Source organism: Callospermophilus lateralis, chromosome 12 (assembly GCF_048772815.1).
Source record: "Callospermophilus lateralis isolate mCalLat2 chromosome 12, mCalLat2.hap1, whole genome shotgun sequence".
NCBI lineage: Eukaryota > Metazoa > Chordata > Mammalia > Rodentia > Sciuridae > Callospermophilus > Callospermophilus lateralis.
The window spans coordinates 1,979,840-2,124,018 of NC_135316.1; positions in this window are offsets into that span (position 1 = coordinate 1,979,840).

Genomic DNA, 144,179 nt, shown 5'->3' on the forward strand with positions numbered 1-144,179 from the left:
GGTAACCCTTTCAAATTGTGTATTCACCATGTGGATAAGTCTATAAACTCTCCCCTTGGCCAATAATAGTCCTAAACCTCATCAGCCTGTTCAGCAGCGATGGCTGATCACAAATCATACTGGAAAAGAAGTATGGTCTATCTTGCATATAGCCCTCTTCGGGACCTGGTGGCCATCTCTCCACCCAGACATTTGTCAGCTGGCTATAGGTCTTTTTTATTGGGATATCCCTGATGAAGAGGATCCCACTAAAATTCCATTAAATCTCTTCCGTACCATAGGTAATGGAAACAAACATTATGGATATAGGGACACGTGAGCCAGATGCATGTTGACTAGCCTAGATTACTATGTTTGCCCAGCAGACTATCAAAGCCACAAACAGCCAGGACTGAGTGGGGGAAAAGCCAACTTTTTTTGTAAGTCATGGGGATGTGAGCATACAGGGCCTGCCTGGTGGAACCCAAACTCCTCATCAAATTCACTACACAGCATTGGGCATATTACCAATTAGACAACCAAAACCGATGGCCACCAAAGGGGTCTCTAGATCCTCAAATTCTGCGTGACCTTTTTAACTTCGGCAAGTGCTCAAAAGGGTGGAAGAAAATTCCCCTATGTGGAGGCCTTTTCCCTCCTTTGCTCATATCCTGAACTATGCTTCTCCAATAGATCCTCACCCACAGCTTTCTACTCCAGACTCTCTGCTGTCACTCCCACATCAGCAACCTGATTTCTCCCCTCTAATTACTAGATCAAAAACCCAAACTTCCGCCGGTTCTCAAACCATTGCCCCTTGCTGAGGTAGCAGGTACAGAGGTACCCATCCACCCACTCCTCTCTTCTCCTGTCAGTGCCCACACCGGGTCCCACCAGGTCCTCTTACCTGCTAACCCAAATCTCAAACCAGCTAAGGAGAGCCCTCAGACCCCTATCCAAGATGTAATGAAAATAAACTTTAAACTTGCTTTGTCATCACTGAAAGCAGGTTACTAAAATTAAAATTTCCTCAGAGGCTTTTTGGGATACTCCCGTCTTCTCCTCTGCCCTACCTGTTCTAGTTCTCAACATTTTGTTGCCTGGAAAATCCCAAACCCCTTTCCCATTATTCTTTTACATCTCTCCTTCCTCGTTCTCAGACCCAAGGAGCTGTTCTCAGACCCGCCTTGCCAGTCTTCCCCCTCTGTTCCAGGCCCACACAAAAGTCTTAACTGGCCTTCTCCAGAAGTCTTCACCATGGCTGACTTTAGTACTTTCATCCAAAGAGTCCCTATAAAAGAGTTCAATGTAGATAAACTTTCCCTTTTCGTATTGCCCTGTTCTACTTGGCCACTGGCTTGAAAAATCAGCACTCCTAAGCTAGACACCCACTTACTAGTTTTTCACAAAACATGTGAACAAGGCCTCTGGCTTTGAGCTGGGGCTTCACAGAGATGGCTACATTTCTAAGATAAAGAAGTTACCAACTGGGCTCCATGGTTACAGCTGGCAGGGAGAAAAAAAAAGACAAGAAAAAAGCTCTCCCACTCCAGGTGTCCTTAAAATGTTAACTTGCCCAGAACAGAGGAAAAAAAAAAAAAAACAGAAACGAAAACTTTTTTTGTGAACTTCTGCAGACAGTGAACTTCTGAGCCCCTTCCCTTACATGTTGGGTAGAAAATTCTGAAACTACCTAAACTTGGGTTTCAGGTGATTAATTGATTACAACAGAAGCAATGCCCTCTAAATCCGATTGCAACCAAATAGGTCTTTTTCTCTGTCTTCGATGCTATCTTAGATGCCTTGCCTTCTCCGTCCCTACAACAGTATTATTCTATATACTTAAACATTGTTTATGTTATCATAAAATGGTCAACAGATTTGATTAATTATGTAATGTTGCAGATGTTTCCCAGAGTGCTCTATCATGACGCAGGTTCATTTAAATATCAAATAGGGGTCATACAACCCAGTTCCGCTGGGAACATGTATCCCTCACTTTAGCCATCCTATTAGAAAAAGGAGTTGCTGCAGGGGTGGGCACAGGAACCACTGACCTAGTCCATGGGACACAACAAATGACCCAATTAGAAGTAGAAGCAGCAATAGACCAAAACTTAATGATATTAAAAACCTCCATCACAGCTTTATAGGAATCTTTAACCTCTCTGAATTTGTTTTACAGAACAGGTGAGGGTTGGACCTCCTCTTCTTGAGAGAAGGGGGGATTTTTGCTGCATTGAGGGAAGAATGTTGTTTTTATGCCAACCATACTGGAGTTGTAAAAAAACTGAGTAAATTAAGAAGAGGCCTTGAAGAGTGTCAACAAAAGAGAGAGGCACAAAAAGGGTGGTTTGAGTCATTGTTCACACAGTCCCCCTGGTTAACTATGGTTTTATCAGCCCTGACCAGTCCATTAATAATCCTCATATTATTGCTAATTGTAGGACCCTGTTTGTTCAACCGTGTAGTTTCATTTCTACAAGCTCAAATTGGATAAGTTAAACTTATGGTAATCAGACAACAATATACCTCACTACCAGACATAAAATGTGAGACCCCCCAATGATCACATTTATGATTAAAAGTAACCAGAATAAGAAGTGTGGAATGAAAGGTTAATAAAATAGGTACGTGTCACTTCCTGTTTTTCTGTATGCTTAACAAAACACTGTTGAAATCTTGAGATCTGTTTGCTAATCTTATTCCCAGAATGTGCTGTCCCCAACTGCCAAACTGCTGAATGTACTACCTCTCTCATTGGCACCCAAACCACTCACTCGACCTGACCCATCAATAAACTTCCCTCCCTGCCCTCACCAAGTAAAGTACATAAGCTCTGCTTAAGCTGTTCTCAGGGCTCCATTCTCTATTCAAGTGAGCTCTGAGCCCCAGCATGCTGGAACCCAATAAACCCTTTCCAGATGGATGAGACACTCTTTTCGTGGTCTCTTCCTCCGAAGCTCACCCGACCTTTACATTGGTACAATCATAAGTGTGAACTTTGCTTTGTGTGTCCAGAATATTACTGTAATAAAATGTATATGTAGATCAGGTGACATGAGTATTTTTTTCACCATATCTGGGAGCAATATATTGAAGATGTATGAATTAGTATTGGGGGTAGAAATAGGTGTACCATGTGTCTATGAATATAGAGATAATGCATGAATAGACTATACTTGAATAAATAATATAACTGGTTCCAACTTTAAATAATGGATTGAATTGATATCTGAAAATATACAGAAAATATTATATTGATATAATACATTTAATCCTACCTGTTATACATCTAATGGTAATATTAGGATGATGGATTATCATGAAGAGTGTGTGAGTTTTGCTTCAAAAGTGATTATGGAAATTGAAAATAATGTGTTTGGAAAGAAGTCTCATGAAAAGACCAGTCAAGAAACCTGGAGGTATACATGTGTTGTGAAGCAGAAAGTGATTGAAAGTGAAACAAATGCCTATATATTTGCTAACTTGTGGATGAAATATATATTTTATTATGTGCAAAAATTTAAGAAATAGTAATGTACCACTGTTGAATAAAAATGAACGTCAAAATAGACATCATGGAACATAGGAATCTACTTGCATTGATGTTAAACTGGGTCAGTTACTGTAGAAATATTAGGATTTGTATGCACCATTCACTCATATTAGTTTTCAGTACTAGCAAACAAATATGTATTTCAGGTGGATGAATATTCCTGAGAATAATCTTGTGAAAAGTTGATAATAAATCCACATACATAAATATGAATGAATTTAGGGAGTGTATAATAAGACACATATATTTCATATTTTGAAAAATATGGAGAGTATATATATATATATATATATATATATATATATATATATATATATATACACACACACACACACACACTGAGACATTAAAAATAGCAATATGTATGCCAATCGAAATTCACCATGAAATATACATAACCCACAGTTCCAAAAATATTCATTTTACTGAATATCAATTTATGTATAATGTTGTTCAACTAGGAAGCTCACCCATAGGTTGAATTTTCCGTTCCAACAGCGTTTAGGAGGAGTGATCTGTTGTCACAATTTGGATCTGCCAATTCAGCCACCTCACAAGAATGTACGTGTGTTACCAGTTAGGATTCTATATGTGCATATAAAAATACATGTCCTGAATAGGCCTCAGAGTAAGAGAGACAGGAATTCACATATTTCTTAAATTTAAAAACACATGGAGAACTATTTCAAAAAAATTGACAAGATTTATAACTCCTAACCTATATAATGCAAAAGGCAATTTCAACTGTACACCATGACTCCTCTGAACTGCCTGTATTTCTATTCTGTTTGGGTTATTTTTCTCCAACATATTAGGATTAGTAGTCAGAGTCTAGTAGGATATGTGTTAGTGTCAGGGATTCAGTATTTCAGATGGAAAATTGGAAAATGTATTCAATGTGTATGCGAATATGTGCTACACAAAAATCTTCCCACTCTCATCCAGAACAATGCCTTGACATTACCTTCACCCCAAGTAAGACACAATTAGAGGAGAAGAGTTTGAAAATTTGTGAATACATATCTGGAATGGAATATGATCAGGAATTCACAACCATGGAGGTGCTAGAGAAGTTTCCAAAAGTAAGGGAAAGTGTTAATACTCCACAAACATGGAGCTCTGCTGGCCTAAAGACTTCTTGAGAAACTGCCTCTGAGTCTGGGCACTTGAAATTTATGTTGTTGTCAGGAGCTTTTGCTTCTGTTCTAGTGAGACGATCAAAGTTGTGTCAGCATCTATGTGTCCTGCAGGACATAGATTGTAAAATTCCAATGAACATGAGGGAACAGTGCTGAAATCTCTCTTCGTAGGTATACTGTGGCCACTGTGAGCTAAGTGTCTCCCCGTGTGGACTGTATAGTCATTAGTTCCTCCTCCACTCTTCATTGTGTTTCTTGCTGCTGCACTGGGAGTTTGGTATTTGCTTCACGAAATACATGGAGTTCAACTGGGACACAGTACTGGTGGGAGTTCTGTCACGTATGGTAGGTCAAGGTCTGCAGGAGAATGCAGCAACCAGGTTTATATCCCACTTAGTTTGCCCCCTTGAAAATAGCAAGCTGATTCTGAACATTGCCTTGAAACCACTCCATATATCAAGATGCATTTTCATAGCAAGGTCAGCTGGCTGCACCATGTCAGTAACAAGCCATTTGGAAGCCAATGCCAGATCCACATGGCCCCACCACAGAAGTTTTATTACACACCTGCCCACCACTGTTCTAGGACAACTACTCAGCAGGCTCCAACTTATTGGAATCTCTGCTCTACACCATTTTCATGAAACCCACTCAATCAAGGCACTGTCTGGTATACTGATGATCAGCAACTGGACATCCAAAAGTTGTCCAGTGCCACCTCGTCATGGGAATATCAAAAATTTTGTAGTATTTAACTAGCCATTTTTCAAGATGAAGTTGGAGACACTGTGAGTTTCAATTCATTGAGGAACCATTAAATGGTGAAAAAGCTCATTTCAATGAAAGCTCTGGAGAACTCTTACAGGAAAGGCTTCCCAAAGAGTGGCCAAAAGGTGACATGAAGCCTGGCCCGTTGAGGTCTACATGTGAGGTCCATGTGTGTTTTGACTCTCAACTATGGTTGCCTAGTCTTTCAGAATAAAATCATGTGATATCCTGGCTGAGATTCCCAATCTCTGTGGAAAGCGACCCTGATCGCATTTTTCAAGGGCAACTCTCATGCGTGGCCTCCTGAAATCCAAACACAATTCATGGCAATACTTCTCTGAGGTCAGTTTCAGAACTCAGTCTCGAAGGGGAATCACACCAGATTTCAGGCCCAGGAGGACCCAGTCATCGCTTCCAACTGCCACACAAATGACCACAATTAAAATCAAAACACTCCCACATGGGCCTCATCTTCTTTCATATAGACACTCATCATAAATTCTGGCTGGAAGTTTCCATGAGGGACGCAGCATAAGACAGTTTCCAAAATAAGCTCCCTTGCTCCTCATTTGCCTACAGTCAGGGTGGCCTGTACACCCTTCCTTTGAACCAGGAGTGATCAAATAAACCTGCCATTAATACTGCTCTGCTTCTCCAATTTGAGGCCTACTGACTGTCAGGTATAGATTCTTTATGTGATTTGGAGTCTTGAGAAAACCCAAGCATCTATGGTCTATCCTCTGAAGGGCTTTGAAGAACTCATTTGACCCAAAGGATCCCTATTCTCACTTGATGGAAGTCACAAACTGAAAAGTTCGGGCGAACGTCAGAGGAAAAGACCACCAAGAGACTGTCTAATGCCACAGCAAAGGGTTTATTGGGGAGTCCAGCATGCTGGGACTCAGAGCTCACTCCAGAGGAGCAAAGAACAAAGAGACCCGAGAACAACTTGAGCTGAGTTTATATACATTCTTTAGAGAGGGCAGGGACTTTACATACATCATATCCTCCTTTAGCAAATCATTATATACCTCGTGAATATCAAATAACAACTCTAAAACATGATTAGCATATTCATTGGCGGGAACAGGTCGGGCAGCGGGTGAGTGGTCAGCCCTGAGAAAGGGGTATACATTTAAACTGATTTTTTGAAGCCCGGAAGTGTATACGTGCTGAGCTGCACGGTTTCTGGGAAGGGGTTGTTAAGTAACTAGGTGGTCATGAAAGATATCAACTCACATCTAATGGGAACTTCCGGGAATTGTCTTAACTGCCACAGGATTCAGGTTCTGAGTGCAGCTTGGAAACTTTATAAAACCTGGTTCTTTACGTTTCAATTTCAATTTCTTTTATTCTTTAATTTTCCACTCCTTTTTCTGACTACTTTTAATCTTAAAAGTAATGAATCATAATTATTGCGGTTTCTCACATTCTATTTCTGCAAGTGGAGCGTATTTCTGTCCGATTACCATGAGTTTTATCTGCCCAATCTGAGCCTGGAGAAAGGAAAATATTAGGTTAAGCAAACAAGGTCCCACAGTTAGTAACACCATAAGGATGATCAGGGGTCCATCTAAGACTGATAAGAGTGTAGTTAACCAGAGGGACTGGGTAAACCATGACTCAAACGACCCTTGTTGAATCTCCCTTTCTCTATGGCGCACTTCAAGGCATTTTCTTAATTTACTCATGGATTATTTTGAAACTCCAGTATGGTGAGCATAAAAACAACATTCTTCTTTCAGTGCAGCACAGAGTCCCCCCTCCCTCATGAGGAGGAGGTCTAATCCTCACCTGTTCTGTAAAACAACTTCAGAGAGAGAGGTTAAGGATTCCTGCAAAGCTGTGATGGAGGTCTCTAACATCTTCAAGTCTTGATCTATTGCTGTTTCTGACTGGGCCATTTGTTGTGACCCACGGATCATAGCAGCTGTTCCCGTACCCACTCCTGCAGCAGCTCCTATCCCTAATAGGATGGCTAGAGTAAGGAACACTGGCTCCCGGCGAAATCGGGTTGTTTGTCCCCCTAGTAGACCTTCAAATGATTCTGCATCATGATAGAGCACCCTGAGGAGTATCTGCACCATTACACAATAATTTACAGAGCTGTCCAATACCTGGGATGAAATGCATGGAGTTCTGACTGTGTGGAGTTCAGTACCATAAAGGTTCCTTTAATTAGTTCACAGGGGGAGGAGTCAGCTGTACTCTGGACTGGGGAAGTAGGCAAAGATGGAAACCGGGAAGTATGAGATGGTAGAGGGGTTCTGGTAGATCTAGGCATGTGAGATTTAGGAGGCTTAACTCCTGGCTTGAGAGGATTGGGCCCTATTGCTGTGAAATTTTCTTCCTTTTTAAGCCAGATGTTGAACCAGAGACCAAAGTCATAACCAGGGCCATAAATATAGAATGGCATTCCCCAAGCATTTCCCATAGGCCATGTTGTTCTGAGGTAGCCCCTTCCTTTGGAAGTGAAAGTTATATTGAGGGGGTAACAGACTATTCTATCCACAGCGAGTTTTTGACACCACTTGGCTAGCGGAACATTTCTAGGAATAAATCCAGGTTTCATTTGGTCCTACCTGAATCATACATTCTGGGGAGTTTGGGTTCCACCATGCAGATCCCATTTGTTCACAACCCCAAGATCTACAATAAAATCACTGGGTCCTCCACAGGTTTGGGCCTATTTGCGACTTCAGAAATCAGCTGGGCACACATAATAGTCAAGACTGGCTAGTTTACACCTGAGCTGCGGGAGATGACATCCATAATTCATGGGGTAAGGTGGTCTATGTTGCCCTGGTTTGGGTTTGAGTGATATCTGCGTGGGGTCCTCTATGTCAGTGAGATCCCAGTCAGAGAGGCCTATGACAAGCTGACAAATATCCAGGTGGAGAGATGGCCACCGAGTTCATAAGGGGGCTGTATGTAAAATAGACCACACTACTTGCCCAGTAGGATTTACAACTTGCCATTGTTGCTGAACAGGCTGATGGGGATTAGGACTGCTGGTGGTCAGGGGAAGAATCCATAGACCTACCCACACGGCGGACACGGAACTTGAGGTGGTTATCAGTCTGTTCCAGTTTCCAGCCAGTGTCTGTACAGGGCTCAGGCAGAAGATGGGTGGCATTGATCCAGGAAGTGATCCCATCCACTTTCACCACTGTGGGTGTTAAAATCACCACATGTTATGGTCCTTTCCAGTGGATACCAGGGATGACACCTGATGCCGTCTCACGTAGATGAAGTCTCCCACTTGATATCGATGTGGGGTTCCCTCGTCTCCAGGCTGATAAGCAGAGGGCAAATGTTTCCACAGGTATCACTGGGTGCTGGGATTGTTCTAGGGCTTTAAGTCTGTCAAGCAAGGGGGTGTGAAAGGAATCATTAATTCTCAGAGTTGGTGATAGGTCCCTTACTGGAGGAGGGGCAACATAGAGAATTTCATAAGGGGTGAGGTTACACAAAGAGGCGGAGGGGGTATTTCTTGCACGAAACAGTGCATAAGGTAGGAGCATAGTCCAATTTTTCATGCCGGTCTCCAAGCTTAATTTCGTTAAGGTCTCTTTGATGGTTCTATTCATCCTTTCTACCTGTCCTGAGCTCTGGAGTCTATAAGCACAATGTAACTTCCAATTAATCCCCAGGGTCCTGGAGAATCGCTGACTTACCTCGGCCATGAATGCCGGTCTGTTATCGGACCCTATTACCTTAGGCAGGCTGAACCTTGGAAAATGTCTTCTAGGATCTTTTTGACCACCATCTGAGCCATTTCTTTCTTCATGGGAAGGCTTCGACCTATCCTGAAAAAGTATCTGAAAAAGACTAGGACATATTTAAGTCCATACCATGCTGGCTTAATTTCAGTAAAGTCCACTTCCCAGAATTGTCCTGGTCTGGTTCCTCGTAAGTGCTTCCCTGCAGGATGCTTGGATGGGTAAATATTAACTAATTGGCAGGCTTGAGTCACCTGCTCAGCTATTTCTTTCCTCTGTGAGTCAGTCAATACTAAGTCCTTTTTTCGGTCTTTAAGAGTGCCTATAACTTCTTTGAGCCTACGTGGGTGAGCTAGTGTACGCCTTTGACATAAAGGTGGGCTTTTTAAAATTGTAAACTTGGCTCTGTAGGGCCCCAGAGTTCTGTATCTGTCTCCTCAGATGATAAGTTGCCTGAATGTTCCGGTGCAGCAAAATCTCCTGATTGTTGTTCCCCCCGGTGTGGAAAAAATTAACAGAGTCACTCCATTTAGGGCTGCAAATTAACCTTCCTCCTCTGCCCTTCTGTTTCCAACCACCACGGGGTCGTATCCCTTCTGGTGCCCTGGACAGTGCACTATAGCTAGTTCCTTAGGGCCCTGCACTGCTCAGAGAAGGTGGATTATCTCATCTTTGTTCTTTATTTCTTTCCCAGCAGAGGTTAATAGCCCCCTTTGCTGGTAAATAGCCCCGTGCACATTTGCAGTGGCAAATTCATAGCGGCTATCAGTGTATATGGTGGCCCATTTGCCTGATACTAGTTCCAATGCTTTTGTAAGGGCAATCACTTCTGCTTTTTGGACTGATGTCCCTCCTGGAAGACCAGAGGACCAGATGACATTAATTTTGCTGACTACTGCTGCTCCACCCACCACTTACCATCTTGCAGGAAGCTGCTGCCATTCATAAACCATACGACTTCAGGACGAGGCAGTGGCTGATCCTTCAAGTCTCATTGTATACTGGTTTCTTCTGCCAGTATATGTTGACACTCATGAGCGACCAGTCCTGATGATTCTTCTGGCAGCAGTGTAGCCAGGTTGAGTGTAGAAGGGGGTCCCAGCGTTATTCTGTCTTTGTCAAGCAAGAGGCTCTGGTAGTGGGTTATTCTGGAGTTTGATAGATAGCTCGCTGGAGGCTGACAGATGATGCTCTCCAGGGCATGGGGGGCTATATTGGTTAGCTTCTGTCCCAACGTTCATTTATGAGTATCTTTTATTAGAAGGGCTGCCGCTGCTATAGCTCCTAAGCAATGAGACCACCCGCTAGCCACTGGGTCCAGTTTATTTGATATGTATTCTACCTGCCTTTTCCAAGGTCCCAAAGTCTGAGTGAGCACAACCTGTGCTATTCCTTTCTTTTCCTCGATGTAGAGAGTGAAGGGTTTTTCTACATCTGGGAGTGCTAAGGCCGGACCAAATAGCAGTGCCTTTTTTTGACATTATCAGAAGCTTGTTGGTGTTCAGGGGTCCATTGGAAGTGGGAATCCCCATTTATCAGCAGGTATAAAGGGGCAGCCAGAGACGCGAACCCAGGAATCCATAACCTGCAAAAGCTGGGAGTCCCAAGAAACTCTCTGAGTTGTCTCTTATTAGATTGGGGTGGTATATGCACCAATGTTTGTTTTCTGGCCTCAGTGAGCCATCAATTGCCACCCCTACGAGAATAACCCTCGAAGATTACTTCTTGCTGACAAATTTGGGCCTTTTTGGCAGAAGCCCTATATCCAAGCTGAGCAAGCTCGGATAATAATGCTTGGGTCCCAGACTCATATTTCTCCTTGGTGTCGGCTGCCAGTAGCAGATCATCTACATATTAGAGTAGGGTGACTTCGGGGTGTGCAGTTCTGAAGTCATTGAGATCCCTGTGAAGTGCTTCATCAAAGAGAGTGGGTGAGTTTTTGAACCCCTGTGGGAGTCTAGTCCAGGTTAGTTGGCCAGATGTTCCTGTTTCTGGGTCTATCCACTCAAAGGCAAACAGAAACTGACTGTAATAATGTAGGGGCAAGCAGAAGCAAGCATCTTTTAAGTCCAGCACAGTGTACCATTCCCGATCCAGATTCAGAGTGTTAAGCAAATTATAAAGAGTGGGTACCGTGGGGTGAATGTCCTGCACTCTGTTGTTGATCTCTCTCAGGTCTTGAAAAGGACAATAGTCCCCAGTTCCTGGCTTTCTTACTTGTAGCAGGGGTGTATTCTAGGCCGATTGACAGGGACTTAGGACCCCAAGAGCCAGGTATTTCTGAATATGGGGCCTTATTCCATCCTTAGCTTCTTTGTTTAGAGGATATTGTTTTACACTGATTGGAGAGGCAGAGGCTTTTAATTCTACTACTATTGGAGGTTGTTTCATGTCTAGACGCAACCCAGCAGTTTCTGCCCAGGCATTAGGATAATCTTTTATCCATTTCTGTGGTAGTTGGCCTGTTTGATCAGTCCTAGGGTCCGCGAAGAGTTGATGTTCATCTTCTACGGACATAGTCAAAGCCGTGACTATGGGAATTTTTACTGAAGGCTTTAGAAACTCCACTTGGGGACCATCAGGGTTAAAGGATATTCTAGCCCTGAGTTTGGTAAGCAGATCCCTGCCCATCAATGGGGCCAGGCATTCTGGGATTACTAGGAAAGAGTGGTGGACTTTTCCATTTCCTAGGCCCATATTCCTCCTAGTTGTCCAAGCCCGATATCTACTGAGATTGGCCCCTTGAACAAGGGACCACTTATTTGATAGGGGGCCCAGTGGCGTCTTAAAAGCTGAGTATACTGCTCCTGTATCCACTTCAAAGTTCACTGGGGTCCCCTCTACTTCAAATGTTACCCTGAGCTCGGGGAGGGGATCCTAGCCCCGACTTTCCTAGTCCTCTTCTAGAGTCAGCATGGTGGGCTGGCATCTCTGCTTCTTTTTGGGGCACTCTTTGGCCCAGTGTCCTTTTTCTTTACAGTAGGCACATAGATCTGGGGCCAGGGGCAGCCTTTGGCATGGGCCCATGTATCCCCTTCTGTCTCCCTGCTTTTTAACTTCTGGCCTATTTGCTGCTGTGACCAGAACCTTAGGCAATGCTTTACTCTGCCATTTGCTCTTTTATCCTCCTTTTGTTCCCTTTCCTTCTCTCTCTTCAGTTCCCCTCCTCCTCAGTTTCTCTCTTATGATATACTTTATCAGCTTCTCTGACTAAATATCTTAAGGTCATATCTTGTAATCCATCTAGACATTGTAACTTTCTCTTAATATCTAGGGCAGCCTTCTCGATAAAGGCCATTGCAACAGATGCCTTTTGGTCCTCTGCCTGAGGATCAAAAGGAGTATATTTCCTATATGCTTCCATAATTCTCTCCAGAAACATAAGGGAGACTCTTTAGGCCCTTAGATAATCTCTCTTACCTTGGCCAAATTAGTTGACCCTCTGGCGGCCACTCGGAGATCGCTATTAGAGCCCAGTGATAAGTGGACAGATGCTACTTACCTTCAAAGTTGTTGGGGTCCCAGTTGGGTCGGTTCATGGGTCCGTAGGGATGGAGAGGGAGAATCACAGGGGCTTCCGAGTTTTCTATTTTCCATCGCCGGCGGGTTCCTTTAGGTGGCCCAGCTTCCTCCAGGGGAGGAGGGTCTGCTGCTGCTGCAGCGAAGTCCCCTGGAGGGCTTGAGTTAGGCCCAATTGCCTCTAGCAGCGGAGAGGCTGGGTCAGTGGCGGGAGGATCATCAGGAACATGTTGGGGGTTGGGGAGCGAGGGTAGAGGATAAGGAGGGAGAGCAGTTTCCAGTCTTGTGACTCTGGGAGAATGGAGGGAAGAGGGGGAGGGGTGGAAGGTTTGAAAGATAGGATCGTGGGGGAAGGGGTAAATGTCTGTTAATCTGGGTGGCGACGTGGCTCTGAGTGAAAGACAATATCTCTGAATTTTCGGATTACAGGGAAGTAGAAGCATCCTTCTGGGGGCCCCCGACTCTGAGGATGGGCCATTCTGAAGCACAAAAAGTCTGCCTGGTCAGGCGTTTTACTGAAAAAGAAAGATTCTGGGCCCTTGAGCGAACATCAGTCCAATGATGAAGGGTCAGGGACAGAGTCATGGAAGTGCTTTGTCCCATAATGAGAGTTACTCAATCAGGGACAGTGAAGACACAAATGTGACACAGACAAAGACAACGAGTAAACATTTAACATGAGTCCAAGAAAAAGATTAGAACTGAGTAACTGGCAAAACCTGATGGGTTAGACAATAAAGATAGACAGTAAACTCAACAGAGTTCGGGACAATGAACAAAACTGAGTAGCCGGCAAAACCTGATGGGCTGGCAAACTGAATCCTAAATCTAAATATGTGAACATGAATGAATTTAGGGAGTGTATATAAGACACATATATTTTATATTTTGAGAATTCTGGAGAGTATATATACACACACACACACACACACACACACACACACACAGACATTAAAAAGTAGCAATACATATGCTAATCGAAATTCATCATGAAATATATATCATCCACATATGCAACAGTATTTATTTTACTGAACATGGATTCATATACAATGTTTTTCTACTAGGAAGATCATCCATAGGTTTAACTTTCAGTTTCAACAGCAGTTAGGAGGAGTGATCTCTTCTCACAATTTGTATCTGCCAAGTCAGACAACACACAAAAATTAACCTGTGATACCAGGTAAGATTCTATATGTGCATATCAATATACATGTGCTGAATAGTCTATAGAGAAAGTGAGACAGGAATTCACATATTTGTTAATTTTAAAAACACATGGAGAATTATATTAACCAAAAATTGACTAGATTTTAAACAAATACCCTTTATCATGCAAAAGGCAAGTCCAAATATACACCATGCCTCCACTGAACTGCTTGTATTCCTATTCTGTTTGGGTTATTTTTTTCTACATCATATTAGGATTAGTAGTCAGAGTCTAGTAAGGTATGGGTTAGTGTCATGGTTTCAGCACTTTGGTTGGAAAATAGGAAAATGAATCCAATGTGTATGCAAATATGTGCCACACAAAAATATTCCCACTCTCATCCAGAACAATGCCTTGACATTACCTTCGCCCCAAGTAAAACACAATTAGAGGAGAAGAGTTAGAAAATCTTTGAATGCATATCTGGAATGGAACATGCTCAGGAGTTCACAAACATGGAGGTGGTAGAGGAGTTTCCAAAAATAAGGGTCAGGGTAAACACTCCACAAACATGGAGCTCTGCTGGCCTAAAGACTTCTTGAGAAACGGCCTCTGAATTTGGGCCCTTGAAATATATATTGTTGTCAGGAGCTTTAGCTTCCTTTGTAGTGAGACCATCAAACCTGGGTCTGCATATATGTGACCTGGAGGATATGGTTTCTTATTTTTTAATCAACATGTGGGAGAAGTGCTGAATTTTCTCTTTGTAGATAAACTGTGGCCACTGGGGGCTAAGTGTCTCCCCATGTGGACTGTGAAGCCATTTGGTCATCCTCCTGTTTTGTGGTGTTTCTTGCATCTGCACTGGGAGTATGGTATTTATTTCAAGAAATACATTGAGTTCAACTGGGACAGAGTGCTAGAGGGAGTTCTGTCAGGTGTGGTGTGTCAGGTTCTGCAGGAGAATGCACCAACAAGTCTTCTATCCTAGATAGCTTGTCTCCTTGACCATAGCAATCTGATACTTAATATTGCCCTTAAAATTCTCCATATAAATAGATGCCTTTACATATAAGGGTGTGCCATCTACACTATGTCAGTTACAAGCCATTTGAAGCAAATGGAAGATCCACATGACCCCACCACAGATGTTCTATCACACACCGGCACAACACGGCTCTAGGCTCACTGCTCAGCAGGCTCCAACTTACTGGCTTCTCTGTTCTACACCATTTTCATGAAACCCAGTTAATCAAGGCACTGTCTGGTACACTCATGATCAGCAACAGGACATCCAAAGATTCTCCAGTGCCACCTGGACATTGGAATTTAAAATATATCACGGTATTTATCTAGCATTAGGAAGATAGTCGGTAGGATTCGAAAGAAGAGTGAGTAAAGGATTTGGAAAAAAAGTTCTGCTTCTCCAATTTGAGGCCTACTGTCATTCGTGTTTGACTCTCTTGCATGGCCTCCTAAAATCCCAACACAACTCATGGCAATACTTCTCTAAGGTCATTTCCAAAACTCTGTTTCTAAGGGGAATCACAATAGAGTTCAAGCCCAGGTGTACCCAGTCATCTCTTCCAACCACCACAAAAATGACCACATTTAAAACCAAAACTCTCCCACATGGCCCTCATCTTCTTTCATATAGACACTCATCATAACCTCTAGCTGGGGGTTTCCATGAGGGGAGCAGAGCAAGACAGTATCCACAAAGCTTCCTTGCCGCTAATTTGCCTAAAGTCAGGGTGGCCTGGACACCCTTCCTGTGAACCAGGAATGATCAAATACGCCTGCTATTAATACTGCTCTGCTTCTCCAATGTGAGGCCTACTGACTGTGGGGTTTTGATTCTTTATGTGAATCGGAGTCATGAGAAAACCCAAGCACCTCTGGGCTGCCCTCTGTAGGGCTTTGAAGAACCCATTTGAGTGAGTCAAGGAGTTGGACCAAAAGTTCTTTAGGAATACGCTTTTGCTGAGAGAGTGAATGTAAATGTCAGCACATTTGAAGGGTCATTCCGAATGATGAACTGAAGAAAAGGTGTTTGAGAGGAGATATAAATAGAGACATTAGGAAATCAGGCAAAGGACAAAGTGAGTGGTAGCATAAGACATTTTTAACAGGGTTGAGGTTGAATATATAATCTTAGGAAGAAACAAATATGTAGTCACCAATAGGAATGATATTTGAGAGCATTAGGGAACCAGGACATGGATGTTGTTAGTAATACATGCTCATATTCAATTTAGGTTTTGGTTCAATTATAAGTGTGACCCTTGCATTTTGTGTCAGGAATATTACTTTGATGAAATGTATATGTATATCAGGTGACTAGAGTATTTATTCCACCATTTCTGAAAGCAATATTTTAAAGACTTATAAATTAGTATTGGGGATACATTTAGGTGTACCCTGAGCCTGTGAATAAAGAGATGATGCCTTAATAGACCATTCTGTGAATAAATAATATAACTGGTTCCACTTTTAATAATGGATTGAATTGATATCTGAAAATATATAAGAATTTTATGTTGATATACAATCATTCATTCCAACCAGTTATACATCTGAAGGTAATAATATGGTTACAGTTTATCATGATGGGTGTGTGAGTTTGCTTCAAAAGTGATTATGGAAATCGAAAATAATGTGTTTGGAAAGAAGTCTCATGAAAAAAACAGTCAAGAACCCTGGAGGAATACATGTGTTCTGAAGCAGGAAGTGATTGAAAGTGACACAAATGCCTATAAATTTGCTAACTTGTGGAAGAAATATATATTGTATCATCTGCATTAAATGAAGAAATAGTAATGTACCAGTGTTGAATAAAAATGAACGTCAAAATAGACATCATGGAACATAGGAATCTACTTGCATTGATGTTAAACTGGGTAAGTTACTGTAGAAATATTAGTATTTGTATGCACCATTCACTGAATTTAGTTTTCAGTACTAGGAAACAAATATGTAGTTCAGGTGGACTGATACTTCTGAGAATAATCTTGTGAAAAGTTGATTAGAAATCCAAATACATGAATTTTAATGAATTTAGGGAGTGTATAATAAGACGCATGTATTTCACATTTTGAAAAATCTGGAGAGTATATATATATATATATATATATATATATATATATATATATATATATACACACACACACAACCCACACAGAGACATTAAAAAGTAGCAATATATATGCCAATCAAAATTCATCATGAAATATATATCGTCCACATATCCAAAAATATTTATTTTTCTGAACATGGATTTATATATAATATTTTTCAACTAAAAAGCTCCCCCAAATGTTGAATTTTCAGTTTTAAAAGCGTGTAGGAGGAGTGATCTCTTCTCAAAATTTGTATCTGCCAAGTTAGCCACTTTAAAAGTATGTTCTTGTGATACCAGGTAGGATTCTATATGTGCATATACAAATACATGTGCTTAAAAAGCTACAGAGAAAGGGAGACAGGAATTTACATATTTATTAACTTTAAAAACACACGGAGAAGTAATTCAATAAAAAATTGAATAGATTTATGACTCCTACCCTATATATTGTAAAAGGCAAGCCCAACTGTACACCACCCCTCCTCTGAAGAGCTTGTATTTCTATTCTGTTTGAGTTATTTTTCTCCATTATATTAGAATTAGTAGTCAGAGTCTAGAAGGGTATGGGTTAGTTTCAGGGATTCAGTATTCCCATTGGAAAATTGGAAAACGAATCCAATGTGTATGCAAATATGTGCTACAAAAAATCTTCCCACTCTCATCCAGAACAATGCATTGTCATTACTTCCACCCTAAGTAGTACACAATTAGAGGAGAAGAGTTAGAAAATCTGTGAATACATATCTGGAATGGAATATGCTCAGGAGTTCACAACATTGGAGGTGTTAGAGGAGTTTCCCAAAGTAAGGGACAGTGTAAACATTCCACTAATATGGAGCTCAGGTTCCCTCAAGACTTCTTGAGAAACAGCCTAGGAGGTTGGGCACTTGAAATATATGTTCTTGTCAGGAGCTTTTGCTTTCTTTCTAGTGATACCATCAAATCTGGTTCTGCATCTATGGGACCTGGAGGACATGGTATCTTATTTTCCAATGAACATGAGGCAGCGGTGCTGAATTCTCTCTTTGTAGGTAAACTGTGGCCAATGGGGGCTAAGTGTCTCCCCGTGTGGACTGTGACGCCATTTGATCATCCTCCATTTTCATGGTGTTTCTTGGTGCTGCACTGGGAGTTTGGTATTTGCTTCACGAAATACAAGGAGTTCAACTGGGACACAGTGCTGGAGGGAGTTCTGTCATGTGAGGTGGGTCTGTGTGCTCAGGACTATCCACCATCCAGGCTTCTATCCCTCATAGCTTGCCCCCTTGTCAATAGCAACCTGGTTCTGAACATTGCCCTGAAACCTTCATATAACAATATGCCTTTACATAGAATATTCTGCTGGCTGCACCATGTCAGTCACAAGCCATTTGGAAGTCAATGGCAGATCCACATGGGCCCACACAGATGTTTTATCATACATCTTCCCACCTCTACTCTAGGCTCACCACTCAGCAGGCTCCAACTTACTGGTATCTCTATTCTACACCATTTTCATGAATTCCAGTCAATCAAGGCACTGTCTGATACACTCATGATCAGACATAGGACATCCAAAGTTTCCCCAGTGCTACCTGGTCATGGAAAATTCAAAAATTTCATGGTATTTATCTTGGCATTTTTCAAGGATGAAGTTGGAGGCACTGTGGGTTTCAATTCATTCTGGAACCATTAAATCGTGAGGACGCTCATTTCAATGTAAGCTCTGGAGAAGTCTCATAGGCAAGGCTTTCCAAAGAGTGGCCAAAAGGTCACATGAAGCCAGGCTCATTGAGGTTTACAATGTGAGGTCCATGTTTGTTTTGATTCTCAACTATGGCTGCCATGTCTTTAAGAATAAAATCATGTGATATTCTGGCTGAGATTTCCAGTGCTCTGTGGAAAGTCACCTGGGGCTAGATCTCAGTTTCCAAGGGCGACTCTCATCCATGGCCTCCTAAAATCCCAACACAATTCATGGCAATACTTCTCTGAGGTAAGTTCCAGATCTCAGACTCTAAGGGGAATCACAACAGAGTTAAAGTCGAGGTGGACCCAGTCATCACTTCCAATCACCACACAAATGACCACAATTGAAACTAAAACACTCCCACATGGCCCTGATTTTCTTCCATATAGACACTCATCATAACTTCTTGCTAGAGGTTTCCATGAGGGGCACAGTCCAAGACAAGTCCAAAATAAGCTCCCTTGCCCCTCATTTGCCTAAAGTTCGAGTGGCCTGGACACCCTTCCTATGAACCAGGAGTGATCCAATAGGCCTGCCTTTAATACTTCTCTGCTTCTCCAATTTGAGGCCTGCTGAATGTGGGGTTTAGATTCTTTTTGTGTATTGGAGTCATGAGAATATGCAAGCATTAATGGGCTAGCATCTGCAGGGCTTTAAAGAACTCATTTGACCCAAAGGATCCCAATTCTCACTTTATGGATGTCTAGATCCTTACAGAGGATGGCGAGAGACTTCATCCACAATGACTGCTCTTTTGACCATTTGGATTTGGATGCACACATGGGATTTTTCTTTACATCCATCAGGTGCTGACAATCAAACCACAGCCTCATACAGGGCCAAGAGCCTGATTCAGACACATCCCTTTCCAAAGCATTAAGCAAAGAGCCACAGGTGATTCTCCTTCATTTCCATTTGAAACCAGTTTTCTTCAGGCTTCACAAAGGGGTGGCCTGCGGCAAAGACCTTCCTGACTTTCAGGGCTAAAGAACAATAGGTAAGCAAAAGGCCCAAGCGGGGTTTTTCCACTGAGACATTAGTAGTCACACTGATATCTGAGTTTTCTGAGATGCTCGCCTTTCCCTTCAGCAATCCAGTATATGGCCATGTGACAGAGCTTGGAGGTGGTACATATCTTGGACACAAAACCATGAGCCTATTCTGGAGAGTCGACAGAATTCAGGAAGAAAACCTGAACTTAGGAAGATAGCAGGTGTTGCCCATTGATAAGGCAAGCCCTGGTCCATTCATTAATTGGGAAGGATAAGTGCTGAGAAGCTTTCTACTAGACAGGACACATCCATTGATGCATTCTTTTTTCTAATGTCTACAACCACGGACACAGTGAGATACACAGACATAGAAACACACGCCTTGTGAAATGACTTAGTAGAAACATTTCACTCCAAACCACGAAACCGTCTTTCCCACCTATTCTAAGACCATGAGACAAAGCCACACACGCACACCCACACCCACAAACGCACCTCCTTCTCCCAAGTAGGTGTGTGACTATCTGGAGTGTCCTCTGAATGGTGGGCCATGCTATGTTCCCCTGAAATGACCTGTCCTGTCTCAGATCTGGTCTCCTTGGCAAACTCTGTGAAGTTGTCAGAAGCCAGCGGTGAGCCACTACCTGCCCTCTCAGGAATGGCCCCTCTTTAGAGCTTTCCTGGCATTGGGCCCCAAGAAAGATTGACTCTGTCTTTGGTAAATCCAAACAACTGACCCCACTGGGACTGGGACTGGGACTGGCTCTGGATGCCTGTCTTCCTGGATCCCAAGTTCAGAGAGTTCCATCAACAAGGAAGTGAGGTGAGGTCACTTCCTTCAGGAACTGAATGAGGTAACTGCCTTGGCAACCACTTTGCCCTAACAGTTGCTTCCAAGGGTCACATGAGATGGTGGCTACCTCTAGTACCTGTGACACTTTCACAATTTAGATTGGTATATCAACCATAGGAACTCGTGAACAGCTCTCCACATAGGCCTGGTTTGGTCCATCTTCTCTTCATTAAAAAGAGAGAGGCTGATTGAGACAAAACCCTTCATCCTGACCAGGTTTTTTGCCATGGAAGATGACTTTTACTCTCCCAGGTCCTTCATAGCTGCCTACATCTTCTCCAGGGATCATTTCTGCCCAGACCTTTGAGGTTTTAAGCAGGTGGAATTTCCAATACATTCTGGTATTGTAAGAACAACTCTGTCCCTGCTCTTCTCTAACTTTAGATTGAGGGAACAGTGTATGGTTAGGGTTAATAACATGTTTTATTTGGGTTAGGAATCATTCTGCTGGATGAATAATGGAATTGGGAACCTGTGATATGTATGAGAATATATAGGTGAAATATATGTATGAAAACAGAAATCTAGGTAAGACTTGAAGCCCATAAGAGCATTGGGGCCTTGATTGGAATACTTAGCTTAGAATTACGTTCAGCACAGATGTGTCAGATTAATTGATATACAATGGCATAGGAACTTGTACCTTGAATGATTGAATGTAGAAGAGATCATTATGTCAAAATGGATTGTCGGTAGTGAGAGGTTAATAAATAGGTACTTGTCAATTCCTGTTTTTCTGTATTCTTAACAAAACACTCTTGAAATCTTGAGAACTCTTTGCTAATCTTGTTCCCAGAAGGTGCTGTCCCCAACTGCCAAACTGCAGAATGTAATCCCTCACCCGTTTGCACACAAACCGCTCACTCACCCAGACCCATCAATAAACTTCCCTCCTTGCCCTCTCCAAAAAAATTATATAATCTCTGCTTAAGCAATTTTCATGGCTCTCTGCTCTATTCCAATGATCTCTGAGCCCTAGCGTGCTGGACCCCCAATAAACCCTTTTCTGTTGCATGCGACAGTCTCTTTGTGGTCTCTTCCTCCTACGCTCGCCTGACCTTTACATCTGGAGGTTCCACTGAGATCCAGCAGCGGCGGACGAGAGACCCCATGTGTCCTTGCTTTCACTGTTTGTGCATCTTTCATTATGGGACAGAGCACTTCAATTCCTCTGTCCCTGACCCTTGATCACTGGACCAAAGTTCACTTAAGAGCTCAGGATCTTTCTTTTTCAGTAAAACTCCAGACCTGGCAGACTCTCTGTGCCTCAGAATGGCCCACCTTTGGAGTCGGATGGCCTTTAGAAGGATCTTTCAACTTCCCACTAATTTTAAAAGTCAGAGATATTGTCTTTCAGCCAGGGCCACATAGCCATCTGGATGAACAGCCATTTTTCTTAACTTGGCAGGACCTCTGCAAATCTCCTCCTCCATGGGTGAAGTCTTTTCTTGCCACTGCCCCCACTCCTACTCCTTACCCCACAATCTCTCAAACCCTCTACTCTTCTTTCCCCTCCACCCTCTCTTCTCCCTGAGTCACAAGATTTGACTCTATGGATTCTCCTCCCCCTCCTTATCCCCTGTCCTCTTCCCCCACCCCCCAACACCCTCTAAGTGATTCCCCTGTTGCTGACTCAGCCTCTCCGCAATTTGAGGAGCACAGCGCACTCCAGATAGCTCCCTGGTGGCACAAACAGCATCTCCTTCCCTTGAGGAAGCTGGGCTGGCTAAAGGAACTCACCAGCGCTGAAGGAATGAAAACCCTGGAACTCCCGTGTTGCTCCCGGTCCTTCCTTATGGGCCAATGATTGACGACGGCCATGGGGGAAAAATGCAAGCCTACCAGATTTGGCCTTTCTCCTCTTCAGACCTATATAACTGGAAAAATAACATTATCCTTTTTCCAAGGACCCCACCTGGCTCACAGGTGTGGTTGAGTCATTGTTGTTTTCACACTACCCTACTTGGGATGACTGCCAACAACTCCTAACGACTGTCTTCATGACAGGGGAACAAAAGAGAATACTCCTGGAAGCTGGAAAAAAAATCCTCTGACCAGATGCGTGACCAACACAACTTCCCAACATAATCAAAGCCAACTTTCCTTTGAACCGACCCAACTGAGGCCCCAAAACCTTTGAAGCTAGGGAGCATCTGTCCACTTAACATTTGGCTCTAATAGTGGGTTTCCATGCGGCCTCTAGGTGACCAACTAATTAGGTCAAGGTAAGAGAGATTATTCAAGGGCCTGATGAACCTCCTTCTATGATTCTAGAGAGAATTATAGAGGCATATAGGAGATATACTCCTTTTGATCCTCAGGCAGAGTATCAAAAGGCATCTGTCACAATGGCCTTTATTGGGCAAGCTGCCCTGGATATTAAAAGAAAGTTACAATGCTTAGATGGATTACAAGATATGACTTTGAGTGATTTAGTCAGAGAAGCTGAGAATGTATACTTTAAGAGAGAAACTGAGGAAGAGAAGGGAGCAAAGGGAGAATAAAAGAAACAAAAGACAGACTAAGGCATTGACTAAGGTCCTGGTCACAACAACAAATAGGCCAGAAATTAAGAAACAGGGAGACAAGAAGGGATACCTGGTCCCACGCCAGAGGCCACCCCTGGCCTCAGATCACTGTTCCTACTGTAAAGGTAAAGGACACTGGGCCAAAGAGTGCCCTAGAAAGAGACAGCCACACCAGCCAGTCATTCTGACTCTTGAGGATGACTAAGAATGTCGGGGCTCAGATCCTCTACCCGAGCTCAGGGTAAATTTTGAAGTGGAGGGGACCACAGTAAACTTTGCAGTGGATACACAGGCAATATACTCAGCCTTTAAGGCCCCAGTGGGCCCTCTATCAAATAAAAGGTCTCTAGTTCAAGGGGCTAATGGCAGTAAGTATCGGGCTTGGACAACTAAGAGGACCATGGACCTGGGAAAAGGAAAATCCATCAATCCTTCGTAGTAATCCCAGAATATCTGGCCCCATTGATGGGCAGAGATCTGCTCACCAAGCTCTCGGCCAAAATAAATTTAACCCTGAAGGCCCCCAAGTAGAATTTCTAAATCCTTCAGTAAAATCTCCTATAGTCACGGCTCAAAATTTGTCAGTAGAAAATGTATATCAACTCACTCACCTTGGTTCAAAGAAACTGCAGGCATTCCTGAAGGATCAAGAACAGAGTTTTCCACTAGCCAACTCACAGCAAAAGTAAATAACTGAATGGGTAACAAAAGCCTGTCGGGTCCATCAATTTGTTTATGGTAACCCTTCCAAGCTTCCTGCAGTAAAGCACCTACAAGGAACAAGTCAGGACAATTCTGGGAAGTGAACTTTACTGAAATTAAGTATGCAAGGTATGGACTTAAATATCTCCTAGTCTTTGTAGATACATTTTCAGGATGGATTGAAGCCTTCCCCACAAAAAAAAAGGAACATCACAAATGGTGGTCAAGAAGATCGTGGAAGATATTTTTCCAAGATACGGCCTGCCTAAGGTAACAGGGTCTGATAATGGACCTGCATTCATGGCCCAGGTACGTTAGGGGTTAGCCATGACCCTGGGGATTAATTGGAAGTTACAAAGTGCTTATAGACCCCAGAGTTCAGGACAGGTAGAACGAATGAATAGAACCATTAAAGAGACTTTAATGAAATTAAGCTTAGAGACCGGTATAAAAGATTGGACTATGCTCCTGCCTTATGCACTGCTTCATGCAAGAAATTCTCCCTGTTTCTTTGTGTATCCTCACACCCTATGAAATTCTCTATGGTGTCCCTCCTCCAGTAAGGGACCTAACCCTATCTCTGAGACCTAATGATCCCTTTCACACCCCCTTGCTTGACAGACTTAAATCTCTTGAAATAACTCAGTGATACCTATGAAAACAGCTGGCCACTGCCTACCAACCTGGGGACGAGGGGACTCCACATTGATATCAAGTAAGAGACTTCCTCTACTTAAGATGACATCAGGTGTCATCCCTTGAACCCCGCTGGATAGAACCATACCAGGTGCTACTTATAACAACTACAGTGTTAAACGTAGACAGAATCACTTCCTGGATACAGGCCTCTCATCTCAAGCCTGCGCCCTGTCCAGATTCTGCCTGGGAACTGGAAAAGTCTGGTAACACTTTCAAATTGTGTATTCGCCGTGTGGATAAGGCAATAGACTCTCCCCTTGACCACCAGTAGTCCTAACCCTCATCAGCCCATTCAGCAGTGATGGATGATCACAAATCCTACTGGACAAGAAGTATAATCTATCTTTCATATAGCCCACTTAGGTCCTGGTGGCCATCTCTCCACCCAGACATTTGTCAGCTGGCTATAGGTCTTTCCTATTGGGATATCCCTAATGAAGAGGATCCCACTAAAATTCCATTAAATCTCTTCCGTACCATAGATAATGGAAACAATCATTATGGATGTAGGGACAGGCAAGCCAGATGCAGGTGGCTAGCCTTGATTACTATGTTTGCCCGGCAGACTATCAAAGCCACAAACAGCCAGGGCTGTGTGGGGGAAAAGCCGACTTCTTCTGTAAGTCATTGGGATGTGAGCATACAGGGGCTTCGTGATGGAACCCGAAATCCTCATCAAATTCTGTACACAGCATTGGCAATATCACCAATTAAATAACCAAAAACGATGGCCCCTAGAGGGGTCTCTAGATCCTCAAATTCTGTGTGACCTTTTTAACTTCTGCAAGTGCTCAAAAGGGTGAAAGGAGATTCCCCTATGTGGAGGCCTTATCGCACCTTCGCTCACATCCTGACCTATGCTTCTCCAATAGATCCTCACCCTTAGCCTTCTGCTCCAGACTCTCTGCTGTCACTATCACCTCAGCAACATGATTTCTCCCCTCCAATTACTAGATCAAAAATCCAAACCTCTGCCAGTTCCCAGACCATTGCCCAATTGCTGAGGTAGCAGGTAATGAGGTACTTCTCCACCAACTCTCTCCTCTCTTCTCTTATCAGTGCCCGCACCAGACCCCACCAGGTCCTCTTACCAGCTAACACAAAGCTCAAATCATCTGAGGAGAGCCCTCAGACCGCTATCCAAATATAATTAAAATGGCCTTTAAAGTTGCTTTGTCATCACTGAAAACAGGTTACTAAGAATTTAAAGTCCCTCACAGGCTTTGTGGGATACTCACTTCTGTCTTCCCCTCTGTTTTACCTATAAAACTGCTCAAGTATTGTTGCTAGAAATATCCCAAACCCCTTTCCCATTATTCTTTTACATCTCTCCTTTCTCATTCTCAAATCTACAAAGCTTCTCTCAGCCCCGAATTCCCCGTCTTCCCCCTCTGTACCAGGCCCACATAAAAGACTTAACTGACCTTCTCTGGAAGTCTTCACCATGGCTGACTTTAGGACTTTCAGAAAAAGAGTCCCTATAAAAGATTTCAGTGTAGATAAACTTCCTCTTTTCATGTTGACCTGTTCCACTTGGCCACTGGCTAAAAAAATCAGCACTCCTAAGCTAGACACCCCCTTACTAGTTTTTCACAAAATATGTGAACAAGGCCTCTGGCCTTGAGCTGGGGCTTCACAGAGATGGCAACATGTCTAAGATAAAGAAGTTACAAACTGAGGTCCATGGTAACATCTGGCAGGGGGAAAAAAAGGGAATTAAAAGCTCTCCCCCACCCAGTTGTCCTTGAAAATTTAAGGTTCCACTTTAAATAATGCATTGGATTCATTTCTTAAATTATATAAAAAATCTTATATTGATATACGTACATTCATTCCAAATAGTTATACATCTAATGGTAAAATTAAGGTTCTGGTTTATCATGAAGAGTGTGTGAGTTTTGCTTCAAAAGTGATTATGGAAATTAAATATAGTGTGTTTGTAAAGAAGTCTCATGAAAAGACCAGTCAAGAAACATGGAAAAATACATGTGTTCTGAAGCAGGAAGTAATTGAAAGTGAAACAATTGTCTCAAAATTTGCGAACTTGTGGATGAAATATATATATATATCCTATCATGTGCATAAACTTAAGAAATAGTCATGTAACAGTGTTGAATAAAAATGAACGTCAAAATACTCATCATGTCCCATAGGAATCAATTTGCATTGATGTTAACCTGGGTCAGTTACTGTATTAATATTAGGATTTGTATGCACCATTCACAGAAGATAGTTTTCAGTACTAAGAAACAAATATGTATTTCAGGAGGATGAATATTTCTGAGGATAATCTTGTGAAAAGTTGATAATAAATCAACATATATGAAGACAAAGTTTATCAACTTGAAAAGAATATAGTCAACACAGAAAAGATGCTTAAATCTCATGAGCAATCTATCCAAGAGATATGGGATCTCATCAAAAGGCCAAATTTGAGAGTCATTGGGATAGAAGAAGGCACAGAGGTTCAGTCCAAAGGAATAGATAGCTTATTAAATGAGATAATACTAGAAAACTTCCCAGAGATGAAAGATGGAATGGATTGCTAAATCCTGGAAGCCTACAGGACCCCAATCATCCAAAACCATAATAGACCAAATCCAAGACACATAATTATGAAGATAGCTAACATACAAGACAAGGAGAGAATACTAAAAGCTATGAGAGAAAGGAGGCAGATTAAATTTAGGGGTAAACGAATTATGTTAACGACTGATTTTTCATCACAGACTTTGAAAGCGAGAAGATCCGGGAACAACGTATTTCAAACAGTGAAAAATAATGGATTCCAACCAAGATTACTGTATCCAGCAAAATTAAGCTTCAGATTTGACAATGAAATTAAAATATTTCACGATAAACAAACGCTAAAAGAATTCGCAGCCAGAAAACCAATACTGCAAAGCATTTTGAGCAAAATATTACAAGAAGAGGAATTGAAAAATAGCGCCCAAAACTAACAGGGGGAGGTATCTCAGTAAAGGGGGAGAAAAATAACCAAAGAGGGAAAACTAACCAATCTAAAATAAATAAATAAATAAACATGACTGGAAGTACAAACCATATTTCAATTGTAACCTTAAATGTTAATGGCTTAAATTGACCAATCAAGAGACATAGGCTAGTAACCTGGATTAAAAAAAAAATCAACAATATGCTGCCTTCAGGAGACTCATATGACAGGAAAAGACATACACAGATTGAACGTGAAAGGTTGGGAAAAATCATACCACTCACATGGCCCTCGGAAGCAAGCAGGAGTGGCCATACTCATATCAAATAAAGTCAACTTCAAACCTAAGGTAATCAAAAGGGTTAAAGAAGGACAGTATATACTGTTAAAAGGAACGATCCACCATCAAGACATAACAATTATCAATTTGTATGCACCAAACAATGGTATAGCAACGTTCATAAAACAAACTCTCCTCAAGTTCAAGAGTCAAATAGGCCACAACACAATAATTATGGGGGACTTCAAAACACAGCTCTCGCTATTGGACAGATCATCTAGACAAAAGCTGAACAAAGAAACTATAAAACTCAATAACGCAATCAATAACCTAGACTTAACCGACATATATAGAATATATCCACCATCATCAAGTGGATACACATTCTTCTCAGCAGCACATGAATCCTACTCAAAGATAGACCATATATTATGCCATAGGGCCACTCTCAGTAAATATAAAGTTGTGGAGATAATACCATGCACCATATCTGACCATAATGGAATTAAACTGGAAATCAATGATAAAATAAGGAAGGAAAAATCCTGCATCACCTGGAAAATGAACAATATGTTACTGAATGATCAATGGGTTACAGAAGATATAAAGGACGAAATCAATAAATTCCTAGAGATAAACGACAATACAGACATAACATACCAGAATCTATGGGACACAATGAAAGCAGTTTTAAGAGGGAAATTCATTTCCTGGAGTTCATTCCTCAAAAAAAGAAAAAAACAACAACAAATAAATGAACTCACACTACATCTTAAAACCTTAGAAAAGGAAGAGCAAAACAACAGCAAATATAGCAGAAGACAAGAAATAATTAAAATCATAGTTGAAATCAACGAAATTGAAACAAAGAAAAAACATTGAAAAAATTGATAAAACTAAAAGTTGGTTCTTTGAAAAAATAAATAAGATCGACAGACCCTTAGCCATGCTAATGAAGAGAAGAAGAGAGAGAACTCAAATTACTAACATACGGGATGAAAAAGTCAATATCACAACAGACACTACAGAAATACAGAAGATAATTAAAAAGTATTTTGAAACCCTATATTGCAATAAAATAGAAGATAGTGAAGATATCGATAAATTCCTCAAGTCATATGATCTGCCCAGATTGAGTCAGGAAGAGACACACAATTTAAACAGACCAATAACAAAAGAAGAAATTGAAGAGGCCATCAAAAGGCTACCAACTAAGAAAAGCCCTGGACCGGATGGGTATACAGCAGAGTTTTACAAACACTTCAAAGAAGAATTAATACCAATACTTTTTAAGATGTTTCAAGAAATAGAAAAAGAAGGAGCTCTTCCAAGTTCATTCTATGAGGCCAATATATCACTGATCCCAAAACCAGACAAAGACACTTCAAAGAAAGACAACTATAGACCAATATCTCTAATGAACTTAGATGCAAAAATTCCCAATAAAATCCTGGCAAATCGAATGCAAAAGGACATCAAAAAAGTTGTGCACCATGATCAAGTAGGATTCATCCCTAGGATGCAAGGCTGGTTCAATATACGGAAATCAATAAATGTTATTCACCACATCAATAGACTTAAAGATAAGAACCATATGATCATCTCGATAGATGCAGAAAAAGCATTTGACAAAGTACAGCATCTCTTTATGTTCAAAACACTAGAAAAACTAGGGATAACAGGAACTTACCTCAACATTGTAAAAGCTATATATGCTAAGCCTCAGGCTAGCATCATTGTAAATGGAGAAAAACTGAAGACATTCCCTCTAAAATCTGGAAATAGACAGGGATGCCCTCTCTCACCACTTCTATTCAATTTAGTACTTGAAATACTAGCCAGAGCAATTAGACAGATAAAATAAATTAAAGGCATAAAAATAGGAAAAGAAGAACCTAAAATATCGCTATTTGCAGATGACATGATAATATAATTAACAGACCCAAAAGGGTCTACAAAGAAACTGCTAGAGTTAATAAATGAATTCAGCAAAGTGGCAGGATATAAAATCAACATGCATAAATCAAAGGCATTCCTGTATATCAGCAACAAAATTCTGAAACGGAAATGAGGAAAACCACTAAATTCACAATATCCTCAAAAAGAAATAAAATACTTGGGAATCAACATAACAAAAGAGGTGAAAAATTTATACATTGAAAACTACAGAACCCTAAAGAGAGAGATAGAAGAAGATCTTAGAAGATGGAAAAATGTACCCTGTTCATGGATAGGCAGAACTAACATCATCAAAATGGCGATATTACCCAAAGTTCTCTACAGGTTTAATGCGATGCCAATCAAAATCCCAACAGCATTTCTTGTAGAAATAGATAAAGCAATCATGAAATTCATATGGAATATCAAAAGACCCAGAATAGCAAAAGCAATTCTAAGGAGGAAGTATGAAACTGGAGGTATAGCGATACCAGAGTTCAAAATGTACTACAAAAAAATAGTAACAAAAACAGCGTGGTACTGGTACCAAAAAGGCAGGTGGATCAATGGTACAGAATAGAGGACACAGAAACCAATCCACAAAATTACAACTTTCTTATATTTGATAAAGGGGCTAAAAACATGCAATGGAGGAAGGATAGCATCTTTAACAAATGGTGCTGGGAAAATTGGAAATTCATATGCAACAAAATGAAACTGAAGCCCTTTCTCTCGCCATGCACAAAAGTTAACTCAAAATGGATCAAGGAGCTTCATATCAAATCAGAGACCCCGCACCTGATAGAAGAAAAAGTTGGCTCCGATCTACATATTGTGGGGTCAGGCTCCAAATTCCTTAATAGGACGCCCATAGCCCAAGAGTTAATAACAAGAATAAACAAATGAGACTTACTTAAACTAAAAAGTTTTTTTATCAGCAAGAGAAACAATAAGAGAAGTAAATAGGGAGCCTGCATCCTGGGAACATATCTTTACTCCTCACACGTCAGATAGAGCTCTAATTTCCAGAATATACAAAGAAATCAAAAAATTAAACAATAAGATAACAAATAACCCAATCAACAAATGGGCCAAGTACCTGAACAGACACTTTCCAGAAGAGGACATACAATCAATCAATAAGTACATGGAAAAATGCTCACCATCTCTAGCAGTCAGAGAAATGCAAATCAAAACCACCCTAAGATGCCATCTCATTCCAGTAAGATTGGCAGCCATTAGGAAGTCAAACAACAATAAGTGCTGGCGAGGATGTGGGGAAAAGGGTACACTTGTACATTGCTGGTAGGACTGCAAATTGGTGCGGCCAATATGGAAAGCAGAATGGAGATTCCTGGGAAAGCTGGGAATGGAACCACCATTTGACCCAGCTATCGCCTTTCTCGGATTATTCCCTGAGGAACTTAAAAAAGCATACTATAGGGATACTGCCACATCAATGATCATAGCAGCACAATTCACAATAGCTAGACTGTGGAACCAACCTAGATGCCCTTCAATAGATGAATGGATAAAAAAAATGTGACATCTATACACAATGGAGTATTATTCAGCACTATAAAATGACAAAATCATGGAATTTGTAGGGAAATGGATGGCATTAGAGCAGATTATGCTATGTGAAGCTAGCCAATCCTTAAAAAACAAATGCCAAATGTCTTCTTTGATTTAAGGAGAGCAACTAAGAACTTAACAGGGGGAAAGAACATGAGGAAAGATTAACATTAAACTGAGATGAGTGATGGGAGGGAAAGGGAGAGAGAAGGGAAATTTCATGGAAACGAAAGGAAACCCTCATCGTTATATGAAATCACATATATGAGGTTGTGAGGGCAAAGGGGGGGAGGGAGAGAACTGAACAACAACAGATGAGGTAGAGAGGGAAGATGGGAGGGGAGAGGAGGGGGGATAGTAGGGGATAGGAAAGGCAGCAGAATACAACAGTCACTAATATGGCATTATGTAAATATTTTGAATGTGTAACTGATGTGAATCTGCAATTTGTATTTGCGGTAAAAATGGAAGTGCATAACTCACTTGAATCAAATGTATGAAAGATGAAAAAAAGAAAAGATAAAAAAGAATCGTGATGCAATAAATAAATAAATAAAAGAGCTCATGAATAATGAAAAAATAAATAAATCAACATATATGAATATGAATGAATTAAGGGAATGTATAATAAGACATATGTATTTCATATTTTGAAAAATCTGGAGAGTTTGTGTGTGTATACACACACACACATGCACACAGACATTAAAAAGTAGCAATATATATGCCAACTGAAATTCACCATGAAATATAAATCATCCACAGATCCAAAAATATTCATTTTACTGAACATGGATTTATGTATAATGTTGTTCAACTAGGAAACTCACACAGAGGTCGAATTTTCACTTCCAACAACGTTTAGGAGAGGTGATATCTTCTCACAATTTGTATGTGCCAAGTCAGCCACCTTACAAGAATGTACGTGTTGTACCTTGTAGGATTCTGTATGTGCATATAAAAATACATGTGCAAATAGGCTACAGAAAAAGGGAGATAGGAATTCCCATATTTGTTAACTTTAAAAACACATGGAGAACAATTTCAACAAAAAATTGACAAGATTTATAACTCCTACACTATATAATGCAAAAGTCAAATCCAACTATACACCATGCCTCCACTGAACTTCTTGTATTTCTATTCTGTTCGGATTATTTTTCTCCATCATATTAGGATAAGTAGTCAGAGTCTAGTAGGCTATGGGTTAGTGTCAGGGATTCAGTATTTCAAATGGAAAATTGGAAAAGGTATCCAATGTGTATGTAAATATGTGCTACGAAAAATCTTCCCACTCTCATCCAGAACAACCTTGACATTACCTTCGCCCCAAGTAAGACACACTTAGAGGAGAAGAGTTCAAAAATCTGTGATCACATAATTGGAATGGAATATGCTCAGTTGTTCACAAACTTGGAGGTCGTGGAGTAGTTTACAAAAGTAAGGGACAGGGTAAACCCTCCACAAAAATGGAGCTTTGCTGGCCTAAAGACTTCATTAGAAACTACCTCTGAGGTTGGGCACTTGAAATATATGTTGTTGACAGGAGTTTTAACTTCCTTTGTAGTGAGACCATTAAAGCTGGTTCTGCATCTATGTGACCTGAAGGACATTGTTTCTTGCCGCAGTCTCTGGCTGGGCACAAATCACGAGTCTCCACACAGCTTGTAGATTCAAACAGCAATTCTTTATTCCCGAACTCACACCGGCCGTCTACAAACACGCTCTGGGGGAATCCACGTTCTCTGCCCAAATCCACACCGCATGGGCTTCTGTCTCCCAAAATATACTGTCTGACCCTAAGCACTCAAGAGGAACTCAGCAGCAGGATACGCCCTATTCTAAAGGGGGAACACCCTAATCTCCTATTATGCTAAACTGCCCTATTCTAAAGGGGGAACACCCTAATCTCCTATTATGCTAAACTGCCCTATTCTAAAGGGGGAACACCCTAAACACGGATCCTGCCCTGGTCCTTGAGCAAGGTCAACTTTCAGAAGTCCTTCCACTAGACAGCATGGGAGTAAGCTGGCAAGGAATTTTTCATACCTACTTGGCTGATGGCTCCCAGCATCCCCCCCTTTCTGATTAATTAAACAACAAGTAATGTGGCTTAAGGACCGTGCCTGGTAGGTTGTCCAGTTCAACATATGGCTCTTACCCGTCATTGGAAAACTGACCTTTAGGCAACTGACCTTTAGGCGTCAGCCTCCTGTCTTAGGTTGATACCACTGCAATTGGATCATACCCGTCACTGACTACCAGTCCAGCATATAGCCATTGGCCCCCAAATTTAGACCATCACTAGCAGAAGGGAGGAGGATACAGAAATGCCACGACACCAAGCCAATTGACAGTTCCTTTGGAAAAATTGCATCACTGGTGACACCTTCAGCAAAGATCACTGGTGACACCATCAGCAAAGATATGCCAGCATTACCACAATTCGCTGTACCAAACAATAGTTACATAGTCTAGGCAAGTTCTGTAAGCAGTTCAAAGGAGAGGAATCTATCAATCTGTCCGTCTTCCCCCAAAGTTCGTTGCCTCCCAAAGTAAGTTGGCTCCTTGATTGAGCATACTTGTTGAGTTATATTCATTGGGATGAAGATAGGAATTCTGGCAATGATGCTAAAAAGACATTATCCTGAAAAGAATTATTAAATATAATGAAAAGGAAAGGTGAAAGTAAACAAACAGATCTGTTAACCTACTTAAAAAACAATCCTTAACAGCTGTTTACCTGATTTAAATTAGTAAACAAGCAGATCTATTAACCACCTTTAAAAACAATTCTTAACAGCTGTTTACCTAATTTAAATTAAGCCATTTAAATCAGGTGAATAAAAAAAATTTGGATCCATTTTCTCATGAGCGCTCCTCACATATGAAATACGCACACACAGACATACAACACAAAACACAAATGTGCAAACAAACGTACAACACATAACATAATAATAAAGGCCTTGTAGCTTTACCTAGGTGAAATCTCCATTGCAATGTTTAAAAACTCTATAGTCAAAAAATAAAACTGATCAAAAAAAAAAAAAAAACATTAACCTAGGTTTGTATGAGCTCAAAAAATAAAAATAGAGCCTTATGATGTGGAAAAATGCAATAATAAAATAGATATTGAAAAAAGCATCCTGGTTAATCACAGTCGAAGATGTAAGAATGGCCAAGCTGGAGTTCTGGATATCAGCTGTTATGGATTTGAGTCAAATCATCTTCTTTTCGATCTGTAGAAATCGTTTTGGTTAGTCTTTCTGGAATCCAAATCGGCTGCTTTTCTCCCTGTGGAAACACGCAAACAGAGCCCCGACTCCAGACAATCACTGGGTCTGGACCTTTCCATTGTCCTGTTAGAATATCTTTCCAAAGAACTTTAGGCTTATGCACATTTTTTGGATACATATGCCTTTCCGCAGCACTAAGTCCTGATGAATCCAAATTTAAAAAGTTTAGAGTAAAAAGCGTTATTTTAAGTTTATCTTTGGGGGATATATACCCCTTTCCAATTCCCTCTTTTTGCTTTAATAAGTACGTTTTAATAGTTTGATGAGCTCTTTCAACTATGCCTTGTCCCGGTGGATTGTATGGAATTCCTGTTATATGAGTAATACCAAATGATGAGCAATATTGTTTAAAAGAGGTAGAGGTATAGCCAGGACCGTTATCAGTTTTTAACTGTTTAGGAATGCCCACAGTGGCAAAATTTTGTAAGCAATGAGCTATAACATCTTTAGTTTTTTCTTCGGCATGAAGGGAGCCCATCAAAAATCCGGAAGAAGTATCAACTGTAACATGTAAATATTTTAATTTTCCAAATTCTGGCAAGTGTGTGACGTCCATCTGCCAAATATGGTTAGGTATCAGTCCTCTAGGATTGACTCCAAGATTAACTTGTGGTAAAAAGGTCACACAATCTTGATATTGTTTTATTATATGTCTGGCTTGTTCCTTAGTTATTTTAAAACGCTTTTGTAAAGTATTAGCATTAACATGGAATTTTTTATGAAAATTCGTAGCTTCTTCTAGTGTAGAGAAAATATGTATGTCATGTGTAGTTTTATCTGCTAAATCATTGCCCAAACTAAGGGCTCCAGGCAATCCTGTATGTGCTCTAATATGTCCTATAAAGAATGGATCTTTTCTGTCCCAGATTAGACTTTGTATAGTGGAAAACAAAGAGAAAACAGTAGAAGAAGGGGAAATCCTACCAGCATCTTCGAGAGATACTATAGCATTAACTACATACTGACTATCAGAAAATAAATTAAATACAGAATCTTTAAACATTAAAAAGGCTTGTAATACTGCATTAAGCTCTACCTTTTGAGCTGATTGTTTGGGTACTAAAAATGTAAAAGTTTGATCAGGGGTAACTACTGCTGCTGTACCATTATTTGACCCATCAGTGAATATATTTGGAGCATTCATGATAGGGGTTTTTCTTGTCATTTTTAGAAAAACTACAGGATGCTTAGACCAAAAAGACAACAAAGGATTAGATGGTAAGTGATTATCAAATGAAACATTAGATTTACACATGATTATTGCCCAAGTATTTAACTCATTAGCTAACTCATCAATTTGATCCATAGTGTATGGAGTAATAATTTTATTGGGAGAAATTCCAAACACTCCCTTTGCTGCTTTTATTCCTTTGAGTATTAATTGTCCTACAGCCTCAGGATACCTAGTAAGAATAGTGTTAGGAGAATAAGATAAATGTATCCACAATAATGGACCTTCTTGCCAAAATACTCCTGTAGGAATATTTTTTGTTGGTAGTACAATAAATAATAAAGGCAAACTTATATCAATTCTATCCAAATGTATATTTTCCATATATGTTTCAATAATTTTCAATGCCTTTCTTGCTTCAGGCGTTAACATGCGGGGTGAGTTTGGATCTGATGGACCTTTTAGAATATCAAATAAAGGTCCCAACTCTCCTGTTGGTATGCCTAGATAAGGCCTTATCCAATTTATGTCTCCCAATAACTTTTGAAAGTCGTTAAGTGACTTGAGTTGATCTACTCATATTTGAATTTTTGGTGGACGGACCATGGTTGAGGATAATAGAACTCCTAAATAATTAATTGGAAAATTTAATTGTACTTTATCTATTGATATCTCTAGATTATAATTTTTTAATAAGTTTGTAAGTGTGGCATAACATTCCAGCAATATGTTTTTATCTTTATGTGCCAATAATACATCATCCATATAGTGAAATATTTGTAGTTCAGGATTTTGATTTCTAAGTGGCTGGATTGCTTTATTAACATATATTTGACACATAGTTGGACTGCTAGCCATCCCTTGAGGGAGTACTTTCCATTCATATCTCTGATCAGGACCTTCATGATTTAATGCAGGGATAGTAAATGCAAAACGTGGACTATCCTCGGGATGAATTGGAATTGAAAAAAAACAATCCTTAATATCTATGGCTAAAACATGCCAGGTTTTTGGCAAAGCAGACAATTGAGGAATCCCTGATTGAGCAGGTCCCATAATAACCATCTCATTATTAATGGCTCTTAAATCTTGCAATAATCTCCATTTACCAGATTTCTTTTTAATGACAAAAATGGGAGTATTATGGGGAGATATGGAAGGTTGTATATGTCCTTCCGCTAATTGTTGTTTGACCAGATCATGGGCTACTTGTATCTTTTCTTTAGTCAGGGGCCACTGAGGAACCCACACTGGTCTTTCTGATTTCCAAGTAATTTTTATTGTCTCAGTGGCCCTTTCTGAAAATCCAACCCATGTCTGTCTGTTCCTTGATCTATTTGAATTGGTGCTGCTATACCTTGTCCTTGTTTTCCTAATCTTTTTTCTTTCCTAAAACCTTGTCTAGCCCTAGTAGTGGGCGCATTAGGATTGATGTTATTTGTTAACGTCAAACCTAATTGATCTAGGACATCTCATCCCCATAAATTTATAGGAAGATGATCCAATACATAGGGGTGTATAGTTCCCTCACAACCTTCAGGATCCTTCCAATCTAATACCATTGCACTTCTATGGGGATTAGTCGCCACTCCTAGGCCTCGAAGCGTTTGAGTGGCTTGTTGCAATGGCCAATGTTTTGGCCATTCCTTACTAGATATGATGCTAAGGTCTGCACCTGTGTCCAGTAGCCCATTAAAGTCGTGTCCTTGAAAATTTAGTTTTAACATTGGGCGAGAATCTAAATTTAAAGACAACATAGCCCAATCTACACCTGTGGAGCCTAATCCCCTGGAACCTCTTTTTACACTATGACTAGGAAATTTATTATGTAGGCTGGGTATTATTAACAACTGTGCTATTCTATCTCCAGGTGAAATTACTGATATACCTCTTGGAGAACTAGCTATAATTTTTATTTCACCTACATAATCGGGATCAATTACCCTGGGACTTATCATATGTCTTTTTAATGTAGATGAACTACGTCCCAATAATAAGCCTACTGTCCCTTGGGGAAGAGGTCCTTTTATTCCTGTGGGAATGACTTGAACTCCCATCTCTGGAGTTAGTACTGCTCTGGCAGAGGCGCAGATGTCCAACCCTGCGCTCCCTCGGGTTTGTCTGATGAGGGATTTAATGGACAATGTGTCCTTGGCACTACTTTGATGGTGTTGCTGGGTTCCTCCACTGCCCCGTATATTTGTGGTTGTGGGCCCCGGAGCATTGGGCCCGGCTGTCCGTTTTTTGGCAATGGAGCCTGATGCCTTTCTCCACGATATCGTGGGTAAATACCTGGTCTTTGTCCGTTTTTTGATAAGGGAGTACCCTCTATGGTGGTTTGAGAACGGCATTCATTAGCCCAATGTCTCCCTCTACGGCATCGTTCGCAAATACCCGGTATTCTATTTCTTTGATACCTAGTTTTGTTAAATCCTCCTCCTATGGGGCAACTCCTTTTAAAATGTCCTGTTTGTTCACAATCATAGCATGTTTTTGGCCTGGCATCTAAAGCCTGTTGTACTGCAGCTGCGAAGACTTGCCCTTGTTCATTAATATCTCTACATAATTTAATATATGTGTTTAAATCTTCATGTCTCCATGGTCTAATAACCTCTCTGCAGCAACGATTTGCTTGGTCATAAGCCAGTTGTTTTATCAATGGCATTGCTTGTTCCGTATCCCCAAATATTTTGGCAGCCGTTTGAATTAGCCTATCTACAAAGTCAGCGTAAAGTTCATTAGCTCTCTGTATTACCTTAGATAGCTGACCTTGTAAATCTCCATGTCCTTGTAAAGTCTTCCATGCCCTAACTGCGTCTGCAGCAATTTGTGCATATATAGCAGGATCATATTCAATTTGTTGCCGTTGACCCTCATAAGGTCCTTTCCCTAGCAGCATTTCTAGATTTCTTTGAGGGTAACCGGCTGCTGCATTTCGCCTAGCTGTCTCTGCGCAAAATTCCTCATTGGCAACCTTCCATAACAAATATTGTCCTCCATTTAGCACAGATTTACACATGCTAGCCCAATCTGCTGGCGTCATGTCCAAGTTAGTAATGGACTCGACCATGCTCACCGTGAAGGGAGCTTGGGGACCATAGGTTGTTACAGCCTCTTTTAACTGCTTCACTGTTTTAAAATCTAAAGCACGGTGAATTTGCTGCCCTCCTGCCTGCTCAAGTACAGGACATGCTAATCTTCGAGGTCCTGTCTCAGGATTCCATTTATCAACTACGGGGTTTGAGGGCCACTCAGCTGTCTCTATCGGTGGGGCTGTTGGTTGAATTAAACCCTCTTGTGATAAAACGGAGTTAGTAACAGCCTCCTGTTGTGGCCTTTTTCCTAACAACCCCTTTTCCTTTAAATTTTCTTCCTCTGTCTGACTAGCTCGAGAGACCTTCTCTTTTGCTTGATCTAAAATGTCTTTCACCATGTTCTGAACCTCTAACAATTTACTTAACATCTTTTCAGTTTGTTTTAATCTACTATAAAGATAACACAACCCAATAAGATAACACAAAACAAAACCCAAACTGAATGAAGCAAAAACAGAATAAAAAATCGTTGTATCAATTTTCTCTTCCTCAGGGCCGACAAACTTGAAACCTTTAGTCAACCATTTTTTCCAGTTTGCCTGAGAAATTTCTAGGGATAGGCAGCTTGAAAGAAAAACAAAATAAATCAAAAGAAGAACACATTGTTTTTTGAAATGGTCACCCATTCTCTCGCCTTCCCTCAGGGGCGAGCAATTTTACTTACCTTGTCTTCAGATGTTCCGCGTACGAGCCACCAGATGCCGCAGTCTCTGGCTGGGCACAAATCACGAGTCTTCACACAGCTTGTAGATTCAAACAGCAATTCTTTATTCCCGAACTCACACCGGCCGTCTACAAACACGCTCTGGGGGAATCCACGTTCTCTGCCCAAATCCACACCGCATGGGCTTCTGTCTCCCAAAATATACTGTCTGACCCTAAGCACTCAAGAGGAACTCAGCAGCAGGATATGCCCTATTCTAAAGGGGGAACACCCTAATCTCCTATTATGCTAAACTGCCCTATTCTAAAGGGGGAACACCCTAATCTCCTATTATGCTAAACTGCCCTATTCTAAAGGGGGAACAGCCTAAACACGGATCCTGCCCTGGTCCTTGAGCAAGGTCAACTTTCAGAAGTCCTTCCACTAGACAGCATGGGAGTAAGCTGGCAAGGAATTTGTCATACCTACTTGGCTGATGGCTCCCAGCAGTTTCTTGTTTTCAAATGAAGATGCGGCAGCAGTGCTGAATTCTCTTTTTTTAGGTAAACTGTGGCCACTGGGGGATAAGTGTCTTCCTGTGTTGACTGTAAAACCATTTGGTCATCCTCCAATTTTCATGGTGTTTCTTTCTGCTGCACTGGGACTTTGGTATTTTCATCACAAAATACAAGGATTTCAACTGGGACACAGTGCTAGAGGGAGTTCTGTCACGTGTGTTGGGTCAGGGTCTGTAGGAGAATGCACCAACCAGGCTTCTATCCCACATAGATTGCCCCCTTGACCATAGCATCCTGATTCTGAACATTGCCCTGAAAACTCTCCATATAACAATATGCCTTTACATAGAATATTCTGCTGGCTGCACCATGTCATTCACAAGCCATTTGGAAGCCAATGGCAGATGCACATGACCACACCACAGATGTTTTATCACACACCTGGACACAACTGCTCTAGGCCCACTACTCTGCAGGCTCCTACTTACTGGCACCTCTGTTATACACCATTTTCATGAAACCCAGTCAATCAAGGCACTGTATGATATACTCATGATCAGCAAAAGTACATCCAGAGTTTCTCCAGTGCCACCTGGTCATTGGAAATACAAAAATTTCATGGTATTTATCTAGCCATTTTTCAATGATGAAGTTGGAGGCACTGTGGGTTTCAATACATTCAGGAACCTTTAAATGTTGAGGAAGCTCATTTCAATGAAATCTTGGGAGAACTCTAACGGGCAAGGCTTACCAAAGAGTGGCCAAAAGATCACATGAAGCCAGGCCCATTGAGGTCTACAATGTGAGGTCCATGTGTGTTTTGACTCTCAACTATGGCTGCCAAGTTTTTCATAATAAAATCATGTGATATCCTGGCTGAGATTTCCAGTGCTCTGTGGAAAATCAACCTGGGCCTAGATTTCAGATTCCAAGGGTGAATCTCATGCTTTGCCTCCTAAAATCCCAACACAATTCATTGCAATACTTCTGTTAGGTCAGTTCCAGAACTCAGACTATAAGGGGAATCACACAAGAGATCAAGGCTTGGTGAACCCAGTCATCTCTTCCAACTGCGACACAAATGACCACAATTAAAACCAAAACACTCCCACATGGACCTCATTTTCTTCCATATAGACACTCATCATAACCTCTGGCTGGAGGTTTCCATGAGTGGTGCAGCTCAAGACACTGTCCAAAATAAGCTCCCTTGCACCTCATTTGCCTAAAGTCAGGGTGGCATGGACACCCTTCCTTTGAACCAGGAGTGATCAAATAGGCCTGCCATTAATACTGCTCTGCTTCTACTATTTGAGGCCTAATGACTCTCAGATATAGATTCTTTATGTGATTTGGAATCATTAGAAAACACTAACACATCTGCAGGGCTTTGAAGAATTCATTTGCCCCAAATGGCCCTATTCACACTTGATGGAGGTCAGGAACCTAACAGAGGAAGGTGAGAGACTTCATCCACAATGACTAATCTTTTTGCATTTTGGTTATGGATGAACACATGGGAATTTTCTTGAGATCCATCAGGTGCTGAGAATCTGACCCCAGTTTCACATAGGGCCAAGAGGCTGATTCAGATACATCCCTTTCAAATCAATTAAGCAAAGAGCCACAGGTGATGCCCATTCATTTCCATTTGAAAACTGTTTTCTTCAGGCTTCACAAAGGGGTGGCCTGAGCCAAAGACCTTCCTTACATTCAGGGAAACAGAACAATAGGAAAGCAAATGGCCCAAACCAAGGTTTCTCCACTGAGACTTTCCTGGTCACAATGATATCTGAGTTTTTTGAGATCCTCCCATTTCCTTCAGCTATCCAGTACATGGCCATGTGACAGAGCTTGGAGGAGGTACATATCTTGGACACAAAACCATGAACCTATTCTTTAGAGTGTCCAGAATTAAGGAAGAAAACAGGAACTTAGGAAGACATATTCTATTCTACCTATTCTTAGGAAGACATATTCTATTCTACCTATTCTCAGAACATGAGATAAAACCACAAATTCACAACCACACCCACAAAGGCACCTCCTTCCCCCAAGTAGGTCTGTGACTATCTGGAGTGTCCTCTGCTGGTAGGCCATACTATTTTTCCCCAAAGTGGACTGTACTCAGTTTTGGACTCCTTGGCCAACTCTGTGAAGTTGTCAGAAGCCAGTGGTGAGCCACTACCTGCTTTCTCAGGAAAGGCCCCTCTTTCTAGCTTTCCTGGCATTTGGCCATCCTCACATAAGTAGGTACCAAGAAAGACTGTCTCTGTCCTTGGTAAATGCAAAGAAGTGAGAAAACTGAGACTGGGACTGGGACTGGCTGTGGTTGCCTTTTTTCCTTTATCCCAGGTTTATAGAGTTCCATCACGAAGGAATTTATGTGAGGTAACTTCCTTCAGGAACTGAATGAAGTCACTGCCTTGGAAATCACTTTGTCTTAACAGTTGCTTCCAATTTGTCCCATGAGATGGAGGGTGCCCCTACTTCCTGTGATATTTTCACAAGTTAGAATGGTATATCAAACAAAGGCCCCTGGGAACAGCTCTCCACACAGGCCTGATTTGGTCCATCTTCTCTACATTAAGATGAAAGAGGCTGATTCAGACACATCCCTTCATCCTGACCAGGTTGTTTACCATGGAAGTTGACTTTTCTTCCCTCAGGTCCCTCATTGCTGCCTACAATTTCTCCAGAGATCATTTCTGCATGGACCTTTGAGGTTCTCAGCAGGTTGAAGTTCCCCTACATTCCTGTATTGTAAGACCAACTCTGTCCCTGCTTTTCTGTAAAGTTAGATTTAGGAAACAGTGTATGGTTAGGGTAATTACAGGTACGATTTGGGTTAGGAATCATTCTGTGGGATGAATCATGGTATTGAAACCCTGTGATATTTACAAGAATATAAAGGTGAAATATAACTATGAAAACAGAAATCTAGGTAAGATTTGAAGCCCAGAAGAGCATTGGGCCAATGATTGGGATACTTAGCTTTGAAATACCTTCTGCACAGATGTCTGAGATAAATCGATATACAATGGCATAGGACCTTTTCTGGGAGCCATCAGCCAAGTAGGTATGACAATTTCCTTGCCAGCTACTCCCATGCTGTCTAGTGGACGGACTCCTGAAAGGTGACCTTGCTCAAGGACCAGGGTGGATCCGTGTTTAGGGTGGATCCGTGTTTAGGTGGATTCAGCATAATAGGAGATTAGGGTGTTCCCCATTTGAAATAGGCCATATCCTGCTGATTGAGTTCCTCTTGAGTTCTTAGGGTCAGACAATATATTTGGGACACAGAAGCCCAGGAGTGGTGAATTTTGGCAGAGAACGTGGATTCCCCCAGAAAGTGTTTGTAGACGGCCGGTGTGAGATCGGGAATAAAGAATTGCTGTTTGAATCTACAAGCTGTGTGGTGGCTCGTGATTTGTGCCCAGAGACTGTGGCAGACCTTGTAAATTGGATGATTGAATGTAGAAGAAAACATCCACTCAAAAAGGGATATTCGGAAGGATTAGGAAGATAGTAAGTTTAGGAAGAAGAGTGAGCATAGATTTGGACCAAGTGTTTTTTGCAATAGGGTTTCCAGTAGAGAGTGAATGTAAATGTCAGCATATGTGAAGAGTGAGTCACAATGATGAACTTGGGAAAATATATAGGAAAGCAGATATCAATAGAGACATTAAGAAATCAGGCAAAGTATAAATTAAGTGATAGTATTAGAAATTTTCAACAGAGTTGAGGTTGAATATACAATCTTAGGAAGAAACAAATATTTAGTCACCAATAGGATTGACATTTGAGAGCATTAGGCAATCTGGACTTGGATGTTTTTAGTAATCCATGCTCACTCTCCCTTTAGGCTTTGGTACAATCATAAGTGTGAACTTTGCATTTTTTGTCCAGAATATTACTGTGATAAAGTGTATATGTAGATCAGGTGACATGAGTATTCCTTCCACCATTTCTGTGTGCAATATTTTGCAGATGTATAAATTAGTGTTGGGTGTACAAATAGGTGTACCCTGTGTCTATGAATATAGATATAATGAATGAATAGACCATTCTGTGAATAAATAATATAATTGGTTCCAGCTTTAAATAATGGATTGAATTGATATTTAAAAATATACAGGAAATCCTATATTGATATACATACATTCATTACAACCACTTATACATCTATGGTAATATTAGGGTTATGGTTTATCATGAAGACTGCGTGAGTTTTGCTCCAAAGTGATTATTGAAATCTAAAATATAAAGAAGTCTCATGAAAAGACCAGTTAAGAAACATGGAGAAATACATGTGTACTGAAGCAGTAAGTGATTGAAATTGAATCAAATGCCGATAAATTTGCGAACTTGTGAATGAAATATATATCCTATGATGTACATTAACTGAAGAAATAGTCATGTAACAGTGTTGAATAAAAATGAACGTCAAAATACACATCATGTTCCATAGGAATCTACTTGCATTGATGTTAAAGTGGGTCAGTTACTGTATAAAAATTAGGACTTCTATGCACCATTCACTGAATTTAGATTTCCGTACAAGGAAACAATATGTATTTAAAGTGGATGAATATTTCTGAGAATAATTTTGTGAACATTTGATTATAAATCCACATACATGAATATGAATGCATTTAGTGATTGCATAATAAGACACATATATTTTATATTCTGAAAAATCTGGAGAGTGTGTGTGTGTGTGTGTGTGTGTGTGTATACACACACACACACACGCACAGCACAGACGTTAAAAGGTAGCAATATATATGCCAATCGAAATTCATCATGAAATATATATCATCCACAGATCCAAAAATATTCATTTTACTAAACATGGATTTATGTATTATGTTGTTCAAGTAGGAAGCTCACCCATAATTTTAATTTTCATTTCCAACAACGTTTAGGAGGAGTGATCTCTTTTCACAATTTGTATCTGCCAAGTCAGCCACCTCACAAAAATGTACATGTGATACCAGGTAGGATTCTATATGTGCATACAAGAATACATATGCTGAATAGGTGACAGATAAAGGGAGACAGGAATTCACATATTTGTTAACTTTAAAACACTAGGAGAACTATTTCAATTTAAGATTGACTAGATTTATCACACCTACCCTTTATCATGCAAAAGGTAAATCCAACTATACACCATGCCTTCTCTGAACTGCTTGTATTTCTATAATGTTTGGGTTATTTTTCTCCATCACTTTAGGATTTCCGCAGTCTGGCTGGGCACAATTCATGAGCCACTTCTCAAAAGAAACTAACTTTATTTTTAGAACCACATATGCCAAAAAATAGCTCTTTGGGAAAAACCCTCAGAGCCCAACTGCCACCACTGGCTTCCCACAAGCCTCTCAACCTCCCCACTCCTCCTGCTCTTGATTTCCATTGGCTGGGTCGCGTGGGCAGAGTCAAAAAACTCCCCCAATGAGCAGCTCTGTAGTCTGATAGGGCGGGGAAACAGCCCAATGAGCATCAATGCAGAGGAGCCAATCAGCTAGATGTTGCTGGGGCTGCTGTGAGCCAATCATCAGCTTGCAGTCTGAAAGGGCAGGGAAACAGCTCAATGAGCATCTCCAATGAGCATCACCGCAGAGGAGCCAATCAGCTAGATGTTGCTGGGCTGCTATGAGCCAATCATCAGCTGGTGGTCTGAAAGTTTGCTTTGGCACGTTGGGCTGTGGCTCTCAACATCTCCCCCTCTCTGTTTAAACAACAAGCATGTGACTTAGGGACCATGCCTGCCTTAGGTTGTCCAATAGTACATAAGGTACTTACCCATTATCGAATGAGCTGACCTCAAGGTGTCAGCCACCTGTCTTAGGTTGGTACCTTTGCAATTGGATCTTTCCCGTTACTGACTACAGGTCCAGTATACAGCCACACCTGTGGAGTGCTCTTTGTACCAGGGGGAGGGTGAGGTTCTTTGCCTCACCTCTGTTGGCCCCCAAATTTTAGCTGAACGACCATGACAAGCAGAAGGGAGGAAGATACACCAAGCCAATTAACGGCACCTTTTGGAAAAATTGTACCACCGATGACATCATCAGCAAAAATACCCCAACACTACCACAAGTTGCTGCACCAACAGATAGTTCACAATGCATGCAGCTGAGTTCACAAAGTATACAAGTGATACATAGTCCAGGCAAGTTCTGCAAGCAGTTCAGTGATGGCTATTTAGAAGCTGTGGATTGGATTTATCTTTGTCTTCACAGGCACTGGGATGAAGATAAAAATTCTGGCAATAATGGCTAAAGAAAAAATTATGTAACATTCCAAAAGGCACTAAAAGAAAACAATTTTTCTTAACAATTTATATTTCTTTGAAGAGAATTATTAAATATAATGAAAAGGAAAAGTGAAAGTAAACAAACAGATCTGTTAACCTCCTGTTTTGTTCATATTTTAAAACAATCCTCAACAGGTGTTTACCCAATTTAAATTAAAACATTTACATCACGTGAATAAAAAAAAAATATTTGGATCCATTTTTTCATGAGCGCTCATCATATATGATATATGGACATATGTACATTCAAACATATAACACAAAATACAAGTGTGCACACATAATATAATACATACAACACATAACATAATAGTGAAGGCCTTATAACTTTTTACAGGTGAAATCTCCATTGCAATGTCTAAAAACTCTATAGTCCAAAAAAAGGACTGATCAGCAAAACATTAACCTAGGTCTGTATGAGCTCATAAAACAATATAGAACTTCATGATATGGGAAAGGGCAATAATAAAATAGATATTGAAAAAAGCAACCCTGTTCTGTCACAGATGTAAGGATAGCCAAACTGGAGTTCTGCATATCAGCTGTTATGGATTTGAGCAAATCATCTTCTTTGTGGTCTTTAGAAATCGCTTTAGTTATTCTCTCTGGAATCCAAATCAGCTTCTGTTCTCCCTGTGGAAACACATAAATAGACCCCTGACTCCAGGCAATCACTGGGTCAGGACTTTAGTTAATCTCTCTGGAATCCAAACAGGGTGCTGTTCTCCCTGTGGAAACACACAAACAGACCCCCGACTCCAGACAATTACTGGGTCAGAACCTTTCCATTGTCCTGTTAGAATATCCTTCCAAAATACCTTGGGCTTATGTACATTTTTTGGACACATATGCATTTCCGCAGCACTAAGCCCTGATGAATCCAAATTTAAAAAGTTCAGAGTAAAAAGGGTTATTTTAAGTTTATCTTTGGGGATTATATACCCCTTCACAATTCCGTCTTTTTGCTTTAATAAGTACATTTTAATATTTTGTGGTCTTTCAACTATGCCTTGTCCATGTGGATTGTATGGGATTCCTGTTATATGAGTAATGCAAATGATGAGCAAAATTTTTTAAAAGAGGTAGAAGTATAACCAGGGGCATTATCTGTATTTAACTGTTTTGGAACGCCCACAGTGGCAAAATTTTGTAAGCAATGAGCTATAACATCTTTAGTTTTTTCTCTGTCATGAAGGGAGCCCATCAAAAATTCAGAAGAAGTATCAACTGTACCATGCAAATATTTTAATTTTCCAAATTCTGGCAAGTGTTTGACGTCCATCTGCCAAACATGGTTAGGTATCAATCCTCTAGGATTGACTCCAAGATTAACTTGTGGTAAAAATGTCACACAATTTTGACATTGTTTTATTATTTGTCTAGCTTGTTCCTTAGATATTTTAAAGCGCTTTTATAATGTATTAGCATTGACATAGAACTTCTTATGAAAATTTGTAGCTTCTTCTACTGTAGAGAAAATATGTATGTCATGTGTAGTTTTATCTGCTAAATCATTGCCCAAACTAAGGGCTCCAGGCAATCCTATATGTGCCCTGATATGTCCTATAAAGAACGGATCTTTTCTATCCCAGGTTAGACTTTGTATAGTGGAAAGCAAAGAGAAAACAGTAGAGGAAGGGGAAATCCTACCATCATCTTCAAGTGATAATATAGCACTAACTATACTGATTACCGAAAATAAATTATATACAGATTCTTTAAGCATCACAAAAGCTCGTAATACTGCATTAAGCTTTACCTTTTGAGTTAATTTTTTGGGTACTAAAATGTAAATGTTTGATCAGGTGTAACTATTGCTGCTGTACCATTATTTGACCGATCAGTGAATATATTTGGAGCATTCATAATAGGTGTTTTTCTTGTCATTTTTGGAAAAATTACAGGATGCGATGACAAAAAAAAAACAATAAAGGATTAGATGGTAAGTGGTTATCAAATGAAACATTAGATTTGCACATGATGATTGCCCAAGTATTTAACTCATTAGCTAACTCATCAATTTGATTCATAGTATATGGAGAAATAATTTTATTGGGAGAAATTCCAAACACTCCCTTTGCTGCTTTCATTCCACTTAGTATTAATTGTCCTACAGCCTCAGTATACCTAGTAAGAATAGTGTTAGGAGAATAAGATAAATGTATCCATAATAATGGACCTTCTTGCCAAAATACTCCTGTAGGAATATTTTTTGTTGGTAGTACAATAAATAATAAAGGCAAACTTATATCAATTCTATGCAAATGCATATTTTCCATATGTATTTCAATGATTTTTAATGCCTTTCTTTCTTCACGCGTTAACATTCGGGGTGAATTTGGATCTGATGGACCTTTTAGAATATAAAATAAAGGTTCCAACTCTCCTGTTAGTATACCTAGATATGGCCTTATCCAATTTATGTCTCCTAATTACTTTTGAAAGTCATTAAGTGATTTGAGTTGATCTATTCGTATTTGAATTTTTGGTGGATGGACCATGGTTGAGGATAATAGAACTCCTAAATAATTAATTGGAAAATTTAATTGTACTTTATCTATTGCTATCTCTAGTTAATAATTTTTTAATAAGTTTGTAATTGTGGCATAACATTCTACCAATGTATTTTTAGCTTTCTGTGCTAGTAATATATCATCCACATAGTGAAATATTTATAGTTCAGGATTTTGATTTCTAAGTGGCTGGATTAATTTGTTAACATAAATTTGACACATAGTTGGGCTGTTAGCCATCCCTTGAGGGAGTACTTTCCATTCTTATCTCTGATCAGGACTTTCATGATTCAGTGCAAGGATAGTAAATGCAAAACTTGGACTATCCTCAGGATGAATTGCAATTAAAAAAAAAACAATCTTTAATATGTATAACTAAAACATACCAGGTTTTTGGCAAAGCAGAACATTGAGGAATCCCCAATTGAGCAGGTCCCATAATAACCATCTCATTATTAATGGCTCTTAAATTTTGCAATAATCTCCATTTACCAGATTTCTTTTTGATGACAAAAATGGGAGTATTATGGGGAGATGCACATGGTTGTATATGACCTTCCACTAATTGTTGTTTGACCAGGTCATGGTCTGCTTGTACCTTTGCTTTAGTCAGGGGCCACTGAGGAACCCACACTGGTCTTTCTGATTTCCAAGTAATTTTTGTTGTCTTAGTGGCCCTTTCTAAAAATCCAACCCATGTCTGTCTGTTCCTTGAACTATTTGTATTAGTGCTACTCTACTTTGTTCTTGTTTTTCTAATCTTTTTCCTTTCCTAAAACCTTGTCTAACAATAATTGTGGGTGCATTTTGATTGATGTTATTTGTTAATGTCAAACCTGATTGATCTAGGACATCTTGACCCATTAATTTAGGGGAAGATGATAAAATACATAAGGCTGTATAGTTCCTTCACATCCTTCAGGATCCTTTCAATCTAATGCCATTGCTCTTCTATGGGGATTAGTCGCCACTCCTAGGCCTCGAAGTGTTTGAGTGGCTTGTTTTAATGGCCAATGTTTTGGCCATTCTTGTCGAGAGATGATGCTAAGTTCTGCAACTGTATCCAGTAGCCCATTAAATTCATGTCCTTGAATATTTAGTTTTAGCATGGGGCGAGAATCTAAATTTAAAGTCACCATAGCCCAGTCTACACCTATGGAGCCTAATCCCTTAGAACCTCTTTTTACAGCACGACTGGAAATTTTATCTTGTAGGCTTGCTATTAATAGTAACTGTGCTATTCTGTCTCCTGGTGAAATTACTGATATACCCTTTGGAGAACTGGCTATAATTTTTATTTCACCTTCATAATCGGGATCAGTTACCCCAGGACTTATCATAAGTCCTTTTAGAGTAGAAGAGCTGCTTCCCAATATTAAGTCTACTGTCCCCTGTGGAAGAGGTCCTTTTACCCATGAAAGAATGATTTGAACTCCCATCTCTGGAGTTAGTACTGCTCTGGCAGTGTGCAGATGTCCAAACCTGCACTCCCTCTGGTTTGTCTGATCTGATGGACAATGTGTCCTGGGCACTACCCTGATGGGGTTGTTGGGTTCCTCCAGTGCTCTGTATATTTGTGGTTTTGGGCCCCGGAGCATTGGCCCCCCCTGTACATTTTTTGGCAACGTAGCCTCATGCCTTTCTCCATGATATTGTGGATAAACACCTGGTCCTTGTTCGTGTTTTGATAATGGAGTACCCCCTATGGTGGTTTGAGAATGACATTCATTAGCCCAATGTCTCCCTCTACGGCATCGTGGGCAAATACCCGGTATTCTACTCCTTTGATACCCAGTTTTGTTAAACCCTCCTCCTATGGGGCAATTCCTTTTAAAAAGTCCTGTTTGTTCACAATTGTAGCATGTTCTTGGCCTGGCATCTAAAGCCTGTTTTATTGTAGCTGCCATGACTTGCCCTTGTTTTAAAGCCTGTTTTACTGCAGCTGCGACGACTTGCTCTTGTTCATTAATGTCTCTACATAATTTAATATTTATGTTTAAATCTTCCTGTTTCCATGATCTAATGACTTCTCTACACCAAAGATTCACTTGCTCATAAGCCAGTTGTTTCAGTAATGGCATTGCTTATTCTGTATTCCCCAAAACTCTGGTAGCTGTTTGAATAAGCCTATCAACAAAAAGCATAAGGTTTATTAGCTCCTTGCATTACCTTAGATAATTGACCTTGTAAACCTTAATGTCCTTGTAAAGTCTTCCATGCCCTAACTGCATCTACAGCAATTTATGTGTATACACCAGGATCATATGCAGTTTGTTGCTGCTGATCCTCATAAGGTCCCTTTCCTAACAACATATCTAGATTTCTCTGAGGATAACCAGAAGCTGCATTTCGCCTAGCAGTATCCTTGCAAAATTCCTCATTGGCAACCTTCCATAACAGGTATTGACCTCCATTTAGCACAGCTTTACACATATTAGCCCAATCGGCTGGCATCATATTCAAGTTGTTAATGGATTCGACCAAGCTTGCAATGAAGGGTGCTTGAGGACCATAGGTTGTTACAGCCTCTTTTAGCTGCTTCACTGCTTTGAACTTTAAAGCATGGTGAACTCGCTGCCCTCCTGCATCAAATACAGGGTATGTAAATATTTGAGATCTTGTCTCAGAATCCCAACTATCAACTGCTGGGGTTGGGTGCCTCCCAGTATATGGAGGTGGCCTTGTTAGTTGGACACTTACGCCCTTTGAAGATAGAAAGGTGTTAGTAGCAGTCTCCGTAGAGATGGTGCTGTTGGCTGGACACTTACACCCTCTGGTGATAGAAAGGTCATAATAGCAGTGTCCTGATGTAACTTTACCCCTGATGGAATTTTCTGCTTTACACTTTCTTTCTCTGTCTATCTAGCTTGTGAGGCCTTCTCTTTTACTTGATTTTTTTCCTCTGACTAGTTCGAGAGACTTCTCTTTAAATTGAATTTTTTCCTCTGTCTGACTAGTTCGAGAGACCTTCTCTTTTAATTTAATTTTTTCTTCTGTCTGACTTGTTCAAGAGATTTCTCTTTTACTTGATTTTTCCTGTGTCTAACTAGCTCGAGAGACCTTCTTTTTTACTTGAATTATTATCTCTCTCTGACTAGCTCGAGAGACGTTCCCTATTACTTGAATATCTCTACTATAACTATAATACATCTCAAGAAGATAATGACAAACAAAACTGAACCAGAGTGAAACAAAAGTGGAACAACAGAAAATCATTATAATAGCTTTTCTATCCTCCTGAAATGTCCATCCATCTTTCTCCCTATCTGTTCCTCAGATGTGAGTGGTTTTTCTTCCATCTTACCAATCTCCAGGGACAGGCAACTTAAAACAAAAGTGAAGCAAAACAAAAGAGGAATCTTAAAATGGCTACCCATCCTCTCGCCCTGACTTCAGGGGTGAACAGTTTACCTTATCACTTACCCTCACTCATTCCTCTTGCGTCCCACCAAATGTCACAGTCTGGCTGGGCGCAATTCAGGAGCCACTTGACAAAAGAAATGAACTTTATTTTAAGTACCACACACGCCAAACAAACAGCTCCTCAGGAAAAGCTTCAGAACTCAACTTCCACCACCGGCTTCCCACAAGCCAGCAGTGACCTATCTCACTTACTTGTTGATGGAACTCTCTAAACTGGAAGCCAGGCAGAAAGAACCAGTCCCAGTGGGCTCATTGTTTGGATTTACTAAGGTCAGTGTCAGTCTTTCTTGGTACATACTGATGTGAGGATGGCCAAATGCCAGGAGAACACTAAAGTAGAGCCTTTCCTGAGAAAGCAGGTAATGGCTCACCGCTGGCTCATGACAACTTCACAGAGTTGGCCAAAATGACCAGATCTGAGACAGAACAGGCCATTTCGCAGGAACATAGTTTGCCCACCAGTCAGAGGACACTCCGGATAGTAACAGACCTACTTGGGGGAAGGAGGTGACTTGTGGGTGTCGGTGTGATTTTGTGTTTTTGTCTCATGTTCTGACAATAGGTAGGAAAGGCAGAATGTTTGGTTTGGTGTGGACTGTGTCTACTAAGTCTTTTGACAAGGCGAGTGTTTCTATGTCTGTGTATCTCTCTGTGTCCGTGGTTGTAGAACATAGAAAAGAGAATGCATCAATCAATGTGTCCTGTCTAGTACAAAGCTTCCCAGCATTCATCCTCCCCAACTTATGAATGGAGTGTGACTTGCCTTATGGATGGGCAACACCTACTATCTTTCTCAGTTCCTGTTTTCTTCCTAAATTTTGGCCACTTTCCAGGATAGGCTCATGATTTTGTGTCCAAGATATCTACCACCTCCAAGCTCCATGACATGGCCATGTACTGGATAGCTGAAGGGAATGGGAGCATCTCAGAAAACTCAAACATCAGTGTGACTTGAAAAGTCTCAGTGGAGAGACCCTGCTTTGGCCCATTTGCTTACCTATAGTTCATTTGCCCTGCATGTCAGGAAGGTCTCTGCCTCAGGCCAAAACTTTGTAAAGCCTGAAGAAAATGGTTTTCAAATGGAAAAGAATTTGTATCACCTGCGGCTCTTTGCCCACTTGCTTTGGAAAGGGATGTGTCTGAATCAGCCTCTTGGCCCTGTGTGAGGCTGTGGCTTAGATCTCTGCACCTGATGGATATAAAGAATGATCCCATGTATGCATCCAAAAGCTAATTGCCAAAAGAGCAGTCATTGTGGATGAAGTCTCTCGCCTTCCTCTGTAGGTTTCCTGACCTCCATCAAGAAAGAACAGGGACCCTTTGGATAAAATGAGTTCTTCAAATCCCTACAGAGTTTAGCCCATAGGTGTTTGGGTTTTCTCATGACTCCAATTCACATAAAGAATCTAAATCCCACAGACAGAAGGTCTAAAATTGGAAAAGCAGAGCAGAATTAACGGCAGGCCTATTTGATCACTCCTGGTTCACAGGAAGGGTGTCTGGGCCACCCTGACTTCATGCAAATGAGGGGCAAGGGAGCTTATTTTGGACACTCTGTTTGGCTGCATCCCTCATTGAAACCTCCAGCCAGAGGTTATGATGAGTGTTTATATGGAAGAAGATGAGGGCCATGTGGGAGTGTTTTGGTATTAATTGTAGTCATTTTTGTTGCGGTTGGAAGAGATGCCTGGGTCCAACTGGGCTTGAAACTTCTGTGATTTCTTTAGAGACTGAGTTCTGGAACTGACTTCAGAGATGTATTGCCATTAATTTTCTTGGGATTTTAATCGTCCACGTATGAGAGTCGCCCATGGAAACTGAGATCTACTCCCAGGGTTGCATTCCACACAGCATTGCGGATCTCAGGCTGGATATCACATGATTTTATTCTGAAAGACATGACAGCCATAGTTGAGAGTCAAAACACACATGGACCTCACATTGTAGACCTCAATGGGCCTGGCTTCATGTGACTTTTTGGCCACTCTTTAGAAAGGCTTGCCTCTGAGAGTTCTCCAGAAGATTCATTGAAATGAGCTTCCTCAATATTTAATATTTCCTAATTGAATTGAAACCCCCAGTGCCTCCAACTTCATCCTCGAGAAGTGGCTAGATAAATACCATGAAATTTCTAAAATTCCCATGACCAAGTGGCACTGGAGAACCTTTGGATGTCCTGTTGCTGATCATGAGTATACCAGACAGTGCCTTGATTGACTGGCTTTCATGAAAATGCTGTAGAATAGAGATGTCAGTAATTTGGAGCCTGCTGATTAGTGGGCCTAGAGCAGTGGTGTGCAGGTGTGTGATAAAACATCTGTTTTAGGGCCATGTGGATCTTCCATTGTCTTCCAAATGGCTTGGGACTGACATGGTGCAGCCAGCAGACCCCTCTATGTAAAGGCATCTTGTTGTATCAATAGGTTTCAGGGAAATGTTCAGAATCAGGTTGGTATGGTTAAGGGCGCAAGCTATGTGGGATAGAAGCCAGATTGGTGCATTCTTCTGTGGATCCTGACCAACAATACGTGACAGAACTCCTTCCAGGACTGTGTTCCAGTTCAACTCCTTTTATTTCGTGAAGCATATACCAAATTCCCAGTGCACTAGCAAGAAACACCATGGAAAGTGGAGGATGATCAAATGGCTTCACACTCCACACGGAGAGACACTTAGCCCCCAGTGGCCACAGTTTACCTACAAAGAGAGTATTCAGCACTCGTGCCTCATGTTCATTGGAAAATAAGAAACCATGTCCTCCAGGTCACATAGATGCAGACCCAGCTTTGATGGTCTCACTACAAAAATAGGTAAAGCTCCTGACAAAAACATATATTTCAAGTGCCCAACCTCAGAGGCAGTTTCTGAAGAAGTCTTTAGTCCAGCAGAGCTCCATGTTTTTGAAGTGTTTACCCTGTCCCTTACTTTTGGAAACTCATCAACCACTTCCAATGTTGTGAAATCATGAGCATATTCAATTCCAGATATGTATTCACAGATTTTTTAACTCTTCTCATATGATTGTGTATTACTCAAGGTGAGGGTAATGTCAAGGCATCGTTCAGGATGAGAGTGGGAAGATTTTTGGTATCACAATTTTTCATACACTTTGGATTAATTTTTCTAGTTGAACAACATTATACATAAATCCATGTTCAGTAAAATACATATTTTTGCATCCGTGGATGATATATATTTCACTATGAACTTCAATTTGGATATATATTGCTACTTTTTAATGTCTTTATTATATATATATATATATATATATATATATATATATATATATATATATCCTATCCAGATTTTTCAAAATATGAAATATATGTGTTTTATTATACACTCTCTAAATTCTATAATGTTCATATATGTGGATTTATAATCAAATTTTCACAAGATTATACTCAGAAATTTTCATCCACCTGAAATACATATTTGTTTCCTCATACAGAAAACTAACTTCAGTGAATGATGCATACAAATCCTAATATTTCTACAGTAACTGACTCAGTTTTACATCAATACAAGTAGATTCCTATGGGGCATGACATGTATTTTGACGTTCATTTTTATTCAACACTGGTACGTTGCTATTTCTTCAGTTTATGCACGTCATACGATATATATTTCATGCAAAAGTTAGCATATTTATAGGCATTTGTTTCACTTACAATCACTTCCTGCTTCATAAAACATGTATTCCTCAATGCTTTTTGACTTTTGGTTTCTTGAGACTACTTTTTAAACACATGATTTTTGAATTACATAATCACTTTTGAAGCAAAACTCACACCCTTCATGATATAACCTAACCCTAATATTACCATTAGATGTACAACTGGTTGGAATGAATGATAGTATATCAATATAAGATTTCTTATATATTTTAAGATATCAATTCAATCCATTATTTAAAGTAGAATTAGTTATATTATTTATTCACAGTGTGGTCTACTCACGCATTATCTTTATATTCATATACACAGGGTACATCTCTTTGTACCCCCAATACTAATTTATACATTTTCAAAATATTGCTCCCAGAAATGGTGGAAGAATTACTCATGTAACCTGATCTACATATATATTTTATCACAGTAATATTCTGTACACAAAACGCAAGGGTCACACTTATGATTGCACCATAGCCTAAATGGAAATTGAACATGGATTACTAAAAACATCCATGTCCAGGTTGTCTAATGCTCACAACTATCAATCTTATTGGGGACTACATATTTGTTTCTTCCTAAGATTATATATTCAAACTCAAACCTGTTTGAAATGTCTTACCCTATCACTCACATTATACTTTGCCTGATTTCCTAATGTCTCTATTGATATCTGCTTTCCTACATATTTTCCCCAGTTCATCATGTGACTGACTCTTCTCATGTGCTGACATTTACATTCACTCTCTAACCGAAACCATATTACTAAAGACATTTGTTCCAAAACCTATACTCACTCTTCTTCCTAAACCTGCCGGCTATCCCAATTTGAGTGGATGTTCTCTTTTACATTCAATTATCCAACGTACAAGGTCTTTTGCCATTCAATATTGAATTATCTGAGACAACTGTGCAAAATGTAATTCAAAGATAAGTATACCATTCAAGGGCAAAATGCCCTTCTGGGCTTCAAATCTTACCTAGATTTCTGTTTTCATACTTATATTTCACCAAAATATTCTTATAAATATTGCATGTTCCAATACCATTATTCATCCCACAGAATGATTCCTAACCCAAATGGAACATGTTATTAACCCTAACCATGCACTGTTCCCTCAATCTAATATTACAGAAGAACAGGGACAGAGTTTGTCTTACAATACAGGAATGTAGGTGATCTTCCACCTGCTGAGAACCTCAAAGGTCCATGCACAAATGATGCCTGGAAAAGATGTAGGCAGCTATGAAAGACCTGAGAGAGCAAAAGTCATCTTGCATGGCAAACATCCTGGTCAGAATGAAAGGATGTGTCGGAATCAGCCTCTGTCTTCTTAATGTTGAGAAGATGGACCAAACCATGCCTGTGTGGAGAGCTGTTCCCGGGAGCCTATGGTTGATATACCATTCTAACTTGTGAAAATTTCAAAGGAAGAAGGGGCAGCCTCCATTTCATTGGTCAATTGAAAGCAATTGTGAGGACAAAGTGTTTGCCAAGGCATTGACCTCATTCAGTTCCTCAAGGAAATGACAAGACTTCACATTTTTGGTAATGGAACACTGTGAACTTTTGATCCAGGAAGCCAGGAACCCAGAGTCAGTCCCAGTTCCAGTCCCAGTGGGCTCCCTTGTTTTCATTGAACGAGGACAGAGTCATTATTTTTTGGTCCTACTGTTGTGAGGATGACCAAATGCCAGGAAAGCTCTGAAAACTGGCCTTTCCAGAGAAAACAGGTAGTGGCTCACCGCAGACTCCTGACAACTTCACAGAGTTGGCTAAGGAGACCAGATCTGAGACAGGACAGGCCATCTTGGGGGAATATATTATGGCCCACCAGTCAGACCACCGTCTGGATAGTCACAGACCTACTTGGGGGAAGGAGGTGCCTTTGTGGTTTTGGGTGTGAGTTTGTTGTTTTGTCTCATGTTCTGAGAATAGGTAGGAAAGGCGGTTTGTTTGGTTTGGTATGGACTGTTTCTAGTAAGTCATGTGACAATGCGAGTGTTTCTATGTCTGTGTATCCCACTGTGTCCGTGGTTATAGACATTAAAAAATAGAATGCATCAATGGATGTGTTCTGTCTAGTAGAAAGCTTCCCAGTATTTATCCAGCCCAATTTATGATTAGGCAGAAGATTGCCTTATGGATGGGCAACACCTGCTATGTTCCTAAGTTTCTATTTTTTTCCTGAATTCTGGCCACACTCCAGAATAGGCTCATGGTTTTGAGTCCAAGATATGTACCACCTCCAAGCTCTGTGATATGGCCATGTACTGGATAGCTGAAGGGACTGGCGAGCATCTCAGAAAACTCAGATATCAGTGTGACCAGAAAAGTCACAGTGGAGAAACCCTGCTTTGGACCTTTTGCTTACCTATTGTTCTTTTGCCCTGAAGGTCAGTAAGGTCTTTGCCTCAGGCCACCCCTTTTTGAAGCCAGAAGATACAGTTTTCAAATGAAAATGAATGGGCATCACCTGTGGCTCTTTGCTTAATTGCTTTGGAAAGGGATGTGTCTGAATCAGCCTCTTGGCCCTGTGTGAGGCTGTGGCTTAGATTATCAGCGCCTGATGCATCTAAAGAAAGATCCCATGTGTGCAACCCAAATAAAGGGCAAAAATTGCAGTCATTGTGGATGAAGTCTCTAACGTTTCTCTGTAAGGTTCCTGACCTCCATCAAGTGAGAATAGGGATCCTTTGGGTCAAATGAATTCTTCAGATTTCTGCAGAGGCTTGCCCATATGTGCTTGGGTTTTCACATGACTCCAAACCACATAAAGAATCTAAACCCCACAGTCAGAAAGACTCAAATTGTAGAAGTGGAAAAGTATTAATGGCAGACCTATTTGATCACTCCTGGTTCACAGGAAGTGTGTCCAGGCCACGGAGGTTTTAGGCAAATGAGGGGCAAGGGAGCTTATGTTGGACACTGTCTTCAGCTGCACCCCTAATGGAAAACTCCAGCCAAAGGTTATGATGAGTTTCTATATGGAAGAAAATGAGGGCCGTGTGAGAGTGTTTTGGTTTTAATTGTGGTCATTTGTGTGGCGGTTGGAAGAGATGACTGGGTCCACCTGGGCTTGAACTCTGGTGTGTTTCCCCTTAGAGAATGAGTTCTGGAACTGACCTCAGAGAAGTATTGCCATCAATTGTTTTGGGATTTTAGGAGACCATGCATGAGAGTCACCCTTGGAAACTGAGATCTAGGCCCAGATTAGCTTTCCACAGATCACTGGGAATCTCAGCGAGGATATCACATGATTTTATTCTGAAAGACTTTGCAGCCATGGTTGAGAGTAAAAGAAACATATGGACCTCACATTGTAGAACTCAATAGGCCTGGCTTCATGTGACCTTTTGGCCACTCTTTGGGAAGCCTTGCCTGTGAGAGTTCTCCAGAGTTTTCATTGAAATGAGCTTCCTCACCATTTAATGGGTCCTGAACATATTGAAACCCACAGTGCCTCCAACATCATCCTTAAAAAATGGCTAAATAGATACCATAATATTTTTGAAATTCCCATGACCAGGTGGCACTGGAGAACCTTTGGATCTCCTGATGCTGATCTTGAGTATGCCAGAAAGTTCCTTGATTGACTGGGTTTCATGAAAATTGTGCAGAACAGAGATGCCAGTATGTTGGAGCCTGTTGAATAATGGGCCTAGAACAGTGCTGGGAAGGTGTGTGATAAAACATGTGGTGGGGCAATGTGGGTGTGCATTTGGCTTCCAAATGGCTTGTTACTGACATGGTGCAGCCAGCAGATACTTCTGTGTAAACGTATCTTGTTATATGGAGAGGTTTCATGGCAATGTTCAGAATCAGGTTGCTATGGTCAAGGGGGCAAGCTAAGTGGGATAGAAGCCTGGTTGGTGCATTTTCCTACAGACCCTGACCCACCACTCGTCACAGAACTCTCTCCAGCACTGTGACCCAGTTGAACTCTTTGTAATTCATGAAGCAAATACCAAACACCCAATGCAGCAGCAACAAACACCACGAAAATTGGAGGATGACCAAATGGCTTCACAGCCCACACTGGGAGACACTTAGCCCACAGTGTCCTCAGGTTACCTACAAAGTGAGAATTCAGCACTGCTGCGTCATTTTCATTTGAAAATAAGAAACCATGTCCTCCAGGTCACATAGATGCAGACCCAGCTTTGATGGTCTCACTAAAAAGGAAGCTAAAGCTCCTGACAACAACATATATTTCAAGTGCCCAATCTCAGAGGCAGTTTCTCAAGAAGTCTTTACTCCTGCAGAGCTCCATGTTTGTGGAGTGTTCACCCTGTTCCTTACTTTTGGAAACTCCTCTACCACCCGCAAGGTTTCAAAATCCTAAGCATGTTCCATTCCAGATATGTTTTCACCGATTTTCTAACTCTTCTCCTCTAACTCTTCTTGGGTCGAAGGTACTGTCAACGCATTGTTTTGGATAAGAGTGAGAACATTTTTGTGTAGCACATATTTACATACACATTGTATTCATTTTCTAATTTTCCATTAGAAATACTGAATCCCTGACACTAACCCCTACCCTACTACACTCTGACTACTAATACTAATAAGATGGAGAAAAATAACCCAAACAAAATAAAAATACAACCATTTCAGAGGAGGCATGGTGTGTGGTTGCACTTACCTTTTGGATTATATAGGGTAGGAGTTATAAATCTACGCAATTTTTTGTTGAAATAGTTCTCCATGTTTTTTTAAAGTTAACCAATATGTGAATTCTTGTCTCCCTTTTTCTGTAGCCTATTCACCACCTGTATTTTTATATGCATAGATAGAATCCTACCTGGTACCACACGTACATTCTTGTGAGGTGGCTGACTTGGCAGATACACATTGTAAGGGATCACTCCTCTTAAACGATGTTGGAACTGAAAATTCAAATTATGGGTGAGCTTCCTACTTGAACAATATTATTCATAAATCCATGTTCAGTAAAATAAATATTTTTCTATCTGTTGATGATATATATTTCATTATGGATTAGAAAAAAAGAAATATGTGTCTTATTTTACACTCATCAAAATCATTCATATTCATGTATGTGGATTTATAATCAACTTTTAACAAGATGATTCTTAGAAATATTCATTCACCTGAAATACATATTTTTTTCCTAGTACTGAAAAGTAACTTTAGTGAATGGTGCATACAAATCCTAATATTTCTACAGTAACTGACCCAGTATAACATCAATGCAAGTAGATTCCAATCGAACATGATGTGTGTTTTGACATTCATTTTTATTCAACACTGGTAGACTACTATTTCTTCTATTAGTGCACATCATAGGATATATATTTCATCCACAAGTTAGGAAATTTATAGGCATTCGTTTCACTATCAATCACTTTCTGCTGCAGAACACATGTGTTCCTCCATGTTTCTTGACTGGTCTTTTCATGAGAAAAGGGATGGACAAGGCAAGGCAAGGCACCTAAGATAGCACCGAATACAGGAAAACAGTCCTATTTGGTTGCAACAGGATTTAAAGGGCATTGCTTCTGTTGTAATCAATTACTTCCCTGAACCCCAAGTTTAGGTTGTGTCAGAATTTTGTACCCACATGTAAGGGAGGGGCTCAGAAGTTCACAGTGTGCAGAGGTAGTCAAAAAGCAGTTTTTGTTTCTGTTTTTTTTCTCTATTCTGGGCAAGTTAACATTTTAAGGACACCTGGGAGGGGGAGAGCTTTTTATTCTCTTTTTTTTCTCTCTGCCAGCTGTTACCATGGAGTCCAGTTGGTAACTTCTTTATCTTAGAAATGTAGCCATCTCTGTGAAGCCCCAATTCAAGGCCAGAGGGCTTGTTCACATATTGCCAGCATTGTGACTGACTCTTTCCAAACACATTATTTTGTATTTCCATAATCGCTTTTGAAGCTAAACTAAAATATCTTCATGATAAACCATAACCATAATATTAATATTAGATGTATTACTGGTCGGAATAAAGGATTGTATATCAATATAAGATTTCTTATATATTTTCAGATATCACTTCAATCCATTATTTACTGTGGAAACAGTTATATTATTTATTCACTGTATGGTCTATTCATGCATTATCTCTATATTCATGGGCACAGTGTACACCTCTTTGGACACCCAATGCCCATTTATATGTCTTCAAAATATTGCTCCCAGAAATGGTGGAAGAACTACACATGTCACCAGATCAACATATATATTTTATCACAGTAAAATTCTGGACACAAATGCAAAGGTCACGCTTATGATTGTTCCAAAGCCTAAATAGAAAGTGAGCATGGATTACAAAAAACATCCATGTCAAGGTTGCCTAATGCTCTCAAATGTCAATCCTATTGGTGACTACATATTTGTTTCTCCCTAAGATTATATATTCTAACTCAACCCTGTTGAAAATGTCTAATCGTATCACTCACTTTATACTTTGCCTGATTTAGTAATGTCTTTATTGATATCTGCTTTCCTACATATTTTCCTCAGTTCATTATTGTGACTGTTCACATGTGCTGACATTTATATTCACTCTCTAACAGAACCCCTATTGCTAAAGAACTTTTGTTCCAAATCTTATACTCAGTCTTCTTCCTAAACCTACCCACTATCTTCTTAATCCTACCGACTATCCCTTTTTGACTGGATTTTCTCTTCTACATTCAATCATCCAAGTAATGTTCGTGCAAGCGTCAGAGGAAGAGACCACCAAGAGACTGTCTCATGCAACAGCAAAGGGTTTATTGGGGGTCCAGCATGCTAGGGTTCAGAGCTCACAGAAATAGAGCAGAGAGCCTTGAGAACAGCTTAAGCAGTGCTTATATTCTTTCCTTGGAAAGGGCAGGGACGGAAGTTTATTGATGGGTCATGGCGAGTGGGCGGTTTGCGTGTAAACGGGTGAGGGAATACATTCTGCAATTTGGCAGTTGGGGACAGCACATTCTGGGAACAAGATTAGCAAACAGTTCTCAATATTTCAACAGTGTTTTGTTAAGCATACAGAAAAATAGGAAGTTAAAAGTACCTATTTTGTTCACCTTTCATTTCCCAATTCTTCTTCTGGCTACTTTTAATTATAAAAGTGATCATTGGCTGGTGTCACATTCTATGTCTTCAAGTGGGTTATTACCATAAGTTCAATTTGTCCCATTTGAGCTTGGAGAAAAGAAATTACACGTTTGAGCAAACAGGGTTTTATAGTTTGCAATAATATGAGGATTATTATTGGACTGGCCAGGGTTGATAAAAACGTAGTTAACCAGGGGAAATGTATGGATCAGAATCAAACCACCCTTTTTGGGCCTCTCTCAGTGACGCTATTCAAGGTGTCTTTTTAATTTACTCATAGATTTTTTTTACAACTCCAGTATGGTCAGCATAAAAGCAACATTCTTCCCTCAATGCAGCACAAAGGCCCCCTTCTCTCATGAAGGGGCGGTCCAACCCTCGACTGTTTTGAAAAACAACTTCAGACAGAGAGGATAAATATTCCTGCAAAGCTGTGATGGAGGTTTCTAATATCTTTAAGTTTTGTTCTATTGCTGCTTCTAATTGGGTCATTTGTTGTGTCCCATGCACTAGTGCAGGGGTTACTGTTCCCACCCCTGCAGCAACTCCTATTCTTAATAGGATGGCTAAAGTTAGGGATATATGTTCCCAGCGGAACCGTGTTGTATGCCCCCCTGTTTGAACTTCAAATGAACCTGCGTCATTATAGAGCACTCTGGGAAACATCTGCACCATTACACAATTAATCACATCTGTTGACCATTTCATGAAAACATAAACAATGTTTAAGTATATAGAATTACACTGTTGTAGGGACGGACAAGGCAAGGCACCTAAGATAGCACCTAAAACAGGGAAACAGTGCTATTTGGTTGCAACCGGATTCAGAGTGCATTGCTTCTGTTGTAATCAATTAACTACCTGAGCCCCAAGTTTAGGTAGTTTCAGAATTTTGTACCTAACATGAAAGGGAAGGGGCTCAGAAGTTCACAGTCTGCAGAACTTCACAAAAAGAATTTTTTTTCTGTTTTTTCCTCTGTTCTGGGCAAGTTAACTTTTCAAGGACACCTGGGAGGAAGAGAGCTTTTTCTGCCTTTTATTTAATCCCCCTTCAGCTGTTACTATGGAGCCCAGTTTGTAATTTTTTATTTTAGAAATGTAGCCATCTCTGTGAAGCCCCAGCTCAAGGCCAGAGGCCTTGTTCATATATTGTGTGAAAAACAATTAAGTGGTTGTCGAGCTTAGGAGTGCTGATTTTTCCAAGCAGTGGCCAAGTATAACAGGGCAACAGAAAAAGAGGAAGTTTATCTACACTGAACTCTTTTTTAGGGACTCTTTTGCTGAAAGTCCTAAAGTCATCCGTGGTGAAGACATCTGGAGAAGTTTAGTTAAGATTTTTCTGTGGGCCTGGTATAGAGGGAAAAGACGGGGAAGGCGAGGAGTGAGAGCAGCTCTGTGGATCTGAGAATGAGGAAGGAGAGATGTAAAAGCATAATGGAAAAGGGGTTTGGGATTTTCCTAGCAACAAAAACTTGAGCAGTAGACCAGGTTGAGCAGTGAGTATCCCAGAAAGCCTGTGAGGAACTTTAAATTTTAGTAACCTGTTTTCATTGATGACAAAGCAACTTTAAAGGCCATTTTTATTACATCTTGGATAGGGGTCTGAGGGCTCTCTCCACCTGGTGGGACCCAGTGCGGGCACTGACAGGAGAAGAGAGAAGTGAGTGGGTGGAGGGGTACCTCAGTACCTGCTACCTCAGCAAGGGGGCAATGGTCTGAGAACTGGCGGAGGTTTGGGTTTTTGATCTAGTAACTGGATGAGAGAAATCAGGTTGCTGAGGTGGGACTGACAGCAGAGGGCCTGGAGCAGAAGGCTGAGGGTGAGGATCTATTGGAGATGCATAGTTCAGGTAGTGAGCTAAGGAGGTAAAAGGCCTCCACATAGGGGAATTTTCTTTCACCCTTTTGAGCACTTGCAGAAGTTAAAAAGGTCTCACAGAATTTGAGGATCTAGAGACTCCTCTGGGGGCCATCGGTTTGGGTTGTCTAATTGGAAATATGGCCAATGCTGAGTACTGAATTTGATGAAGATTTTGGGTTCCACCAGGTTGTCCCTGTATGCTCAAATCCCCATGACTTACAGAAGAAGTTGGCTTTTCCCCCACACAGCCATGGCTGATTGTGGCTTTGATAGTCTGCTGGGAAAACATACTAATCTAGTCTAGCTAACCTGCATCTGGCTCACGTGTGCCTACATCCATAATGTTGTTTCCATTATCTATGGTATGGAAGAGATTTAATGAAATTTTAGTGGGATCCTCTTCATCAGGGATATCCTAATAGGAAAGACTTATAGCCAGCTGATGAATATCTGGGTGGAGAGATGGCCACCAGGTCCCTAAGGGAGCTGTATGCGAGATAGAGCATACTTCTTGTCTAGTAGGATATGTGATAAGCCATCGCTGCTGAACGGGCTGATGAGCGTTAGGTCTACTGGTGGCCAAGGGGAGAGTCTATAGCCTTATCCACATGGCGAATATGCAATTTGAAAGGGTTACCAGTCTTTCCCTGTTTCCAGCCAGAGTCTGGACAGGGCGCAGGCTTGAGATGAGAGGCATGGATCCAGGAAGTGTTTCCGTCTACTTTTACCGCTCTAGGTGTTATAAGTATCACCTGGTATGGTCCTTTCCAGCGGGGTTCCAGGGATGACGCCTGATGTTGTCTTATGTAGATGAAGTCCCTTACTTGATATCAATGTGGAGTCCCCTTGTCCCCAGGTTGGAAGGCAGTTGTCAGCTGTTTCCACAGGTATCGTTGAGTTATTTCAAGAGATTTAAGTCTGTCAAGCAAGGGGTTGTGGAAGGGATTGTTAGGTCTTAGAGTTGGGGTTAGGTCACTTATTGGAGGAGGGACACCATATAGAATTTCATAGGGGGTGAATTTACACAAAAAACACAGGGAGTATTTCTTGCATGAAACAGTGCATAAGGCAGGAGCATAGTCTAATCTTTTATGCCGGTCTCTAAGCTTAATTTCCTTAAGGTCTCTTTAATGGTTCTATTTATTTTTTTTTTCCTGTCCTGAGATCTGGGATCTATATGCACAATGTAACTTCCAATTAATCCCCAGGGTCCTGGCTAAACTCTGACTTACCTGGGCCATGAACACCGTTCAATTATCAGACCCCATTACCTTAGGCAGGCGGTGTGTTGGAAAAATATCTTTCAGGATCTACTTGACCACCGTTTGAGCCATTTTTTTTTTTTGTGTGTGTGTGTGTGTGTGTGAGAAAGGATTCAATCCATCCTGCAAATCTATCTACAAATACTAAGAGATATTTAAGTCCATACTTTGCTGGCTTAATTTCAGTGAAGTCCACTTTCCAGAATTGTCCTGGTCTGGTTCCTCGTAGGTGCTTTCCTGCGGGAAGCTTGGAAGGGTAAGCATTAATCAATTGACAGAACCGACAGGCTTTTGTTACCATTCAGTTTTTTTTTTCACTGTGAGTGAGTTAGTTGAAATCTCTGTTTCTGATCCTTCAGGAATGCCTGCAGTTTCTTTGAACCAAGGTGTGTAAGTTGATGTACATTTTTTACATAGTGTAGGGCTTTCTGAAATTGCAGGCTGGGCTCAGTGAAGCTGAGGAGTTCAGTGTCAGTGTTCTTAAATGTTATAAAATCTTGCTGGTGCTCAGGGCTCCATGGGAATTGGGCATTCTCATTTAACAACGGGTATAAAGGAGCAGCTATGAACACAAACCCAGGGATCCATAACCTGAAAAGGCAGCAGTCCCAAAAAACTCTCTGTGTTGTCTCCTGTTAGATGGTAGTGGTATCTGCACAACGGTTTGTTTTCTGGACTCAGTGAGCCATCATTTACCGCCCCTAAGAGAATACTCGAGGAAGATTACTTCTTGCTGGCAAATTTGGGCCTTTTTGGTAGAAGCTCTATACCCGACTTGAGCAAGCTTGGATAATAGTGCTTGGGTCCCAGACTCACAGTTTTCCTTGTTGTTGGCTGCGAGTAGCAGGACATCCACATATTGAAGCAGGGTGACTTCAGGGTGCATAATTCTGAAGTTTTTGAGATCTCTGTGGAGGGCTTCATCAAAGAGACTGGGGGAGTTTTTGAACCCCAGTGGGAGTCTAGTCCAAGTTAGTTGACCAGACGTTGCGGCATCTGGATCTGCCCACTCAAAAGCAAACAGCAACTGACTATCTTTATGCAGAGGCAAGCAAAAGAAAGCATCTTTTAAGTACAGAAAAGTATACCATTTTCACTCAGCAACAGCAAAGTGTTTATTGGGATTCCAGCATGCTGGGGCTTAGAGCTCACTTGAATAGAGCAGAGAGCCCTGAGAACAACTTAAACAGAGCTTATATATTTTCCTTGGAGAGGGCAGGAAGGGAAATTTATTGATGGGTCAGGGAGAGTGCGCAGTTTGCGTGCAACCGGGTGAGGGAGTACATTCTGCAGTTTGGCAGTTGGGGACAGCACATTCTGGGAAAAAAATTAGCAAACAGTTCTCAAGTTTTCAACAGTGTTTTGTTAAGCATAAAGAAAAACAGGAAGTGACAAATACCTATTTTATTAACCTTTTACCAAAGAAAAATGGAAAGTGACCATGGCTTACTAAAAACAACCATGTCCAGGTTGCCTAATGCTCTCAAATGTCAATCCTATTGGTGACTACATATTTCTTTCTTCCTAAGATTCTATATTCAATCTCAACCATGTTGAAAATGTCTAATCCTATCACTCACATTATACTTTGCCTGATTTCCTAATGTCTCTATTGATATCTGCTTTCCTACATATTTTCCCCAGTTCATCATTGTGACTGACTCTTCATATGTGCTCATATTTACTTTCACTCTCTACCCGAAACCCTATTGCTAATGAACGTTTTGTCTAAATCCTATACTCACTCTTTTTTTTAAACCTACTTACTATCTTCCTAATCCTACCGACTATTCCTTTTTGACTGGATGTTCTCTTGGACATTCAATCATCCAAGGTCCAAGGTCCTATGCCATTGCATATTGATTTATCTGAGACATCTGTGTAGAACTTAATTCAAAACTAAGTATCCCACTAAAGGGCCCAATGCCTTTCTGGCTTCAAATCGTAACTAGATTTCTGGTTTAATACTTATATTTCACCTATATATCCTTGTGAATATCGCAGGTATCCAATACCACTATTTCTCCTGCAGAATGATTCCTAACCCAAATAGAATATGTTATTAACCCTAACCATACACTGTTCCCTCAATCTAACTTTACAGTAGAGCAGGGACAGAGTTGGTCTTACAATACAGGAATGTCCGGTGTCTTCCACCTGCTGAGAACCTCAAAGGTTTATGCAGAAATGATCCCTGGAAAAGATGTAGGCAGCTATGAAGGACCTGAGAGAGCAAAAGTCATCTTCCATGGCAAACAACCTGGTCAGGATGAAGGGATGTATCTGAATCAGCCTCTCTTCTCTTTATATAAAGAAGATGGACCAAACCAACCCTGTGTGGAGAGCTTCTCCTGGTTGCCTATGGTTGATATACCATTCTAACTTCTGAAAGTGTCACAGGGAGTCGGGGCGGCCTCCACCTCCAGGGACCCTTGGAAGCAACTGTTAGGACAAAGTGGTTGCCAAGGCAGCGACCTCATTCCCTTCCTGAAGGAATTGACCTACCTCACTTCTTTGGTGATGGAACTCTCTGAACTTGGGATCCAGGAAGCCAGGCACACAGAGCCAGTACCCGTCCCATTCCCAGTAAGCTCACTCGTTTGGATTTAACAAGGACAGAGTCTGTCTTTCTTGGTACCTAATAATTTGAGGATGGCCAAATGCAAGTAGAGCTCTGAAAATGGGCTTTCCTGAGACAGCAGGTAGTGGTCAGCACAGGCTCCTGACAACTTCACAGAGTTGGACAAGGACAACAGATCTGAGGACAGGCCATTTCAGGGGAACATAGTATGGCCCACCAGTCAGAGGACACTTTGGATAGTCACAGACTTACTTGGGGGAAAGACGTGCCTTTTTGAGTGTGGCTGTGAGTTTGTGGTTTTGTATCATGTTCTGAGAATAGGTAAGAAAGGCTGTTTGTTTGGTTTGGAGTGGACTGTTTCTAGAAAGTCCTTTGACAAGGTGAGTGTTTCTAGGTCTGTGTATCCCAGTGTGTCTGTGGTTGTAGACATTTGCAAAGAGAATGTATCCATAGATGTGTCCTGTCTAGTAGAAAGCTTTCTAGCATTCATTCTTCCCAATTTATGAATGGACTGCGGCTCGACTTATCAAAGTGCAACACCTACAACCTTCTTAATTTCCTGTTTTCTTCCTGAATTCTGGCCACTGACCAGAATAGGCTCATAGTTTTGTATCAAAGATATGTACCACCTCCAAGCTCTGTGACATGGCCATGTACTGGAGAGCTGAAGGGAATGGCGAGCATCTCAGAAAACTCATATATCAGTGTGACCAGGAAAGTCTCAGTGGAGAAACCATGCTTTGGGCCTTTTGCTAACCTATTGTTCTGTTGTCCTGAATGTCAGGAAGTTCTTTGCCTCAGGCCACCCTTTGTGAAGCCTGAAGAAAACAGTTTTAAAATGGAAACGAATGGGCATCACCTGTGTCTCTTTGCTTAATTGCTTTGGAAAGGGATGTGTCTGAATCAGCCTCTTGGCCCTGTGAGAGGTTATGGCTTAGATTCTCAGAGCCTGATGGATCTAAAGAAAGATCCAATGTGTGCATCCCAAACCAAAATGGCAAAAAGATCAGTCATTATGAATGAATTCTCTCGCATTCCTCTGTTAGGTTCCTGACGTCCATCAAGTGAGAATAGGGATCCTTTTGGTCAAATGAGTTCTTCCAAGCCCTGCAGAGGTTGTTAGGTTTCCTCATGACTCCAAATCACATAAAAAATGTATACCTGACAGTCAGTAGGACTCAAATTGGAGAACCAGAGCAGTATTAATGGGAGACCTATGTAATCAATTCTGGTTCACTGGAAGGGTGTCCAGGCCACCCTGAGGTTAGGCAAATGAGGGGCAAGGGAGCTTATTTTGGACACTCTCTTGGGCTGCGAAATTCATGGAAACCTCCAGCCAGAGGTTATGATGAGTGTATATATGTAAGAAGATGAGTGCCATGTGGGAGTGTTTTGGTTTTAATTGTGGTCATTTGTGTGGTGGTTGGAAGAGATGACTGGGTCCACCTGGGCTTGAACACTGGTGTGATTCCCCTCAGAGTCTGAGTTCTGTAACTGACCTCAGAGAAGTAATTGCTTTGGAAAGGGATGTGTCTTAATCAGTCTCTTGACCATGTGTGAGGCTGTGGCTTAGAATATCATCACCGTATGGATCTAAAAAAGATCCCTTGCGTGCATCCAAAAACAAAATGGCCAAAAGAGCAGTCATTGTGGATGAAGTCTCTCACCTTCCTTTGTAAGGTTCAGAAAGAATAAAAGAAATTGAAATTGAAACGTAAAGACCCAGGTGTTGTAAAGTTTACAAGCTGCACTCAGAACCTGAAATTCCTGTGGCAGTTAAGACAATTCCCAGAACTGCCCATTAGTTGTGTGTTGAAATCTTCCCTGACCACCTAGTTACAAAACAACCCCTTTCCAGAAACCGTGCAGCTCAGCACGTATACATCTCAGAGCTTCAACCAATCAGTTTAAATGTATACCCCTTCTCAGGGATGACCAATCACCCCCTGCCCGACCTGTTCCCACCAATTAATGTGCTAATCATGTTTTTGAGTTGTTATTTGATTACCCGTGGTATATGATGATTTGGTAAAGGAGGCTATGATGTATGTAAAGTCCCTGCCCTTTCTAAAGAATGTATATAAACTCTGCTCAAGTTGTTCTCAGGGCTCTTTGTTTTTGCTCCTCTGAAGTGAGCTCTGAGCCCCAGCATGCTGCACCACATATATACCCTTTGCTGTTGCATGAGAAAGTCTCTTGGTGGTCTTTTCCTCCGACGTTCGCTCCACCTTTTCATCTGGAGGCCCTAGGTGAGATATCCGGTAGCGGCAGATGAAAGACCTCAACAGACTCCTCTCAGGGTTAGTAAGGTGCCTCTTTCTGGATTCGGGTTTCAGGTTAGGGCTTGGCTAAGTGGCTGTTGGTGAAGAGCGTTAGGTCTCTCCGATGGTGGCTGACAGACGAGTCACAGAGCCCCAGGCCACATCCCTGGAGGACACTCCAGAGAACACGGAAAATCGAGAAATAGTAGTTTCCTCAACTCGGTTATATTTTGTTTCAGTATTCGGTTTGCCACCCCATCAGGTTTTGACAGCTACTCAGTTTTGTTCATTGTCAGGAACTCATGTTGAGTTTACTGTCTGTCTTTATTGTCTAACGCATCAGGGTTTGCCAGTTACTCAGTTCTAATCTTTGTCTTGGACTCATGTTAAACATTTACTGTTTCTCTTTATCTGTGTCGCATTTATGGGACAAAGCAATTCCATGCCTCTGTCCCTTACCCTTGATCATTGGACTGATGTCTGCTCAAGGGCCCAGAATCTTTCTTTTTCAGTAAAACGCTGTACCTGGCAGAATCTCTGTGCTTCAGAATGGCCCATCCTCAGAGTTGGATGGCCCCCAGAAGGATATTTCCACTTCCCTCTAATCCGAAAAGTCAGAGATATTGTCTTTCAGCCGGTGCCATGTGGCCACCCAGATCAACAGCCATATACCTCTTCCCTCACGATCCTATCATTCAAACGTTCCACTCCTCCCGCTCATCCCTCCATTCTCCCTGACTCACAAGACTGGACACTCCTCCCCCTCCTTATCCTCTACCCTTGCTCCCCAACCCCCAACACGTTCCTGATGATCCTCCCGCCGCTGACTCAGCCTCTCCACCACTAGAGGCAATTGGGACAGAACCAATCCCTCCAGGGGACTTCCCCACTGCAGCAGCAGCCCCTCCTCCCCTGGAGGAAGCTCGGCCACCTAAAGCAACCCGCCAGCAACGAATAATAGGAAACTCAGAAGCCCCTCTGATGCTCTCTCTCCATCCCTACGGGCCCATGAACCGACCCAACTGGGACCCCAACATCTTTGAAGGTAGGTAGCATCTGTCCACTTATCGCCGGGCTCTAATAGCGGGTCTCCGAGTGGCTGCCAGAGGGCCGACTAATTTGGCCTAGGTAAGAGAGATTATCCAAGGGCCTAATGAGTCTCCCTTATGTTTCTGGAGAGAATTATGGAAGCATATAGGAAATATACTCCTATTGATCCTCAGGCAGAGGACCAAAAACCATCTGTTGCAATGGCCTTTATCGAGCAGGCTGCCCTAGATATTAAGAGAAAGTTACAACGTCTAGACAGAATACAAGATATGACTTTAAGAAATTTAGGCAGAGAAGCTGAGAAAGTATATTATAAAAGAGAAACTGAGGAGGAGAGGGAACAGAGGAGAGAAGGAGAGGGAACAAAAGGAGGATGAAAGGAGCAAAAGGCAGAGTAAAGCATTGGCTAAGGTTTGTTCACAGCAGCAAATATGCCAGAAGTTAAAAAGCAGGGAGACAGAAAGGGATAGCTGGGCCCATGCCAAAGGCTGCCCCTGGCCTCAGATCAATGTGCCTACTGTAAAGGAAAAGGACACTGGGCCAAAGAGTGCCCCAAAAAGAAGCAGCCGCACCAGCCGGCCGTGCTGACTCTAGAAGAGCACAAAGAAATTCGGGGCTCGGATCCCCTCCCTGAGCTCAGGGTAACATTTGAAGTGGAGGGGATTCCAGTAAACTTTGAAGTGGATACAGGAGCAGTATACTCAGCCCTTAAGACCCCACTGGGCCACCTATCAAATAAATGGTCCCTAGTTCAATGGGCTAATTGCAGTATATATTGGGCTTGGACAAATAAAAGGATTATGGACCTAGGAAAGGGAAAAGTCCACCACTCTATCCTAGTAATCCCAGAATGCCCATCCCCATTGATGGGCAGGGATCTGCTTACCAAACTCCGGGTTAGAATAACCTTTAACCCTGATGGTCCCCAAGTGGAGTTTCTAAAGCCTTCAGTAAAAACTCCCATAGTCACAGCTTTGACTATGTCCGTAGAAGATGAACATCAACACTTCGCTCACCCTAGGACTGATAAAACAGGAAAACTACCACAGAAATGGATAAAAGATTATCCTAATGCCTGGGCAGAAACTGCTGGGTTAGGTCTAGCCATAAAACACCCTCCAATAGAAGTAGAATCAAAAGCCTCTGCTTCTCCAATCAGTGTTAAACAATATCCTCTAAGCAAAGAAGAATAGGATGGGATAAGGCCCCATATTCAGAAATACCTGGCTCTTCGGGTCCTAAGGCCCTGTCAATCAGCCTGGAATTCCCCCCTGCTACCAGTAAGAAAGCCAGGAACTGCAGATCAACAACAGAGTGCAGGACATTCACCCCACAGTACCCAATCCATAAAATTTGCTTAGCACTCTGAATCCGAAGTGGGAATGGTACCCTGTGCTGGACTTAAAAGATGCTTACTTCTGCTTGCCCCTACATAAGGACTGTCAGTTACTGTTTCCATTCATGTGGATAGACCCAGAAACTGGAACATCTGGCCAAATAAACTGGACTAGACTCCCCCAGGGGTTCAAAATCTCCGCCACTCACTTTGATGAAGTCCTCTACAGGGACCTCAACGTCTTCAGAATTTCACACTCTGAAGTCACCCTACTCCAATATGTGGATGATCTGCTACTGGCAGCTGACACCAAAGAGAACTATGAGTCTGGGACCCAAGCACTATTATCCGAGCTTGCTCAGCATGGATATAGGGCTTCTACCAAAACGCCCAAATTTATCAGCAAGAAGTAATCTTCCTGGGTTATTCTCTTAAGGGTGGCAAACAATAGCTCACTGAGCCCAGAATACACACTGTTGAGCAGATACCGCCCCCATCTAATAAGAGACAACTCAGAGAGTTTCTTGGGACTGCCGGCTTTTGCAGGTTATGGATTTCTGTGTTCGCATCTCTGGCTGCCCGTTTATACCCACTGATAAAGGGGGATGCCCACTTTCAATGGACCCCTGAGCACCAACAAGCTTTTTTTAATGTCAAAAAAAGGTGCTGCTATCAGCTCCAGCCTTTGCACTCCCAGATGTAGAAAAACCCTTCATTCTCTACATAGAAGAAAAGAAAGGAATAGCACGGGGAATGCTCACTCAGAATTTGGGACCTTGGAAAAGGCCGGTAGCATTCTTATCAAAACAACTGGACCCAGTGGCTAGCGGGTGGCGCCATTGCTTAAGAGATACAGCAGCAGCAGCCCTTCTAATAAACGATGCTCATGAATAAACGTTGGGACAGAAGCTCACCATTATAGCCCCCCATGCCCTGGAGAGCATCATCTGTCAGCCTCCAGAGAGGTGGCTATCAAACTCCAGAATTAAACACTACCAGAGCCTCTTGCTTGACAAAGAGAGAATAACGCTGGGACCCCCTGCTGCACTCAACCCAGCTACACTGCTGCCAGAAGTATTATCAGGACCCTTCGCTCCTGAGTGTCAACACATACTGGCAGAGGAAACCAGTATACGATGAGACTTGAAGTATCAGCCACTGCCTCGCCCTGATGTCCTTTGATTTACGGACGGCAGCAGCTTCCTCCAAGATGGTAAGCAGCGGGCTGGAGCAACAGTAGTTAGCAAAACTAATGTCATCTGGTCCTCTGGTCTCCCAGAAGGGACATCAGTACAAAAAGCAGAACTGATTGCCCTTACGAAAGCATTGGTACCAGCAACAGGCAAAAAGGCCACCATATACACTGATAGCCGCTATGCATTTGCCACTGCTCATGTGTACAGGGCTATTTACCAGAAAAGGGGGCTATTAACCTCCTCTGGGAAAGAAATAAAGAACAAAGATGAGATCCTCCACCTTCTCTCAGCAGTGCAGGGCCCTAAGGAACTAGCTATAGGGCACTGTCCAGGGCACCAGAAGGGAAACGACCCCGTGGCGGTTAAAAACTGAAGGGCAGATGAGGAAGCTTAATTGGCAGACCTAAACAGAGGGACTCTGTTAACTTTTTCCACACCTGGGGGAACAACAATCAGGAGACTTGGCAGCCCCAGAACATTCAGGCAACATATCATCTGAGGAGACAGATACAGAACTCAGGGGCCCTACAGAGCCAAGTTTACAATTTCAAAAAGCCCACCTTTATGTCAAAGACTTACAGCAGCTCACCCACTTAGGCTCAAAGAAGTTATAGGCACTCTTTTTTTTTTAAATTTTAAAAAAATCTTTATTCTAATTTGTATATATGATATCAGAATGCATTACAATTCATATTATAGTAAAATGTTTTAAACTATTATTTTCAAAAGTCTAATTTTTATATTATATAATTGGAAAATTAAATTTAACACTCCTACAATAATTATGGATTTGTCTATTTTTCCTTTTAATTCTGCCAATTTTGCTTTGTATATTTTGAAGCTGTGTGATTGGCTTCTTTTAATAACTTCCTGGTATAGTAATCTTTTCATTCTTATGAAATATCTTTCCTAACATCAAATATTTTTTTGTCTTAGTATCTACTTTATCTGATATTGGTATAGAACACTAACTTTCTTTTGGTTAATGTTTGTATGGCATGTCTTTTTTACATAGTTTCAATTTCAACTTCTTTGTGTAATTGTGTTCCAATTTTTTCTATTATAGGCAGTGCATACTTGAAAGTTCTTTTAATCCACTAAGACAAATTATGTTTAACACAATTGTGGACATATTTGAGTTTATATTCTTCTGTATTACTATATGTTTTCTAATTGATCTACCTGTTTTATGATCCTTTTCTCTGAAAGAAGGCTAAAGACAAAAAAAGCCAGATATAGAATTGTAAAACTTATAATATTGAAAATGAAGAGTGTTTATAGCAGCTCAATTCACAAAAACTAAACTATGGAACCAACTGAGGTGCCCTTCAATGGATAAAGAAAATGTGGTACACACATACAATGGATCTTAGTCTTAATGAAGAATAAAATTATGTCATTTGACAGTAAATGTATGGAGCTGGAGAATGTTATGCTACATGAAATAAGTCAATTCCAAAGAACCAGCGGCCAAATGTTTTCTCTAATATGTGTCTGCTAATTCACAATAAAGAGGGGCTAAGGAAAAATAGAGGCACTTCGGATTAGACAGAGGGGAGTGAAGGGAGGGGAAGGGATATGGGGGTAGGAAGGATAGTAGAATGAATCGAGCATTAGAAACCTATGTACATATATGATTGTGCAACCTTTGTAACTCTACATCATGTACAGCCAGAAGAATTAGAAGTTATACTCCATTTAAGTATGATGTGTCAAAATGCATTCTACTGTCATGAATAACTAATTAGAACAAATTTTTAAAAATTAAAAAAAAAAGTGTAGTTAAGGGTGTAGCTCAGTGGTAAAGTGCTCGCCTGGTGTGCATAAGACTTGGGTTCAAATCCCAGCACCACAAAATAAATAAATAGATAACTAAAAATAAATAAAAACAAAGAAGGGGGAAAGATACATGAAGGTAAAATATTAAGATGTATAGATAACTTTTCTAAAAATGTGATAGAACCCAGAAGGCAAATGGAATGACAATTTAAAACTTCTGAAAGAAAAAAAAAACTGCCAACTTATTTTGCAGCAAAATATTCTTCAAAAGTGTAAGTGAAATAAGACGTCTTCTGGCAAAAACAGAAAGAATTCATCACCATCAAGCCTGCAATACAAGAAACACTGCAAAGATTTTTTTTCTGGAAGGAGGAAAATAATCTGAGAGAGTAACATGAAAATACAATCAGGAATGAACAACAAAAGGTAAAACTAAATGAGTACTGAATATATAAAACAATAAAAATAATTTGTGGAATTTAAAATATAATCAAACTACATGAGAACATCACAAAAGACAAAAAGGAGATAAATAAAGTTCAAATTGTCTACTATCCTAACATTTTCAGAAAAAATGGAGAAAGTAACAACTTGTATTCAGCTAATAAATTCAGAAAATATGCCATAGTCTCTAGGATAGCCATTAAATGAATAGTAAAAGATGTGCATTTAATGAGCTACCTGAAGTAAAAAATTGAATAATAAAATTATTATTATCCAAAAGAAAGTAAGAAATGAGAGAATAGGCACTCTTAAAGGACCGATTAAAAGACTTCTTATTGACTGACTCACAGAGGAAAGAAATAGCTGAGCAGGTGACTAGAGCTTGTCAAGTCTTTCAATTAGTTAATACTTACCCATGCGAGCTTCCTGCAGGGAAGCACTTACGAGGAACCAGACCAGGACAATTCTGGGAAGTGGACTTTACTAAAATTAAGCCAGCAAGGTATGGACTTAAATATCTCCTAGTCTTTGTAGATACGTTTTTCAGGTAGGGTCGAAGCCTTCCCCATGAAGAAAGAAACGACTCAGATGGTGGTCAAAAAGATTCTAGAAGACGTTTTTCCAAGGTTCAGACTGCCTAAGGTAATAGGGTCCGACAATGAACCGGCATTCATGGCCCAGGTAAGTCAGGGATTCGCCAGGACCCTGGGGATTAATTGGAAGTTACATTGTGCTTATAGACCCCAGAGCTCAGGACAGGTAGAAAGGATGAATAGAACCATCAAAGAGACCTTAACGAAATTAGGCCTGGAGACAGGCATAAAAAATTGGACTATGCCCCTACCTTATGCACTGTTTCATGCAAGAAATACCCCCTCTGCCTCTTTGTGTAACCTCATCCCTTATGAAATTCTCCATGGTGCCCCTCCTCCAGCAAGGGACCTAGAACCAACTCTGAGACTTAATGATTCCTTTCAATCCCCCTTGCTTGAAAGACTTAAAGCCCTTGAACAAACTCAGCACCCAGCGATACTTGTGAAAACAGTTGGCCATTGCTTATCAGCCTGGAGACAAGGGAACCCCACATCGATATCAAGTGGGAGACTTTGTCTATGTGAGCCGGCATCAGGTGTCATTCCTGGAACCCCGCTGGAAAGGACCATACCAGGTGCTTCTTATAACACCTGCAGTGGTGAAAGTGGATGGGATCACTTCCTGGATACATGCCTCACATCTCAAGCCTGCGCTTTATCCAGACTCCAGCTGGAAACTGGAACAGACTGGTAACCCTCTCAAGTTGCATGTCTGTCGTGTGGGAAGGGCTATGGATTCTTCTCCTTACCACCAGCAGTCCTAATCCCCATCAGCCTGTTCAGCAACAATGGCAAGTTATAAATTCTACAGGGCAAGTAGTGTGGTCTATTTCACATACAGCCCCCTTATGGACTTGGTGGCCATCTCTCCACCCGGACATTTGTCAGCTTGAAATAGGCCACTCTGATGGGATCTCCCTGACATAGAGGACCCCACACAGATCCCACTCAAACCCAAACCAGGGCAACATAGACCACCTTACCCCATGAATAATGGATGTCATCTTTCCAAGCTCAGGTGTAAAGCAGAAAGTATTGATTTTTATGTGTGCCCAGCTGATTTCCAAAGTCACAAACAGGCTCAAACCTGTGGAGGACCCAGTGACTTTTATTGTAGATCTTGGGTTTGTGAACAAACGGGAGCTGCATGGTGGAACCCAAACTCCCCAGACAGTATGATTCAGGTAGGACCAAATGACACCTGGATTGATCCCAAGAAATGTGCCGCTAGCCAAGTGGTGTCAAAAACTCGCTGTGGAAAGAATAGTCTATGTTACCCCCTCAATATAACATTCACTTCCAAAGAAAGGGGCTACCTCAGAACAACATGGCCTTTGGGAAATACTTGGGGAATGATATTCTATATTTATGGCCCTGGTTATGACTTTGGTCTCTGGTTCACCAGCCGGCTTAAAAAGGAAGAAAATCCCACAGCATTAGGGCCCAATCCCCTCAAGCCAGGAATTAAGCCTCCTAAATCTCACATGCCTAGATCTACCAGAACCCCTCTACCATCTCATACTTCCTGGTTTCTGTCTATGCCTACTTCCCCAGTCCAGAGTACAGCTGACTCCTCCCCCTGGGAACTAATTAAAGGAACCTTTATGGAACTGAACTCTACACAGTCAGAACTCCTTGAATTTCAGCCCAGGTATTGGTCAGCTCTGTAAATTATTGTGTAATTGTGCAGATACTCCCCAGGGTGCTCTATCATGATGCAGAATCATTTGAAGGTCTGCTAGGGGGACAAACAACCTGATTTCGCCGGGAGCCAGTGTTCCTCACTCTAGCCATCCTATTAGCGATAGGAGCTGCTGCAGGAGTGGGTACGGGAACAGCTGCTATGATCTGTGGGTCACAACAAATGGCCCGATTAGAAACAGCAATAGATCAAGACTTGAAGATGTTAGAGACCTCCATCACAGCTTTGCAGAAATCCTTAACCTTTCTCTCTGAAGTTGTTTTACAGAACAGGCGAGGATTAGACCTCCTCTTCATGAAGGAGGGGGTCCTCTGTGCTGCACTGAGAGAAGAATGTTGTTTTTATGCTGACCATACTGGAGTTGTAAAAGAATCCATGAGTAAATTGAGAAAATGCCTTGAAGAGCGCCAGAGAGAAAGGGAGATTCAACAAGGGTGGTTTGAGTCATGGTTTACCCAGTCCCCCTGGTTAACTACACTCCTATGAGACTTAGTTGGACCCCTGATCATCCTTATGGTGTTGCTAACTGTGGGACCTTGTTTGCTAAACCGCATAGTTTCCTTTCTCCAGGTTCAGATTGGGCAGGAAAAAACTCATGCTAATCAGACAGAAATATGCACCACTGGCAGAAATAAAATGTGAGAAACAGCAATAATTATGATTCATTACTTTTAAGATTAAAAGTAGTCAAAAAAAGGAGTGGAAAATGAAAGAATAAAAGAAAATGAAATTGAAACGTAAAGAACCAGGTTTTGTAAAGTTTCCAAGCTGCACTCAGAACCTGAAATTCCTGTGGCAGTTAAGACAATTCCCAGAACTGCCCATTAGTTGTGTGTTGAAATCTTCCCTGACCACCTAGTTACAAAACAACCCCTTTCCAGAAACCGTGCAGCTCAGCACGTATACATCTCAGAGCTTCAACCAATCAGTTTAAATGTATACCCCTTCTCAGGGCTGACAAATCACCACCTGCCCGACCTGTTCCCGCCAATGAATATTCTAATCATGTTTTAGAGTTGTTATTTGATTTTCCTGCGGTATATGATGATTTGCTAAAGGAGGCTATGATGTATGTAAAGTCCCTGCCCTCTCTAAAGAATTTATATAAACTCTGCCCAAGTTGTTCTAGGGGCTCTTTGTTCTTTGCTCCTCTGGAGTGAGCTCTGAGCCCCAGCATGCTGGACCCCCAATAAACCCTTTGCTTTGGAATGAGAGAATCTCTTGGTCGTCTTTTCCTCTGACTTCGATGACCTTTTCAGTTCCTGACTTCCATCAAGTGAGAATAGGGATCCCTTGCGTCAAATGAGTTCTTCAAAGAACTGCAGAGGCTAGCCCATAGGTGCTTGGGTTTTCACATGACTCCAAATCACATACAGAATATATTCCTGACAGTCAGTAGGCCTCAAATTGGAGAAGAAGAGCAGTATTAGCAGCAGGGCTATTTGATCACTCCTCTTCTTAATGTAGATTAAATGGATCAAACCAGGCCTGTGTGGAGAGCTGTTCCTGGGTGCCTGTGGTTGATATACCATTCTAACTTGTGTAAGAGTCACAGGAAGTAGGGGCAGACTCCATCTCATGGGACCCTTGGAAGCAACTGTTAGGACAAAGTGGTTGCCAAGGCAGTGACCTCATTCAGTTCCTGAAGAAAGTGACCTACCACACATCCTTGGTGATAGAACTCTCTGAACTAGGGATCCAGGAAGCCAGGCACCCAGAGCATTCCCAGTCTCAGTCCCAGTGGTCTCAATTGTTTGGATTTACCAAGGACAGAGTCAGTCTTTCATGGTACCTACTTACGTGATGATGGCCAAATGCCAGGAGAGGTCTGAATAGGGGCCTTTTCTGAGAAAGCAGGTAGTGGCTCAACCATGGCTCCTGACAACTTCAAAGAGTTGGCAAAGAAGACCAGATCTGAGAAAGAAAAGGCCATTTCGGGGAACATAGTATGGCCCACCAGTCAGAGGACACTGTGGATAGTAACAGACATACTTGGGGGAAGGAGGTGCCGTTGTGGGTGTCCCTGTGAGTTTGTGGTTTAGTCTCATGTTCTGAGAATAAGGCGGTTTGTTTGTTTGGAGTGGAATGTTTCTAGAAATTCGTTTGACAACATGAGTGTTCCTATGTCTGTGTATCCCACTGTATCCGTGGTTGTCGACATTTGAAAAGCAAATGCATCAATGATTGTGTCCTGTCTAGTAGAAAGTTTCCCAGCATTCATCCTGCCCAATTTAAGAATGGAGAGTGGCTTGTCTTATGGGTGGGCAACACCTACTATCTTCTTAAGTTCCTCTTTTATTCCTGAATACTGGCCACTCTCCATAATAGCCTCATGGTTTTGTATCCAAGATATGTACCACCTCCAACCTCTGTGACATGGCCATGTACTTGATAGCTGAAGGGAATGGGAGCATCTCAGAAAACTCAGAATTCTGTGTGACCAGTAAAGTCTCAGTGGAGAAACACTGCTTTGGGCCTTTTGCTTACCTATTGTTCTGTTGTCCTGAATGTCAGGGAGGTCTTTGCCTCAGGCCACCCCTTTGTGAAGCCTGAAGAAAACAGTTTTCAAATGGAAATGAATGGGCATCACCTGTGGCTCTTTGCTTAACTGCTTTGGAAAGGGATGTGGCTGAATCAGCCTCTTGGCCCTGGGTGAGGCAGTGGCTTAGATTGTCAGCACCTGATGGATCTAAAGAAAGTTTCCAAGTGTGCATTCAAAACCAAAATGGCCAAAAAAGCAGTCATGAGGATGAAGTCTCTCGCCATCCTTTGTAACCTTCCAGACCTCTATCAAGTGAGAATAGGGATCCTTTGGGTCAAATGAGTTCTTCAAAGCCCTGCAGAGGCTAGACGATAGGTGCTTGGGTTTTCTCATGACACCAATTCTCATAAAGAATCTATACCAGACAGTCAGTAGGCCTCAAATTGGAGAAGTGGAGCAGTTATAGAGCAGGCCTAATTGATCACTCTTTGTTCACAGGAAGGGTGTCCAGGCCACCCTGACTTTAGGCAAATGAGGCGCAAGTGTGCTTATTTTGGACAGTGTCTTGGGCTGCGCCCCTCATGGAAACCTCCAGCCAGAGGTTATGATGAGTGTATATGTGGAAGAAGATCAGGGCCATGTGGGAGTGATTTGGTTTTAATTGTGGTCAGTTGTGTGGTGGTTGGAAAAAATTCCTGGGTCCACCTGGGCTTGAACTCTGGTGTCGTTTCCCTTAGAGACTGAGTAATGGAACTGACCTCAGAGAAGTATTGCCATGAATTGTGTTGGGATTTTAGGTGGCCATGCATGAGAGTCGCCCTTGGAAACTGAGATCTAAGAAAAGGGTGGCTTTCCAAAGAGCACTGTCAAACTCAGCCTGGATATCACATGATTTTATTCTGAAATACTTGGCAGCCATAGCTGAGGGTCAAAACATACAGGGACCTCACATTGGATACCTCAATGGGCCTGGCTTCATGTGTCTTTTTGGCCCCTCTTTGGGAAGCCTTGCCTCTGAGAGTTCACCAGAGCTTTCCTTGAATTGTGCTTCCTCAAAATTGAATGGTTCCTGATTGAATTGAAACCCACGGTTCCTCCAACTTCATCCTTGAAAAATGGCTAGATAAATACCATGAAATTTTTGAAAATCCCATCACCAGGTGGCCCTGGAGAATCTTTGGATGTCCTGTTGCTGATCATGAGTATACCAGAGAGTGCCTTGATTGACTGGGTTTAATGAAAATGGTGTAGAACAGAGATACCAGTAAGTTGGAGCCTGCTGTGTAGTGAGCCCAGAACTGTGGTGTGCAAGTGTGTGATAAAACATCTCTGGTCGGGCCATGTGGATCTGCCATTGACTTCCAAATGGCTTGTGGCCGACATGGTGCAGACAGGAATCACGTATATGTCTGAAACCTCTCCATAAAAGGCATCTTGTTATATGGAGATGTTTTAGGGTAATGTTCAGAATCAGGTTGCTATGCTCAAGGGGGCAAGCTATGTGGGATAGAAGCCTGGTTGGTGCATTCTCCTGCAGACCCTAACCCACCACACGTGACATGACTCCCTCCAGCACTGTGTCCCAGTTGAACTCCTTGTATTTCGTTTAGCAAATACCAAACTCCCAGTGCAGCAGCATGAAACACCATGAAAAGTGGAGGATGACCAAATAGCTTCACAGTCCACATGCGGAGACACTTAGCTTTCAGTGGCCACAGTTTACCTACAATAGAGAAGTGGGTACTGCTGCCTCATGTTCTTTGGAAAATAAGAAACAATGTCCTCCAGGTCACATAGATGCAGACCCAGCTTTGATGCTCTAATTAGAATGGAAGCTAAAGCTCCTGTCAACAACATATATGTCAAGTTCCCATTCTCAGAGGCAGTTTCTCAAGTAGTCTTTAGGCTGGCAGAGCTCCATGTTTGTAGATTGTTTACCTTTTAGACCAGGATGCAAGAAAAGACCACTGACTCCAATTAAAATCAAATTAAAGCAAACTTATTATTTCCACCACCCAGGCTGCGTCTCCCTCCCAAAACAGTGGGAACAAGAGAGCAACCCCACCTTTTCTACAACCCGGCTTGATAGCCCAGAATGTTACACAAAAGGGTGGTTACAGATAACAGAACTCTGACAAGCATCACACTAATGATAGTGTAGATTTTTTTTTTTTTTTTTTTGCTGGCCCCAACATCAGAATTTATCAGGACCGTTAGAGCCTCAGAGAGTGTCGTCTGGCCAGGGAAGGCCAGTATTTATGAGGTGTCAATAAAGTTTCAGAGAGGGCTGTTATCTGGTCAGAGAGCCAGGCATGGGTGAGTTCAGGCATTCCAAGCAGGTTCAGAATTTGCTGTAATTTATAGTTAAGCCAAAATTATCTTTTCATGGCTTTGTGGCTAGATGGCTCCCAATTTTAATCAAAGATCAGGTTGGGTCTATCATTCCCCCATTTTCCAATGTGTCCCTTTCAAATCTTTGAAAGGGTAGGGGAAGAGCACTGAGGGAAATTTAATCCCTCAGGTAACAGTCTCCCTATTTTTTGAACTCACCCAAAACCGGTCTCCCTGATTTTACCTGACTTAATTAGTTACTTATATTGATAGTCTATTTATTTTTGGCTCCATTGTTGTCAGAAGAGAGGCGTCACTCATTTTGGCTTCTTCTGAGCTGAGAGAGGGTGACGTGACAGGGCACGGCCTGAGAGACATGAGTTGCCTTTTAGAAGTCAGTTCGGTTTGAAGTCTGTTTGGGGAAGTACAGGTTGTAAAGTCATCTGGTGATGGGTTCTTCTATGAGAGAAACAAAATCCATGAGTACTGAATAAATGTTGCAGCAGCTGGAACATGTCACTGTATAGAAGTTCCCTCACCAGTCTTAAATATTCCCAGTCATCAGGACTGTAAACATAATATTTAACTTTTAGTGTTACAGTTGTCCCTCCCCATAAGATACAGTTTAATAATTTATTGTCATCTGATCTTGCAAAATCCTTTAACTAGTATGACCTCTGTGTCTAATAGAGAAACCCTGAATTCTGGTACTCAAGGCTGGGTAATCGTACTAGCAAACACCAAGACTACCTGTGTAGGTTAGGAATATCTGTAGGCCTTAAAATAAAAACTTCTGCCTCTGGCAGCTCCTCTTTATAGTCTCTTTTTATAGTTATCAGGCATTCCTGTCTGAGGACCCTTCTTTGTAGCCTCCAGTCTTATTTATTTTTGGAGGCTAACATAAAGTGTATACCTTAAAATATTATTATTACTATTATTATTTAAAATGCCCAGGAATGGCTGTATTTTGGTTTTAACTGTCTTTGCTAAATGTTTAAGATGAAGCAGTAAAACTGACTTTTGTTTCTATCAATTGTGAACAGTCAGCTGATCTTTTACGGGAGTCATTCCTAGGGAAACTTGAGAGCAGCTTCTCAGTTCTGCTAGTGCCATTTGCGCTACGTGTGTCCAGGTCTTGCTTGACCATGTGGCTTCCCTCGAAAGAATCAGGGATGTCTCCCTTCTCTGATGACTGTCTTCTTCATAGAAAATGCACTGGTTGGCTTTCTGTTTTCCAGTGGTCTTATTAATCTTCTTAATCAGGAGGTTATGTGGCTCAGAGTTGCAAAGCTCTTTAGAGAAGTCCCGTGTTCTCTGGATACAGACTGACTCAGAGGGCAAAAGCCAAATATTGGTTTTCTTGGCCCTTTACATTTAACTTTAATTTTAAATTCTAATCTTAAACATCCAGCAAATAAATTTTAGCAGCCTTATATTAAGAGCACTGGGCTTTAATGTCTATAATTTAAAATTATTTATCTTTTTATTAATTGGGATCTGTATTTTTCTGTCTGTCTTGTAGGTGATGACTTATTATCTTAAATTAACCCATGTTGTGTTCTTAAAGCAACACTTCTGTAAAACACCAACAGGGAATCTTTAGATCACTTATAAGGAAATTAAAAAATAAAATTAACAAGAGTAATATACTAAGTTCGTGTAATAGCTACCCTGAATTTTTTGGTTGAGTTATACATTATATCTCCTGTTTGAGATGCTAGTAATCTTGACAGAAAGAAAAAACAACTTTTGAACATAACTTTAAATGAAATAACATCTGACCTACTGCTTTCATTCTCACATGTATTACGTTGGGACACAGAGCCTTATCTCAAGTAAGGCAGGGCTCTTTATAAATCTTAAGTGTTTTAGTTCCAAAAATTATCTTTGTTTTTTAAATATCATTTTATAAAGTTAACATTAATTGTTTGAGGTCACATGAACATTAGCTAACACCATATGATATAACATTTAAAACATGAATTAAAGAAAGGGTGAAAGTTTTTAACCTTTACATAGATTAGGCTCTCATTAACATAAAAATACATTTAAATTGTTCCCCAATGTAAAAAGTAACATAAAAGTTTACATATGTTATTGATAACAGGTAAATAAATTATATATATATATATATATATATATATATATATATATATATATATATATATATATATATATATATATATTTTTTTTTTACCATACAACTTCAGAACCCCAGCTTGATATAATGCTCTTTTATAGTTTCTACTTTACAGACTTGTATTCCTGGAAGATAAGAGCACATTAATAACATCACAATTGCATTTATGTTTCTACATTAACCAAGTTTAGCTTTTAAAGAAAATGGCAGTACAGTGCTCTAAAATAAAAGATCTTATTTAATCAGTAATTTAATTTTTATGTTTGCTTGCTCTAGAAAAATAAAACTTAATAAACACAATGTTATGGGTAAACTTATGTTTTAAGAAATTTTTGTCTCTTTAACATATGACTGATTTTTACAATCTTATACATACTTTAGAACAAACTTATACAGACCTTAGTATATCAATCAGATATCAAACAAAAGTACTCATGAATGAGTAATCGCATATCAAAGTTACTTTACTTATTTATCAAAATATTATACAAAAGTATTGAACAGTGTAGACCATTTTTTGTTGAATGAAAAGTCCTAGAACCAAGGCATTTTAGACCTTTTGTCGATATTAATATTTTATAAGATTTTTGAACACCTAGAAAAACTTGTAAGCTTAAATTTAAAGACATTTATTTTTATCTGTTTATCCAATTTAAAGTGAACCATTTAAATCACGTGAATTAAAAATCTTTGGAACGCTTTTTAAAATTTGTTTTTGTGAGTGCTCCTTTTTTTTAAGAGTGCTCCTTATATATGTTAATTTGTATATAATATATATGATATACGGACATATGTATATATAGACATACAACACATAACAAAAGTGTGCACACATAATAATAGTAAAGGCCTTGTAGCTTTTCGCATGTGAAATCTCCATTGCAATGTTTCAAAAACTCCACAGTGGTCAAAGATAGATATGATCAGAAAAACATTAACCTAGGTCTGTAGGATCAAAATCATGAGCTCAAAAAAAATCCAGAATCTAAGGAAAAAATTAAGAGTCCTAGAAAAAATGACTGGGCAGTTATTACTAAATACCATACAATGTAATTTTTCTCCCCCCCTCCCTTAGGATTCTGATTAGTCTCCTACTGAGCTTGCAGGCTTCTTTCATTTGCATTTCAACATAAGTCCTGGCTGAGGTCTGGAAGGAGCAGGGAAAAACTGCTATTCTGAGCAGACACCTCAGGGCTAAGGCATTTTAATTTTCAGGTTTGGATGTTGAAAATTATGATACAATTTTTAGATACAATTCACAAAATTTAATATCTTTACATCTTTTTTTGTCAACAGATACCATATATGATTTACTATCCTTGTCCAAATTAATGCACTGGTACACACTGTGACATTTTCCCAGTCTACCCAATTCAAAACTGGTGAAAAATAAGACTGAATGTTTGGGAAGTTACTTGCCAACTTTGAAGTAGAGTTCTTTAGCTTTCCATCCTAAGTATTTAAGTTCTCTGGCATGAATTATCTGAAATCATAAACTAAACAATTACCTAAACCCGACTTTTAACTGCAAGATTGTGCAATGCTTCAAAAACCCATTCAGATACCAGATTGTTACAATAAAACGTCATCATTTAGACACACATTGAGCTAAGATCATTCCCAAGAAACAATTTATAATATCAACACATTATTGCACATGTCTTAAAGGGTCAGAAACAAAGACACAAGACAGACAGAAAGGAGTTCTAGACTTTGGCTGACAGACAGAAGCCTTTAAAACAGAGCAGATAAGAGAAAAATCTCCTACACCTGTAGCACGATAGATGTCCCCACAAGGGGATCAGATATTTTCACAGAGGGGCAACCTGAAATGTAATATCAAGGATCTCCATGGTGACTTTACTGCATTTAGTGTCCCCTTTTTCTTTTTCTCTCTTTTTTTTTAATAAGACAGAGGTGGCATAATCTTTACAGTGCAGCGAAGGAAGGAGGGAATTCCCTGAAGCAACAGGGCTTTGGCAGCTGCTGGGAGTCCCTCAGTCCCTCCTTTTACTTACAGGATTAGCTCCTCTGGTTTGGTTCCACCCCAAGCACGCTCCGTCTCCTAACATTTCAGTAGTCAGCTCTCAAAACGTCCCGAGTCGGGGGGAGGGTATCAAAATTTGTAACTTAAATTTTGGTTCCTGACGTTGAAGCCAATTAATACCAATTTAATAATCAGGACAGGGTTTGAGAAAAATAAAAAGGGAGGTTTACTGCTTTGCTAACAAAGGAGAAACAAGGGGACTCTTCCCAAAGGTTGTGACTCTCTTGATCTGGAAGGACAAGAGGTTTTAAAGGAGTTTCACTTTTTAACCTAAGAGATACTCAGTTCTTAGGTCACCAGAAGGCATTGCCCTCTGCAGTGGGTGTGCTCCTGGCAGCCAGCTAGGGGCTTCTCTCATCCTGCTTAACAAAGGGGGGTAAAGTTCATCACAGTTCCTTAAAACACAGTCCAAATGGGTGTCAGGCTTACTTGCTTTATTACCCATTTTCACGTCCAATATCCTTAAGATTTTACCACAGAAATCACACAACAAAACGCACAAAAACAAACCAACCAAAAACATACAGAACACAGAAAAAAACACAAAGAAACAGAAAAATGGCGATGAAACAGAAAAACAGAGGAGCAATGCAACGTCTTGCTAATGCTCCGGGAAAGGAGCTCCTGTGTGCCCGTTGGCACCTCTCTACCCTTTCAGAGGAATTTCCTACAGAACAGAACAGAGGACAGAATGATTGTTGTTACTGTCCCAGACAGGAGTATATGTGAGCCTCCCCAGGCCACCTCTCTGCCATCAGAAGAGATCTCCCTTAACCGGATATCAGATGTGATAAAGGCGCCACTTAGCTATGGACGCCTCCTCCACCAGGTGCTTGCTAATAGTTTTAGTGCAGTGGTTCACTGCAGTGCTCCCCGGACTGAAGGCTCACTCCAAAGCCTTGGAACTTGGCTCTCCAGCCCGGAGCCCTGGAGGAAAGGCCAGCTTCAGAATTTCTAGCAGTCTGGTCTTGTGATCTGGTCAGGTCATCTCACTGGGGAACTCCAAAATGTTAGACCAGGACTCAAGAAAAGAACACTGAGTCCAATTAAAATCAAATTGAGGCAAGCTTATTATTTCAATGGGATGGGCTGCCTCTCCCTCTTAAAACAGCGGGATCAAGACAGCATCACCACCTTTCCTACAGCCCAGCTTTATAGCCCAGAAAGTTACACAAAAGGGGAGTTACAGAAAACAGAACTTTCACAAGCATCACAGTAATTGTAGTATACATTTTTGTTTTTGCTGGCCCCAGCATCAGAAATGATGAGGACCATTAGAGCCTCAGAGAGGGGCCTTGTCTGACCAGGGAAGGCCAATATTTATGAGGTGTCACTAAAGTTTCAGAGAGGGCTGTGATCTGGTCGGAAAGCCAGACATGGGTGAGTTCAAGGCATGGGCAGGAATTCTAAGTAGGTTCAGAATTTCCAGTAATTTATAGTAAAGAAAAAATTATCTTTTCATGGCTTTGTGGCAAGATGACTCTGAATTTTAATGAAAGATCAGGTTGGGAGATCAACTCTGTTCTTTATTTTTGAAAACTCCTCTACCACATCCAAGTTTGTGAACTCCTGAACGTTTTCTATCCCAGATATGTATTCACAGAATTTTTAACTCTACTCTTCTAATTGTGTCTTACTTGGGTTAAAGGTAATGTCAAGGCATTGTTCTGGATGAGAGTGGGAAGATTATTGTATACCACATATTTGCATACTCATTGGATTCATTTTCCAATTTTCCATTCAAAATGCTATATCCCTGACAATAACCCATACCCTACTAGACTCTAACTACTAATACTAATATGATGGAGAAAAATAACCAAAACAGAATTGAAATACAAGCAGTTCAGTGGAGGCATGGTGTATATTGGACTTGCCTTTTGCAAGATAAATGGTAGGTGTTATAAATCTAGCCAATTTTTAATTGAAATAGTTCTCCATGTGTTTTTAAAGTTAAAAAAAATATGTGTATTCCTGTCTCCCTTTCTCTGTAGCCTATTCAGCACATGTATTTTTATATGCACATATAGAAAACTACCTGATATCACACGTACATTTTTGTGAGGTGCCTGACTTGACAGATACAAATTGTGAGAAGAGATCACTCCTCCTGAAAGCCGTTGGAACTCAAATTTCAAGATATAGGTGAGCTTCCTTGTAGAACAACATTATACATAAATCCATGTTCAGTAAAATGAATGTTTTTGGATCTGTGGATGATATATATTTCATGGTGAATTTCGTATAGCATATATATTGCTACATTTATTGTCTGTGGTTGTTTGTGTGTGTGTGTGTGTGTGTGTGTGTGTGTATACTTTCCAGATTTTTCAAAATATGAAATGTATGTGTCTTATATACACTCCCTAAATTCATTCATGTTCATGTATGTGGATTAATAATCAACTTTTCATAAGATTAATCTCAGAAATATTCATCCACCTGAAATATATATTTGTTTCCTAGTACTGAAAACTAACTTCAGTGAAAGGTGCATACAAATCCTAATATTTCTACAGTTACTGACCCAGTTTAACATCAATGCAAGTAGTTTCCTATGGGACATGATGTGTATTTTGATGTTCATTTTTATTGAACACTGGTACCTTACTATTTCTTCAGTTTATGCACATCATAGGATATATATTTCAGCCTCTAATTAGCAAATTTATAGGCATGTGTTTCACTTTCAATCACTTCCTTCTCCAGAACACATGTATTTCTCTATGTTTCTTGACTGGTCTTTTAATGACACTTCTTTCCAAATGCATTATTTTCGATTTCCATAATCATTTTGAAACAAAACTCACACACCCTTCAAGATAAACCATAACCCTAAGATGACCATTAGATATATAACTGGTTGGAATGAATGATTGTATATCAATATAACATTTCTTATATATTTTCAGATATCTATTCAATCCATTATTTAAAGTGGATCCAGTTATATTGTTTATTCACAGTATGGTCTATTCATGCATTATCTTTATATTCATAGACATAGGGAACGCCTATTTGTACCCCCATACTAATTTATACATCTTCAAAATATGGCTACCAGAAATGGTGGAAGAAATACTCATGTCACCAGATCTACATATACATATTATCACAGAAATATTCTGGACACAAAAAGCAAAGGTCACATGTACAATTGTATCAAAGCCTAAATGGAATGTGAACATGGATTACTAGAAACATCCATGTCCATGTTGCCTAATGTTCTCAAATGTTAATTCTATTTGTGACTACATATTTGTTTCTTCCTAAGATTCTAAATTCAAGCTCAAGCCTGTTGAAAATGTCTAATCCTATCACTCACTTTATACTTTGCTTGATTTCCTATTGTCTCTATTGATATCTGCTTTCATACATGTTTTCCCCAGTTCATCATTGCGACTGACTCTTCACATGTGCTGACATTTACCTTCACCCTCTACCCGAAACGCTATTGCAAAAGAACTTTTGGTCCAAATCCTATACTCACTCTTCTTTCTAAGCCTACCGACTACCTTCCTAATCCTACCAACTATTGCTTTTTGACTGGATGTTCTGTTCAACATTCAATTATCCAAGGTACAAGGTCCGATGCCATTGTATATTGATTTATCTGAGACAACTGTGCAGCACATTATTCAAAGCTAAGTATCCCACTCAAGGGCCCGATGTCCTTCTGGGCTTCAAATCTTACCTAAATTTCTGCTTTCATACTTATATTTCACCTATATTCTCTTGTGAATATCGCAGGTTGCCAATACCATTATTCATCCCGCCGAATGATTCCTAACCCAAATCGAAGCTATTATTAAACCTAACCATACACTCTTCCCTTAATATAACTTACAGAAGAGCAGAGACAGAGTTGGTCTTACAATATAAGAATGTAGGTGATCTTCCACCTGCTGAGAAACTCAAAGATCCATGGAGAAATGATCCTTGGAGAAGATGTAGGCAGCTATGTAGGACCTGAGAGAGCAATAGTCATCTTCCATGGTAAACAACCAGGTCAGGATGAATTGATGTATCTGAATCAGCCTCTCTCTTCTAATTGTAGAGAAGATGGACCAAACAAGGCCCGTGTGGAGAGCAGTTCCCCGGTGCCTATGGTTGTTATACAATTCTAACTTCTGAATTTTTCACAGGATGTAGGGGTAGCCTCCATCTCATGGGAACCTTGGAAGCATCTGTTAGGACAAAGTGGTTACCAAGGAAGTGACCTCATTCAGTTTCTGAAGGAAGTGACCTACCTCACTTCCTTGGTGATGCAATTCTCTGAACTTGGGATCCAGGAAGGCAAGCACCCAGAGCCCATCTCAGTCCCAGTCCCAGTGGGATCACTTGTTTTGATTTTCCAAGGATAGAGTCAGTCTTTCTTGGTACATACTGATCTGTGGATGGGTAAATGCCAGGAAAGCTCTGAAGAGGAGCCTTCCTGAGAAAGCAGGTAGTGACTCACTGATGGATCCTGACAACTTTACAGAGTTGGTAATGGAGACCAGATCTGAGACAGGACAGGCCATTTCATGGGAACATAGTATGGCCAATCAGTCTGAGGACACTCCGGATAGTCACAGACCTACTTGGGAAAAGGAGGTGCTTTTGTGGGTGTGGATGTGAGTTTGTGGTTTTGTCTCATGTTATGAGAATAGGTAGGAAAGGCAGTTTCTTTGGTTTGGAGGGGACTGTTTTTAAAAAGTCATTTGACATGGCGAGTGTTTCTTTGTCTGTGTATCCCACTGTATCCATGGTTGTAGACATTTGAAAAGCAAATGCATCATTGGTTGTGTCCTGTCTAGAAGAAAGCTTCCCAGCATTCATCCTGCCCAATTTAAGAATGGAGAGCGGCTTGCCTTATGGATGGGCAACACCTATTATCTTCCTAAGTTCCTGTTTTTTTTTGTGTGTGAATTCTTGCCACTCTCTGGAATAGGCTAATGGTTTTGTGTCCAAGATATGTACCACCACAAGGCTCTGTGACATGGCCATGTACTGGATAGCTGAAGGGAATGGGAGCATCTCAGAAAACTCAGATATCAGTGTGACCAGGAAAGTTTCAGTGGAGAAACCCTGCTTTGGGCCATTTGCTTACTTATGTTTCTATTACCCTGAATGTCAGGAAGGTCTTTGCCTCAGGCCACCCCTTTGTGAAGCCTGAAGAAAACTCCTTTCATATGGAAATGAATGGGCCTCACCTGTGGCTCTTTGCTTAATTGCTTTGGAATGGGATGTGCTTGAATCAGCCTCTTGTCCTTGTGTGAGGTTGTGTCTTAGATTCTCAGCACCTGATGGATCTAAATAAAGATCCCATGTGCTTCCAAAATCAAAATGGCCAAAAGAGCAGTCATTGTGGATGAATTTTTTGCCTTCTTAAGTTAGGTTCCTGACCTCCATCAAGTAAGAATAGGGATCCTTGGGCCAAATGCGTTCTTCAAATCCCTGCAGAGGCTATCCCATAGGTGTTTGGGTTTTTTCATGATTCCAAATCACATAAAGAATCTATACCTGACAGCCAGTAGGCCTCAAATTGAAGAAGCATAACACTTTAACAGCAGGAATATTTGATCACTCCTGGTTCACAGGAAGAGTGCCCAGGCCACCATGATTTTAGGCAAATGAGGGGAAAGTGAGCTGATTTTGGACACTTTCTTGGCCTCACCTCGCATAGAAACCTCCAGCCAGAGGGTATGATGAGTGTCTATATGGAAGAAGATGAGTGTCATGTGGGAGTGTTTTGGATTTAAGTGAAGAAGAGAGAGAACTCAAATTACTGACATTTGGGATGAAAAAGGCAATATCACAACAGATGCTACAGAAATACAGAAGACAATTAGAAATTATTTTGAAAAACTATATTCCAGTAAAATAGAAAATAGTGAAGACATCGGTAAATTTCTTAAGTCATATGATTTCAACAGACTGAGTCAGGAGGATACACACAATTTAAACAGACCAATATCAATGCATGAAATAGAAGATGTAATCAAAAGACAACCAACCAAGAAAAGCCCAGGTTCGGATGGGTATACAGCGGAGTTTTAAAAAACCTTTAAAGAAGAATTAATACCAATACTTTTCAAGATATTTCAGGAAATAGAAAAAGAGGGAGCTCTACCAAATTCATTCTATGAGGCCAACATCACTCTGATTCTGAAACCAGAAAAAGACACCTCAAAGAACAAAAACTACAGACCAATAACTCTGATGAACCTAGATGCAAAAAACCTCAATTAAATTCTGGCGAATCGGATACAAAGGCGCATCAAAAAAATTGTGCACCATGATCAGGTAGGATTCATCCCTGGGATGCAAGGACGATTCAATATATGGAAATCAATAAATGTTATTCACCACATCAATAGACTTAAAGATAAGAACCATATGATCATCTCGATAGATGCAGAAAAATTATTCGACAAAGTAGAACATCCCTTTATGTTCAAAACATTAGAAAAACTTAGAATAACAGGAACTTACCTCGACATTGTAAAAGCTATCTATGCTAAGGCTCAGGCTAGCATCATTCTGAATGGAGAAAAATTGAAGGCATTCCCTCTAAAATCTGGAACAAGACAGGGATGTCCTCTATCACCACTTCTATTCAATATAGTTCTCGAAACACTGGCCACAGTAATTAGACTGATGAAAGAAATTAAAGGCATAAAAATAGGAAAAGAAGAACTTAAATTATCACTATTTGCAGATGACATGATTCTATATACAGAAACCCCAAATGGTTCTACAAAAAAACTACTAGAACTAATAAATGAATTCAGCAATGTGGCAGGAAACAAAATCAACATGCATAAATCAAAGGCATTTCTGTATATCAGCGACAAAACTTGTGAAACGGAAATGAGGAAAAACACTCCATTCACAATATCCTCAAAAAAAAAAAAATACTTGGGAATCAACCTAACAAAAGAGGTGAAAGATTTATACAATGCAAACTACAGAACCCTAAAAAGAGATGTAGAATAAGATCTTAGAAAATGGAAAATATACCCTGTTCATGCATAGGAAGAACTAACATCATCAAAATGGTGATATTACCAAAAGTTCTCTATAGGTTTAACACAATGCCAATCAAAATCCCAAGGGCATTTCTTGTAGAAATAGAGAAAGCAATCATGAAATTCATATGAAAAAATAAAGACCCAGAATAGCAAATGCAATTCTAAGCAGGAAGTGTGAATCAGGCAGTATAGCGATACCAGATTTCAAACTATATTACAGAGCAATATTAACAAAAACAGCATGGTACTGGTAACAAAACAGGCAGGTGGACCAATGGTACAGAATGGAGGACACAGAGACTAATCCAAAAAGCTACAACTGTCTTATATTTGATAAAGGAGCTAAAAGCATGCAATGGAGGAAGGACAGCATCTTCAACAAATGGTGCTGGGAAAACTGCAAATCCATATGTAACAAAATGAAACTGAATCCCTTTCTCTCGCCATGCACAAAAGTTATATCAAAATGGATCAAGGAGCTTGATATCAAATAAGAGACATGGCGTCTGATAGAAGAAAAATAGGCTACGATCTACATAATGTGGTGTCGGGCTCCAAATTCCACAATAGGACACCCATAGCACAAGAGTTAATAACTAGAATCAACAAATGGGACTTACTCAAACTAAAAAGGATTTTCTCAGCAAAAGAAACAATAAGAGAGGTAAATAGGGAGCCTACATCCTGGAAACAAATCTTTATTCCTCACACTTCAGATAGAGCCCTAATATCCAGAGTATACAAAGAACTCAAAAAATTAGACAATAAGATAACAAATAACACAATCAACAAGTGGGCCAAGGACCTGAACAGACACTTCTCAGAGCAGGACATACAATCAATCAACAAGTACATGAAAAAATACTCACCATCTCCAGCAGTCAGAGAAATGCAAATCAAAACAACCCTAAGATACCATCTCACTCCCATAAGATTGGCAGCCATCATGAAGAAAAACAACAAGCGCTGGCGAGGATGTGGTAAAAGAGGTACACTTGTACATTGCTGGTAGGACTGCAAATTGGTGTAGCCCATTTGGAAAGCAGTATGGAGATTTCTTGGAAAGCTGGGAATGGAACCACCATTTGACCCAGGTATTCCCCTTCTCGTTCTATTCCCTAAAGACCTAAAAAGAGCATGCTACAGGGACACTGCTACATCGATGTTCATAGCAGCAAAATTCACAATAGCAAGACTGTGGAACCAACTTAGATGCCCTTCAATAGATGGGATGTGAGGTTGGAGCGAAAGTGAGAGAGAAGGGAAATTGCATGGAAATGGAAGGAGACCCTCAGGGTTATACAAAATTACATACAAGAGGAAGTGAGGGGAAAGTGAAAAATAATACAAGGCAGAGAAATTTATTACAGTAGAGGGATTAGAGAGAGAAGAGGGGAGGAGAGGAGAGGGGAGGGGGGATAGTAGAGGATAGGAAAGGCAGAAGAATACAACAGACACTAGTATGACAATATATAAATCAATGGATGTGTAACTGATGTGATTCTGCAATCTGTATACGGGGTAAAAATAGGAGTTCATAACCCACTTGAATCAAAGTGTGAAATATGATACATCAAGAACTATGTAATGCTTTGAACAATCATAAATAAAAATTTAAAAAAAAAAGAAAGCTAACTTCGGTGAATGATGCACGCGAATCCTAATATTTCTACAGTAACTGACCCAGTTTAACATCAATGCAAGTAGATTACAATGGGCCATGATGTATATTTTGACGATCATTTTTATTCAACACTGGTACATTACTATTTCATCAGTTTATGCACATTTTAGGATATATATTTCATCCACAGTTTAGCAAATTTATAGGCATTTGTTTCATTTTCAATCACTTCCTGCTTCAGAACACATGTATTCCTCCATATTTCTTGACTGGTCTTTTCATGAGACTTCTTACCAAACACAATATTTTCCATTTCCATAATTACTTTTGAAGCAAAACTCACACACACTTCATGATAAATAATAATCCTAAGATTACCATTAGATACATAACTGGTTGGAATGACTGATTTTATGTCAATTTATGATTTCTTATATATTTTCAGATATGAATTCAATCTATTATTTAAAGTGAAACCAGTTATATTATTAATTCACAGTATGTTTTATTCATGTATTATCTCTATATTCATAGACACAGGGTACACCACTTTGTACCCCCAATACTAATTTATATGTCTTCAAATATTGCTCCAGGAAATAGTGGAAGAAATACTCATGTCACATGATCTACATATACATTTTATCACAATAATTTTCTGGGCACAAAATGCAAAGGTCAAACTTATGATTGTACCAAATCCTAAATGGAAAGTGAACATGGATTACTAAAAACATCCATGTCCACGTTGCATAATGCTTTCAAATATCATTCCTATTGGTGACTACATATTTGTTTCTTCCTAAGATTATGTATTCAATCTCAATCCTGTTGAAAATGTCTAGTCCTATCACTCACATTTTAATTGCCTGATTTTGTAATGTCTCTATTGATATCTTCTTTCCTATATTTTCCCCAGTTCATCATTGTGACTGACTCTTCACATGTGCTGATATTTACATTCACTCTATAACCGAAAGCCTGTTACTAAAGAACATTTGGTCCAAATTTTATACTCACTCTTCTTCCTAAACCTACCGACTGTCTTCATAATCCTACCGACTATCCCAATTTGAGTGGATGTTCTCTTCTACAATCAATCATCCAAGGTACAAGGTCCAATGCCATTGATTATCAGTTTATCTGAGACAACTGTGCAGAACGTAATTAAAAGCTAAATATCCCAAACAAGGGCCTAATGCCCTTGTGGACTTCAAATCTTACCTAGATTTCTGTTTTCATACTTATATTTCACCTGTATATTCTTGTAAAAATGGCAGTTTCCCAATACCATTATTCATCCAGCAGAATGATTACTAACCCAAATTGAACATGTTATTAACCCTAACCATACACTGTTCCCTGAATTTAACTATACAGAAGAGCAGGTACAGAGTTTGTCTTACAATACAGGAATGTAGTGTATCTTCCACCTGCTGAGAACCTTTGAGATTCCATGCAGATTTGATCCCTGGAGAAGATGTAGGCAGCTAAGAAGGACCTGAGAGAGCCAAAGTAATCTTCCATGGGAAACATCCTTTTCGGGATGAAGGGTTGTGTCTGAATAAGCCTTTCTCTTCTTAATGTAGAGAAGATGGACCAAACCAGGCCTGTGTGGAGAGCTGTTTCCGCAACCTGGTGCGGCCAATTTGGAAAGCAGTATGGACATTCTGGGGAAAGCTGGGAATGGAACCACAATTTGACCCAGCTATTGCCCTTTTTGGACTATTCCCTGAAGAACTTAAAAGAGTGTACTACAGGGATACTGCCACATTGATGTTCATAGCAGCACAATTCACAATTGCTACACTGTGGAACCAACCCATATGAATGCATTAAAAAAATGTGGGTTTTATACACCATAGAGTATTATGCAGTACTAAAAAATGACAAAATCATGGAATTTGCAGGGAAATGGATGGTACTAGAGCAGACTATGCTTAGTGAAGCTAGCCAATTCCTAAAAAACAAATAGCAAATGTCTTCTTTGATATAATGAGAGCAACTAAGAACAGAGCAGGGAGGAAGAGCCGGAAGAAAAGATTAACATTAAACAGAGATGTGAGGTGGAAGGGAAAGGGAGAGAAAAGGGAAATTGCATGATAATGGAGGGAGACCCTCATTGTTACACAAAATTACATATAAGAGGTTGTGAGGGGAATGGGAAAATAAACAAGGAGAGAAATAACTTAGAGTAGATGGGATAGAGAGAGAAGATGGGAGGGGAGAGGAGGCGGGATAATAGAGTATAGGAAAGGTAGCAGAATACAACAGTAACTAATAGGGCATTATGTAAAAATGTGGATGTGTAACTGATGTGATTCTGCAATCTTTATTTGGGGTAAAAATGGGAGTTCATAAGCCACATGAATCTAATGTATGAAATATGATATGTCAAGAGCTTTGTAATGTTTTGAACAACCAACAAAAGAAAAAAAAGTAGCAATATATGCCAATCAAAATTCATCATGAAATATATATAATCCACAGATGCAAAAATATTCATTTTACTGAACCTGGATTTATGTATAATGTTATTCAACTGGGAAGCTCACCCATAGGTTGAATTTTCAGTTCTAACAGTGTTTAGGATGAGTGATCTCTTCTCACAATTTGTATCTGCCAATTCAGCCACCTCACAAGTATGTACGTGTGATACCAGATAGGATTCTCTATGTGCATATAAAAATACATGTGCTGTATAGGCTTCAGAGATAGGGAGACAGGAATTCACATATTTGTTAACTTTAAAAACACATGTAGAGTTATTTCAACAAAAAATTGACTAGATTTATAACTCCTACACTATATAATGCAAAAGGCAATTCCAACTACACACCATGCCTCCTCTGAACTGCTTGTATTTCTATTCTGTTTGGGTTATTTTTCACCATCATATTAGGATTATTAGTCAGAGACTAGTAGGTATGGGTTAGTATCAGGGATTCAGTGTTTCAAATGGAAAATTGGAAAATGAATCCAATGTGTATGTAAATATGAGCTACACAAAAATCTTCCCACTCACATCCAGCGCAATGCCTTGACATTACCTTCGCCCCAAGAAAGACATTATTAGAGTAGAAAAGTGTGAAAATCTGTGAATACATATCTGGAATGGAATATGCTCGAGAGTTCACAACCTTGCAGGTGGTAGAGGAGTTTCCGAAAGTAAGGGACAGGGTAAAGACTCCACAAACATGGAGCTCTGGTGGCCTATGACTTCTTGGGAAACTGCCTCTGAGATTGGGCACTTGAAATATATGTTGTTGTCATGAGCTTTTGCTTCCTTTGTAGTGAGACCATCAAAGCTGGGTCTGGATCTATGTGACCTGGAAGACATCGTTTCTTATACTCCAATGGGCATGAGGCAGCAGTACTGAATTCTCTCTTTGTAGGTAAACTGTGTCCACTGGAAGCTAAGTGTCTCCCGGTGGGAACTGTGAAGACATTTGCTCATCCTTCACTTTTTGTGGTGTTTCTTGCTGCTGCACTGGGAATATGGTTTTTGCTTCACAAAATACAAAGAGTTCAACTGGGACAGAGTGTTGGAGGGAGTTCTGTAACGTGTGGTGTGTCTCATTTATTTGTTGCTTTTTCCTTTTTTTTTTTTTGAGGAATGACCTCCAGGCGATGAATTTCCCTCTTAAAACTCCTTTCATTGTGTCCCATAGATTCTGATATGTTGTGTCTGTGTTTTCATTTATCTCTAAGAATTTTTGATTTCCTCCTTTATGTCTTCTGTAACTCTTTGATCATTCCGTAATATATTGTTCATTTTCCATGTGATGTAGGATTTTTCCTTCCTTCTTTTATCATTGATTTACAGTTTAATTCCATTATTGTCAGAAAAAAAATGCATGGTATTATCTTCACCCCTTTTTATTTACTGAGGGTTGCCCTATGGCATAATATATGGTCTATTTTTGAGAAGGATCCATGTGCTGATGAGAAAAAAAGTATGTCCACTTGATGATGGTTGGTATATTCTATATACTTTAGTTAAGTCTAGGTTATTGATTGTGATATTGAGTTCTATATTTTCTTTATTCAACTTTTGTTTGGAAGATCTGTCCAATGGTGAGAGAAGTGTGTTGATGTCACCCATAATTATTGTGTTTTTGTCTATTTGATTTCTGAACTTGAGGAGAATTTGTTTTATGAACATCATAGCACCATTATTTGGTGCATAAATATTGATAATTTCTGTATCTTGTTAGTGAATGATTCCTTTTAACAGTATATAATATCCATCCTTATCCCTTTTGAATTACTTAGTCTTGAAGTCGATTTTATTTGATGTGAGGATGGCCACCCCTGGTTGCTTACGAGGACCGTGTGCATGGTATATTTTTTCCCAACCTTTCACCTTCTGCCTGTGTATGTCTTTTCCATTGAGATGTGTCTCCTGGAGGCAACATATTGTTGGATTTGTTTTTTTAATCCAAGTTACCAGCCTATGTTGCTTTATTGGAGAGTTTAACCATTAACATTTAGAGTTACTATGGATATATGGTTTGTACTGCCAGCCATATTTGATTATTTATCTTTTTTTTTATATTTAGTTTGTTTCTTAATGATTAGCTTTTCCCCCGCCCTCTGTCATTACTGAGGCACTTCCCAATGATAGTTTTGGTTGTTGTTTTTTATTTCTTTATCATGTAGTGTTTTGCTCAAGACACTTTGCAATGCTGGTTTTCTGGCTGCAAATTCTTTTAGCTTTTGTTTATCATGAAAGATTTTTATGTTGTTGTTGTACCTGAAGCTTAATTTTGCTGGATACAGAATTATTGGTTGGCATCCATTGTCTTTCAGTATTTGAAATACGTTGTTCCAGGATCTTCTCGCTTTCAGCGTCTGTGATGAAAAATCTGTTGTTAACCTTATTGGTTTACCCGTGAATGTCATCTGCCTCCTTTCTCATGTAGGTTTTAATAATTTCTCTTTGTTCTGTTTATTGGATATCTTCATAACAATGTGTCTTGGCGTTGGTCTACTGTGATTTTGTGTGCTCGGTGTCCTGAATGCATCTACAATTTGTATATCCATTTCTTATTTTATTTCTGGAAAGTTTTCTGTAATTATTTCATTCAGCAGGTTACTCATTCCCTTGGTTTGAATCTGTGTACCTTCGCCTATCCAGAAGACTCATAAGTTTTTTTTTTTTTTTTTTTTATGTTATCCCATACCTCTTTAATGTTTTTCTCATGATTTTTTACCAGTTTTTGGGAGTTGGCTACACTATTTTTAAGATGATATATTTTGTCTTCATTATCTGACGTTCTGGCTTCTACTTGCTCCACTCTGTTAGTGATACTCTCAATTGAGTTTTTAATTTGGTTTATCATTTCCTTCATTTCTAGAATTATTGATTGATTTTTTTATAATCTCTATCTCCTGATAAAGACACTTAACTTCTTCTTTTATCTGTTTATGTAATGCATTTTCAATGTGTTCTTTCACTGTTTGGATTTGCTGTCTTGTATCCTCTTTAAGGTTCCATTCCATCTGTCTAAGGTATTCCTTGAGTTCTTTATATGATCATTTTTCTGATGATTCTATGTCCGCCTGATTATTTAGGCTGTCTTTCATTGTTTGTACTCCTTTTCATCCTTGCTTTTTTATGCTGCTCATGTTACTTCTTGTTCTGTTTGACTGCTGAGATACTGTTTACTCTTATAAATTTATTTGAAGCTTGGGAGGAAAGATAATAGTACGGATGGGAAGAAGTCACTAAAGAGAATGAGAGTCGGCAGGTAGAATTCAAGGAAGGGGGAATAAGAAAATTGAAAAGAAATGAAAAGACAAAAGAAAAAAATAGAAAACAAAGAAAGAAATAAAATTTTAAAAATAATAATGATAATAAAAAAATGAAAATAAAAATTTAAAATAATAACAATAATAATAATAAAATTAAAAAAAATAAATAAAAACATTAAAAAAGTTAAAGAACAACAACAAATAAATGAAAATGAAAGAAAAAGAAGAAAATAAAAATAAAAATAAATAATAATAATACATGCAGTAATAGAGTTCAATTTACTTCTCTTCCAGTAGGTGGAGCTGTGCGCATTGGGTCAAGCTTCTCCTCTCAATTGGTGGAAAGCAATCACTGTGCAGCAGCTCTTCCTCCCAGAAAAATTAAGTTATTGAAGGAAGTAACCTCACCTCCCTTCTTTGGTGATGAAACTCTTTGAACTTGGGATCCGGAAGCCAGAAACCCAGAGTCAGTCCCAGTTCCATTCTCAGTGTTCTCACTTGTTTGGATTTACCAAGGACAGAGTCATTCTTTTTTGGTACCTACTGATGTGAGGATGGCCAAATGTGAGGAAAGCTCTGAAGATGGGCCTTTCCTGAGAAACCAAGTAGTGGATCACCGCTGGCTCATGACAACTTCACAGATATATAATTCATTCACAATGACTGAACTTTTTGCCATTTTGATTTTGGATGCACACATGGGATCTTTCTTTAGATCCATCAGGTGCTGAGAATCTAAGCAACAGCCTCACACAGGGCCAAGAGCCTGATCCAGACACATCCCTTTCCAAAGCAATTAAGCAAAGAGCCACAGGTGATGCCCATTCATTTCCATTTGAAAACTGTTTTCTTCAGGCTTCACAAAGGGGTGGCCTGAGGCAAAGACAATAGGTAGGCAAAAGGCCCAAAGCAGGTTATGTCCACTGAGACTTTCTTGGTCACACTGATATCTGAGTTTTCTGATATGCTGCCCATTCTCTTCAGCTATCCAATACATGGTCATGTCACAGACCTTTGAGTTGGTACATATCTTGGACAGAAAACCATGAGCCTATTATGGAGAGTGGCCAGAATTCAGGAAGAAAACAGGGACTTATGAAGGTAGTAGGTGTTGCCCATCCATAAGGCAAGCCGCACTCCATTCATAAATTGGGCAGGATGAATGCTGGGAAGCTTTCTACTAGACAGCACACATCCATTGTTGCATTCCCTTTTCTCATGTCTACAACCACGGACACAGTGGGATACACAGACATAGAAACACTCACCTTGTCAAACGACTTACTAGAAACAGTTCACTCCAAACCAAACAAACCACCTCTCTGATCTGGTATTTTTGGCCAACTCTGTGAAGTTGTCAGAAAAAAGTGTTGAGCAACTACCTGCTTTCTCAGGAGAAGTCCCTCTTCAGAGCTCTCCTGGAATTTGGCCATCCTCACAGTAGTAGTTACCGAGAAAGACTGACTCTGTCGTTGGTAAATCCAAACAAGTAAGCCCACTGGGACTGGAATTGGGACTGCCTCTTGGTGCCTGGCTTCTTGGATACCAAGTTCAGAGAGTTTCATCACCAAGGAAATGAGGTGTGTCACTTTCTTTGGAACTGAATGAGACCACTGGCTTGGCAACCACATTGACCTAATAGTTGCTTCCAAGGGTACCATGATATGGAGGCTTCCCCTACTTCCCGTGACACTTTCAAAAGTTAGAATGGTATATCATCCATAGGCACCCAGGAACAGCTCTCCACACAGGCCTGATTTGATCCATCTTCTCTTCAATAAGAAGAGAGAGGCTGATTCAAACACATTGCTTCATTCTGACCAGGTTGCTTGCCATGGAATATGACTTTTGCTCTCTCATGTCCTTCATACCTGCCTACAACTTCTCTGGGTATCATTTCTGTATGGACCCTTGAGGTTCTCAGTAGGTGGAAGGCCCCCTACTTTCCTGTAATGGAAGAACAACTCTGTCCCTGCTCTTCTGTAAAATGAGATTGAGGGAACAGTGTATGTTTAGGGTTAATAACTGGTTCGATTTGGGTTAGGAAATATTTTCTGTGATGAATAATGTTATTGGGAACCTGCGATATTTACAAAAATATAGAGGTGAAATATAAGAATGAATACAGAAATCTAGGTATGATTTGAAGGCCAGAAGTGCACTGGGCCCTTGATTGGGATACGTAGCTTTGAATTATGTTCTCTAAGGATGTCTCAGATAATTTGATATACAATGGCATAGGACCTTGTATCTTGGATTATTAAATGAAGAAGAGAACATCCAGTCAAAGAGGGATATTCGGTAGGATTAGGAAGATAGTCAGTAGGTTTAAGAAGAAGAGTGAGTATAGGATTTGGACCAAAAGTTCTTTAGCAATAGGGTTTCGGTTAGAGAGGGAATGTAAATGTCAGCACATATGAAGAGTTAGTCACTATGATGAACTGGGGAAAATATGTAGAAAAGCAGATATCAATAGAGACATTACAAAATCAGGCAAAGTAAAAAGTGAGGAATAGGATTAGATATTTACAACAGGGTTGAGTTAAATATATAATCATAGGAAGAAACAAATATGTTGTCACCAATAGGATTGACATATGAGAGCATTAGGCAACCTGGACTTGGATGTTTTTTGTAATCCATGTTCATTTTCCACTTAGGCTTGGTAAAATCATAAGTGTGACCTTTACATTTTTTGTCCAGAATATTACTGTGATAAAATATATGTGTAGATCAGGTGACATGAGTATATCTTCCACCCTTTCTGGGAGCAATATATTGAAGATGTAAAATTAGTATTGGGGGTACAAAGAGGTGTACCCTGTGTCTATGAATATAGAGATAAAGCATGAATAGACCATACTGTGAATACATAATATAACTTGTTCCAACTTTAAATAATGGATTGAACTGATATCTGAAAAATTACAGGAAATCTGATATTGATATACAATCATTCATTCCAACCAGTTATACATCTAATATTAATATTAGTGTTTTGTTTTATCATGAAGAGTGTGTGAGTTTTGCTTCAAAAGTGGTTTTGGAAATCGAAAATGAATTATATTGCCTACCTCTGTTAGGTTCCTGAAATCCATCAAGTGAGAATTGGGATCCTTTGGGTCAAATGAGTTCTTCAAATCTCTGCAGAGGTGTTTGGTTTACTCATGACTCCAATTCACATAAAGAATCTAAACCCCACAGTCACAAGGTCTCAAATTGGAGAAACGGAACATTATTAATGGCAGGCCTATTTGATCACTCCTGGTTCACAGGAAGAGTGTCCAGGCCACCCTGAAGTTAGGCAAATGAGGTGAAAGGGAGATTATTTTGGACATTGTCTTGGCCTGTGCCCCTCATGGAAAACTCCAGCCAGAGGTTAAGATGAGTGTCCATATGGGAGAAGATGAGGGCCAAGTGGGAGTGTTTTGGTTTTAATTGTTTTCATTTAAGTCTCGGTTGGAAGAGTTGACTGGGTCCACATGGGCTTGAACTCTGGAGTGATTCCTCTTAGAGACTGCGTTCTGGAACTGACCTCAGAGAAGTAATGCCATGAATTGTGTTGGTATTTCAGGTGACCGGGCATGAGAGTTTCCCTTGGAACCTGAGATCTAGGCCCTGGGTGGCTTTGAATAGAGCACTGGGAATATAAGACAGGATATCACATGTTTTTTTTCTTAAAGACTCGGCAGCCATAATTGAGATTCAAAACACACATGGACCTCACATTGTAGACCTCAATGGGCCTGGCTTCATGTGACCTTTTGGCTACTCTTTGGGAAGCCTTGCCTGTGAGAGTGTTACATATATTTCTTTGAAATTAGCTTCCTCACCATTTAATGGTTCCTGAATAAATTGAAACTCACAGTGCCTCCAACTTCATTCATGTAAAATTGCTAGATAATTAAAATGAAATTTTAGAAATTCCCATGACCAGCTGGCACTGGAGAAACTTTGGATGTCCTGTTTCTGATCATGAGTATACCAGACAGTGAGTTGATTGAATGGGTTTTAAGAAAATGGTGTAGAACGGAGATGCCAGTAAGTTGAAGCCTGGTGAGTAGTGGGCCTAGAGCAGTGTTATGGAAGTGTGTGATAAAACATCTGTGTTGGGGCCATGTGGATCTTCCATTGGCTTCCAAATGGCTTGTGACTGACATGGTGCAGCGAGGAGACCCATATATATAAAGGCATCTTTTTATATGGAGAAGTTTCAGGGCAATGTTCAGAATCATGTTGCTATTTTCAAGGGGTCAAGCTTCGTGCGATAGAACCCTGGTTGGTGCAGACCCTGCCCACCACACTTGAGAAAACTGCCTCCAGCACTGTGTCACATTTGAACTCATTATATTTGGTGAAGCAAATACCAAACTCCCAGTGCAGAAGCACAAAACACCACAAAAACTAGAGTATGGCAAAATGGCTTCACAGTCCACACGGGGAGACACCTAGGACTCAGTTGCCCCAGTTTACCTACAAAGAGAGAATTCAGCACTGCTGCATCATTTTCATTGGAAAATAAGTAACCATGCCTCCAGTTCACATAGATGCAGACCCCTCTTTGATGGTCTCACTACAAAGGAAGCTAAAGCTCCTGACAACAACATATATTTCAAGGGCCCAACCTCAGAGGCACATTCTCAAAAAGTCTTTAGGCCACCAGAGCTCCATGTTTGTGGAGTGTTTAACCTGTCCCTTACTTTTAGAAACTCTTCTACCACCTCCAAAGATGTGAAATCTGAAGCACTTTCATTACACATAGATATTCACAGATTTTCTAACTCTTCACCTCTAATTGTGTCTTACTTGAGGCGAAGGTAATGTTAAAGCATTGTTCTGGATGAGAGTGGGAAGATTTTTGTGTAGCATGTATTTGCATACACATTGGATTCAATTTCCTATTTTCCATTAGAAATACTGAATCTCTGACACTAGCCCATACACTACCAGACTCTGACTACTAATTCTAATATGATGGAGAAAAATAAACAAAACAGAATAGAAATACAAGCAGTTCAGAGGAGGCATGGTGTATAGTTGGACTTGACTTTTGCATGATACACAGTAGCAGTTATAAATCTAGTCAATTGTTTGTTGAAATTGTTCTCCATGTGTTTTTAAAGTTAACAAATATGTGAATTCCTGTCTCCCTTTCTCTGTAGCCTATTAAGTACATGTATTTTAACATGCATATATAGAATCCTACCAGGTACCTCATGTACATTCTTGTGAGGTGGCTGACTTGGCAGATACAAATTGTGAGAAGAGATCACTCCTTTTAAACCATGCTGGAACTGAATATTCAACCTATGGAAGAGATTACTAATTGAACAACATCATACATAAATCCATGATCAGTAAAATGAACATTTTTGGATCTGTGGATGATATATATTTTATGATGAATTTTGATTGACATATATATTGGTAGTTTTCTTTTGTCTGTGTGTGTGTGTTTTGTGTCCCTCAACTGTTCTGTAAAACAACTTCAGAGAGATAGGTTAAAGATTCATGCAAAGCTCTGATGGAGGTTTCTAATATCTTAATTTTGGTCTATTGCTGCTTCTAATTGGGTCATTTTTTGTGTCTCATGGACCAGGGTAGTGGTTCCTGTGCCCACCCCTGAAGCAATTCCTATTCCTAATAGGATGGCTAAAGTGAGGAATATATGTTCCCAGTGGAAACGGGTTGTGTGCCCCCCTATTTGGTCTTCAAATGAACATGCATCATGATAGAGCACTCTGGGAAACATCTGCACCATTACAAAATTAATCACATCTCTTGATCATTTCCTTAAAACATAAACAATGTTTAATTATATAGAATTATGCTGTTGTAGGGACGGACAAGGCAAGGCGCCTAAGATAGCATGGAAGACAAGGAAACAGTCCTATTCAGTTGCAACCGGATTCAGAAGGCATTGCTTCTGTTGTAAACAATTAATCCCCTGAAACCCAAGTTTAGTTTGTTTCAGAATTTTGTACCTAACATGTAAGAAAAGGGGCTCAGAAGTTCACTGTCTGCAGATGTTCAAAAAAGCAGTTTTTGTTTCTGTTATTTCCTCTGTTCTGGGCAAGTTAACTTTTCAAGGGCACCTGGGAGGGGGAGAGCTTTTACTTCCGTTTCTTATTTTCACCCTGTTAGCTGTCACCAAGGAGCCCTCTTGGTAACTTCTTTACCTTAGAAATGTAGCCATCTCTGTGAAGCCCCAGCTGAAGACCAGAGGCCTTGTTCACATATTTTGTGAAAAACAAGTAAGGGGGTGTCGAGCTTAGGAGTGATGATTTTTTTTAGCCAGTAGCCAAGTAGAACAGAGCAACATGAATAGAGGAAGATTATCTACATTGAACTCTTTTATAGGAAATCTTTTTCTAAAAGTCTTAAAGTCAGCCATGGTGAAGACTTCTGGATAAGGTCAGTTAATACTTTTCTGTGGGCCTAGTACAGAGTGGGAAGATGGGGAAGGTGGGGCTGGGAGCAGCTCTGAGAATCTGAGAATAAGGAATGAGAGATGTAAAAAAATAATGGGAAAGGGATTTGAGATTTTCCTAGCAACAAAAACTTGAGCAGTAGAACAGGTAGAGCAGAGGGGAAGACGGGAGTGACTATCCCAAAATGCATGTGAGGGACTTTAAATTCTTAGTAAACTGTTTTCAGTGATTACAAAGCAACTTTAAAGGCCATTTTCATTACATCTTGGATAGGCATCTGATGGCTCTCCTCAGCTGGTTTGAACTTTGAGTTAGCTGGTAATAGGACCTGGTGGTACCCGGTGTGGGCACTGACAGGAGAAGAGAGGAGTGAGTAGGTGGAGGGGTGCCTCAGTACCGGCTACAAGCAAGGGGGAAATGGTCTGAGAACAGGCAGAGGTTTGGGTTTTTGATCTAATAATTGGAGGGGAGAAATCAGATTGCTGATTTAGGAGTGAGAGCAGAGACTCTGGAGCAGAAGGTTGAAGGTGGGGATCTATTGGTTAAGCATAGTTCAGGTTGTGAGCGAAAAAGGGAAAAGGCCTCCACAAAGGGGAATCTCCTTTCACCCTTTAGAGCACTTGCAGAAGTTAAAAAGGTCACGCAGAATTTGAGAATCTAGAGACCCCTCTGGGGGCCATTGGTTATGGTTATCTAATTGGTAATTGGTAATATCTAATTGGTAATTTGATGAGGAGTTTGGGTTCCATCAGGAAGCCCCTGTATGCTCACATCCCCATGACTTACAGAAGAAGTCGGCTTTTCCCCCACACAGCCGTGACTGTTTGTGGCTTTGATAGTCTGACGGGCAAATATAGTAATCTAGGCTAGCCAAACTGCATCTGGCTCACATGTCCCTACATCCATAATGTCTGTTTCCATTATCTAAGGTATGGAAGGGATTTAATGGAATTTTAGTGGGATCCTCTTCATCAGGGATATCCCAATAGGAAAGACCTATAGCCAGCTGACAAATGTCTGGGTGGAGAGATGGACACGAGGTCCCTAAGGGGGCTGTATGTGAGATAGATTATACTTCTTTTCCAGTAGGATTTGTGATCAGCCATCACTGCTGAACGGGCTGATGAGGGTTAGGACTACTTGTGGCCAATGGGTGAGTCTATAGCCTTATCCAAACAGCGAATATGCAATTTGAAAGTGTTACCAGTCTTTTACAGTTTCTAGCCAGAGTCTGGACAGGGCGCAGGCTTGAGATGAGAGGTATGGATCCGGGATGTGATTTTGTCTACCTTTACCGCTGTAGGTGTTATAAGTAGCACCTGGTATGTTCCTTTCCAGCGAAGTTCCAGGGATGACACGTGATGTCATCTTACATAGATGAATTCTCTTACTTGATATCAATGTGGAGTCCCCTCGTCCCCAGTTTGGAAGGCAGTGGCCAGCTGTTTTCACAGGTATCCCTGTGTTCTTTCAAGAGCTTTAAGTCTGTAAAGCAAGGGGGTGTGGAAGGCATCCTTAGGTCTTAGAGTTGGGGTTAGGTCCCTTACTGGAGGAGGGGCACCATAGAGAATTTCACAGGGGTTGAGGTTACTCAAAGAAACCGAGGGAGTATTTCTTTCATGAAACATTGCATAAGGCAGGAGCATAGTCCAATCTTTGATGCTGGTCTCTAAGCTTAATTTCATTAATGTCTCTTTAATGGTTCTATTCATTCTTTCTACCTGTCCTGAACTCTGGGTTCTATAAGCACAATATAACTTCCAATTAATCCCCAGGATCCTGGCTAATCCCTGACTTACCTGGGTCACCAATGCTGGTGCATTAACAGACCCTATTACCTTAGGCAGGCCGTATCTTGGAAAAATATCTTCCAGGATCTTCTTGATCACCATTTGTGCTGTTTATTTTCTTATTTTTCTTTTTGTGGGGAAGGCTTAAATCCATCCTGAAAATGTATCTACAAAGACTAGGAGATATTTATGTCCATACCTTACTGGCTTAATTTCAGTAAAGTCCACTTCCCAGAATTGTCCTGGTCTGGTTCCTCATTGGTGCTTTCCTGCAGGAAGCTTGGAAGGGTAAGCATTAACCAATTGATGGACCCGACAGGCTTTTTATATTCATTCAGTTATTTCCTTTTCTGTTAGTCTGTTAGTGGAAAACTCTGTTCTTGATACTTCAGAAATACCTGCAGTTTCTTTGAACCAAGGTGAGTGAGTTGATGTGCATTTTCTACTGATATAGTTAGAGCCGTGACTATAGGAGTTTTTACTGAAGGATTTAGAAATTCCATTTGGGGGCCTTCAGGGTTAAAACTTATTTTGGCCCGGAGCTTGGTGAGCAGATCCCTGCCCATCAATGGGGCCGGGCATTCTGGGATTACTAGGAAAGAGTGATGGATTTTTCCTTTCCCCAGGTCCTTGGTCCTCTTTTTGTCTATGCCCGATATTTACTGCCGTTAGCCCCTTGAACTAGAGACCTTTTATTTGATAGAGGGCCCAATGGGGCCTTAAGGGCTGAGTATATTGCCCCTGTATCCACTTCAAAGTTTACTGGGGTCCCGTCCACTTCAAAAGTAACCCTGAGCTCGGGGAGGGTATCTGAGCCTGACTTTCATAGTCATCCTCCAGAGTCAGAATGGCTGGCTGGCGTGGCTGTCTCTTTCTAGGGCACTCTTTGGCCCAGTGTCCTTTTTCTTTACAGTAGGCACATTGATCTGAGGCCAGGGGTGGCCTCTGGCATGGGACCAGTTATCCCTTCCTGTCTCCCTGTTTCTTAATTTCTGGCCCTTTTGGTGTTGTTACCAGGACCTTATTCAACGCCTTAGTCCATCTTGTGTTTCGTTTATCCTCCCTTTGCTCCTTTCTCTTCCTCAGTTTCTCTTTTATAGTATACTTTCTTTGCTTTTCTGACTAAATAGCTCAAAGTCATATCTTGTAATTCATCTAAGCATTGAAACTTTCTTTTAATATCCAGGAAAGCTTGCCCAATAAAGGACATTGTGACAGATGCCTTTTGATCCTCTGCCTGAGGATCGAAAGGAGTATATCTCCTATATGCCTCCATAATTCTCTCTAGAAACATAGAGGGAGATTCATCAGGCCCTTGAATAATCTCTCTTACATTGGCCAAATTAGTTGGTCGCCCAGCGGCCGCTCCCATACCCACTATTAAAAACCGGTATAAGTGAACAGATGCTTTCTACCTTCAAAGGTGTTGGGGTCCCAGTTCGGTTGGTTCAAGAAAAAGCTGGCTTTGATTATGTTGGGAAGGTATGTTGGTCGCCCATCTGGTCTGAGGATTTTTTTTCTAGCTTCCAGGAGGATTCTCTTTTGTTCCTCTGTCATGAAGAGAGTCCATAGGAGTTGTTGACAGTCATCCCAAGTAGGCGGGTGTGAAAATATCTATGACTCAACCGGACCTGTGAGCCCGGTGGAATCCTCGGAAAAAGTGGTATTGTTATTTTTCCAGTTATATAGGTCTGAAGAGGAGAAAGGCCATTATTGGTAGTCTTACATTTTTCCCCAATGGCCTTCGTCAATCATTGGCCCATAGGGACATAGGGCATCACGGGAGTTACAGGGTTTTGAATCATTCACCGCCAGCGAGTTCCCTTAGCCGGGTCAGCTTCCTCCTGGGGAGGAGGAGCTGTGTGTGCCTCGGGGGAGTTATCTAGAGGGCGCTGGACCAGCTTAGCTTCCTCCAATGGCGGAGAGACTGAGTCAGCTGCAGGGGAATCACTTAGAGGGTGTTGGTGGTTGGGGGACGAGGGCAGGGAATAAGGAGGGGGAGGAGAGTCCAGTAGAGTCAAATCTTGTGACTCAGGGAGAACAGAGTGTGGAGGAGGAGGAGGAGCAGAGGGTTAGAGAGATCATGGGGGAAGGAGTAGGAGCGGGGGCAGGGGCAAGGAAAGGCTTTACCCATGGAGAAAGAGATTCGCAGAGGTCCTATCAAGTTAAGATATATGGCTGTTCATCCAGATGGCTATGTGTGCCCGGCTGAAAGACAATATCTCAGACTTATTTAATTAGTGGGAAGTAGAAAGATCCTAATTGGGTCCATCCAACTCCAAAGGTGGGCCATTCTGAGGAAAAGTGAGAGTCTGGCAGGTCTGGCGTTTTACTGAAAAAGAAAGATTCTGAGCCCTTAAGCAAACTTTGGTCCAGTGATCAAGGGTCAGGGACAGGGGCATTGAAGTGCTGTGTCCTATAATGAAAGATACACAAACAGTGAATGCAAAGACACAGGACACAGACAAGACAAGACAATAAAGACAAGCAATGGACATCCGAAACTGATACAAGGACTGAGTAGCTGGCAAAACCCGATGGGCTGGTAATACCGAATCCGAAACAAAATATCACTGAGTGGAGGAAACTATTGTGCCTTGATTTCTCGAGTCCTTTGGGGCATCCCCCAGGGACGTGGCCTGTGGCTCTGTGACACGTCTGTCAGCCACCTTAGGAGAGAGCTCACGCTCTTCATCGACAGCCATTTTGCCAAGCCCTAACCTTAATACTGAAACCAGAAAGAGGCGCCTTACTTACCCCGAGAGGAGCCCGTTAGGGTCTCTTGTTCACCGCTGCCAGAACTCAGTGGAACCTCCATATGTAAAGGTCGGGCGAGCATCGAAGTAAGAGACCACCAAAAGACTGTCTCATGCAACAACAAAGGGTTTATTGGGGGTCCAGCATGCTGGGGCTCGGAGCTCACTTAAATAGAGCAGAGAGCCCTGAGAACAGTTTAAGCAGAGCTTATATACTTTCCTTGGAGAGGGCAGGGAGGGAAGTTTACTGATGGGTAAGCGCGAGTGGGCAGTTTGCATGCAACCGGGTGAGCGAGTACATTCTACACTTTGGCAGTTGGGGACAGTACATTCTGGGAACAAGATTAGCAAACAGTTCTCAAGATTTCAACAGTGTTCTGTTAAGCATACAGAAAAACAGGAAGTGACAAGTACCTATTTTATTAACCTTTCACTACCGACTATTATTTTTGACTGGATATTCACTTCTACTTTCAATTATCCAAGGTACAAGGTCCTATGCCATTGTATATCAATTTATTCAAAGCTAAGTATCCCAATCAAGGGCCCAATGCCCTTCTGGGCTTCATATGTAACTTAGATTTCTGTTTTGAAACATATATTTCAGCAGAAAGATTCCTAACTCAAATAGAACTTGTTATTAACCCTAACCATACACTGTTACCTCAATCTAACTTTACAGAATAGCAGGGGCAGAGTTCGTCTTACAATACAGGAATATAGGGGATCTTCCACCTGCTGAGAGCCTCAAATGTCCATGCAGAAATAATCTCTGGAGAAGATGTAGGCACCTCTGTAGGACCTGAGAGAGCAAAAGTGATCTTCCATAAAAAAAAAAAAAAACCTGGTCAGGGTGAAGGGTTGTGTCTGAATCAACCTCTCTATTCTTAATGTAGAGAAGATGGACCAAATGAGACCTGTGTGGAGAGCTGTGCCTGGGTGCCTATGGTTGATATACCATTCTAACTTGTGAAATGGTCACAGGAAGAAGGGGCAGCCTCCATCTCATGGGACCAGTGGAAGCAACCCTTTTGACAAAGTGGTTGCCAAGTCAGGGAACTCATTCAGTTCCTGAAGGAAGTGACCTCACCTCACTTCCTTGGTGATGGAACTCTCTGAACTTGGGATCCAGGAAGCCAGTCAAACAGTGCCAGTCCCAGTCCCAGTCCCAGTGGTCTCACTTTTTGGGTTTCCCAAAGACAGAGTCAGTCTTTTTTGGTACCTACAGTTGTTAGGATGGCCAAATGGCAGGAAAGCTCTGAAGAGGGGCCTCTCCTGAGAGAGAAGGTAATGGCTCACTGCTGGTTACTGACAACTTCAGAGAGTTGGCCAAGGACAGAAGATATGAGACAGGACAGAACACTTCAGGGGATCCTAGAATGGCCCACAGTCAGAGGACACTCCAGATAGTCACAGACCTATTTGGGGGAAGGAGGTGCCTTTGTGGGTGTGGGTGTGGGTGTAGTGTGGGTGTGGGTGTGGGTGTGGTTTTGTCTCATGTTCTGAGAATAGGTAGGAAATGAGGTTTGTTTGGTTTGGAGTGAACTGTTTCTAGTAAGTCGTTTGACAGTGCGAGTTTTTCTGTGTCTGTGTATCCCACTTTGTGCGTGGTTGTAGACATTAGAAAAGAAAGTGCATCAATGGATTTGTCCTGTCTAGTAGAAAGCTTCCCAGCATTCATCCTGCCCAATTTATGAGTGGAATGTGGCTTGCCTTATCGATGGGCAACACCTATGATCTTCCTAATTTCCTGTTTTCTTCCTGAAATATGGCCATTCTCCAGAATAGGCTCATGGTTTTGTATCCAAGATATGTACCACCTCCAAACTCTGTGACATGGCCATGTACTGGATAGTTGAAGTGAATGGCGAGCATCTCAGAAAACTCACATTCCAGTGTGACCAGTAAAGTCTCAGTGGAGAAGCCCTGCGTTGGGCCTTTTACTTACCTATTGTTCTGTTGCCCTGAATGTAAGGAAAGTCTTTGCCTCAGGCCAATGCTTTGTGAAGCCTGAAGAAAACCTTTTTCAAATAAAAAAAGAATGGTCATCAGCTGTGGCTCTTTGCTTAATTGCTTTGCAAAGGGATGTGTCTGAATCAGCCTCTTGGCCCTGTGTTAGGCTGTGGCTTAGATTATCAGCACCTGATGGATCTAAAGAAAGATCCCATCTGTGCATCCAAAACCAAAATCACAAAAAGAGCAGTAATTGTGGATGAAGTCATTCACCTTCCTCTGTAAGGTTCCTGATATCAATCAAGTGAGAATAGGGATCCTTTAGGTCAAGTGAGTTCTTCAAATCCCGGCAGAGGCTAACCCATAGGTCCTTGGGTTTTCTCATGACTCCAGTTCACATAAAGAATCTAAACACCACAATCAGTAGGTCTCAAATTTGAGAAGTGGATCAGTTATAATGGCAGGCCTATTTGATCACTCCTGGTTGACACGAAGGGTGTCCAGGCCACTCAGGGTCTGAGGGGCAAGGGAGCGTATTTTGTACACTGTCTTGGGCTGCGTTCCTCATGGAAATCTCCAGCCAGAGGTTATGATGAGTGTCTACATGGAAGAAAATGAGGGCCATGTGGGAGTGTTTTGGTTTTAATTGTGTTTATTTTTGTGACAGTTGGAAGGAATGACTGAGTCCACCTGGGCTTGAAGTCTGGTGTGTTTTTCCTTAAAATCTGAGTACAGGAACTGAACTTAGAGAAGTATTGCCATGAATTGTGTTGGGATTTTAGGAGGCCAAGCATGAGAGTCACCCTTGGAAACTGAGATCTAGGTCCAGGGTGGCTTTCTAGAAGTCACTGGGAATCTCAGCCTGGATATCACATGATTTTATTCTTAAGGACTTGGCAGGCTTAGTTGAGAGTCAAAACACACATGGACGTTACATTGTAGACCTCAATGGGCCTGGATTCATGTGACCATTTGACCAATCTTTGGGAAGCCTTGCCTGTGAGAATTCTCCAGAACTTTCTTTGAAACGAACTTCCACAACATTTAATGGTCCCTGAATGAATTGAAACCCTCATGCCGCAACTTCATCCTTGAAAAATTCCTACATAAATACCATGAAATTTATGAAATTCCCATTACCAGATGCCACTGGAGAACCTTTGGATGTCCTATTGCTGATCGTAAATATGCAAGACAGTGCCTTGATTGACTGAGTTTCATGAATATGGTGTAGAACAGAGATGCCAGGAAGTTGGAGCCTGCTGAGTAGTGGGCCTAGTCCAATGATGGGCAGGTGCATGATATAAAAAACATCTGTGGTGGGGCCATGTGGATCTGCCATTGGCTTCCAAATGGCTTGTGACTGACATGGTGCAGCCAGCAGACACTTCTATGTAAAGGCATCTTGTTATATAGAGAGGTTTCAGGCTAATGTTCAGAATCAGGTTGCTATGGTCAAGGAGTCAAGCTATGTGGGATAGAAGCCTGGTTGGTGCATTCTCCTGTAGAACCTGACCCACCACACGTGATAGAACTCCCTCCAGCACTGTGTCCCAGTTGATTCCTTGTATTTTGTGAAGCAAATACCAAACTCCCATTGAAGCAGCAAGAAACACCATGACAAGTGGAGGATGACCAAATGGCTTCACAGTCCACACTGGGAGATAATTATACCCCAGTGGTCACAGTTTACCTACAAAAAGAGAATTAAGGACTGCTGCCTCATATTCTTTGGAAAATAAGAAACCATGTCTTCCAGGTCACTTAGAAGCATAACCAGCTTTGATAGTCTCACTACAAAGAGGCTCAGTCTCCTGACTACAACATATATTTCAAGTGCTCAAACTCAGAGGCAGTTCCTCTAGAAGTCTTTAGGCCAGCAGAGCTCCATGTTTGTGGAGTGTTTACCATGTCTCTTACTTTTGGAATCTCCTCTACCACCTCCAACTTTGTGAACTCCTGAGCATATTCGATTCCATATATGTATTCACAGATTTTCTAACTCGTCTCCTCTAATTGTGTCTTACTTGGGGCGAATGTAATGTCAAGGCATTGTTCTGGATAACAGTGGGAAGATTTTGTCTAGCACATGTTTGCATAAACAAGGGAATCATTTTCCAATTTTCCATTTGAAATACTGAATCCCTGACACTAATCCACGCCCAACTAGACTCTGACTACTAATCCTAATATGATGGAGAATATTAACCCAAACAGAATAGAAATACATGCAGTTCATAGAAGGCATGTTGTATCATTGGAATTGCCTTTTGCATTATATAGGGTAGGAGTTATAAATCTAGTCAATTTTTTGTTGGAATGTTTCTCCATGTGTTTTACAGTTAACGAATATGTGAAATATATATATATATATATATATATATATATATATATATATATATATATATATATACACACAGACTCTCCAGATTTCTCAAAATATGAAATATATGTGTCTTATTATATACTCCCTAAAATCATTCATATTCATGTATGTGGATTAATAATCAAGTTTTCACAAGATTATTCTCAGAAATATTCATCCATCTGAACTACATATTTGATTCCTAGTACTGAAATCTAACTTCAGTAAATGGTGCATACAAATCCTAATATTTCTGCAATAACTGACCCAGTTTAACATCAATGCAAGTAGATTCCTATGGGACAAGATATGTATTTTGTCGTTCATTTTTATTCAATACTGGTACATTAGTATTTCTTCAGTTAATGCACATGATAGGATATATATTTCATTCACAAGTTCAGAAATTTATAGGCATTTTGTTTTATTTTTCATCACTTCCTAATTCAGAACACATGTATTCCACCAGGTTCCTTGACTGGTCTTTTCATGAGACTTCTTTCCAAACACATTATTTTCAATTTCCATAATCACTTTTAAAGCAAAACTCACACACTCTTCATGATAAACCATAACCCTAATATTACCATTAGATGTATAACTGGTTGTAATGAATGTCTGTATATCAATATTAGATTTCCTGTATATTTTCAGATGTCAATTCAATCCATTATTTAAAGTTGGACCATTTATATTATATATTCACTGTATGTTAAATTCATGCATTATCTCTATATTCATGGACACAGGGTACACCTCTTTGTACCCCCAATACTAATTTGTACATCTTCAAAATATTGCTCCCAGAAATGATGGAAGAAATACTTATGTCACCTGATCTGCATATACATTTTATCAGAGTAATATTCTGGGCACAAAATGCAAAGGTCACACTTATGATTGTACCAAAGTCTAAATGGAAAGTGAGTATGGATTACTAAAAACATCCATGTCCAGGTAGCCTAATGCTCTCAAATGTCAGTCCTATTGGTGACTACATATTTGTTTCTTCCTAGGATTATATATTCAAACTCAACCCTTTTGAAAATGTCTCATCCTATCCCTCACTTTATACTTTGCCTAATTTCCTAATGTCTCTATTGATATATGGTTTGCTACGTATTTTCCAGAGTTCATCAATGTGACTGACTTTTCACATGTGCTGATATTTACATTCATTCTCTACCCGAAACCCTACTGCTAAAGAACTTTTGGTCCAAATCCTATAATCACTCTGCTTTCTAAACATACTGACTATCTTCCTCATCCTACCAACTATCCTTTGACTGGATGTTCTTTTTGACATTCCACCATCCAAGGTACAAGGTCCTATGCCATTGTATATTGATTTATCTGAGACACCTCTGCAGAATATAATTCAAAGCTAAGTATTCCAATCAAGGGCCCAATGCACTTCTGGGCTTCAAATCTTACCTAGATTTCTGTTTTCATACTTATATTTCATCTATATATTCTTGTAAATATTGCAGGTTTCCAATATCATTATTCATCCCACAGAATGATTCCTAACCCAAATTGAACCTGTTATTAACCCTAACCATACACTATTCTCTCAATATAACTTTACAATAGAACAGGGACAGAGTTTGTCTTACAATCAAAGAATGTAGGGTATCTTCCACTTGCTGAGAACCTCAAAGTTCCATGCAGAAATGACCCCTGGAGAAGACTTAGGCAGCTATGAAGGACCTGAGAGAGCAAAATCTTCCATGGCAAAAACCCGGTCAGGATAAAGTGTTTTGTCTGAATCAGCCTCTCTGTACTTAATGTAGAGAAGATGGAGCAAACCAGGCCTGTGTGGAGAGCTGTTCCCCGGTGCCTATGGTTTATATACCATTCTAACTTGTGAAAATGTCACAGGAATTGGGGCAGCCTCCATTTCTTGGGACCCTTGTAAGCAACTATTAGGACAAAATGGTTGCCAAAGTATTGACCTCATTCAATTCCTGAAGGAAGTGGCCTACCTCACTTCCTTGGTGGCGGAAATCTCTGAACTCGGGATCCAGGAAGCCAGGCACCCAGAGCCAGTCCCTAACCCAGTCCCAGTGGGCTCACTTGTTTTGATTTACCAAGGACAGAGTCGGACTTTCTTGGAACATCCTTATGTGAGGATGCCCAAATGCCAGGAGAGCTCTGAAGAGGGGTCTTTCCTGAGAAAGCAGGTAGTGGCTCACCGCTGGCTCCTGATAACTTAACAGAGTTGGCAAAGGAGACCTGATCCTATACAGGACAAGCCATTTTGGGGGAACATAGTATGGTCCACCAGTCAGGGGACACTCCGGAGAGTCACAGACCTACTTGTGGAAAGGAGGTGCCTTTGTTGAAGTGGGTGTGAGTTCGTGGTTTTGTATCATGTTCTGAGAATAGGTAGGAAAATTGGTTTGTTTGTTTTGGAGTCAACTGTTTCTAGTAAGTCGTTTGACAAGGCCAGTTTTTATATGTCTGTGTATCCACTGTGTCCATGGTTGTAGTCTTTAGAAAAGAGAATGCATCAATGGAGGTGTCCTATCTAGTAGGAAGCTTACAGGCATTCATTCTGCCCATTTTATGAATGGGCTGCGGCTTGCCTTATGGATAGGCAACACCTACTATCTTCCTAAATTCCTATTCACTTCCTGATTTCTGGCCTCTCTCCAGAATTGGCTCATGGTTTTGTGTCCAAGATATGTTCTACCTCCAAACGCTGTGACATTGAAATGTACTGGAGAGCTGAAGGGAATGGGAACATCTCAGATAATTCAGATATCAGTAAAACCAGAAAAATCTCAGTGGAGAAACCCTGCTTTGGGCCATTTGCTTACCTATGTTTCCCTTGCCCTGAATGTTAGGTAGGTCTTTGCCTCAGACTACCCCTTTGTGAAGCCTTAAGAAAACAGTTTTCAAATGGAAATGAATGGGCATCACCTGTGGCTCTTTGCTTAATTGCTTTGGAAAGGGATGTGTCTGAATCAGCCTCTTGGTCCTGTGTGAGGTTGTGGCTTTGATTCTCAGAACCTGAAAGATCTAAAGAAAGATCCCATGTGTGCATTCAAAATCAAAATGGCCAAAAAGAAGTCATTGCGGATGAAGTCTTTTTCCTTCCTCTGTAAGGTTCCTGACCTCTATCAAGTGAGAATAGGGAAGATGCACCAAGCCAATTGTTGGCTCGTTTTGGAAAAATTGTATCAGTGATGACAGCATCAGCATAAGTACCCCAACACTACCACAAGTCGCTGCACCAGCAGATAGTTCACAATGCATACAAGTGATTTCACAATGCATACAAGTCATACATAGTCCAGCCAAGTTCTGCAAGCAGTTCAGTGATGGCTATTGCAGAACCTTTAGATTGGTTTTATCTTCGTCTTCACCAGAACTGGGATGAAGATAGGAATTCTGGCAATAATGGCTAAAGAAAAAATTATGTAACATTCCAGAAGTCACTAAAACAAAACAATTTTCTTAACAGTTTACATTATCTTGAAGAGAATTATTAAATATAATGAAAAAGAAAAATGAAAGTAAACAAACAGTTCTGTTAACCTCCTTTTTTTTGTTCACATATTAAAACAATCCTCAAAAGTTGTTTACCCAATTCAAATTAAACCATTTAAATCACCTGAATAAAAAAATGGATCATTTTTTCATGAGCACTCATTATATATGATATATGGACATACGTACATTCAAACATATAACACAAAACACAAGTGTGCACACATAATATAATACATACCACACATAACATAATAGTAAAGGCCTTATAACTTTTTACAGGTGAAATCACCATTGCATTGTTTAAAAACTCTATAGTCAAAAAATAGAACTGATCAGCAAAACATTAACCTGAATGAGCTCAAAAAAACAAAATAGAACTTTATGATTTGGCAAAGGGCAATAATAAAATAGATATTGAAAAAAGCATCCCTGTTCTGTCAAACATGTAAGGATAGCCAAACTCTAGTTTTCGATATCAGCTGTTTTTGATTTGAGCCAAATCATCTTATTTTGGCCTATAGAAATCACTTTAGTTAATCTCTCCGGAATTGAAATCAGCTGCTATTCTCCCTGTGGAAACACATAAACAGACACCCAACTCCAGGCAATCACTGGGTCAGGACCTTATTTAATCTCTCTGGAATCTAAATCAGCTGCTGTTCTTCCTGTGGAAACCCAAAACAGACCTCTGACGCCAGACAATTACTGGGTCAGGACCTTTCCATTGTCCTGTTAGAATATCCTTCCAAAATACCTTGGGCTTATACACATTTTTTTAACACATATGCCTTTCCGAAGCACTAAGTCCTGATGAATCCAAATTTAAAAAGTTTAGAGTAAAAAGGGTAATTTTAAGATTATGTTTGGGGAATTTATACCCCTTCCCAATTCCGTCTTTTTACCTTAATAAGTACATTTTAATAGTTTGATGTGCTTTTTCAACTATGCCTTGTCCCTGTGGATTGTATGGGATTCCTGTTATATGAGTAATGCCAAATGATGAGCAAAATTGTTTAAAAGAGGTAGAAGTATAACCAGGGGCATTATCTGTTTTTAACTGTTTTGGAACACCCACAGTGGCAAAATTTTGCAAGCAATGAGCTATAACATCTTTAGTTTTCTCTCCAGCATGAAGGGAGACCATCAAAAATCCAGAAGAAGTATCAACTGTAAGATGCAAATATGATAATTTTCCAAATTCTGGCAACGGTGTGACGTCCATGTGCCAAATATGGTTAGGAATAAATCCTCTATAATTGACTCCAAGATTAACTTGTGGTTAAAATGTCACACAATTTAGACACTGTTTTATTATTTGTCTAGCTTGTTCCTTAGTTATTTTAAAATGCTTTTGTAAAGAATTAGCATTGATATGGAACTTTTAATGAAAATTTATAGCTTCTTCTCATGTAGAGAAAATATATATGTATATTATGTGTAGTTTCATCTGCTAAATCATTGTCCAAACTAAGGGCTCCAGGCAATCCTGTATGTGCCCTGATAAGTCCTATAAAGAATGTATCTTTTCTGTCCCAGATTAGACATTGTATAGTGGAAAGCAAAGAGAAAACAGTAGAGGAAGGGGAAATCGTACAAGCATCTTCAAGGGATACTATAGCATTAACTATATACCTACTATCAGAAAATAAATTAAATACACAATCTTTAAACATCACAAAAGCTTGTATTACTGCATTAAGCTCTGCCTTTTGAACTGAATGTTTGGGTACTAAAAATGTAAATGTTTGATCAGGTGTAACTATTGCTGCTGTGCCATTGTTTGACCCATCAGTGAATATATTTGGAGCATTCATGATAGGTGTTTTCTTGTCATTTTTGGAAAAATTACAGGATGCGATGACCAAAAAGACAATAAAAGATTAGATTGTAAGTGGTTATCAAATAAAACATTAGATTAACACATGATTATTGCCCAAGTATTTAACTCATTAGCTAATTCATCAGTTTGATTCATAGTATATGGAGTAATAATTTGATTGGGAGAAATTCCAAACACTCCCTTTGCTGCTTTTATTTCTATGAGTATTAATTGTCCCTCAGCCTCAGGATACCTAGTAATAATAGTGTTAGAAGAATAAGATAAATGTATCCATAATAATGGACCTTCTTGCCAAAATACTCCCGTAGAGATATTTTTTGTTGGCAGTACAATAAATAATAAAGGAAAAATTATATCAATTCTATCCAAATGCATATTTCCCATATATGTTTCAATGATTTTTAATGCCTTTCTTTTTTCAGGCGTTAACATTCTGGGTGAATTTGGATCTTATGGACCTTTTAGGATATCAAATAATGGTCTCAACTCTCCTGTTGGTACACCTAGATAAGGCCTTATCCAATTTATGTCTCCTAATAACTTTTGAAAGTCATTAATTGATTTGAGTTGATCTACTCGTATTTGAATATTTGGTGAACTGAACATGGTTGAGGATAATAGAACTCCTAAATAATTAATTGGAAATTTTAATTGTACCTTATCGATTGCTCTCTCTAGATTATAATTTATTAATAAGTTTGTAAGTGTGGCATAACATTCTAGCAATAGGTTTTTAGCTTTGTGTGCTAATAATACATCATCCATATAGTGAAATATTTGTAGTTCAGGATTTTCATTTCTAATTGACTCGATTACTTTGTTAACATAAATTTGACACATAGTTGGGCTGTTAGCCATCCCTTGAGGGAGTACTTTCCACTCATACCTCTGAACAGGAGCTTCATGATTCAGTGCAGGAATAGTAAATGCAAAACGTGGACTATCCTCAGGACAAATTGGAAATGAAAAAAAAAAAACAATCTTTAATATGTATAACTACAACATACCAAGATTTTGGCAAAGCAGACAATTGAGGAATCCCTGATTGAGCAGGTCCCATAATAACCATCTCATTATTAATGGCTCTTAAATCTTGCAATAATCTCCATTTACCAGATTTCTTTTTGATGACAAAAATGGGAGTATTATGGAAGATACAGAAGGTTGTATATGTCCTTCTGCTAATTAATGTTTCACCAGGTTATGGACTGCTTGTATCTTTTTTTTAGTCAGGGGCCACTGAGGAATCCATACTGGTCTTTCTGATTTCCAAGTAATTTTTATTGTCTCAGTGGCCCTTTCTGAAAATCCAACCCATGTCTGTCTGTTCCTTGATCTATTTGTATTGGTTCTGCTATAACTTGTTCTTGTTTTTCTAATCTTTTTCCTTTCCTAAAACCTTGTCTAGCCATAATAGTCGGTGCATTTTGATTGATGTTTTTTGTTAATGTCAAACCTAATTGATCTAGGACATCTCATCCCCATAAATTAACGTGAAGATGATCCAATACATATGGCTGTATAGTTCCTTCCCATCCTTCAGGATCCTTCCAATCTAATACCATTGCAACTTTATGGGGATTAGTTGCCACTCCTAGGCCTCGAAGCGTTTCCGTGGCTTGTTGTAATGGCCCATGTTTTGGCCATTCTTGATGAGAGATGATGCTAAGGTATGCACCTGTATCCAGTAGCCCATTAAATTCATGTCCTTGAATATTTAGTTTTAGCATGGGGCGAGAATCTAAATTTAAAGAAAGCATGGCCAAATCTACACCTGTGGAGCCTAATCCCTTGGAACCTCTTTCTACAGCACGACTGGAAAATTTATCATGTTGGCCGGATATTATTAGTAACTGTGCTATTCTATCTCCTGGTGAAATTACTGATATATCATTTGGAGAACTGGCTATAATTTTTATTTCACCTTCATAATCAGGATCAATTACCCAAAGACTTATCATAAGTCCTTTTAGATTAGAAGAGCTGCGTCCCAATAATAAGGCTACTGTTCCTTTGGGAAGAGGTACTTTCACCGCTGTGGTAATGATTTGAACCCCCATCTCTGGAGTTAGTACTGATCTGGTGCAGGCACAGATGTCCAACCCTGCACTCCCTCTGGTTTGTCTGATGAGGGATCTGATGGACAATGTGTCCTGGGCACTACACTGATGAGATTGCTGGGTTCCTCCAGTGCTCCGTATATTTGTGGGTTTTGGCCCCAGAGCATTGGGCGCCCCCTTCCATTTTTTTGCAATGGAGCCCAATGCCTTTCTCCATCATATCGTGGATAAACACCTGGTCCTTGTTCGTTTTTTGATAATGAAGTACCCTCTATGGTGGTTTAAGAATGGCATTCATTAGCCCAATGACTCCCTCTATGATGCCGTCATCGTGGACAAATACCCGGTATTCTACTCCTTTGATACCTAGTTTTGATAAAACCTCTTCCTATGAGGCAATTTCTTTTAAAATTTCCTGTTTATTCACAATTGTAGCATGTTCTTGGACTGGCATCTAAAGCCTGTTTTACTGCAGCTGCACAATTTTCCCTTGTTCATTGATGTCTCTGGCATCTAAAGCCTGTTTTTCTGCAGCTGCCAAAACTTGCTCTTGTTCATTAATGTCTCTGCACAATTAAATACATGTGTTTAAATCTTCATGCTTCCATGGTCTAATGACATCTCTGCACCAACAATTCGCGTGGCCATGAGCCAGTTGTTTTATTAATGGCATTTCTTGTTCTGTATTCCCCAAAACTCTGGTAGTTTTTGAATAAGCCTATCTACAAATTCAGCCTAAGATTCATTAGCTCCTTGTATTACCTTAGATAATTGACCTTGTAAACCTCCATATCCTTGTAAAGTCTTTAATGCCCTAACCGCCTCTGCAGCAATTTGTGCATATATGCCAGGATCATATGCAATTTGTTGCTGCTGATCCTCGTAAGGTCCCTTTCCTAACAACATATTTAGATTTCTCTGAGGATAACCAGAAGCTGCATTTTGCCTAGCCGTATCCTTGCAAAATTCCTCATTGGCAACCTTCCATAACAGGTATTGACCTCCATTTAGCACAGCTTTACACATATTAGCCCAATCTGCTTGTGTCTTATTCAAATTGTTAATGGATTCGACCAAGCTTGCAATGAAGGGTGCTTGAGGACCATAGGTTGTTACAGCCTCTTTTAGCTGCTTCACTATTTTGAAATTTAAAGCATGGTGAATTCACTGCCCTCCTACCTCAAACATAGGGCATGTTAATACTTGAGATCCTGTCTCAGGATCTGAATTATCAACTGCGGGGGTTGGGAGCCTCCCAGTATATGGAGGTGGCCATGTTATTTGGACATTTACATCCTCTGGTGATATAAAAGTGTTAGTAACAGCCTCCTGTTGAGGTGGCACTGTTGGTTGGACACTTACGCCCTCTGGTGATAGAAATTTATTAGTAGCAGTCTCCTCTTGTAACTTTCCCCCTGATGGCTTTTTCTGCTCTAAGCTTTGTTCCTCTATCTTTTTCTGAACTGAAGGCTTTGTACTAAGCAAACCAGATATGAACGTCCACAATGGCAATGTGCCAACTGGCAGAGTTCCTTGCTGTTCTTTTCTCCTCTTTTTAAATCTTCACCATGATGGTTCCATTGTGATATATTTAACAACTCCTCCTTAAAAAACCATGGGCTACATTTTTGTATTGTATCAACGTATGCCCTGACTGTTCTTGATTTTACTGAGATGCCTACTTCCTCTAACAATTTACTTAACACTCTTTTAGTTTGTTTTTTTACTAATTTCTGATCCCGTATTTCTACTATAATACAACCCAACAAGTTGACGCCAAACAAAACTGAGACAGAATGAAATAAAAAGGGAAAAACAAGAAGTCATTATAGCATTTCTATCCTCCTGACATGTGCATCCATCTTTTCTCCCTATCTGTTGCTCAGACGTAAATAGTTTTTCCTCAGATGTGAGTGGTTTTTCTTCCATCTCACTCATCTCCATGAACAGGCAACTTAAAACAGAAGTGAAGCAAAACAAAAGAGGAATCTTAAAATGTCTACCCATCCTCTCGCCCTGCCCTCAGGGGCGAGCAGTTTACCTTATCACTTACCCTCAGTCGCTCCCCATGGGAGCCACCAAATGCTGCAGTCTGGCTGGGCATGATTCAGGAGCCACTTTTCAATAGAAACAAACTTTATTTTTAGAACAACACACGCCAAACAAAACAGCTCCTCAGAAAAAACCCTCAGAGCCCAACTGCCACCACTGGCTTCCTTGTAAAGTCTCTGTCACACCCACAAGCCTCTCCACCACCCACAATCCTCCTGCTATTGAGGATGATTTGCTGGGTCAAATGCCAAAGCCAAAAATGTCCCCCAATGAGCAGCTTCGTGGTCTGAAAGGGCAGGGAAACAGCCCAATGAGCATCACTGCAGAGGAGCCAATCAGCTAGATGTTGATGGGGCCACTGTGAGCCAATCATCAGCTGGCAGTCTGGAAGGGCGTGTAAAGAGCTCAATAAGCATCTCAAATGAGCATCACCACAGAGGAGAAAATCAGCTAGATGTTGCTGGGGCCGCTGTCAAACAATAATCATCTGGCAGCTAGAAATTTGCTGGGAGCTGGAAGTTTGCTGGGACCTGTTCAGCTGTGGCTCTCAACAAATTCCTGTCTCCTTTCTTTGTAGACTATTCAGCACATGTATTTTTATATGCACATATGGAATCCTACCTGTTACCACACGTATATTTTTGTGAGGTTGCTGACTAGGCAGATACAAGATATGAAAAGAGATCACTCCTCCTAAACGCTGTTGGAACTGAAAAATCAACATATGGGTGAGCTTCCTAGTAGAAAAATATTATACATAAATCCATTTTGAGTGAAATAAATATTTTTGCATCTGTGAATAATATATAATTCATGATGAATTTTGATTGGCATATATATTGCTAGTTTTTAATGTCTGTTTGTGTGTGTGTGTGTGTGTGTGTGTGTGTGTGTATATACTCTCCAAATTTTTCAAAATAAGAAATATTTGAGTCTTATTATACACGCCTTAAAATAATTTATATTCATTTATGTGGATTTATGATCAACTTTTCACAAGATTATTCTCAGAAATATTCATTCACCTGAAATACATATTTGTTTCCTAGTTCTGAAAACTAACTTCAGTGAATGGTGCATACAAATGCAAATATTTCTACAAAAAAAAAAAAAAAAAAACCAGTTTAACATCAATGCAAGTAGTTTCCTCTGGGACATAATCTGTATTTTGCGGTTCATTTTTATTAAACAGTGCTACATTACTGTTTCTTCAGTTTATGCACATGATAGGATATATATTTCATCCACAAGTTCACAAATTTATAGGCATTTGTTTAATTTTCAATCACTTACTGCTTCAGAACACATATATTCCTCCAGGTTTCTTGACTGGTCTTTTTATGAGACTTCTTTCCAAACACATAATTTTTGATTTCCATAATCATTTTTGAAGCAAAACTCACACACTCTTCATGATAAACCATAACCCTAATACTACCGTTAGATGTATAACTGGTTGTAATTAATGTATTTAAGATTTCTTGTATATTTTCAGATATCAAATCAATCCATTATTTAAAGTTGGAACCAATTATATTATTTATTCACAGTATGGTCAATTCATGCATTATTTCTGTATTCATTGACACAGGGTACACCTCTTTGTTTCCCCAATACGAATTTATATATCTTCAAATTATTGCTCCCAGTAATGGTGGAAGAAATACTCATGTAACCTGATTTACATATACATATTATCACAGTAATATTCTGGACACAGAAAGCAAAAGTCACTCTTATGATTGTACCAAAGCCTTAAAAAAAAGTGAGCCTGGATTACTAAAAATATCCATGTCCAGCTTGCCTAATGCTTTCAAATGTAAATACTATTGGTGACTATATATTTGTTTCTTACTAAGATTAAATATTCAACCTCAAGCCTGTTGAAAATATCTAATCCTATCCATCAATTTATACTTTCCCTGATTTCTTAATATCTCTATTGATATCTTCTTCCCTACATGTTTTTCCCAGTTCATCATTGTGACTGACTCTTCACATGTGCTGACCATTACATTCACTCTCCTATTGAAAACATATTGCTAAAGAACTTTCGGTCCAAATCATATACTCACTGTTGTTTCTAAAACTAGCAACTATCTTCCTAATAATACCGACTTTTCCTTTTTCACTGGATGTTCTCTTTGACATTCAATCACCCAAGGTACAAGGTCTTATGCCATTGTACATCGATTTATCTGAGACATCTGTGCAGAACATAATTCAAAGCTAAGTAACCCACTCAAGGGCCCAATACCCTTCTGGGCTTCAAATCTTACCTAGATGTCTCTTTTCATACTTATATTTCACCTTTATATTCATGTAAATATCGCATGTTACCAATACCATTATTCATCCTGCAGAATGATTTATAACCCAAATTGAACGTGTTATTTACCCTAATCAAACACTGTACCCTCTATCTAACTTTACAGAAGAGCATGGACAGTGTGACCAGGAAAGTCTCAGTGGAGAAACCCTGCTTTTGGCCTTTTGCTTACCTATTGTTCTGTGTCGCTGAATGTCAGGAAGGTCTTTGCCTCAGGCTACCCTTTTGTGAAGCCTGAAGAAAACTATTCAAATGGAAATGAATGGGTATCACCTGTGGCTCTTTTCTTAATTTCTTTGAAAAGGGATGTGTCTGAATCAGCCTCTTGGCCCTCTGTGAGGCTGTGACTTAGATTCTCAGCACCTGATGGATATAAAGAAAGATCCCATGTGTGCATCCAAATCCAAAATGGCAAAAAGTTCAGTCATTGTGGATGAAGTCTCTTGCCTTCCTCTGTTAGGTTCCTGACCTCCATCAAGTGAGAATCTGTATCCTTTTGGTCAAATGAACTCTTCAATCCCTGAAGAGGTGCTTGGGTTTCTCATGACTCCAAATCACATAAAGAATCTACACCTATCAGTAAGTAGTAGTAAGTCAATATTGCTCCCAAAAATGGTGTAAGAAATACTCTTGTCACCTGATCTACATATACATTTATTCACAGAAATATTATGGACACAAAATTCAAAGTTTAGATTTATGATTGTACCAAAGCCTAAATGGAAAATGAACATGGATTACTAAAAACACCCATGTCCAAGATGCCTAATGCTCTCAAAAGTCAATCCTATTGATGACTGCATTTTTGTTTCTTCCTAAGATTATATATTCAAATTCAACCCTGTTGAAAATATCTAAGCCTATCTCTCACTTTATAATTTGCATGATTTCATAATGCTTTGATTGATATCTGCTTACCTACATATTTCCCCAGTTCATCATTTTGACTGACCCGTCACATGTGCTGACATTTAAATTCATTTTTTAACCGAAACCCTATTGCTAAAGAACTTTTGTTCCAAATCTTACACTTACTCTTCTTCCTAAACCTACCTACTATCTTCCTAATCCTACCGACTATCCCTTTTTGTCTAGATGTTCTCTTCTACATTCAATCATCCAGGGTACGTGGTCCTATGCCATTGCATATCAATTTATTTGAGACATCTGTGCAGAACGTAATTCAACGCTAAGTATCACAATCAAGGGCCCAATGTCCTTCTGGGCTTCAAATCTTACTTAGATTTCTGTTTACATACATACATTTCACCTCTATATTCTTAAAAATATCACAGGTTCCCAATACCGTTATTCATCCAGCAAATTGATTCCTAACCCAAATCATACCTGGTATTAACCCAAACAATACAGTGTTCCCTGAATCTGACTTTACAGAAGAGCAGGGACAGAGTTGGTCTTATAATACTGGAATGTAGGGGATCTTCTACCTACTGAGAACCTCAAAGGTTCATGCTGAAAGGATCCCGCGAGAAGATGTAGGCAGCAATGAAGGACCTGAGAGAGCAAAAGTCATCTTCCATGGCAAACAACCTCGTCAGGATGAAGGGTTTTGTCTTAATCAGCCTCTCTCTTTTTAATGTACAGAAGATGGACCAAACCAGGCCTGTGTGGAGAGCTGTTCCCATGTGCCAATGGTTGATATACCTTTCTAACTTGTGAAAGTGTCACAGGAAGTAGGGGAAGCCTCCATCTCAAGGGAACCTTGGAAGCTACTGTTAGGACAAAGTGGTTGCCAAGGCAGTGACCTCATTCAGTTCCTGAAGGAAATGACCTCACCTCACTTCCTTGGTGATGGAACTCTCTGAACTTGGGATCCAGGAAGCCAGGCACACAGAGCCAGTCCCTGTCCCACTCCCAGTGGTGTCACTTGTTGGATTTACCAAGGACAGAGTCAGTCTTTCTTGGTACCTACAGATGTGAGGATGGCCAAATGCCAGGAAAGCTCTGAAGAGGAGCCTTTCTTGAGAAAGCAGGTAGTGGCTCACCACTGGCTTCTGACAAGTCTCAGTGAAGAAAACCTGCTTTGGGACTTCTGGATACCTATTGTTCTGTTGCCCTGAAGGTCAGGAAGTTCTTTGCCTCAGTCCAACCCTATGTGAAGCCTGCAGAAAACAGTTTCCAAATGGAAATGAATGGGCATAATCTCTGTCTCTTTCCTTAATTGTTTGGAAAGGGATGTGCCTGAATCAGCCTCTTGGCCCTGTGTGAGGCTATGGCTCAGATTCTCAGCACCTGATGGATCTAATGAAAGATCCCATGTGTGCATCGAAAACCAAAATGGCCAAAATAGCAGTCATTGTGGATGAAGTCTCTCGCCTTTCTCTGTAAGGTTCCTGACCTCCATCAAGTGAGAAGAGTGATCTTTGGGTCAAATGAGTTCTTCAAAGCCCTGCAGAGGCTAGCCCATAGGGGCAAGGGTTTTCTCATGGCACCAATTCACATAAAGAATATAAACCACAGTCAGAAGTCCTAAATTTGGAGAAGCGGAGCAGTATTAATGGCAGGCCTATTTGATCATTCCTGGTTCACAAGAAAGGTGTCCATGCCTCCCTGAGTTAAGGCAAATGAGGGGCAAGGGAGCTTATTTTGGACACTGACTTGAGCTGCTCCCCTCATGGAAGACTCCAGCCAGAGTTTATGATGAGTGTCTATATGGAAGAACATGAGGGCCTTGTGGAAGTGTTTTTATTTTATTTGTAGTCATTTGTGTGGTGGTTGGAAGAGATGACTGGGTCCACCTGGACTTGAACTCTGCTGTGATTCCCTTTTGAGACATAGTTCTAGAACTGACCTCAGAGAAGTATTGCAATGAATTGTGTTGGGATTTAAGAGGCCACGTATGAGAGTCACCCTTGGAAACTGAGATCTAGGTCCAGGGTGGCTTTGCATAGAGCACTGCGAATCACAGCAAGGATATCACATATTTTTTTCTTAGAGACTTGGCAGCCATAGTTGAGAGTCAGAACACACATGGACCTCACAGAGTAGACCTCAATGGGCCTGGTTTTATGTGACCTTTTGGCCACATTTTTGGAAGCCTTGCCTGTGAGAGTTCTCCAGAGCTTTCATTGAAATTAGCTTCCTCACCATTGAATGGTTCCTGAATGAATTGAAACCCACAGTGCCTCCTACTCCATCCTTGAAAAATGGCTACGTAAATACCATGAAATTTTTGAAATTTGCATAACCAGGTGGCAATGGAGAACCTTTGGATGTCCTGTTGCTGATCATGAGTATACCAGACAGTGCCTTGATTGACTGGGTTTCATGAAAATGGTGTAGAACCAAGATGCCAATAACTTGGAGCCTGTTGAGTAGTGGGCCTAAAGATTTGGTGAGCAGTAGTGTGATAAAACATCTGCAGTGCGGACATGTGGATCTGCCATTGGCTTCCAAAAAGCTTGTGACTGACATGGTGGAGCCAGCAGACCCTTCTATGTAAAGGCATCTTCTTATATGGAGAGGTTTCAGGGCAATGTTCAGAATCAGGTTGCTATGGTCAAGGGGGCAAGCTATGTGGGATAGAAGCCTGGTTGGTGCTTTCTCTTGCACACCCTGACCCACCACACGAGACAGAACTCCCTCCAGCACTGTGTCCAGGTTGAACTCCTTGTATTTCATGAAGCAAATACCAAACTCCCAGTGCAGAAGCAAGAAAAACCATGAAAAGTGGAGGATGACCAAATGGCTTCACAGTCCACATGGGGATACCTTTAGCCCCCAGTGTCCACAGTTAACCTACAAAGAGAGAATTCAGCACTGCTGCCTCAGGTACATTGGAAAATAAGATACCATGTTATACAGGTCGTATAGAAGCAGACCCAGCTTGATGGTCTCATTACAAAGAAAGCTAAAGCTCCTGACGGCAACATATATTTCAAGTGCCCACCCTGAGGCAGTTTCTCTAGAAGTCTTTAGGCCAGAGAAGATGTACCAAAACAGGCTTGTGTGGAGATCTGTTTCTGGGTGCCTATAGTTGATATACCATTCTAACATGTGAAAGTGTCACAGGCAGTATGGACAGTCTCCATTTCATGGAACCTTTGGAAGCAACTGTTAGGACAAAGTGGTTGCCAAGGCAGTGACCTCATTCAGTTCCTGAAGGAAGTGACCTCATCTCACTTCCTAGGTGATGGAACACTCTGAACTTGGGATCCAGGAAGCCAGGCACCGAGAGCCAGTCCCAGTCCCAGTCCCAGTGGTCTCACTTGTTTGGATTTACCAAGGACAGAGTCAGTCTTTCTTGGTACCTACAGATGTGAGGAAGGCCAAATGCCAGGAAAGTTCTGAAGCGGGGCTTTTCCTGAGAAAGCAGGTAGTGGCTCTCCACTGGCTCCTGGAACTTCACAGAGTTGGCCAAGGAGACCAGATCTGAGAAAGGACAGTGCATTTTGGGGAAACATATTATGGCCCACAAGTCAGAGGACACTCCGGATAGTCACAGACCTACTTGCGGGTAGGAGGTGCCTTTGTGGGTGTGGTTTTGGGCTTGTGGTTTTGTTTCATTTTCTGAGAATAGGTAGGAAAGTCAGTTTGTTTGCTTTGGAGTGGACTGTTTCTAGTAAGTCGTTTGACATGGCGGGTATTTCTATGTCTGTGTATCTCACTGTGTCCGTGCTTGTAGACATTAGAAAAGAGAATGCTTCAATTGATGTGTCATGTCTAGTAGAAAACTTCTCAGCATTCATATTGGTCCATTTATGAATGGACTGTAGCTTGCGTTATCGATAGGCAACACCTGCTATCTTCCTAAGTTCCTGTTTTCTTCCTGAATTCTGGCCACTCTCCAGAATATGCCCATGGATTTGTGTCCAAGATATGTACCACCTCCAAGCTCTGTGACATGGCCATGTACTGGATAGCTCAAGGGAATGGCGAGCATCTCAGAAAACTAAGATATCTGTGTGACCAAAAAAGTCTCATTGGAGAAACCCTGCTTTGTGCCTTTTGCTTACCTATAGTTCTGATGCCCTGAATGTCACGAAGGTCTTTGACTCAGGCCACCCCTTTGTGAAGCCTCAAGAAAACAGTTTTCAAGTTGAAATGAATGGGCATACCTGTGGCTCTTTGCTTAATTGCTTTGGAAAGGGATGTGTCTGAATCAGCCCCTTGGCCTTGTGTGAGGCTGTGGCTTAGATTCTCAGCACCTGATGGATCTAAAAAAATTCCCATCTGTGCATCCAAAACCAAAATGGACAAAAGAAGAGTCATTGGGATGAAGTCTCTAGACTTGCTCTGTAAGGTTCCTGACGTCCATCAAGTGAGAATAGGGATCTTTTGGGTCAAATGAGTTCTTCAAAACTGCAGAGGCAAGCCCATGGGTGCTTGGGTATTCTCATGACTCCAATTCACATATTCACATAAAGAATCTAAACCCCACAGTCAGTAGGCCTCAAGTTGAAGAAGCGGAGCAGTATTAATGTCAGGCCTATTTGATCACTCGAGGTTCACAGGAAGGGTGTCCAGGCCACCCTGTCTTAGACAAGTGAGGGGCAAGGGAACTTATTTTGGACACTCTCTTTGTCTACGCCCCTCATGGAATCCTCCAGCCAGAGGTTATGATGAGCGTCTATAAGGAAGAAGATGAGGGCCATATGGGAGTGTGATTCCCCTTAGAGACTGAGTTCTGGAACTGACCTCAGAGAAGCATTGCATAAAATAGTGTTGGGATTTTAGGAGGCCACGTATGAGAGTCGTTATTGGAAACTGAGATCTAGGCCCAAGATGGCTTTTCATAGAGCTCGGGTATTCTAAGCCAGGATATCAAATTATTTTATTCTTAAAGTCTTGGCAGCCATAGTTGAGAGTCAAAACACACATGGTCCTCACATTGTACACCTCAATGGGGCTGGATTCATGTGACATTTTGGCCATTCTTTGGAAGGTTTGCCTGTGAGTGTTCTCCAGACATTTCATTGAAATGAGCTTTTTCACCATGTAAAGGTTCCCAAATTAATTGAAACCCACAGTGCCTCTAACTTCATCCTTAAAAAATTGCTAGATAAATACCATGAATTATTTGAAATTCCCATAACCAGGTGGCACTGGAGAACCTTTGGATGTCCTGTTGCTGATCATGATTGTACCAAAAAGTGCCTTGATTGACTGGGTTTTGTGAAAATGGTGTAGAAAAGAGATGGCAGTAAGCTGGAGCCTGCTGAGTAGTGGATGTAGAGCAGTGGACTGTAGGTGTGTAAATAAATATTTTTGGTAGGACTACCTGGATCTGCCATTGGCTTCCAAAAGCCTTGTGACTGACATGGTTCAGGCAGCAGACCCTTATATGTAAAGGAATATTTTTATATGGAGAAGTTTCAAGGCAATGTTCAGAATCAGGTTGCTATAGTCAAGGGGGAAATCTATGTGGGATAGAAGCCTGGTTCGTACATTCTCTTGGAGACCCTGACCAACCACACGTGACAGAACTCCCTACAGCATTGTGTCCCAGTTGAACTGCTTGTATTTCGTGAAGCCAATACCAAACTCCCAGTGCAGCAGTAAGAAACACCACGAAAACTGGAGGATGATAAAATGGCTTCATAAACCACACAAGGAGACACTTAGCTCCCAGTGGCCACAGTTTACCTACAAAGAGAGAATTCAGGACTACTGCCTCATGTTCATTAGAAAATAAGGAACCATGTCATCCAGGTCACATAGATGGACCCAGATTTTATGGTGTCACTACAAACGAAGCTAAATCTCCTGACAATTACATATATTTCATGTGCCCAACCTCAGAGGAAGTTTCTCAAGAAGTCTTTAGGCAAGAAGAGCTCCATGTTTGTGGAGTGTTTACCCTATCCCTTACTTTTGGAAACTGTTCTACCACCTCCAGTGTTGTGAACTCCTGAGTATTTTCCATTCCACATATGTATTCACAGATTTTCTAACGCCTCTCTTCTAATTGTGTCTTACATGGAGCGATGGTTATGTCAAGGCATTGTTCTGGATGAGAGTGGGAAGTTTTTTGTGTAGTACATGTTTCCATACACATTAGATTCATTTTTCTATTTTCCATTTGAAATGCTGAATCCCTGACACTAACCCATACCCTACTAGACTCTGACTACTAATCCTAATATCATGGAGAAAAAGAAAACTAACTGAATAGAAATACAGGCCTTTCATAGGAAGCATGGTGTATACTTGGATTTGCCTTTTGCTTTATCAAACGTATGTGCTATAAATCTAGTCAACTTTTCATTGAAATATTTCTCCATGAGTTTTTAAAGTTACCACATATGTAAATTCCTATCTCCCTATTTCTGTAGCCTGTTCAGCACATGTATTTTTATGCATATATTATCCTACCTGATATCACATGTACATTCTTGTGAGCTCACTGACTTTGGAATATAAAAATTGTGAGAATAGATGACTCCTCCTTAATACTGATGGAACTGAAAATTCAACCTATGGGTGAGCTTCCTAGTGAAAAACATTATAAATAAATCCATGTTCAGTAAAATGAATATTTTTGGATATGTGGATAAATTATATTTCATGGTGAATTTCGATTGACATGTATATTGCTACATATTAATATGTGTGTGTCTGTGTATGTGTATTTTTTTTCTCCAGATTTTCCAAAATATGAAATATATGTGTCTTATTATACACTCCCTAAATTCATTCATGTTCCTGCATGTGTATTTATAAAAAACATTTCACAAGAGTATTCTCAGAAATACTCAACCACCTGAAATACATATTGATTTCCAAGTACTGAAAACTAACTTCAATGAATAGTGCTTACAAATCATAATATTTCTACAGTAACTCACCCATTTTAACATCAATGCAAGTAGATTCCTATGGGACATGATGTGTATTTTGAAGTTCATTTTTATTCAACACTGGTACATTACAATTTCTTCAGTTTTTGGACATCATAGGATATATTTTTTGATCCACAAGTTCACAAATTTATAGGCATTTGGTTCACTTTCAATTACTTCCTACTTCAGAACACATGTATTCCTCCACGTTTCTTTACTGGTCTTTTCACTAGACTTCTTTTAAAACACATTATTTTCGATTACATAATAATTTTTTATGCAAAATTCACACACTCTTCATGATAAACAGTAACCCTAATATTACCATTAGATATATAACTGGTTGCAATGAATGTATATATATATCAATATAAGATATCCTATATTTAAAGTTGGAACCAGTTATATACTTTATTCACAATATGGTCTATTCATGCATCTTCTCTATAATCATCAAAACAGCGTACACCTGTTTGTATCCCCAGTACTAATGTATAAGTTTTCAGAATATTGTTCCTCGTAATGGTGGAAGAAATACTCATGTCACCTGATCTACATATACATTTTATCACAGTAGTATTCTGGACAGAAAATGTAAAGGTCACACATATGATTGTACCAAAGCCTAAATGGAAAGTGAGCATGGGTTACTAAAAACATCCATGTCCAGGTTGCCTAATGCTCTCAAATGTCAATCCTATTGTTGACTACATATTTGTTTCTTCCTAAGATTATATATTCAACCTCAATCCTGTTGAAAATATCTAATCCTATCACTCACTTTATACTTTGCCTGATTTCCTAATGTCCCCATTGATATCTGATTTCCTACATATTTTCCCCAGTTCATCATTGTGACTGTCTCTTCACATGTGCTGACATTTACATTCACTCTCTAACCGAAACTCTATTGCTAAAGAACTTTTGGACCAACTTCTAGACTCACTATTTTTCCTAAACATACTATCTTCCTAATCGTAGGGACTATCCCTGTTTGACTGGATGTTCTCTTCTACATTGAATCATCGAGGTACAAGGTCCTATGCATTGTAAATCAATTTATCTGAGACTTCGGTGCAGAACATAATTCAAGCTAAGTATAACAATCAAGGGTCCATTGCCTTTCTGGGCTTCAAATCTTTCCTGGATCTCTGTTCTTATACATATATTTTACGTCTATATTCTTATAAATATCACAGGTTCCCAATACCATTTTTCATAAAGCAGAATGATTCCTAACCCAAATCGAACATGCTATTAACCCTAACCATACACTCTTCCCTCAATCTCACTTTTCAGAAGAGCAGGGACAGAGTTGGTATCAAAATACAGGAAGGTAGGAGATCTTCCAGCAGCTGAGAAATTCAAAAGTCCATGTAGAAATAATCCCTTGAGAAGATGTAAGCAGCTATGAAGGATCTGAGAGAGCAAAAGTCATCTTCCAATGCAAACCACCTGGTCAGGATGAAAGGATGTGTCTGAATCAGCCTCTCTCTTCTTAATGTAGAGAAGATGGACCAAACCATGCCTGTGTGGAGAGATGTTTCCGGGTGCCTAAGGTTGATATATCATTCTAACTTGTTAAAATGTCACAGGAAGGAGGTGCAGCCTCCATCTCATGGGAACCTTGGAAGCAACTGTTAGGACAAAGGGGTTGCCAAGGCAGTGGCCTGATTCAGTTCCTAAAGGAAGTGACCTCACCTCACTTCCTTGATGATGGACTCTCTAAACTTGGGATCCAGGAATCCAGGCACCCCGAGCAAGTTCCAGTCCAAGTCCCAGTGGTGAAACTTGTTTGGATTTACAAAGGACAGAGTCAGTCTTTCTTGGTAACTACTGATGTGAGGATGGCCAAATGCCAGGAAGGTCTGAAGTGGGGCCTTTCCTGTGAAAGCAGGTAGTGGCTCACCACTGGCTCCTGACAGCATCACAGAGTTGGACACGGAGACCAGATCTGAGCCAGGACTGCCCATTATGGGGTACTATATTGTGGCTCAGTAGTCAGAGGACATTCCGGATAGTCACGGACCTACTTGGGGTTCCGTGTGGGTGTGGGTGTGCGTGTGGGTATGTGGTTTTTTCTCATGGTCTGAGAATAGGTAGGAAAGTTGGATTGTTTGGTTTGCTGTGAATTGTTTCTAGTAAGTCGTTTGACAAGGAGAGTGTTTCTATGTCTGTGTATCCCACTGTGTCCGTGTTGGTAGACATTAGAAAAGAGAATGCATCAGTAGATGTGTCCTGTCAAGTAGACAGCTTCCCAGATTTCATCCTGCCCAATTTATGTATGGTCTCCCGCTTGCCTTATGGATGGGCAACACCTACTACCTTCCTAAGTTCCGGTATTCTTCCTGAATTCTAGCCAATCTCAAGAATAGGCTCATGGTTTTGTGTCCAAGATATGTACCACCTCCAAGCTCTGTGACATGGCCATGTACTGGATAGCTGAAGGGACTGGCGAGCATCTCAGAAAACTCAAATATCAGTGTGACCAGGAAAGTCTCAGTGGAGAAACTCTGCTTTGGGCCCTTTGCTTATTTATTCTTCTGTTGCCCTGAATGTCAGGAAGATCTTTGACTGAGGCCATCCCTTTTTGAAGCCTAAAGAAAACAGTTTTCAAATGGAAATGAATGGGCATCACCTGTGGCTCTTTGCTTAATTGCTTTGGAAAGGGATGTGTCTGAATCAGCCTCTTGGCCCTGTGTGAGGCTGTGCCTTAGATTCTCACCAACTGATGGATCTATAGAAAAATCCCATGTGTGCATTCAAAACCAAAATATCCAAAAGAGTAGTCATTGTGGATGAAGTCTCTCTCCTTCCTCAGTAAGGTTCCTGACCTCTATAATTGAGATTAGGGATCCTTTGGGTCAAAGGAGTTCTTCAAAGCCCTGCAGATGCTAGATTATAGGTGCTTGGGTTTTCTCATGACTCCAATTAACATAAAGAATCTAAACCCCAGAGTCAGTAGGCCTCAAAATGGAGAATTAGAGCAGTACTAACGCAGGCCTCTTTTATCACTCCTGGTTCACAGGAAGGCTGCCCCTGCCACACTGATTTGAGCAAATGGGGACAAGGGAACTTATTTTCGACACTGTCTTTGGCTCCACCTTTCATGGAAACCTACAGCCAGAGGTTATGATGAGTGTCTATATGGAAGAAGATGAGGGCCATGTGAGAGTGTTTTGGGTTTAATTGTGGTCAGTTGTGTGGCCATTGGAAGAGATAACTGGGTCCACCTGGGCTTGAACACTGGGGTGATTCCCCTTAGAGACTGAGTTCTGGAACTGAACTCAAAGAAGTATTGCCATGAATTGTGTTGGGATTTTAGGAGGGCACACATGAGAGTCGCCCTTGGAAACTGAGATCTAGGCTCATTGTGGCTTCGCACAAAGCATTTGGAATCTCAGGTAAGTTATCTCATTATTTTATTCTTAAAGACTTGGCAGCCATAGTTGCAAGTCAAAACGCACATGGACCTCACATTGTGGACCTCAATGGGCCTGACTTCATGTGACCTTTTGGCCTGACTTTGGGAAACCTTGCCTGTTAGATTTCTCCAGAGCTTTCATTGAAATGAGCTTCCTCTCCATTTAATGGTTCCTGAATAAATTGAAACCCACAGTGCCTCCAACTTCATCATTGAAAAATGGCTAGATAAATACCATGAAATTTTTGAAATTGCCATGACCAGTTGGCACTGGAGAATCATTGGATGTCCTATTTATGATCATGAGTGTACCAGACAGTGCCTTGATTTACTGGGTTTCATGAAAATGTTGTAGAACAGAGATTCCAGTAATTTCGAGCCTGCTGAGTAGTGCGCCTAGAGCAGTGGTGTGCAGGGGTGTGTTAAAATATCTGTGGTGGGATCATGTTGATCTGCCATTGGCTTCCAAATGGTTTGTGACTGACATGGTGCAGCCCCCAGACCCTTGTATGTAAAGGCATCTTGTTATATGGAGAGGTTTCATGGCAATGTTCAGAATCAGATTGCTATGGTCAAGGGGGCAATCTATGTGGGATTGAAGCCTGGTTTGTGAATTCTCCTGCAGACCCTTATGGACCACATGTAACAGAACTCCTTCCATCACTGTGTCCCAGTTGAACTCCTCGTATTTCGTGAAGCAAATACTAAACTCCCAGTGCAGCTGCAAGAAACACCACAAAAAGTGGAGGATGACCAAATGGCTTCACAGTCTAAACTGGAGACACTTAGCCCCCAATAGCAACAGTTTACCTACAGAGAGAATTCAGCACTGCTGCGTCATGTTCATTGGAAAATAAGAAACTATGTCCTCTGGGTCACATAGATGCAGACCCAGCTTTGATGATCTCACTACAAAAGAAGCCAAAGCTCTTGACAACAACATATATTTCAAGTGCCCAACCTCAGAGGCAGTTTATCAAGAAGTCATCAGGCTTGCAGAGCTCCATGTTTGTGGAGTTTTTACAATGTCTCTTACTTTTGGAAACTCCTCTCCCACCTCCAAGGTTGTGAACTATTGAGCATTTTCCATTACAAATGTGTGTTCACAGATTTTCTAACTCTTCTCCTTTAATTGTGTCTTACTTGGGGTCAAGGTAATGTTAAGGCATTGTTCTGAATGAGAGTGGGAAGATTTTTGTGTAGCACATATTTGCAAACACATTGGTTTCATTTTCCAATTTTCCTTTCAAAATACTGAATCCCTGTGTTTCAGGGGTAGAAGAAATTCTCCTTCATATAATAGCATGACACTTACAAGAAACAGCCCCCTGGGAGACATCCTGCCTGGGAGACATCCTGTAGCCATCTGTCTCTCTGAGACTTCCTAAAGCCATCTGTGTTCCTGAAACATCCTGAGGTTATCTCACCTTGTGAAGACATCCAGGAACTGCCGATAAGAGAGCTTTTCCATCTCCAGCATATAAATCCCCTGTGTGAACAATTAAAGTTTGCAGCTTGATAGAACTCCTGTCTTGCTGTCATCTCTAGTGTCTCTTGTCTCTTGTATCCTCCCCATCTATGTTTGCTCCCCACGTTGATGTGTCCTGCCAGCCGGGACATCTGGTGCCCACCAACTGAGGCTCGAGCCTTTGACTGACTGGGAAACCCGTCCTCCTGGAAGACTTTTTCTAGCAGAGCTTGCGATTGCCTCAGCAGATACCACCGTGACAAATCCAGGAGACAGTGGGGATGACGCACGGTGAGTGACCCACCATGGGACAAGCAGTTTTGTGACATGATTTGTTTTTGTCAGGCCTCAAGGAGTTTTTCAAGACATGGGGGGCGCATGTTAAGAAAAATGACTTAATTTTTTTCTTTTCATACATAGGAGAATTTTGTCCATGGTTTCCCCTTGAAGGGAGCATTGATGGTAAATGATGGCTTAGAGTAGGAGATTGTTTAAAGTATTTTTATGAATCCTTTGGCCCAGAAAAAGTGCCTGTTCCCACCTTTTCTTACTGGAACTTAATTAATGAAATTCTTAAAAGTTCACCCTTTGACAATTGTACCGTAATACTTGTCAGGATTGGGGAAGAGACTATGCAAACGACCTTTCGTCCCCCCTTGGCATGCCCATCATTTAGTATAGACATAGACCCTTCTCAGTCTCCCCAGGACCCTGGGAACCTTCCTGGTCCCCCTCAAAATACCACCCTAATGAATAAGGCTCCAATGGTTACCAACCGCCTTTATACAGTTTTAAATCCCAGAGAACACATTGACCCCTGGGGAGGAGGCTACATTGGAGAAGGAAGCAGCTCACTACCATTCAGAAGACCCGTCACCTCTCAGGAACCTGCCACAGCCTATAGGACACACACATTCACCTCCCTCCTACATCCCTCCTGCCTTTTGTGCTCAGGCCCTTCAGAACCTGACTGACCGCCCACCCCCAGATATTTTTTCCCCACTTCCCTTTCCTAACCTGGCTCCCTTGCGAGAGTCTCTCCAACATAGACGGGAACAGATCCAACTTTCAAAAGAATTAAGATCCCTTGATTCTGAGCTCTGCTCATTAGCCTTAGGCACGTAGTCAATGCAAGCTGGCCCATGGAGGTCTAATAAAAAGGCTAAGCCACTCCATCAGCCTGTTCTCACCTACCTAGTCACCCGCAGTCAGATAGATGTTCTTGCCCAGGCTGAGGTCAAAGGCTTAGATGAGGACCAAGAGTGGGAAGCGGGGGAAATGGATCAAGGAGATCAGGACTCAGAGGATGAGGAGTTCACCCCTAGGCAGGAAGGAACCCAGAGTGTCTACAAAAACTTAAGCCTGCGTTTTCTTGAAAACCTTAAAAAGGCTTGTGCTCACTATGGCCCCACTGCACCCTACACAGTGGCTTTATTTGAAAGCCACAGCGCAAAATGGCTTACTCCCAATGATTGGAAATTTCTAGCCCGTGGTACCCTCAGTGCTGGAGACTTCCTGTTATGGAATGCAGGTTTCAAAGAGCACTGTCGGGTAACTGCTCAAAAAAATTTAACTAAGGCCTCCTCTAAATCCTGGATTTATGTTAAGCTAGTGGTCAATGCGCCTTTTGACACTAACCCTAAACAGGCGCGTTTCCCTGCTCGACTTTTGGCGCAGATTAAGACGGCTGGCTTACATGCTTGGAGATGCGTCCCTCTAAAGGCCTCAACTACCACTTCCCTGGCAAAAATTCGACAAGGGCACAACGAGCCTTATAGCGACTTTGTTTCCTGGCTTAACCTAGCCACGGAATGCTTGCTTGGACCAAGCGAAAGCAAAAGCACCTTTGTAAAATATTTTGCCGTTGAAAACGCTAAGCCAGCATGTCAGGATGTTCTTCGACCACATAAGGTTAAAGGGAAATTTTCTGACTTTATTAGACTCTGTGCAGGGGTGGGTGCAGCCCATGCCATGGGTCTCGCCCTAGGTACCACCTTTACCAAGGCCTTTCACAATCCTCCTC